Raw genomic sequence first — 137,770 nt, 5'->3', positions numbered from 1 at the left:
TACGTCCAGATTCCTAATAGAAACAGTTAAAGATGCCAAACTGCACGATGTCTTCAGCAAACCTGCAGACGGAGCGCAGCGCAGATACACATGGTCAAGATCGGACGGGTCTGCCCGTTCCAGGATTGACTTCCTGTTTGTGTCCCATGCTGTCACGGTCGGATCCACCGACGTCAAGGCGGTGTTCTTCTCCGACCACTGCCTCTTACTGGCCGACTGTCACTTACAGGACGACCAGCGGGTTGGCAGAGGGATGTGGAAGCTCAATGCTACACCGCTGACCCCAGAGAGCGTTGAGGAACTCAAAAGGGATTACAAAGGTTGGAGGACTGTGAAACCCCTCTTTGAGTCTCCAGTTCACTGGTGGGAGGCGATCAAGGAGAACATCAAGAGGTTCTTCATCCACAAAGGTGTCCAGAGGGCGAGAGAGAGACAGAAGGAAATGTCCCGACTCCAGAAAAGTATGCAAAATCTGCTCCGGCTGCAGTCGATGGGGGTCGAGGTCAAGGAGGACCTCCAAGAGGTGAAGAGCCAGCAGGCTTCGCTCTTTGCCACGGAGGCCTCCAAGATCATCTTCCGGTCCAGAGTCCGCTCCATCGAGCAGGATGAGACGTGCTCGCGTTACATCTTCCAAAAGGTACACAGAGAGAGCTCTGTTATCAGCAGCCTGAAGGAAGAGGATGGCTCGGTAACATCTTCGCAGTCCGACATACTAAGGATTAGCAAATCCTTTTATGCTGGGCTGTATGATGCGAAGCCCACAGACAGTAGAGCCTCCCAGTCCTTCCTGTCATCTATCACAGAGGTCTTAGATGACAGCAGGAGGGAGAGACTGGACAAGCCGCTAACTCTGGATGAGCTGACAAAGGCCGTCGAGTCCTTCGAGACGAGTAAAACTCCCGGAAGCAACGGCTTACCGGTTGAGTTGTATTCGGCCCTGTGGCACTGGGTCGGCCCGGACCTGCTGGAAGTATACGAGAGTATGCTCCTGGCAGGAAGCATGTCAGAATCCATGAGGAAAGGCATCATCATCCTCATCTACAAGCGGAAGGGGGAGAGGGCAGAAATCAGACATTGGCGGCCCATCTCACTGCTTAATGTTGACTACAAGATTCTGTCCAAAGTCATAGCCAGTCGAGTTAAGTCTGCTCTGGAGTTGGTGATCCACCCTGATCAGACCTGTACTGAACCCAGCAGGAAGATCTCCGATAGCCTCGCGCTACTCAGGGATACGATCGCCTACATACGGGACAGGAAGGTGGACACCTGCCTCATCAGCCTGGACCAGGAGAAGGCTTTTGACAGGATATCACACACCTACATGATGGACGTGCTTTCCAAAATGGGGTTTGGGGAGGGAATCTGCAATTGGATCAAATTGCTCTACGCAAACATCAGTAGCGCAGTCTCAATCAATGGGAGGGAATCGGAAAGTTTCCCAATCCAATCTGGAGTCAGACAGGGCTGTCCTCTCTCCCCAGTCTTGTTTGTTTGCTGTATTGAACCCTTTGCTGAGTCTATTAGGAAGGATGCGAGCATAAGAGGGGTGACAATCCCAGGCAGCGGAGGCACTCAGGTGAAAACCTCCCTGTACATGGATGACGTCGCCGTTTTCTGCTCGGATCCGCTGTCCGTCCGCAGACTAAAGAGCATCTGCGACCAGTTCGAACTGGCCTCGGGAGCCAAAGTTAACCACGGCAAGAGCGAGGATTGAATTCACCATATCTGCCACTACTGCCTGTGGCTGCGGGTCCAACCTGAATCCTGCCTGCCTATCTAACTGCCTAGTGCCATTTTATTACCACCATTTCAGTGAGTGCAACCATGTCATGAAAGATGAGGCCAGTCAGGCCTTGCAAGAATGTCTTTCCTGTGCTCTCACTCACAAGACATTCATGGTAAATTTGAGGTTGAGGTTACCTTGGGGTTTTGTAAATGTTCATTCCATATGTTATTATTGGTTGAGAGAGAAGCAGAGTTGACGTTTCGGGTCACTGACCTGAAACGTGAACTCTGCTTCTCTCTCCACTGATGCTGCCAGACCTACTGAATATTTCCAGCATTTCTTGTTTTTATTTCAGATTTCCAGCATCTGCAGTATCTTGCTTTTATGTTATTATTGATTGCCCTTCTGGAACCAATGTCCCTGCTTTGTCAGAAATCTTTAAGTTCTTGTTATTTCCTGCCACCCACTTCCTGGTCTGTTCCTTCACTTCCTTCACCTCACTATTGGTGGCCATGCCACCACTCGTCTATCTAGGCATCTCATTCATAACAACTGGAATTCCCTCCCCAAACCTCTTTGCCCTCCATCTCTCTCTCCTTATTTGAGTCACTGATTAAAACCTACCTCTTTAGCCAAACCTGTGGTTACCTATCCCAATGCCTACTTCATTAACTCAGTGTCAATTTATGTGGAGAGCCATAGGATATTTTACTACATTAAATGTGCTATATAAATGTAATTTGTTGTTAGTCATACTCCTCTACCCTGCTCTCTGCATTACATTCCTCTCAATCTTCTACTTCAACCGGCACAAAAATCTCCCCCACCTTTATCAACTTTCCCACAATCTCCTATCAAGGCATCACTCCAAGATTAAGTGGCTAGGAGAAATCTTTACTCCATCCTCTACCCTGCTAATGACTAACCAGTGCCTATCTTTCTAATCTTCGACACAGCCACCGCACACTGCCAAGCTACACATTCTACCATGTACCCCTGATGGTAGTGTGGCACTCATCCCAGATCCTGCCTCCTTACTCCTTTGACACTTTTCCATCATCTACCTCACCATCTACCTCTTCTCCAACTTCTCTTTTCTGGTCCTCCGGCTATTTTCTCACTAAAATTCCATTCCTATAATACTCAATCTCTGCTCCAAGCCAACTGCTCAACCTCAGCAACATCAACTTGCAATTTTCTTGCCCCCTTCTCATTTTTTCAGCTATTCCATCCTCGCACAATCTCACAATTCCTACTCTCACCCACAACTACCCCTTCACCGTGTATCATGCGAGGTCTAAATGCTGCAAACTCTCAACCACCTGACATGACATGACCACCTTCATGGTGCAGCTCAACAGCTTTCCCTCCTCCAACATTAGTTCTCTCCAGATCCTTCACATTGCTCCATTCCTGTCATCCTCAGTGATAAAACAGCCATATCAAGACCTCAAAACTAAGGACTCCAGGCTTCAGAATTCTTGGAAAGAGACTGGCCTGGGTGTCTAGCACCAGATATGATTTGAACACACTAAGCACCATTGGTTCTAGCTCCTTACGGCCAAATCCTATTATAACTCAGGACCATTCTAGAAGGCAAGGACAGCCCAAACTTGTGGCCTACCCCATTTATTGCCTCCATTGGTATCTCTCTCCACCTCTTCTGATGTCAGTATGAAGAGGTGATCAACATCTTTCTGTTCAAATTTGAGTCGACCTAGATGCATGGCTTTGCCCTCTCTTTAGGCATGCTCACACACATACCAACCGACAATCTCTTCCTCATCCTCCACATCTACCCCTCCTTCCAGCCCCATTTCAATCTCATGCATAACAGTTCCCTCTGCTATATCCCAGTTTTTCTCTGCATATTTCTCAGTCGTTTCCCCATCCTCTCCCTCAGCATATCTATTTCCTCACTCCTGTCTCTTCCTCCCCAATTATATCTCTCTTGAATCATTCTTCCCAATTTATCTCTGCACTTTGTCTTTTAATTTCCATCTTTGTCTCTTATTCCCTGTAAGAATACCAATATGTTTTTACATTAATGTCATTTCTAACAAAGACAGGAACATAAAATTGGTTTAAATCATGTTTTTGAAAAGCCTGTCTTTTCCCCTCTATGATGTTGATAACATTGGAGTAGGATAAATTTCAGGACTGAGGACATTGCACTGAAAAGATAAGCACATATAAATAAATGTAATAGATGGAAAAATATTGAGCTTAAAGAATTATGATTGAAATGCATAGATTTTTAAAACACAGGCATTTGACCACAGTAGGGAATAATGTAAAAGAAGGAAATTACTGCAATATAAAAGGCAATACACTACTATGTGAGTATGCATCAAACGTTACTAACAAAGCTATGGCTCGGGGAAAGAAATGATAGGAAGTGAGAGTATGATGTGAAAAGGTATAGGGCCTCTCATCTCTGTTTGACAATTGGTTTAAACAACTGGGTGGTCATGAAACATCAGATGGTGTTGCATCAACAGGAAGCTGGCCATAAAGGAAATGATATAAAAAAGTGATAGAGTGTGTTTACTTAGAAAGAGACATTTGCTGCCTTCAAGACCCAATGGCATGAACAGGCTTGGAGAAGCCAGCTTCACAGATCCTCATTAAATCCACATAAATTTCAATATTCTGCTGTTAGTCAGCCTCTGTTAGTCTAATTCTGTACTGTTCTGTGTGGACTTTAGGGTTAATACTTTGTCAATAATAAATGAAGTGAATTATCAGACATAATGCTGTCTCTAGCTTTTCAAATCTGTTTAAAGGGTAAACTTATCAAACATTCCCCCCACAGCCATTTGTCTCATTCTCATCGCACTGAGTTACTTCTCTTTCTTTTGCTTCCCCAATTCATTTCCAAACTTAAATGCCCTCATTCTCCTTTTCTGTCTCTTTTACTCTTGCTCTACCTGTACCTCTACTCTTTCCCTCCTTGCTTTCATTCTGTGTCTCACCGTTTACCCTATAGCCATTTTAGCTAAACCTTTGCCAAATTTCTGCCCCTGTCTCCAACTCTGATAACATTTGCCTTATAAATGGCAGTTGGAGTTACTGTAAGAGACAGGTGGAACTGCGGAAGACTTTTGGCCCTTATGTTTCCTGGCTGTAACTTTCATCCATCTTTGAACAGCGAAGTAACAATCGTATGTGGGAAGGCAATCTTTATAAACAATTAGTTCTAAATCTATTTTATTCTTCAACCTCAATTAATTTAACTTCTACTTTATGACCTGAACCACATATTCTCTGATTCATTTTTTTCCTAAGGGTCATTTTATTGGATAATTTTATATGAATAATTATAGACAGCACTTTAACCACTTTTGTGGGACCTCATGGGGAGTTGTACGTTGGACATCTTGGAGAGTTAACAGTCAAACTTCTTTGTATCCTGGAGCAACAGGTATTTTAAGATAAACAGGATGGCTTTGAAATGTCATGAGAGAAAAACATGGATGTCTTCTACTTTTAGTGTCTGAGTGTTATATATGAGAAGTACATGTGCAAGGAAATAAGGGATAAAAATGACATCAGCCATGAGTAATTAAAGAATAACTTTAGTGGCTATGGTAATAACTCTAGGTAGAGAGATCCATTAACTATACTATGGAAAAATAACCGTTCATAAAGCCTATCCTTCAAAGAGTTTGAGAACAGTTGGGTCATAAAGTTTTGTTTGAGAGAAATAGCTTCGGAGTAAACAACTACAGCTGTTTACATGAATAAACTGTTTGCAAGCCATTCAGGAACAGATATGTCATGAGGTCTCATTTGTGACATGTACTTTTGATGTGGGAAAAATATGGTGTTAAAGGAGAATGGTTTTCAACAGTTCTTCAGAGGTCTCAAAAGATAGAACGAGAAACTGAAGGCCACTACTCTCTGTATTTAGATGGGCCGATCACTTATACTAGATACCAATAAAGTCTGTTCTATATACTCCCCCATCAAGTGTCTTGTACTCACCTGAAACACATTGTTGTGAACAAGAGAAGGAAGAAGGCTGACAGTTGAACGTTAACAACTTTTAAATAAAATTCTCTCTCATTAATGATAGGTTCTTGGGCTGAATACTATCATGTAATAAATTGAAATCCCCCTGCATGAGCAAATAGGTAAATACAACTTTGATTTTAGAACTTTATTGTACTTTTTTTAGATGTGGATTGAAAATATAAGTATTTGCAATCAGTTGATTGAAGTTGCCTGAAGTCTTCGCTTTCTGACTGCCTCCTGTAGCTGGCAACAGTGGAGTCAACTGGTAGAAGCTGCTTGAAGACCTAGCTTTGCCAAAAATCAGAAAAGCTTTTAAGTCAGTTATTAATAGTTGATTGGTAGTACTGAACTTGAGTATTGCTGAAAATAGAGACATGTTGGCGAAGTTTTTCGTCTTGCACTCATCAGGACAATCCACAAGAATGCCAATGTAAGGGAAAACAACAACTTTATACTGTACGAGAAGAGAATGCTGATTGGTTGGCAAGTGAACTCTGATTGGTAGAGGCGTTGCGATGGAGAATGCACCAGTTTGTGGTGACTGACGGTTAACTGCCAAGCTTTGTTTGAAATTTAAACCAGGCAGCTTGACTCTGATTGGTCAGGGCATTGCCCTGAGGAATAAACCAGCAAATGGTTGTCAGTTACTTTGTTTAGCTAAAACAGGCACAATGCTTGTACATGTTCTTTCTGTCTGCAAAGAACAGGGCCCTGTGCATTAATATATGTAGCTTCCAGTACGCACAAATGCGCCATACTGCGAGCCCAACTGACAATCTTAAATTGGTTGTCAGCGTAATTCTTAGCATACTGAGGATTATTTCGCAAATGTTGTTCAATCGCGGAATCACATCTAATGTTGGACACTGTGTTTTGAGTTTTGCAAGCACAGACTGGTTGGCTATGGCCTGTACCTTGCCTGTTGCGAACAGCAGAAGGGACATGTTGTTTTATACGATCTGCCAGTCTTTGGGACGTACGGTCTACATACCTAGCATCACACTGGCATTATAATTCTCTCCAGCTATAATCAAACAAAAGATGGTCACCAATGGTTCACTAATGTCCTTTAGGGAAAGAAATCTGCTGTCCTTACCTGGTCTGGCCTACATGTGACTCCAGACCCACAGCAATGTGGTTGACTCTTACATGCTGTCTGAAATGGCCAAGCAAGCCACCCAGTTGTATCTAACCACTATGAAGTCAATAAAAAGGAATGAAACTGGACGGACCACCCGGCATTGACCTAGGCACCGGAAAAAATGACGGCAAACCCAGCCCTGTCGACCCTGCAAAGTCCTCCTTACTAACATCTGGGGTCTTGTGCCAAAGTTGGGAGAGCTGTCCCACAGACTAATCAAGCAATAGCCTGACATAGTCATACTCACGGAATCATACCTTACAGCCAATGTCCCAGACACTGCCATCACCATCCCCGGGTATGTCCTGCCCCACCGGCAGGACAGGTGGCACAGTGGTCTACAGTAGGGAGGGAGTTGCCCTGGGAGTCCTCAACATCGACTCTGGACCCCATGAAGTCTCCTGGCATCAGGTCAAACATGGGCAAGGAAACCTCCTGCTGATTACCACCTACTGCCCCCCCTCAGCTGATGACTCCATACTCCTCCATATTGAACAGCACTTGGAGGAAGCACTTAGGGTGGCAAGGGCACAGAATGTACTCTGGGTGGGTGACTTCAATGTCCATCACCAGGAGTGGCTCGGTAACACCACTACTGACCGAGCTGGCCAAGTCCTAAAGGACATAGCTGCTAGACTGGGTATGCGGCAGGTGGTGAGAGAACCAAAAAGAGGAGAAAACATACTTGACCACGTTCTCACCAATCTGCTTGCCGCAGATGCATCTGTCCATGACAGTATTGGTAGGAGTGACCACCGCACAGTCCTTGTGGAGAAGAAGTCCCGCCTTCACATTGAGGATACCCTCCTTCGTGTTGTGTGGCACTACCACCGTGCTAAATAGGATAGATTTCGAATAGATCTAGCAATGCAAAACTGGGCATCCATGAGGTGCTGTGGGCCATCAGCAGCAGCAGAATTGTACTCAACCACAATCTGTAACCTTATGGCCCAGCATATCCCCCACTCCACCATTTACATCACGCCAGGAGACCAACCTTGGTTCAATGAAGAGTACAGAAGGGCATGCCAGGAGCAGCACCGGGCATACCTCAAAATGAGGTGTCAACCTGGTCAAGCTACAACACAGGACTATCTGCGTGCCAAACTGTGTAAGCAGCATGCGATAGACAGAGCTAAGCGATCCCATAACCAACGGATCAGATCTAAGCTCTGCAGTCCTGCCACATCCAGCTGCCCAACCATCTTCAGCTGCTTGATCCATGACCTTCCTTCTTTCACAAGGTCAGAAGTGGGGATGTTCACTGATGATTGCACAATGTTCAGCACCATTCCCGACTCCTCAGATACTGAAGCAGTCCATGTAGAAATGCAGCAAGACCTGGACAGTATCCAGGCTTGGGCTGATAAGTGGCAAGTAACATTCGCGCCACACAAGTGGCAGGCAATGACCATCTCCAACAAGAGAGAATCTAACCATCTCCCCTTGACATTCAATGGCATTACCATCGCTGAATCCCCCACTATCAACATCCTAGGGGCTACCATTGACCAGAAATTGAACTGGAGTAGCCATATCAATACCATGGCTACAAGAGCAGGTCAGAGGCTAGGAATCCTACGGCGAGTAACTCACCTCCTGACTGCTCAAAGCCTGTCCACCATCTACAAGGCACAAGTCAGGAATGTGATGGAATACTCTCCACTTGCCTGGATGGGTGCAGCTCCAACAACACTCAAGAAGCTCGACACCATCCAGGACAAAGCAACCCGCTTGATTGGCACCCCATCCACAAACATTCACTCCCTCCACCACTGACGCACAGTGGCAGTTGTGTGTACCATCTACAAGTTGCACTGCAGCAACGCACCAAGGCTCCTTCGACAGCACCTTCCAAACCCGCAACCTCTACCAACCCAAAGGACAAGGGCAGCAAATACATGGGAACACCACCACCTGCAAGTACCCCTCCAAGTCACACACCATCCTGATTTGGAACTATATCGCCGTTCCTTCACTGTTGCTGGGTCAAAATCTTGGAACTCCCTTCCTAACAGCACTGTGGGTGTACCTACCCCACATGGACTGCAGCGGTTCAAGAAGGCAGCTCACCACGACCTTCTCAAGGGAAATTAGGGATGGGCAATAAATGCTGGCCTGGCCAGCGACGCCCACATCCCATGCATGAATTAAAAAGAAGTACTGCATGGAATACTTCATACATCCAGTGCTCAGTTTAATAATTGCCCAATTTTTGATGTGGCATGGCAACAAACAGCACAGCTGTTTGCTAGACTTGCCTATGCCCATTTAATGTTGACAATATTTCACCTTGCATAAAGGTGGAAGTGCGAGAATGAAAAAGTGTGGCATCTGGGATATTAGTGAACAGGGCAAATAACTGTGTATCTCCTTAACCAATCAAATTGAAGTATTGTGAAATTAACAGCATGATGACTGACAAGCAAGTGTAAATTAGAATTGGTGAATCAATGTAAAATCAAGTACAGAAAGAGAAATAAAGAGAGGGCAAGAAAGATTGGATTAAGAAAGAGAAAAAACAAAGAAAAAGTTAAAAAAAATTAAATCTCCAACAACAATTAAAATCAGAAAAAAAAGACACCACACTTTTAGTAGTTAATTTTCAATGTCAAACAGGTTGGCTGGTAGTAATTAGCACTTCTTCTTTGGTACTCTGCCTTTCAGCAGGTTCTTGCCCCATTCTTACATCTGCCTGTCAATGACTTGTTTCTTCAGATATTCATTTTGTCCTTCCTTCATCATATCTAGCTTTGCTAGTCTCTTCCTTCCTCATTGTCTTTACCCTCCATTCTATCTTCAATCACTTATTAACACTTCTCATGTCATTAAAGGGAAACTTTAAGATTTGAAGTGACGGCTTAACTTCCGATGGCAAGTTTACTTTGTATCTACCATTTCCCAAGTACAGGAATTTCACACTACTGAATGCATTTGAATGGAGTGTCAAGAAAACACAATATGCCAAATGAGAAATATTAATTCGTCGGTTGGAAACTTACATTAAACTTTAAAAGAAAAAAAATCCTGCAGTTAACTTTTTAAAAAACTGACAATCAAGATGGCCACTGCAATTTGCATCTGAAATACGAGGGGAACAAATTAGAGACACAAGTCTAACAAGAAGCCCAGCCAGGACAATGCTTTGGCTAACTGAATAGATGATCCAGATCACCCTTGTTAGCGAGATATTCAAAGCCATCTCGAGGCATTCATGAGTGGAGACATCCCTTAGGGGGAGAGGAAACAGTGACAACACCACCTGAGCGAGGTTTTTGGCTTTTAGACTTTGGACCTCATTAAAAACAAAGGGGACTGAGAGAACCATGTGACTGTCTCCCCAGGCTGTGTAAAACTGGGAGTTTTGTTACACACAGGCAGGCAGTAACTGAGACTGCAACAGCAGAGAAGGCTTTGTGCCTCCCTTTCTCTCTCTCTCTGTCTCTCCGTCTCTGGAAAATATCAAGTTTGAACACCGTCTGCGACTGTGGACCCTCCAATCCTACAGATTACTACAGAGACCAGGGGAAGAGAGCCACCTACAATGCTGCCTCCAAGAAAACCCTGAGCCAAGCAGGTTAGCCATAAAGTTGACTTTGACTAGGGAAAGACTTGTATTTATTTTGGGCTTTAATCGTGTGTGTGTGTGTGTGTGTGTGTGTGTGTGTGTGTGTGTGTGTGTGTGTGTGTGTGTGTGTGTGTGTGTGTGTGTGTGTGTGTGTGTGTGTGTGTGTGTGTGTGTGTGTGTGTGAGATTCATGTGTGAATGCGTAGCGTTTTAAAATTATTTTTATTATTTTTAAATTGGGTTTAAATTCTTAAGTATAATAAACTTACCTCTTTCTTGTTGAAACTCAAGAAAACCTGTCTGATTGTTTTTTTCACAATTACATTGAAATTAATAGGTAAAAGTGCCAGTATTTTCCTCAGCCAGGGTGAAGTAAGTTGGGATAGGTTAAAGGCCCTATCTATTGCAGAGTTGAGGAATGTAGCTGGATAGTTAGGGATTACTTTCCGTTCAAAAACTAAGAAATCCAAATTCCTAAGACTTGTGACCAACCATTTTTCACTTGAACCTGAAGATTCAGAGACAGGGTTAGAGTCAGAAACAGACAGGATAATGTTAGCTAAAACACAATTAGAACAGGGGAGACTCTAGAATTAGAATTCCAGAGAAAAAGAACAGAGTGAGTGTCAAGAAAGGGAAAAAGAGAGAGCTTTCCAGCAGGAGAAGGAGGAAAGAGAGCTAAGGTGGCTTGAATTAACTAGGGGAAGACCCAGTACATCCAGTGAAGGCATGGCTAGTGAGGAAGCTACCCCTAGCTCAAGACCATGTGCTGAGCTCCTATAGTTCTCCCAGTTGATTCCAAAATTCATGAGGGGGATGTGGAAGCATTTTTTGTCACTTTTGAAAAGCTTGCAAGACAGCTGAAATGGCGGGCAGAGAGCTGGACGCTGTTGTTACAAAGCAAGCTAACAGTAAAAGTCCATGAGGTTTATTCACTGTTGCCAGATGGAAGTCCATCGGATTATAAAATGACTAAAAATGTTATCCTGGGGGCATATGAGCTAGTACCGGAAGCATACCGCCAGAAATTCCGAACCCTCCGAAAGCAGTCTGACCAAACTTACCTCGAGTTTGTAAGAATTAAGCAGCTTGCATTTGACCAGTGAGTAAGGGCACTTAAGGTACAGCCCACATATGAAAACCTCAGAGAGGTGATTCTTCTTGAGTTTAAAAACTCACTTCCCCTTTCCATTAAAACCCATGTAAAGGAACAAAAGTTCATAGAGCCAGGTAAACCACAATTCTGGCTGATGAATTTACCCTTGTACACAAGCCCTTACCCCAAGGGAAACCCTTCCCTAGTCACCCCAACAACCCCGAAAAAGGATAAAAGGTGGGAGGGTGAAAGGAGCCCGAAAAGCCCTGGGTGAGAACAGAATGATGGACACACCGGGGGCCCTCCTCAAGCTAAAAAAGACATTACTGAGAGCAGGAGCGATACCCAAAGACCTGTGTGTTTCCATTGCAACAAGGCAGGTCACCTTCGAGCTGATTGCTGGAAATTATGGGGAAAACCTGTAGGATTAATCAGGGCACACAAGACCAGTGCAGGAGAAGGGGCCCTGATGGTAAGCACAGCAGGGAAGGCTTTAACTGCATTGGTAAGACCGAGTAAACATACCACTGTGAGTGCAGGAAAAATTAAGAAAATCCCTGAATGTTACCAGGATTTTGTTTACCAAGGAAAAGTGACCCCATACTCCTCAAATGGAACAAGCAAGCCGATAGTCATGCCACCAAATCCCTCCTGCTGGGAAAAGGCATGACCTTTCCCCCAGAGAGTGCAGTGAATGCGAGAATGTTAATGAATGGTATCGGAGGGCGGTGTATGCCCATACATTTATAGTAGGTGCACTTCGAGTGTGACCTAGTTTCAGGACCAGTAACAGTGGGCATTGTCCCTAGTTTACCTGTGGACGGGGCTGACCTGAAACTGGGTAATGATCTGGTAGCTTCCCCAGTAGTTTTAGAGAGACCAAAAGAGGTCAGGACACAGAGCAGTTACAGGAGAAGGTCCCTGGCATTTTCCCTGACTGTGTGGTGACTCAGTCCATGGCCAAATATGCTCCATCAGAGGAGGCTGAACTGGCACTGCAGACAGATAACCCTACTGTCTGGTTATCTGAAACCTTCTTTGGGAAGTTAGAGGCGTCAAAGGATGGGTTAAACAGATCTTCCCCAGTTGAGGCTCAGCAAACCGACCCAGTATTAAAGAAGTTAGCACAGACTGCCCAAACCGAAACTGAAGCAGAGTCTCAGACTGCTACCATTTAAAGAATGAGGTGCTGATGAGGAAATGAAGACCTCCTCACAGACCTGCGGACAAAGAGTGCACTGTGGTTCACCAGATAGTGGTGCCACTGAGGTACTATAAAGAAATACTAAGAATGGCCTACAAACTTCCAATGGCCGGACATGTCGATGTATGTAAATTCCGAGGCCACGTAAGTCAGCATTTTGACGGCCAAAACGCCACAAAAATGTGGTGGTAAAACTTGCCATACATGCCAGGTAGTGGGGAAGCCCCAACCTGCAATAAAACCTGCACCCCTAATTCCCATACTGGCTTTTGGGGAACCCTTCAGCAGAGTGCTAATAGATTTTGTGGGACCTCTGCCGAAAACAAAAGGGGACAGACAAGCACAGGTCTGTCGGACAGTTAGAGAGGAAGGGAATGAAAAGGACAGTGAGGACAGGTTAGAGGAGGGCTGGGAGGATTCCCAACTGGAACCACCTACCAACCCTGAAATGTTGGGAAAATTAGAATCCCACACTCCTACTTAAACGCAGGCTAAGGAGGCACCCTACCTAGGCTGCTAATAGCATTTACAGAAATCTGGACAAGGAAACTTCGCAAAAAGGCAAATTGTTATGACCGGGTGATAAAGCGGTCTCAGGCTCCCCTCTGGCCCCTTTCCTGGTTTGTTCGTAACAGGGTTTAACTTTTAAAACACAGTGTTTTAGCTTAACACCTCAGTGTGTCCTTACTCACTGCTCTCTAAGTGTAATTGTAAATGAACCAACCAGACGGGCTTTCTTAAGTTTAAACAAGAAAGTTGTAAGATGTAACACTCTAACTCAGTTAAAGTCACTAAAAACACACGACGCTACTATGCTAGCATGCATACGCAATAAACACACACACACAAATAGATACAGAAGGGGAGAAAGAATAAAGGAGTAGTTGGAGTAGTGAATGGAATTCAGTTACTGTCTTTATTTTGGATGTAGTTAACTTGATTGGAGTTAAGTCCTGCAGTTCTCGCTGGGGCCCAGTGGATACTTTCAAAGTTGTTTCGCTGGTACCAGAAGGCTGAAGAGGTTTTCTGCCTTCAGGCTTAAGTTACTTCCATGGGTCCCTGGAACTTTGCTTGAGAGAGAGAGACAGGGAGAGAGTGGTCCTTTCTTCTTGAAGTTCAATTGCAGTTTGCCCTTTCTGTGTGGCACAATTCAAAAAGTCCCCAGGTTGGTCAGCAGGTTAATCATGTGACCAACCCTTTGTTTGAAACAGCATCATCGGTGAGGATTGTTGATTCAAAGGTTCTCCAGTCACACTCAGTTGGGGGGGTGGGGGGTGGAGTGCTGGCTCTTACACAGACAATGGCTCGCAATGTCATTTGATCAGCACTATTGACAAAATCCATCTCGCTAACTCAATCAGTGATCACTCCCCTTGTCTCTCTATTCAACTGTCTCTCAGAATGCAAATGTGCAGTCATGTTCAAACAAGTCTTTTAAACAAGTTATGTTCAATATCCAGTAAAGTTCAAATAGTGTTCCATACGACAAAAGTAATATGTTTCCATTTGGCCGATATGGTTTTCGTCACATAAATGAACAATGTGGACGATGACTCACCTAGTTGAAGTGCCACAGTGAAAGTTGGACAGACACCTGCGAGCAGGAATGCCCCAGAGGATATGGGGCAGATTAGCAAAGAGACCCTCCCCACAGTAAAGGGAAAAAGGAAAGAAAAATGTCCTGAAGTAAACAGCACTTGTGTGACTCACCAGAAAATTAAAAGTGAGGTCAGTGTGGATCTATACGCTGAAGAATCCAATGATCAGGTCCCAAACCCAAAGCTAATCAAACCCAGCAATTTCAATTCAGAATTCAGCTAGGACAAGGGCTCAGAGGAAATCTCATACTCCTCAGGGGCTAAAAACAAATTCATTACCCACTGCCACTATAGGGAGAAAAATTATAAAGGTGCTGGAACCTGAATGGTTAAAGCCACGTGTTGTAAAAACAGCAGTTGAGGGGTTAAAGCGTGTACATACAGGAGAACTTGCCTTAAACAACAATGGAAATTTGCAAACCCCATGCTTCACCAACAATCACATGTTTATTGAGATGCACATCCCCAGGGTATTACAAATTGATACCAGAGAAACATTAACCCCTTTGATGACACATAAACATCCCAGACAAACTCCAATAATAAAGTAAATCAGCATAGCTGTTGCAGACAAAGCCAGCTGCAGCAATTCTAAGATTAATGAGTGAATTTGAGCAGTAGGTGTATGTATGTATGTGTTTTTCTCTTTTTTTTCCACAACTAATAAAATGTTCCTATCATCACATTTCATTTCGCGTAGTGTAGAGTTGTCAAGAAAACACAATATGCCAAATGAGAAATATTAATTAATCGCTTGGAAACTTAAATTAAACTTGTAATGGAAAAATATCCGACAGTTAACATTTTTTTAAAAACTGACAACAAAGATGGCCACAGCAGTTTGCATCTGAAATACCAGGAGATCGAATTGGAGACTCAAGTCCAACAAGAAGCCCAGCCAGGACAATGCTTTGGCTAACTGTATAGATTATCCAGATCACCCTCATTAGCGGGACATTCAAAGCCCTCGCGAGGCATTCATGAGTAGAGATGTCCTTCCAGGGGGCAAACACTGATAATGCCACCTGAGAGAGGTTTTGGGCTTTTAGACTTTGGACCTCATTAAAAAAAACAAGTGACTCCTGACAACGCAGCGGTCCGCTGATGTTATCAGAGTGCTCCAAGCTGTGCACATGCGAGGAGCGGTGTACAATTGGCTGAGAGGAAGGGGAGCAGTGGCAAGTTCTGGAGTGAGCAGCTGAGGGAGGGGGGCAAATGGTGAGGCTGTAGCGAGTGCTTAAGGGAAGGCAGCGGGGAACCAGCAGTGAAAAGACGAGCGCAGGAGGGACCAATTTTAATTTAGAGATACAGCACTGAAACAGGCCCTTCGGCCCACCAAGTCTGTGCCGACCAACAACCACCCATTTATACTAACCCTACAGTAATCCCATATTCCGACCACCTACCTACACTAGGGGCAATTTGCAATGGCCAATTTACCTATCACCTGCAAGTTTCTGGCTGTGGGAGGAAACTGGAGCACCCGGCGAAAACCCACGCAGGTCACAAGGAAAACTTGCAAACTCCGCACAGGCAGTACCCAGAATTGAACCCGGATCCCTGGAGCTGTGAGGCTGCGGTCCTAACCACTGTGCCATTGTGCCGCCCAAAGAGAGAAGCACAATGGCAGGAGGGAGCGGGGGACTGTTGGGGGTGGGATGGAAGTGGCAATGAGAGCCATTGAGGGGATTTTCGGGTTGAAGTTGTTTTTCTGCAATAAATTGAGCAGAGCCATCTTTAATCCTGGCAGCTGCCTGAACATCACAAACAGTGACGTTTCAGTGGAAGAGGCTGCATTTGCGCATGTGCTTGTATTGCGCCACCTAGTGGTTGTGTTGTCAGCAAACGCAGCCTAAAAACAAAAGGAATTGAGAGAACCATGTGACCATCTCCCCAGGCTATATAAAACTAGGAGTTTTGTTACACACAAAAGACAGGCAGTAACTGAGACTGCAGCAGCAGGGAAAGCTGTGTGCCTCCCTGTCTCTCTCTCTCTCTCCAGAAAACATCAAATGTGAAACTGTCTGTGACTAAGGACCCTCCAAACCTACAGGTTGCTACAGAGACCAGGGGAAAAGAGCCACCTACAATTCTGCCTTCAAGAAAAAGCTGAGCCAAGCAGGCTAGCCACAAAGTGCACTTTGACCAGGCAAAGACTTCAAGAATACAACTCCAGCTGGAAGACCACCAAATCATCCAACCTCAGACTGTGTATTTAACTTTTATTTATTCTGGACTTTATTCCAACCGAGAAACCTACTTTCCACTCTGCAATCTATTTGTGTGTGTGTGTGATTTTTGTGTGAATGTGTCTGTGAACGTGTAACTTTTTTAAATTATTTTTAAATCAGGTTTAGATTGTTAGGTATAATAAACTTACCTGTTTCTTGCTTAAACTCAAGAAAGCCTGTTTGATTGGTTCTTTCACGATCACATTAAAGATAAAAGGTAAAATACTCACTGAGGTGGTAAGCACAACCACTGTTTAAAAAGGAATAAATCCTGTTGTGGTCAAACAAGAGGAAGAACAAGAAAGGCGACTGTGACCCCCTCCTCACCTGACCATAACAGGAGAGACAGACAGTGAAATGCCATTTTCATAAAGCTAGTGGTACATCTAATACAGCAACTAATACTTGGCTAAGTGATCCCAAACCAACTGATCAGATCTAAGATCTGTTCTAATGAAAGGTCACTGACCTAAAACGTTAACTCTGCTTCTCCCTCCACAGATGCTGCCAGATCTGCTGAGTATTTCCAGTACTTTCTGTAAATGGTGGTGGACAATTAAACAGAAGGAGGAGGTTCCACAGATATCCCCATCCTCAATGATGGGGGAGCCTAATATCAGTGCAACAGACAAGACGGAAGCATTTGCATCCATCTTCAGCCAGAAGTGCTGAATGGATGATCCATCTCAGCGTCCTCTTGAGATCCCCATCATCACAGGTGCCAGACTTTAGCCAATCCGATTCACTCCACGTGATATCAAGAAATGACTGAAGGCACAGGATACTGCAAAGTCTATAGGCCCTGACAACATTCTGGCAATAGTACTGAAGACTTGTGCTCCAGAACTTGCTGTGCCCCTCGCCAAGCAGTTCCAGTACAGCTACAACACTGGCATCTACCCTGAAATGTGGAAAATTTCCCAAGTATGTCCTGTACACAAAAGCAGGACAAATCCAAACCTGCCAATTACTGCCCTATCAGTCTACTCTCGATCACCAGCAAAGTGATGGAAGGGGTCATCGACAATGCTGTCAAATGTCAATTATTCAGCAATAACCTGCTCACTGACACTCAGTTTGGGTTCCGCCAGGGCCACAACTCCTGAACTCATTACAGTCTTTGTTCAAACATGGACAAAAGAGCTGAACTCAAGAGGTGAGGTGAGAGTGACTGCCCTTGACATCAAGGCAGCATTTGACCGAGTATGGCATCAAGGAGCCCTAGCACAATTATAGTCAATGGGAATCAGGGGAAAGCTCTCCGCTGGTTAGAGTCATACCTAGCACAAAGGAAGATCGTTGTGGTTTTTGGAGGTCAATCATCTCAGTCCAAGTACATCACTGCAGGAGTTCCTCAGGGTAGTGTCCTAGGTCCAACCATCTTCAGCTGCTTCATCAATGACCTTCCCTCCATCATAAGATCATGGGGATGTTTGCTGATGATTACACAATTCTCAGCACCATTCACGACTCCTCAAATAATGAAGCAGCCTGTGTCCATATGCAGCAAGACCTGGACAACATCCAGGTTTGGACTGATAAGTGGCAAGTAACATTTGCATCACAAAAGTGTCAGGCACTGACCATCTCAAACAAGAGAGAATCTAACCATCCCCACTTGATGTTCAATGGCATTACCATCACTGAATTCCCCACTATCAACATCCTGAGAGTTACCATTGACCAGAAACTGAACTGGAGTAGCCATATAAATACCATGGCTACAAGAGGAGGTCAGAGGCTAGGAATCCTGCGGCGAGTAACTCATCTTCTGACTCCCCAAAGCCTGTCCACCATCGACAAGGCACAAGTCAGGAGTGTAATGGAATACTGTCCACTTGCCTGGATGGGTGCAGTTCCAACAACACTCAAGAAGCTCAACACCATCCAGGATAAAGCAGCTCCCTTGATTGGCACCCCTTCCACCACCTTCAACATTCACTCCCTCCACCTCCAATGAACAGTGGCAGCAATGTGTAGCATATACAAGATGCATTGCAGCAACTCACCAAGGCTCCTTCAACAGCAGCTTCCAAACCTGCGACCTCTGCCAGCTAAAAGGACAAGAGCAGCAGATGTATGGGAACACCACCACCTGCAAGTTCCCATCCAAGTCACACACCATCCTGACTTGGAACTATATCGCCATTCCTTCACTGTTGTTGAGTGAATATCCTGGAACTCCCTTCCTAACAGCACTGTTGGTACACCTACACCCCAAGGACTGCAGCAGCTCACCACCACCTTCTCAAGGACAATTAGGGATGGGCAATAAATGCTGGCCTAACCAGCGACGCCGATAATCCATGAGCGAATAAAAAAAAACTTTTGGCTTTCCTTGTTTAATTGCGCATCTGCCTCGCCTGAAGTTGCTGTGGCATTTGCACATAAACAACAAGCCTCGCCATTTCTTTGACAGCAAATTTTGGGCCAATGTGTTTGATTAGTGCTGTAGTAAGATGTGGTCAACTTTGCATTTGTTTTGGCATTTGTCCATTTGTCTCCTTTGGGGATGTCAGCAGTATTAATCACTAACTTGAAGCTGAGGGAAATAAAATATATCTTCAGGTAGAAGACATGGTTTTTATTAAGATCAGGAGGAAGCCTGCAGAATATTTTTTATTCCTTCATGGGATGTGAGCGTCGCTGACAAGGGCAACGTTTATTGCCCATTCCTAATTGATCTTGAGAAGGTGGTGATGAGCCACCATCTTGAACCGTTGCAGTTCATGTGGTGTTAGGGAGTGGTTCCAGTATTTTGATCCAGTGACAGTGAAGGAACAGTGATTTAATTCCAAGTCAGGATGGTGTGTTGCTTGGAGGGAGCTTGCAGGTGGTGGTGTTCCCATGCATCTGCTGCCCTTGTTCCTCTAGGTGGTAGAGGTTGCAGATTTGGAAGGTGCTGTCGAAGGAGCCTTTGCAAGTTTCTGCAGTACATCTTGCATATGGTACACACAGCTGCCACTGTGTGCCAGTGGTGGAGGGAGTGAAAGTTTAAGGTGGTGGATGGGCTGCTGATCAAATGGCCTGCATTGTCCTGGATGACAGGTTCAGGGAAAGAGAAACAGACCTGCTGAAAGGTCACTGACCTGAAACGTGAATCTGTTTCTCTCTCCACAGATGCTGCCAGAGCTGCTGAGTATTTCCAGCACTTTCTGTTTTTATTTCAGATTTCCAGTATCCACAGTATTTTGCTTTTATATTATTGTCCTGGATGGTGTTGTGCTTCTTGAGCGTTGTTGGAGCTGCACTCTCCAAGCAGGTGGGAAGTATTCCATCATACTCCTGACTTGTGCCTTGTTGATGGTGGACAGGGTTTGCAGACTTATAGAATTTACAGGTCTTTTTGTCAGTGGGAGACAGCAGGCAAGCATTGATGTCGGAATGTATGAATATCCTAGAGTTTTGGTGGCCTTTGAGAGTCATAAATATTTAAGCAGAATATTCCCTTATGAATTTAAATGTAAGCAGCAGGAGTACTTGATAAAATAGATTGTAAATGATCTGAGTGGGGGTGGGAATTGTTGAAACAAATGGCTTGTTGTGATACTGTGATATGATTTTCTTCCTCCCTATCAGAAAAATAGTTCCATTGTGTGTGAGGCCGTTGAGAGACTCCATTCCACAAGCAATGATATTGTGTTTCTATTATTTTAAAAAAAACTTGTCTTTGGAATATGTTACTTGGTTACTGATTAAATAAAACTAGTTAATAAAAAATGAAAGAGTGTCAGGTACTGGGTATTTGATGAGTGTTCCATCTATTAAATAATGAATACCTGGGAATGATTACAAGACAGTACAGTAATCTAATCAAGGGGTTCAGCTAGCTGATAATCTGCAAATGCAAAGATCAAGTGATTTGAAATTGTCATCTGAATCTGAGATTAGATATTTGGCTTGAAATTGCCCAAGATAACTATGTTTTTGTAATATAAAGTGCCATTCTTATCAGTGAATTTTATTTTGTACTATGCAGACACTAAATGCAAGGTACACCTGTTGATGGGATATAGTCATTTAAAGATAAATAAAAGGGTCATAATTGGTGCAAATTTATGAAATATAATTTGCAGTTGATTAACAAGTGAATGGTGGTGGATAATTAAACAATTAACTGGAGGAGGAGGCTCCACAAATATACCCATCCTCAATGAAGGAGGAGCCCAGCACATCAGTGCAAAAGAAAAGGCTCAAGTATTTGCAACCATCTTCAGCCAGAAGTGCCGAGTGGATGATCCATCTCAGCCTCCTCCTGAGGTCCCCAGCATCACAGATGCCAGTTTTCAGCCAATTCAATTCACGCCACTTGATATCAAGACACTGCTGAAGCACTGGATACTGGAAAGGCTATGGTCCTGACAACATCATGGCTGTAGTACAAAAAACAAAGAACAAAGAACAGTACAGCACAGGAACAGGCCATTCGGCCCTCCAAGCCTGCGCCGATCTTGATGCCTGCCGAAACTAACACCTTCTGCACTTCCGGGGCCCATATCCCTCTATTCCCTTCCTATTCATATATTTGTCAAGATGTCTCTTAAACGTCGCTATTGTATCTGCTTCCACCACCTCCCCTGGCAGCAAGTTCCAGGCACTCACCACCCTCTGTGTAAAAAAACTTGCCTCGCACATCCCCTCTAAACTTTGCCCCTCGCACCTTAAACCTATGTCCCCTAGTAACTGACTCTTCCACCCTGGGAAAAAGCTTCTGACTATCCACTCTGTCCATGCCGCTCATAACTTTGTAAACCTCCGTCATGTCGCCCCTCCACCTCCGTCGTTCCAGTGAAAACAATCCGAGTTTTTCCAAACTCTCCTCATAGCTAATGCCCTCCAGACCAGGCAACATCCTGGTAAACCTCCTCTGTACCCTCTCCAAAGCCTCCACGTCCTTCTGGTAGTGTGGCGACCAGAATTGCACGCAATATTCTAAGTGTGGCCTAACTAAGGTTCTGTACAGCTGCAACATGACTTGCCAATTTTTATACTCTATGCCCCGACTGATGAAGGCAAGCATGCCGTATGCCTTCTTGACTACCTTATCCACCTGCGTTGCCACTTTCAGTGACCTGTGGACCTGTACGCCCAGATCTCTCTGCCTGTCAATACTCTTAAGGGTTCTGCCATTTACTGTTTACCTCCCACCTGCATTGGACCTTCCAAAATGCATTACCTCACATTTGTCCGAATTAAACTCCATCTGTCATTTCTCTGCCCAAGTCTCCAACCAATCTATATCCTGCTGTATCCTCTGACAATCCTCATCATTATCCGCAACTTCACCAACCTTTGTGTCGTTCGCAAACTTACTGATCAGACCAGCTACATTTTCCTCCAAATCATTTATATATACTCCAAACAGCAAAGATCCCAGCACTGATCCCTGCGGAACACCACTAGTCACATCCCTCCATTCAGAAAAACACCCATCCACTGTTATCCTCTGTCTTCTATGACCGAGCCAGTTCTGTATCCATCTTGCCAGCTCACCTCTGATCCCGTGTGACTTCACCTTTTGCACCAGTCTGCCATGCGGGACCTTGTCAAAGGCTTTACTAAAGTCCATATAGATAACATCCACTGCCCTTCCCTCATCAATCATCTTCATCACTTCCTCAAAAAACTCAATCAAATTAGTGAGACACGACCTCCCCTTCACAAAACCATGCTGTCTCTCGCTAATAAGGTCGTTTGTTTCCAAATGGGAGTAAATCCTGTCCCGAATAATCCTCTCTAATAGTTTCCCTACCACTGACGTAAGGCTCACCGGCCTATAATTTCCTGGATTATCCTTGCCACCCTTCTTAAACAAAGGAACAACATTGGCTATTCTCCAGTCCTCTGGGACCTCACCTGCAGCCAATGAGGATGCAAAGATTTCTGTCACGGCCCCAGCAATTTCTTCCCTTGCCTCCCTCAGTATTCTAGGGTAGATCCCATCAGGCCCTGGGGACATATCTACCTTAATGCTTTGCAAGACACCCAACACCTCCTCCTTTTTGATAATGAGATGACTGAGACTATCTGCACTCCCTTCCCTAGGCTCATCATCCACCAAGTCCTTCTCTTTGGTGAATACTGATGCAAAGTACTCATTTAGCACCTCGTTCATTTCCTCTGGCTCCACACATAGATTCCCATCTCTGTCCTTGAATGGGCCAACCCTTTCCCTGGTTACCCTCTTGCTCTTTATACATGTATAAAAAGCCTTGGGATTTTCCTTAATCCTGTTTGCCAATGACTTTTCATGACCCCTTTTAGCCCTCCTAACTCCTTGCTTAAGTTTCTTCCTACTGTCTTTATATTCCTCAAGTGCTTCATCTGCTCCTAGCCTTCCTGCCCTTACAAATGCTTCCTTTTTCTTTTTGACTAGGCTCACAATATGCCGTGTTATCCAAGCTTCCCGAAACTTGCCAAACTTGTCTTTCTTCCTCACAGGAACATGCTGGTCCTGGATTCTAATCAGCTGACGTTTGAAAGACTCCCACATGTCAGATGTTGATTTACCCTCAAACAGCCGCCCCCAATCTAAATTCTTCAGTTCCTGCCTAATATTGTTATAATTAGCCTTCCCCCAATTTAGCACCTTCACCCGAGGACTACTCTTATCCTTATCCACAAGTACTGTCCTCCTGCAGTACAGCTGTGATATTCTCCTTAACCAGTAATGCAACTCCCCCACCCCTTTTACAGCCCCCTCTATCCCGCTGAAGCTTCTAAAGCCTGGAACATTTAGCTGCCAATCCTGCCCTTCCCTCAACCAAGTCTCTGTAATAGCAACAACATCAGATTTCCAAGTACTAATCCAAGCTCTAAGTTCATCTGCCTTACCTGTTATACTTCTCGCATTGAAACAAATGCACTTCAGACCACCAGTCCCGCTGTGCTCAGCAACATTCCCTGTCTGCTCCTCTTAGTCCTACTGGCCTTATTTACTATGTCCTCCTCATTTACTTCACTAGCTGTCCTACTGCTCTGGTTCCCACCCCCCTGCCACACTAGTTTAAACCCTCCTGAGTGACGCGAGCAAACCTTGCAGCCAGGATATTAGTGCCCTTCCAGTTTAGATGCAACCCATCCTTCTTGTTTCGGTCCCATCTGTCCCTGAAGAGAGCCCAATGGTCCAGATATCTGAAACCCTCCCTTCTACACCAGCCGCTCAGCCACGTGTTTAGCTGCACTATCTTCCTATTTCTAGCCTCACTGGCACGTGGCACAGGGAGTAATCCAGAGATTACAACCCTAGAGGTCCTGTTTTTTAACTTACGACCTAACTCCCTAAACTCCCCCTGCAGGACCTCATCACTCTTCCTGCCTATGTAATTGGTACCAATGTGTACCACAACCTCTGGCTGTTCGCCCTCCCCCGAAGACCTGTGCTGCAGAACTGGCTGCAACCCTTGTCAAGCTATTCCAGTACAGCTACAACACTGGCATCTACTCGACAATGTGGAAAATTGACCAGGTATGTCCTGTCCACAAAAAGCAGGACAAAGCCAATCAGGCCGATTACAACCCCATCAGTCTATTCTTGATCATCAGCAAAGTGATGGAAGGTGTCATCGACAGTGCTATCAAATGGCACTTAAACAGCAACAACCTTCTCACCGATGCTCAGTTTGGGTTACACCAGGGACATTCAGCTCCTGACCTCATTACAGTCTTGGTCCAAATCTGGACAAAAGAACTGAACTCAAGAGGTGAGGTGAGACTGATTGCATTTGATATCAAGGCAGCATTTGACCAAGTGTGGCATCAAGGAGACCTAGCCAAATGGAAATCAATGGGAATCAAGGGGAAAACATTCCACTGGTTGGAGTCATACCTCGCACAAAGCAAGATGGTTGTGGTTGTTGGAGGCCAATCATCTCAGCCCCAGGAGATTGCTGCAGGAGTTCCTCAGGGTACTGTCCCAGGCCCAACTGTCTTCAGCAACTTCATCAATGCCATCCTCTTCATGGGGTTGCCACTGGGGCCACCTCCAGAGGCTGCTGCACCTGCATCATTGCAAGGGGATCCTCCATCACTGGACCTTACTGCACAGCTGCCTCACAGTCATAGGGGCCAAGGTGTGGCCACCCCTCCTCCTGTCTGGCCCCTTTCTCGGACACATGATGATGATGGTGCCCCATAAGGGGTGGCAGCCTCATCTTCCTTCATGGCTGCCTCAGACCTTGGCCGGCGCTCTGGATGGCTGGAGGGGATCACCAGTTGGGGCACAATTGCCAACCCCTCCAAATATCTCTGTGCCATCAGTGCCACTGACCGGTCAATGCTACGTAGTTAGGCATGCATTCTGTGAATGTCAGTGCGCAGTTCCTGCATGCACTCCGAACAATGCCACATGAGGTTGGCCACTCTCTCAATGGAGGTGATTATGCGCTCAAAGCCCTGACCGTGGTGGTGTACATGAGCCAAATGGACTCCTCTATTATCAGCTCATGACCCTGCCTCAGGGAACACCGACATGTGGAAACACATCTGTTGTTGCTGATCTAAGTAGAACCTCCTTTCTGGTGACTCCTGAGGCCCTGCATCTGTGCTCAGCTGTGCAGGGCTGCATCTGTCCCCCATCCTCTGAGGGGTATTGCCCACAGCTTCTTTTGTCTCTGATACCTCCTCCTGCACATTGGTGACATGCCCATCATCCAGTGCCATCCTATCTATGCACATGTGAGAATCCACTGAGGTGACAGTATCTGCACTGGTGGTGGGTGCACTTGTAAGGTATGATGGTGCTTGCTCTGAGGTCTAATTTGGCAGCGCTGGCCCTGTGATGGTGAAAGAGTCGGTCTTTGCGCCTCAACATCAGAAGCTGCAGGAGACACAAGAAGAGATTGTGAGAAATCGCCTGTGAGAACTCTGCAGTGCTGAGGCTTCCCAATGCAGCTGAGTGTTCGGCGTGCTGTCAGACCTGCTGGAGTGCAATGCACCCCCTTAATGTATGTACTCCAGTCTCTATTCACCCTCTTTACCAGGGACGCCTATCTCGACTTCCCTACTTGCTCGTGGTCAGCAACCCTGGCAATCTCCATGGCTCCCTCTTCCATGCTGGTGATGAGGTGTAAGAAGGGAACCCCTCCTCCTGTCTGGTCCCTTTCTTGGGCATTATGAGCCTATTTCGTCTGCAAGGACAAAAAAAGAGAAAGATTAAGGCATTGCTGGCCTCTATGGCCAATGCCAACAGTTCATATACATAAGAATCTGCATGTCTTAGTTCTGGCAGGTGCTCAGCAGCACTATGGCACTGAGACTTGCTGAAGGGGTCAGTAAGTGCCCTGGACACAGACTCCTCCCATGTTCAGGAGCAGCATGCACCCTGAGGCTTCTCAGCTGATGTGTCTGCTGGTGTTTGAATAGCCAGTGGCCTGTCCTGAGGGTCTGGCATTACATTCACTTTGCCAGAGCGAATAAGATCATTGAACCTCTTCCTTCAATGGACCCAGTTCCTCTGGAACACACTCATCTGCTCAAGGTCTCTGCAACCTCGATCCAGGCCTGCTTCTTCTGGGAGGGTGGCCTTCTTCTGCCACCCTCTAGAAAGAGGACCTCCCTTTTCTCTCTCACTGCCTCAAGGAGGAACTCCAGGTCGGTGTTGTATATCGGTGCCACTGTATTGTACGTTGTTGGTAGCACAGTTACAATGTTCTTCACAAAGGTTTCAGAGTCTTTGGATGGCTGAACATCAACTATTTATATTTACATTCTATTTATACACTTCATTAGGATCTCAAGCTGGCACCTCTCAAGGTGCTTATAGCTCCTTCCAAGCCTACTGCCCATGTGACTATTACCACATCATCACTACAGTGGGAGGGATTACTCTTACTGTCTCAAACATTAAGCCTTTCAGACCTTTATACTACATCTTACCCCCCAAGTCATTGTCCTTATATCTTTTTATATATATACATTCATTTTAACTTTACATGCTACCCCATCTCCCCCAAGTCTCTGACATCACAGATTCAATCGGTCAGGAGGCTTCACGACTCTCCCTGATCGTGTTCTTGTTGGACTCAGAAGATCAGTAGTCTTTCTTGAAAGTCTTGCTTGACGACTTGGATGGCCTTCACCAATGTTTATAGTATCCTGTTGTCTCTGGGTTTCTTGATCATCACCTGGTTTCTCCAGATATATGACTGGTTGTTGTGTTTGAGGAATAGGGATAAGGTTTCTCCTATTTCAGCATATAGTACCTTCGGGAGTGTGTACTAAATAAGATCTCATATGAACTTCATCTCTCTGGATAACTCTACCTTCATGTCCTAGATCTTGTATCCATACCTTCTCTCCATCCTTTAACTTCAGTAGGTTTCTGGTATGAAATCTCTTGTGAGCTTGTTGGTTCCTGTAAGACTTCTCTCTCTCTTGAACTTTTTTGTGGTCTTGTACATCTATCCTGGGATGTAGTTTTCTGGGTAGAATAGGAAGTTGAGTTTTTAACTTCCTGCCCATCAACAGCGCTGAAGGTGAAAGTTCACATAACAATGGAGTAGATCAATAATTCAATAGTGCAGTTGGAAGATTATCATTCTTCTTCAACTATGATTTAATAGTTTGTACTCCTCTCTCTGCTTCACATTTGATTGAGGGTAACGAGAGGAACTTGTGAGATGTTCAAATCCCCACTTCCTTGCAAATTGTGCAAAGTATTCATTTGCAAACTGTGGTCCGTTGTCTGACACAACATCATCAGGAATACCATGCATTGCAAAAATCTCCTGTGAGATTCTGTTGATGAGTACAATCTTTTCACTTCAATCCATTGTGAAAAATAATCAATCATTATAATTTAAGATTTTCCATTGTACATAAATAGATCCATTCCAAGATGTTCCCATGGTCTGGTTGGTGTAGCTATCAGAGGTTTCCTCTGGTCTGGTCTCTGTACCGTACATCTCTGACGATTCAAGATCATATTCTCAATGTCTTTAGATATTCCTGGCCACCAAACTGATGATTGAGCTCTTGCTCTGCATTTTGTAATTCCCATGTTGCCTTGATGAATTCTTGCCAAGATATCTGATCGAAGAGAAATCAGACTAATCAGTCTGTCGTTACACACCAGCAAATTGCCGATGATTGTGAAGTTTCTCCTGAATTCAATGAAAATTTTCATTATTTTCCCACTAGGATGTTCCTGTGGCCAATCTTGTGTACAATACTGGTGTATTCCTCATCCCGCTTTTGAGTGTGACGGATTTCTTGATGTTTCTGTGTACTTGTCGTCATTGCGACACTGTGCACTGTGAATATGAATCTATCTCTTCAACAAAGTTAACATCCTGTTGTGTAGGATGGTCAACAGTTGCTCTCAATAATGCATCAGCAGAAGTTGGTGTCTTCCCCAGAAAATATACCATCTTGTATGTATATCTCATCAACCTCAATTGGAATTTCTGAATTCTCGGAGGCATCCTTGGAATTTCCTTCTCTTCCAGTAAGGAAACCAAGGGTTTGTTATCTGTCTCAATAACCACTTTCAGGTCAATAATGTAATCAGAAAACATCTCATAATCCCACGTGATTGCGAGTGCTTCTTTTTCAATGACAACAAACCTTTGTCTCTGTCTCAGACAAGGCTCTGGATGCATAATAGATCGGTCTTCGCCATTCATTTGGCTGTTCTTGAAAGAGGCATTTTCTATGGAAAGAAAGGGTTGTAATGTGCTAATATCTCTGGTGAAACTAGCATCTCCTTAATTCTTTGAAATGCCTGCTCTTGATGTATGTTCCAAAACCAGGCTTGATCTTTCTTCAAGAGTTGTCTTAATGATTCTGTTACCTGTGCCAAATTGGGTAAAACTTTTGCCAACTGATTCACAATTCCTAGGAGTCTTTGGAGATAAGAACAAAAAGAGCTGGAAATACTCAGCAGGTCTGACAGCATCGGTGGAGAGAGAAACAGAGCTAATGTTTCAGGTCTATGATCTTTCATCAGAACTGGCAAAGGTTAGAAATGTAATAGGCTTTATGCAAGTGAAAAGGAGGAGGGGGAAGAAGAACCAAACGGAAGGTGTGTGATAGGGCAGAGGGCAGGAAAGATTAAATGACAAAGATATCATGGAACAAAGACAAAGGGATTGCTAATAGCCCAGAAAGAGTGTTAATGGCAGAATAATGAACAGCTCTGTCCAAAAGCAAAAACCTGAAAAACAAGTTTAAGACAGGCCCATGGTAATAAAATAAAATAAAATAAAAAAGGCAGTCATTCTCTGAAATTGTTGAACTCAATGTTGAGTCCAGAAAGCTGTAGAGTGCCTAATGAGGTGCTGTTCCTCAAGCTTGCATTGAGCTTTACTGGAACACTGCAGAAGGCCAAGGACAGAATATTGGCATGCGAACAGGGTGCTAAATTAAAATGGCAAGCAACCGGAAGCTCGGGGTCATGCTTGCAGACTGAGCAGACGTGTTCTGCAAAGCAGTCACCCAAGCTGCATTTGGTCTCCCCACTGTAGAGGCAACCGCATAATGAGCAGCGAATACAGTATACTAAGTTGAAAGAAGTACAAGTAAATTGCTGCTCCACCTGGAAGGAGTGTTTGGGGCCTTGGATTGTGGGGATAGAAGATGTGAAAGGGCAGGTGTTACACCTCCTTTGATTGCATAGGAAGGTGCCGTGGGAAGGGGACGAGGTGTCGGGGGTAATGGAGAAGTGGACCAGGGTGTCGCAGAGGGAATGATCCCTTCGGAATTCTAAGCGCAGGGGAGGGGAAGATGTGTTTGGTGGTAGCATCATGCTGGAGGTGGCAGAAATGATGGAGGATGATCCTTTGGATGTGGAGGCTGGTGGGGTGGAAAGTGAGGACAAGAGGAACCCTGTCACGGTTCTGGGAGGAAGGGGAAGGAGAGAGGGCAGAAGTGCAGGAAATGGGTTGGATACTGTTGAGGGCTCTGTCAACCACAGTGGGGGGGAATCCTCATTTGAGGAAAAGGAAGGCATATCAGAAACACTGTTGTCGAAGGTAGCATCATCAGAACAGATGCGTCAGCGACAAAGAAACTGGGAGAATGGAATGGAGCTCTTACAAGGGTCAGGGTGTGAGGAAGTGCAGTGAGGTAGCTGTGGGAGTCAGTGGGCTTATAATGAATATTAGTGGACAGCCTATCCCCAGCGATGGAGACAGAGAAGTCAAGAAAGGGAAGGGAAGTGTCGGAGATGGACCACGTGAAGGTGAGAGAAGGGTGGAAATTGGAAGCAAAGTTCATGAAGTTTTCCAGTTCGGGGGAGTAGCAGGAAATGGCACCAATACAGTAATCAATGTACCAGAAAAAGAGTTGGGGGAAGGGGGCCCCCAATCTTTGGAAATGTTGGACTGAAGTTGGGATTGGGAAGTTACTAATGGCTCTCGTCTATTGCGGGTCTGCCATTTTGCCCTTGCTACTCACAATATGGCCCAAGAAATAAATAGATATTTTTGAGAATTCACACATCATTAAGTGTCAGCCCTTCTTCTTGAAGACAATGTAGAACTGCTTTGATTCTCTGGTCATGTTCTTCGATGGATTCCCCATGGACTAGGATGCCGTCCAAGTGACAAATCACCCGTTTTAGTGCTTGCAGAATATTGCACGTGGTCCTTTGGAAGATTTCAGGTGCAGATGTTATACCAAATGGTAAATGATTGAAGCAAAATTGTCCGAACAGAGTGATAAATGTTGTGAGTAATCTTGACTGCTCGTCCAAAGGAACCTGCCAAAAGCCACTATTTGTGTTGAGTTTAGTGAACATTATGCTCTTGGATAGCTTTGCCAGGCTGTTGTCCACTGACAACATTGGATGAATTTCCCTTTTCACTGCCTTGTTAAGCTGCATCAAATCCACACAGATATAAAGAGTACCATTTGGTTTTGGAACTGGAACCATAGGCGAACACCACCTTGTTGGCTTCCTGACTGGAGAAATGACTCCCATATTGGTCATCTCTTCCAGCTGATGCTGAAATTGGTTCATCAATGGGTGTGGCATCTTCCTGGGCGTAAAGATACGTACCAGTCTGGCATCTTCATTTCACGTTATACTATACTGGGTCTTCAGTTTTCTTAGACCCGAAAACAATTTGGGATAGTCTACTTGAAAGTGATTGTTTGACTCTGGCTGTTTGACTTCATCCACCTTTTTGAGCAAATGTAGATCTAAACACACTTTTCTGGTTAATAGGGAAAATTCTTGATTTTTCAAAACATACAGGGTTTGCTTTATCTTCCTTCCTTTTTATTGGAGTGTTGCTTATAGCTTCCCCTTGACCTTCAGTTGACTCCCTCCAGGACCTTGTAACTGAGTATCTGCTGGTTGTAAGGAATGAATCGACACCTGTAGTTCTTTGTCTGACAACACTGTGACTCTTGCACCTGTGTCCACTTTAAAATTAGTAATATGTCCATTGACATAAATGTCTGCCATCCAGAATGCCTGATTGTAAAGCCTGGTTTGGGTATAAAATTAAAACCCGACCCGGGCCCAACCCGACAACAGCCAACTCAAACCTGACCCGGGCCCGGGTCCTTTAATTTTTTTTTAAATGCCCGACCCGACCCGAACCTGACACGTCGTTGGGTCTGGTCGGGTTCGGGTCGGGTAGCCACGCTTTACCTAATTGAGGTCGTTAATTTCCCCTAGGAAGTCTCCTGGTTTTCCTCCCAATGCAAATTGATACAGTTCATTCACAACTCTATGTGTGAAGGCTTTTTGTTTGGCATTTTCATGAGAAGAGATCTTGCTCTGGCACATCTTTCCATAATGGCCTGTCTTCTTGCACTTATAACATTCCACTTTATTAGCAGGACACTGTTCACATTTGTGGGCCTTTCTGGCTCTGCAGCACTGACAGGGTTTCATGGCATTTCGCACCTTGCCCCGAGTGCACCCTCTTCTCTACAGTGTGTTTTCCCGTCTTGGGCTTCAGGAACTGTACTGCTGTTGGATTCTTTCCATTCCAAGACTTCTCTTCAACCTGCAGAATGGTTCTGTTTTGCCTTCTGACTTCTGCCTGTCGCACAATCTGAATCACTTTCTCCAGAGTGAGGTCCTCCTTTGACTGTGAGAGATCTGATAAAGACTTGTCAGCTATTCAGACTACTATACAGTCTCTAATCAAGTTGGACTTTAGTGCTCCGTACTGACATCCTTCAGCCAATCTATACAAATCATTAATGAAAGCGTCCACTGATTTGCCCAGCTTCTGGATCTTTTTTATTAAACTTTGCCTTTTCTAAGATCTTATTGCTTCTTAACTGAAAATATTTATCAAAAGCTGTAATACCTCATCAACTGTATCTGAAGCTTCAATGACACCTTGTCTCGCAATCACATCATGAGCTATTTCACCCACGGAGTATCACCGAATCACAGATTATCATACAGTATAGTAAAGTATACTTGCTCAACTTCAGATTTGATATGTAACTGTGAAGCTATTTGAAACCTTTAAAATCTTTTTCTCCAGATTGACCAATGCTGTAACTGAGTGGGCCCTTCTGAACTCTGAAAACTTTCAGGTATTGTATATTTTGAATCCATCCTGTGCTAAACACTTTAGGGTATTCCCTTCTTATTAAAAAAAATTAGTTACCTTAATGGAGGCGTTCCCACTCTTCTTGGAGTTTTCCTGCTCTTTTCGGGTGTTCCCACATTTTCCCTCTGGCACTCCAGTAATGGCCACCAACTCCGGACTCGCCCTCACAAGGGCTCGGCTCTTTTCTTTCCGTCTTCCCGTCTTGCCTGCCCAGTGTTCTGTGAAATAATATGTACCTTTTCTAAAAGGTTTCTCCCCAATCCCTGACCGTCGCTTGGTACTATGACTCACAGTCCAATCACTGGACCACTCTCACAGATCACCATGCTTCTGTGGTGCAGCCTGAATGCCTACGTGGCTTACTTACCAATTCGCCGTGTCTTTTCTTCATCTATGGAGGAGCTCTGGAGCCCTTCGCAGCCTCTCCATGAGATCTGCAATCTTTTGGCGCTACTGTACCAGGTTAGGCTTCTCAAATCTTTTGGGTGTGATCACCATTGCGATGTATGCAGCCACCATTTGCCAAGTTGTATGGCACCCATCACTGTCCACCACATTGTAGATCACTGTCACTATATTGTATGTTGTTGATACCCTAGTTATAGTGTTCTTCACAAAGGCCTAGGAGTCTTTGGATGGCTGAACATCAACTCTTTATTTATATTTACATTCTATTTATACGCTCCATTAGGATCTCTAGCTAACACTTCTCATGGTGCTTCCAGTTCCTTCCAAGCCTACTGCCCATGTGACTATTACCACATCATCACTACAGTGTGAGTGGTTACTCTCACTATCTCAAACATTAACCCCTTCAGACCCTTATAGTACAGTTGGTATCTGCAAAGCGAGGGGAGCCCTGCCCTGGGTTCCAGCCCTCTGCCTTTCCTGCTTCATTTGTAATCCAGAAAGTAAACCTCTAAAATAGCAGCCACAGTATTGGCTGCCACCGTGTGTTTAAATTAGGCCTGCACTTGCTCAGTCCTGCCTCTGTTCCTGTCCCCACAGCTGTTAATTAGCCAGCCTATCCACCATCTAGCCAATTAACAGTCCGTCCCTGCGAAAGTTGGGTGTTGTGACCGCTTTCCCTGGGAGAAGGATAGGGAACTGGAAACGTCCGATTCCCCATCCTGGAAAGAAAATCCTGCTCTTTGTGTCCTGCTCGCAGCATACCTTCTAACCTAGCTTTTTACCTTCAGCAAACATGAATATATTACTGTTGGTCCATTCATCTCAGTCATTAATATTGATTGTAAATAGCTGAGGCACCAGCATTGATCCTTGTGACACCCCACTAGTAGCCTGCCACCCTGAAAATGATCAGTTTATTCTGCTTTCAGTCCTTTAACCAATCTTCTATCCATACAAATATATTAACACCATAAACCCTTATCTTCTACAACCACCTCTCGTGTGGCATCTTATCGAATGCCTTTTGAAATCCAAATATACTACATCTGCTGGTTCCCCTTTATCTATCCTGCTAGTTACATCCTCAAAAACCTCTAATGGACTAATGCAAAGATGATTTCCCTTCCATAAAACCATGTTGGCTCTGCCTAATCATATTATGATGTTTTAAGTGTCCAGCTACCGCTTCTTTAGTAATGGGTTCCTGCATTTTCCTGACAACTGATGTTAGGCTAACTAGACTGTAGTATCCCTGTTTTCTCTCTCCCTCCTTTTTTGAACAGCAGAGTTACATTTGCTATTTTCCAATCCTTGGGACTGTTCCAGAATCTAGGAAATTTTGGAAGATCACAACCAGTACAACGACTATCTCTGCAGCCACCTCTTTAAGAACCCTAGGATATAGGCCAGATAGGTCAGCAAGCAAAAAGGAAATGGGTGAGCAGAACTTTGTGTGGAATAGGATATGGGCAGCTGAATTTTTGGATGAGCCGAAGTTGGCTCTTTTAACAGCAGGATGGGCTGAGGTAGGAGTGGAGATGGACGGTGTTACAGAGGTGGAAGTAGGCAGTCTTTATGGTGGAGAGGATCTGGGATTGGAAGCTTAGTTTGAGGTCAAATAGGATGCCAAGGTTGCATGCAGTCTGGATCAACATCAGACATGGGTTAGGATGGGGAATGAAATTGGTAGCAAGGATACAGAATTTCTGGCAGGGTTCAAAGATGATGGCTTCAGTCTTCCCCATGCTTAATTGAAAGAAATTGCAGGTCATCCAGGACTACATTTTGGACAAGCAATATGACAAAAACAAAGTGATTGAAAGAGGTGTTGAAGAGATATGGCTGGGTGTCATCACAGCTGTGGAATCTGACCCATCTCATCAGATGTTGATACCAAGTGGCTGTAAGTAGATGAGGAAGAGGAAGGGGCCAAGGATTGATCCTTGGTGGAATACAGAGGTAATGGTGTGGAGGCAGGAAGAGATGCCATTGCTGGAGTTGCTCTGAGTATGATTGGATTGGTAAGAGTGAAACCAGGCAAGAACATCCCACTGCACTGAACAACAAGCATTGGGGGAGGATTGTGTCAAAGACTGCAGAGAGATCAGTAAGGACTAGTGTTACGACCAGGTGAGAAAGAGGTCTAGGGTTCCCTTTCAGCCTTCACCTGGTCTTACTGTAGCAGGGTTTTATTTTTAAACACACTGTGTTTTCAGCTCCCCCTTGGTGAATCCTTGTTCACTGCTTTCCAATTATAAGGCAAAGAAACAAACACAAACAGGCTTTTGTAGGTTTAAAGAAGAAAGATGAAATTTTATTAAACTTAAATTTATAACTCTAATTCGGTTAACGCCTATGGATATATGATGAGCCCAGGCTAGCATACATATGTGATACACACATGCAGATAGGGATTGAAAAGAGCAGAAGAAAAATAGTGGAACGGTTTGAAGCAATATCTGAAGATTTTTTGTTATGGGTCTTCGAGCTCACTGTAGAGTCCTTGTTTTGTAGGTAGATCTTGCTTTTTGCTGGGGCCCAGTATTCTTCTTAAACCTTGTTCACTGTAGGAGACCTTTCTCTCTTGGGGTTCATGTGTCTTTGGTAGGTTTTGGAGTTCTGTGAGAAAGAGATGGGAGCATACAAGAGGAGAGCATGCAAGAGCTTTCCTGCACGCTCTCAATTCAGAACTGTACAATTCAGAAAACCTCAGGTTGCCAAGCAGGTTAATCATGTAACTAACCAGTCTGACCATATCTGTGGATTGTATTGGAGCAGGGGATATCTCCTTTGTTCCCAAACGCTCTCTGTTAATATGCAAAAATGTCTTTCCACCCAGGGGCCTGGCAACCCCTTGTAACAGGTCTTCTCTTCTTCCCGGCAACAATTTGAAATCTAATGTCCATGTGGTGAAATTAATATGCCTCATTCTTGGCAGGTGGGGGCCTGCATGACAATAGGAAGAATAGTGCAACATGATTGCGGTTTCAGAGGATGTCATTTTTGACTTTAAGGCCATTTGAGTGCTGTGGCAAAGATAGAAACCTGACTGGAGAGATTCAAACATGGCATGGCAGGAAAGATGGACACAGATTTGGGATGTGACAGCATGTTCAAGGGCTTTGTAGAGTAAAGGGAGTTGGTAGTTTGCAAGAACAGAGGGGTTGAGGGTTAGTTTTGTTGTTGCAACCCGTTCCCTCTATACTGTTGATGCAGGTCATTGTCATATTTCTCATTTTACTCCTCTTGGCTGTTGCATGTTTATTGTTAATGTTAATTGTTTACAATTTTAATTGTACGAATAAAGATAATTCAGTGCCAAGTATTAGCAATATCAGTGATGCATATATTGCACACTCCAATAATAATATTCCTGTTTCATGGTACCAAAGATCAATCACTTTAGAACATTAAAAAATCCAACCAGGGAATTTGCATTTTTGATTTCAACATGTAGATTGGATGTTAATAATTAAATTAGATGACCAGATGTTTACCAAACACTTCTGTTGTTATTCAGCATTTCCCAATGGATTAGTAGGGAAATGCACTGTTTAGTGTGACACTTAAACAATACAAAACAGGATGCTTATGGCTTCCTTGGCAGCAAGAATGGGTCAGGAAATTGGGTGTCCAACCTCATATGACTGGTTCATGCCATGTAGATGAACTGACGCCAAAATGGAGACTGCGCCACAGGCAGTTTGTTGGCTTAATTTAAATTAAGTAATTATTTAAATTTTGTCCCTCATTGATTTTTCCAACTTTGGGCCTCACCCATATAAACTGTGCACAACAGGGATCCTTCCCTGGAGACTGGCCTGCTTTAGTAAGCTTTGAAAGATAGGTTAATGCTGCACAGTTTTTATGACATGCATTGCATTATCGGAAGCACCCATGTGGTTATCACTGCTCTTCATATCAACCCAAAGCCTACATGAACAGGCAGGATTTGCAATTAGTTACTGCTTTCATAACAGCTGACTGCAGAAGCATCATTATGCATGGCAGTGGCCATTATCCAGGTAAATAGCCACAAAAGGGGCGGCACAGTGGCGCAGTGGTTAGCACCGCAGTCTCACAGCTCCAGCAACCCGGGTTCAATTCTGGGTACTGCCTGTGTGGAATTTGCAAGTTCTCCCTGTGTCTGCGTGGGTTTCCTCCGGGTGCTCCGGTTTCCTCCCACAGCCAAAAGACTTGCACGTTGATAGGTAAATTGGCCATTAGAAACTGCCCCTAGTATAGGTAGGTGGTAGGGGAATATAGGGACAGGTGAGGATGTGGTAGGAATATGGGATTAGTGTAGGATTAGTATAAATGGGTGGTTAATGGTCGGCACAGACTCGGTGGGCCGAAGGGCCTGTTTCAGTGCTGTATCTCTAAATCTAAATCTAAATCTAAAATCTCCATTGTGCTGCAGGTCACAGGCCAGCATTGTTTGAAGGAGAAGTAACACTGGGTGGATGACTGTTATAACAGTAGGGTCCTTCTCTACGTTCATGTCTTATGACCTCACTGAGAAATCCACAAATGTAGAGGAGCACCTTGTTCTGGAGACCTCAACATTCATTTGTTAGTACATGGCTGCTACTGACACCTTCAAGAAAATTGTGCAGTGCAGCTTTGGTACAATTAAAGAATGTGTGCAAAATGATAATAGGTTTGTACAATTTTTCAGATGGAATCTCCAAATAAATGCAATGTGTTCTCAATATAGATTCATCCTATGGTTCCAGGGCCCACAAAAATGTGAACAAGATTAATAAGTGTATTTACTTTTGCCTTTTACCTGCATTTATTTGGAGATCCCATCTGAAGAATTGTGCAAAACTATTAACATTGTGCACACATTCTTTAATTGGTGTTCTGGCAAACATTCCTCCCTCAACCAAAACTACTAAAATCAGAGTAACTAATCATTCACCTCACTGTTTTTTTTCTGCAGTGTGTAAAATGGCTGCCATGTTTGTATGCTTAACAATAGTTATTGTACTTTGAAGTCATTTATTGTATGCCAGCTACTTTGAGTTGTTTCTGAGAGACGTTATAGGGTGTCACATACATGCAAGACTGCACTACGGATGTTGTCATAGTCTCAACTCTTTAGCCTTTCCTTACTTTGTTAAAGTCTTTGGAAAAACAAGGAGAAAAGCATATATCTCAAAGCTAGATAGGAAATAAAGTAGAAAGGATAAGAGAAAGAGAAAGAAAAGAATAAATGAATGGAGAAAAGTAGCAAAGGTTAAAGATAGAATAGACAAAGCATGTATTATAATCCCTTTTGCACTAGCCTGAATGATGCAGCAATGCTATTTGTTTAATTGAGTTTTCTTTCCTTCAAGAACAGTTTGCACTACTTACTTGGACTGCTATAAAGTCATGCAAGGCAGAGTTCCAAACATGTGTGCTCAAACATATTCATAGAAATCTACTGATTATCCTCCCACTATCGGTGAGCTTCTTTTCATGGCTACTAGGGAATGTAACTAGGTCACTGTAAAGATAAGTCAAGAAAACAGCGATTAGAACAGCTGCATCTGACTATGACCTTGGATTAAAAGAGACAGGCTGTGACTTGTGTGAGGAATGCAGCTTGTTGCTTTTAGCCAATCTTAGATTTTTGGCACAAGCTAATATGCAGGTATGTATCTAATTTAAAACTGAAAATTTGCTCAATGCTGGAAGGAAATTGTTGGATGTGAAATTTAGTTATGATCAAATTCACGGGTTTACAGTAACCGAGTAAATTGAATTCCTTTTGTATTACATGAAAAATCTGGGATTTTTATTGCTGTTTTGGAGAATGTGTTCTGAAATTTCATTCCTTTTTCCATCAAGACACGTGAAATCACCAACCAGTGTGGCTTTTGTTTAAATGAACTAAACAAAGTGTGACAACTCACAAAACCCTTTCTTTCTTCTTTTCTTTGGGCCTCCTTATCTCGAGAAACAATGGATACGCGCCTGGAGGTGGTCAGTGGTTTGTGAAGCAGCGCCTGGAGTGGCTATAAAGGCCAATTCTGGAGTGACAGGCTCTTCCACAGGTGCTGCAGAGAAATTTGTTTGTCGGGGCTGTTGCACAGTTGGCTCTCCCCTTGCGCCTCTGTCTTTTTTCCTGCCAACTACTAAGTCTCTTCGACTCGCCACAATTTAGCCCTGTCTTTATGGCTGCCCGCCAGCTCTGGCGAATGCTGGCAACTGACTCCCACGACTTGTGATCAATGTCACACGATTTCATGTCACGTTTGCAGACGTCTTTATAGCGGAGAAATGGACGGCCGGTGGGTCTGATACCAGTGGCGAGCTCGCTGTACAATGTGTCTTTGGGGATCCTGACATCTTCCATGCGGCTCACATGGCCAAGCCATCTCAAGCGCCGCTGACTCAGTAGTGTGTATAAGCTGGGGGTGTTGGCCGCTTCAAGGGCTTCTGTGTTGGAGATATAGTCCTGCCACCTGATGTTTTGGAGAATGTGTTCTGAAATGTCATTCCTTTTTCCATCAAGACACGTGAAATCACCAACCAGTGTGGCTTTTGTTTAAATGAACTAAACAAAGTGTGACAACTCACAAAACCCTTTAAACATGTACAAATGAATTTTTGGTATCTATGCTTCCAGTTATAAATTGTGCACCTCCAAATGGTTCTGCATGGCCCTTGCCACCAGAATTTTGAAGGCTGACCTAATCAGCTATTCTGTGTGAGCTCCCACCTGCACAGTGGCATACTGTCAGAAACTCACAAAAAGAAGGATTTTCTGTGCTCAGCTAAAAGGTTGTATCAGCCAATTAAAGGGATGCAACATCCATTAAAAGGAAAGCAGTGATTTAAGGTGGTTTCATAGCACTGCAAAAAAAAATTATTAGCAACAAAACTAAGTACATGGGCAAGTGCAGCAATGCATTAGAAGAGCAATAGCCTGGAGTTTCTGCTTTGGGTTCAATTGGCGATAAGGGTGCAAACGTGTAGTTTTGAGAAATGTTTTTCGTCCCTAGAGTTTCTGCTCAAACTCATTTGCATATCACCGACATAAAATCTGATTTGAACCAGTGCTATTGGGAAATGTTTTAGAAGGTTTTTGAAAAAATATTTTGCTTTAAAAAATATTCCTTGATTTATTTAAGAGTGGTAACTTGGTGGAGATAATTAACACAGTTGAAAATGGGTTTAGCACAAAAAAAAGCATCTTCAATCAGAGTATCTAATCCACCAGCAATCAGTAACCTAATTTTTAAATAACTGAAAATGACTTTTAAAAATAATACAGAATTATTTGCCAGTTATATTGGTGTACAGTAGTCAGTTTCTTAGTACATTAAAAACCAATGTCACGTACACCGATGTGTGATGATACAAACAATGGACTAACTCTGAAGAGTTATGAAAAACTGACTTTGTCTTTTAAAAATTAATCTTTATTTTTTAAAAAGTTGAAAAATGGACCAAATGGCCGCTGAAGGAAAGGGACTGGCCTTCGTGTATTCAAACTGTCTGACAAAGACAAAGGACAAATCTTCAAAGCTAAGAGGTGTCAATTGTATCTCATCCTAAAAACATTCCACAATTGGATGTCTTCTTCCGAAACAAAGAAGGTGTAAAGTAGCCACGTCCTGGGCCATTGTGCAATCACAAAGGGGAAGAGATCAGAATGTCTCCTACCAGGATGTGAAAAGTAACATAGCTTTATCTTTAAAAAAGACAGCCTAAAGAGAGTGAGCCAGAAATAAAGAGAAAGAGAAGCAACATTCTAGCAGCTTGTGTTCCAGCAGGCCAGAAGGGACATGACCTGCTGCAGAATCCTACATCAACATTATGCAACAGTGATCTAAAAGTGATCCACCATCTTCAACAGAACTTTGAATCAGGGGAGAAATCTACAATCATCTCAGGTCTGCACCCATCGAGAACTAGATTTCCAAGAGAATTCAACAGGTCTATCGTGACCTCTCTCCCACTAAAAGTCAGCTTCCTTTTTTCTCTCTCTATTTGTCTCTTATTTTGTGCATGAGTGGATGTGGTTGTGACAATTTCAGGATAAGGCATATTGATCAATAAACAAGTGATTTCCTGTTTTTTAAACGCTACAAGAAAATCCATTGCTGTCTGTTTATTTGAAAACTAAAACACCGAGGGGTTAAACCCTAATAACAGAACACTTGCTGCGGTCAGGTGGGGAGTTGAACACTGGGAACTACCCACATCGCATCACATGGCTATAACAAATTGGGTGCTCGAGTAGCGATCTGAACCACCAGACAAACTAGAGATATGGAAAACGGAAGGAAAATTCACCTAGAAAGTTGCGGGAAAATAAATAAACAGGTTTTCTTGTATTCTTCTGGGTTTTTTTCTACAGTGCTAGAAACCAAAGAGATGGCCACATTTAATGTTAAGAAGTTTGTAGAGCAGGGAGAGATATCCCATGATAAGTTAAACAAATTAAGTGTTGAAGATTGAAAAAGCTTAGCTACAGAGGTGGGAATCACTTTCAGACAAAAAGCAAAGAAACCTCAACTGGTAAAAAATCTAGCCAGCCATTTTAAACTTACCCCCTGGAACTAGAAGAAGAAAGCCTCGAATCAGAGTCTGAGAAAATAATTCTAGCTCAAATTCAGGGACGGATGAAAAAGGAGGAAATACAGTTTCAGAAGGAGAAAAAGGAAAGAAAGCTGCAGTTGAAAAGGGAATAGATGCAGTTTCAGAAGGAAAGAGAGGACACGGCCAGAAAGTTTGAGTTACAGAGACTGCAAACCCAAAATGAGCCACTCAAAACTTATCCCCAATTCAGAGCAAATCTTTGATGTTCTCAGACGCACAAGGCTAGTGCCAAAATTTAATGAGGAGGAGGTTAAGTCAGATTTTATCTCATTTGAGAAAATAGCTAAAATGGCTGAAAGAATTCTTACAAGGCAAGTTTGTGAGTAGGGCTCGTGAAGTTTTTTCCTTGTTATCAGAAGTAAGTTCCTCTGATTATGAACAAACTAAAACTGTAATTCTAAATGCATATGAGCTGGTACTGGAACCATATAGACAGAACTTCTGATACACCCGGATAAGACCCACACAGACTTAAATTGAATTTGAAAGAATTAAATATATGGCTTTTGATCACTGAATACGATCTCTCAAGCGAGAACCCTCATATGAAAATTTGAGAGAAGTGATGTTGCTGGAAGAATTTAAAAGTGGCATCCCAAGTAGTATAAGAACCCACATTGAAGAACAAAGAGTCACAAGAGTAAGGAAAGCAAATAAAATGGCCTACGATTATGAATTAATACACAAATCCCTAACTCAGAATAAAATTGTGTCTAGTAACTCTTACAAGCTAGGGAGAGATAACAGGGATGCAGAGGAAGCAGAAAAGGAGAGTAGGGGAGGAAAACCTGACCAGTCCCCAAATTTTAAAAGAAGGAACCCAGGTGATAAACCAGTAGGGGTCTGCCTGACATGTTTCCCAGAGTGACAAATGTAGGCATGTCCAGGCAAATTGTTGGTATGCCAAAAACCAACAGGAGGCACTGCAATCAAGCCAGTGTCTATGGCTTTGAAAGTGGTAAGTCTGTGTTCTAATATAACTCAATAGTAGAGCACATACCAGAACTTTTTACACAAAGGAAAAATGACTCCTTTTGTGACCCAGGCACCAAAGAGAGATAACTATCCTCAGCGATACTGGTTGTTTTCAAATCCTACTAACAGCCAAACTGACAGAAATGCCACTGGAAAGCAGAACAAATACCACGACATTAATAAAAGGGCTTATTGGCAAATGCTTGAAGGTTCCCTTAGTTAAAATTTGCATACAGAGTAAATCGGTCACTGGGATAGAGACAGTCAGAATCATTCCAAGCTTACCCATGGATGGGATAGATCTATTGCTGGGCAATTACTTGCAGAAAGCACAGTATTGTACCCAGAGGGTCTAGAACTGCCCACAGAGACTGGAGAAACTGAGGGGAGCAAACAAAACTCTGGACGGCTGCAGAGGGCTGGAGAAGTCCCAAAACTCCCCCAGGGGGCAATACAGCCAGAAGAATTTAAAAGGGCCCACAGAGAGTCCAAAATATTTAAAGGAGCTAAGATAAAAGCTGCAAAAGCTGAAAGAAAAGCAACTGAGATATGCAGCTGAAACCTTTTTTAAAGATTTAAGAAGGGATGAGGAAAGTTCTCAAACAGGAAAGCCAAGAGAGAGGGAGATGCCTCACCTAGTTGAATTGCCACAAGAAGCTCAGTGGAAGCTGGACAACGACCTGCAAACAGTAGTGTCCCAGAGGACATGGGTCAGATTTGGGAAACACTTATCTCTGAAGTAAAAGGAAAAGGGAAAGTAACATGCCCTAAAGTGAACCACACTTGTAAACAACACAAGAAAAGTAAAAGTGAGGTCAATGCGAATCCAACCACTGAATCAAATGATCAGGTTCCAAATCCAAAACTAATCAAACCCAACAATTAGACCCAGAACTCAGCAAGAACAAGGCAGGGAGAAATCCCAGATGCCTTGCAGGGGCTAAAAAACAATGTATCACCCACGATCACCCGAGAAATAAGAACTATCAGTGTACCAGAACCTGAATGGTTAATGCCATGTATTGTGGAAGCAGTAGTTAAGGGATTAATGCTTGTCCAAACAGGAAACCTTGCCACAAGCAGTAACAGAAATTTACATATGACAAGATTCACCAACAATCACAAGGTCCTGGAGATTAACATTCCTAAAGTAGTCCAAATGAATGCAAAAGAAACTACAAACCCATTTGACAACACATAACCAAAAAAATGCAATTTTTTGATGGTTCCTCATCCAAAGGAAGGATGATGAAAAAAACTTAAAATTGAACCTCGAATGGCTGCTACAAACAATGTCAACTGCAGCAATTGTAAGATGTATATAAACATACAAATCAAGTGCAGGAGTAGGCCACTTGGCCCTTCGAGCCTGCTCCGCCATTCAGTGAGTTCATGGCTGAGCTGATTACGCCACATTTCCACCTACCTCCGATAACCTTCCAGCCCCTTGCTTATCAAGAATCTGTCTACCTCTGCCGTAAAAATATTCAAAGACTCTGCTTCCAACGCCTTTTGAGGAAGAGAATTCGAAAGACACATGACCCTCGAAGAAAAAATTTCTCCTCATCTCTGTCTTAAATGGGTGACCCCTTATTTTTAAACAGTGACCCCTAGTTCTAGATTCTCCCACAAGGGGAAACATCCTTTCCACATCCACCCTGTGAAGACCCCTCAGGATCTTATATCTTTCAATCAAGTTGCCTCTTACTCTTCTAAATTCCAGCAGATACCAGCCTTGTCTGTCCAATCTTTCCTCATAAGACAACCCGCCCATTCCAGGCATTAATGTAGTTAGCCTTCTCTGTACTGCCTCCAACACATGTACATCCTTCCTTAAATAAGGAAACCAGTACTGTACAAAGTACTCCAGATGTGGTCTCACCAATGCCCTGTATAGCTGAAGCATAACCTCCCTAATTCAATTCCCCTCACGATAAATGATAACATTCTAGTAGCTTTCCTAATTATGTGCTGTACCTGCATGCTAACCTTTTGCAATTCATGCACTACGGCACCCAGGATCCCTCCGCATCTCAGAGCTCTGCAATCTCTCACCATTTAGATAATATGCTTCTTTTTTATTCTTCCTGCCAAGGTGGACAATTTCCCACTTTCCCACATTATACTCTATTTGCCAGGTCTTTGCCCACTCACTTAACTTATCTACATCCCTTTGTAGCCCCCTTATGTCCCCTTCACAAGTTATTTTCCTACCTATCTTTGTGTCAGCAACATATTTAGCAACCAAACCTTCGGTCCCTTCATCTAAGTCATTTGCATAAATTGTAAAAGGTTGAGGCCCCAGCACAGATCCCTGTGGCACACCACTCATTACATCTTGCGAACCAGAAAAATACCCATTTATGCCTACTCTCTGTTTCCTGTTAGCTTGCTAATCTTCTATCCATGCCAATATGTTACCCACTACACTATGAACTTTTATTTTCTGCAATAACCTGATGTGGCACCTTATCAAATGCCTTCTGGAAATCTAAGTACAATACATCCACCGGTTCCCCTTTATCCACAGCACATGTAACTCCCTCAAAGAACTCCAATAATTTTGTTAAACATGATTTCCCTTTCATAAAACCATGTAGACCCTGCCTGATTACCATGAATTTTTCTAAATGCCCTGCTATCATGTCTTTAATAATAGCTTCTAACATTTTTCCTGAGACATATGTTCAGCTAACTGGCCTGTAGTTTCCTGCTTTCTGTCTCCCTCCCTTTTTGAATAAAGGGATTACATTCGCTATTTTCCAATCTAACGGAACCTTCCCCGAATCTAAGGAATTTTGGAAAATTAAAACTAATGCATCAACTATCTCACTAGCCACTTCCTTTAAGACCCTAGGATGAAGTCCATCAGGACCTGGGTACTTGTCAGCCCACAGCTCCAACAATTTGTTCAGTACCACTTCCCTGGTGCTCGTAATTTTCTTGAGTTCCTCCCTTCCATTTCCTAACTTACAGCTAATACTGGGATGCTACTTGTATCCTCAATAGTTAAGACTGATTCAAAATAGCTCTTCAATTCATCTGCATCTCCTTATTATCCATTATTAATTCCCCAGACTCACTTTCTATAGAACCAATGCTCACGTTGTTAACTCTTATCTTTAGCTATAGAAACTCTTACTATCTGTCTTTATATTTCTAGCCTGCTTTCTCTCGTACTCTAATTTTACCTTCCTTATCAATCTTTTAGTCATTCTTTGCTGTTTTTTATATTCTGTCAAATCTTCTGATCTGCCTCCCATCTTTACGCAAATATAGGCTTTTTCTTTAAGTTTGATACTATCTTTAACTGTTTTAGTTAACCATGGAAAGATGGGTCCCACCCTTGGAACTTTTCTTTCTCGTTGAAATGTATCTATTCTGTGTATTCTGAAATACCCCTTAAATGTCTGCCACTGCATCTCTATTGACCTATCCCTTAACCTGATTTGCCAGTTCACTTTAGCTAGCTCTGCTTTCATGCCCTCATAATTACCCTTATTTAAGTTTAAATACTTCGTCTTGGACCCACTCTTCTCTCTCTCAAACTGGATGTAAAATTCAATCATATTACGATTGCCACTACTTAGGGGCGCCTTAACTATGAGGTCATTAATTAATCCTATCTTCTTGCACATTACTAGGATGCAAGAGTGAATGAAATGAATGTGTACAGTGGCGTGACCCTAAACTTTCTTACTGTTTCTCTTTTCTCGCTTTCTAAACCCAAAAAAAACAAACAACATAAAAAATGAAATCCAAAGAATTTAATTTGTTCCCTTTTGGGGGAGGTGTCTCACACACACCGGATGTGTGATGATACAAACTATGGATTAACTCTGAAGAGTTATAAAAAACTGACTTTGTCTTTTAAAAATTAACCTTTTTTTAAAAAAAGTGAACAATGGGCCAAAATGGACTCCGAAGGAAAGGGACTGTCCTTCTTGTATTCAAATTGTCTGACAAAGACAAAGGACAAATTTTCAAAGATAAGAGGTGTCAATTGCATCCCATCCGAAAAACATTCCACAATTGAATGTCTTCTTCCGAAGCAAAGAAGGTGTAAAGTAGCCACGTCCTGGGTCATTGTGTGATCACAATGGGGAAGCGATCAGAATGTCTCCTACCAGCAGGTGAGAAGTAACATAGCTTTATCGTTAGAAAAAACAGCCTAAAGAGAGCGAGCCAGAGATAAAGAGAAAGAGAAGCAACATTCTAGCAGCTTGTGTTCCAGTAGGCCAGAAGGGACATGCCCTGCTTCAGAATTCTACATCGACATTATACAGCAGTGAACTAAAAGTGATCCACCAACTTCAACAAAACTTTTAATCAAGGGAGAAATCTACAATCATCTGAGACCTGCACCCATTGAGAACTAGATTTCCAAGAGAATTCAACAGGTTTATCGCGACCAAGGATAGGCACCAACATCTTCCATCATGGACGTTTGACAAAATTATTTACTTAGCCATGGACATGGGGGCAATTAATCTGTATATAATGTGTACAGTCAATCAAATGCCATCAAAACACATTCCTATTTAAAACATATTTCTCCCTATAAATAAAGAAGCTAAGCATACAAATATCAATGGAGAGCAGCACAACTGTATTAGCTAGTTATCAAGCAAAATAGTATGCAATGCCAATGCAAATTACTTTTGTTGACAGAATAGAACCAGCTACACCATGTCACGGGGTGGTAGATAGACCTTATCGGATGACGTATGTGGATTTACACTGTGTCAGGAGTGCAAATTCATCCAATAAACCATGAAGCTCAAGGAGAGGATTGTTATTGTGGTTATTGAGGTGAGGCAGTAGAAAAATCAGCAATAAGAAGATGGACCATTTCTCACACTGCTGTTGTCACAAGGCAATTTAACCCATGGTCAATGCTTGTGTCACTTCGCCAGCTGCTTGTAATATGTGTCTGAAGACAGGCCAGCCAATAAAAGAGCAGTGATCTCCAAATCAGGAGAATTTTATAGGATGGGGCAGATAGTACTTCAGAAGAGTCATGTAAAACAGAAATGCAGAGTGTGACAGGAAGGGACAGAGAGATTAACAGTAAGTAGCCAAGACTAGTTTATTCAACATGACAGGCTGTTAAACTAAGTCCTAGATTCTAAAATACAGAAACAACACAATCTCTCATGGACAAAATGTCATTTGTTCACCAAAGCTTGTGACAAAATTAGAAAAACAGGATTACAAATAAAGAGCACCCTTCAGTTCCTCCAATAAAGTGATTCTCTTCAATTCACTATGTCTATATCTCAGTCTAGCACTGTCAATTCCAATTCAGCTCCGATAAGATAATTATTAACAAAAAGCTTTTCTGCAAGATCCTGAGCGGTTGTTACTGCATGTATTATTCAATTACAAAATGTTTAGTCACTATCTGTAAGATTGTACACCAGACTAGCCAATTTATGTCGAAGCCAAATTTCTTACCTGAAAGCAAAAGTGCACTTATAACGTGGTGTAATTATATGATATAGACAACTTTCAAATGACATTGGCCACTCAGGTTATCTGCCCTCAAACTGCAGAGTAAATGATGCACATTCCAGTTACTGATCTTTGGCATACTTATAAAACTTGTCCTTTAATCCAGTTCACATTAAAAAATCAGTTAGTGACTGTTTCTAACATGGTCTTTGAAACATAATAATTTTTTACTATGTCTGCCCCAACAGCTTTTAAAGCTGCAATTGCAGCATGGATTTTGTTAAGGAATCATTGATAGTTTATCATAGATTAAGGTTTATTAAAACTATCCATTACATTGTATTTACTGACAATGGTCTCTGGGTCAGCAGCATCTTGTTTTTGCCAATATCACTCAGCCTCAATACACCATACTCTTGTATTCATGAGGAACACACAGTGCTGACTTCTGGAGATTCCTTGGATTTTCTTGCCTGTTTTCCCCTCAATACAAGTTCTTGAACAATGTGATTGCAAATGGATAGCAGCGGAATTGTGGCGTTTGTATAGAAATAAAAGTCCGGTAACTTCAACATGTCATTGAGCTTGTGTCCCAAGTGAAAGTAATGCATGCCAGAGAGTAGAAATTTAGACATTTCCTAAATGACTTTTGCCATTTTAAAATGAGTTTACATAACACAAGCCTTTAAACGTGTGTTTTAAAATAACCAAGCTGTTGTTATTTTAAAACATAAGGTTTAAGGCTTGGACCAGGGGTGTCCACCCTTTTTGTGTGGGGGACCATATTACAATTTTTGTCTTACATAGGGGAGACAATTTCGGAAAGATAAAGACATGAAAAATTTATCCTACTATGAATCAAAACAACAACAAATGTGCATTTTTGTGAAGAAGCTTAAATGAGAAGACCAATTTATTGACTTACTTTCTCGTCACTATTTTGGACACTGATTTAGTGAGATACCTGGCATTTTTTGTTTGCACAAGTAGTCAATGTCTGCTGCACACTTGTGTAACAATGCTGAGTATTCCATCAGTATGTCCATCCATCAGGAGTGAACTTGATTGATCTCTCTCCCTCCTTGCTTTCTGTCTCTGTCTGTCTCTCTCTCTCTCTGTCTCTCTCCCCCTCCCTCTCTATGTTCCCCTCATCTGTGTTCCCCTCTTTGTGTTGCCTCCTCCTCTGTGTCATTCTCCCCCTCTGTGTTCCTCCTCTCTGTATCATCCCTGTGCTCTCTGTCCCCCCGGTCCCCCACCACCCTTTCTCAGTCCCCCACCTCTCTCCCTCTGTCCTCATCTCTCCTCCATTCTGCTTCTCCCTCTCTCTCCCACCCCCCCCCCCCACCCTCCCTCTCTCTCTGTACCCCCCACTCTCTCTCCCTCTCCCCCACACTCTCTCCCCCCCCACTCTCTCTGTAGCCCCCCAATCTTTCCCTCTCCCCTTCCCACTTTCTCTCTGACTGTTGCTGAAAGTGGGAACAGTGCTTTTTAAGTTTGGACACCTTCCTGATTTTCCAGCAGACTTTTAAAAACTGAAAACCCCTGAAGTTCAGAAGTGCTGTTCTGCTTCAGCACCTGTCAGATGTGAAACTGACACTTTTGATTTTTTTCAAAGCCGGTCTGAAGAAGCCACTGGGAAATTTAACATCCGTGAAATTACCAGTCACGGACCCCAAAATATTTTACCACAGACACTGGTGCCCGCATATGGACACGTTGCCAATCCCTGATCGTGACCTCCCCTGCACTAAAAGTCATCTTCCATTTTTCCCTCTCTATCCGAATCCTGTGTGCGTGTGTGTGTGTGTGTTTGTGTGTGTGAGCAAATGCATGAGTGGATGCAGTTGCAACAATGTCGGGATAATGAGTACTGATCACTAAACAACTGCATTTTTGTTTTTTTAAAGCCTACAAGAAAACCTGTTCCTGTCTGTTTATTTGAAAAATAAAACACCAAGGGGTTAAACCTTAATAACAAAACACTTGCTGCAGTCAGGTGGGGAGTTGAACAGTGGAAAACACCCACATTGCACCATGTGTCTGTAACACAAAGTATATTCAATAGGTTTTAAAACTTTCCTGCTAGTCTCTTTGCACCTAAAAATAGCTGAATTTTAAAGCCTTTGGGCATAATTTGTAGAAACTCAGGTGATGATTAATTCAATCTAGTCGTGTGACTCATTTTGCAGGTGGGGCTAGTTTCTAGTCTGATGCTTTTTAAATTAACATAAATGATTGTGGAAGCTTGATTTGTGCTGAATGTAATTTATGCTTCTAATTCTACAATGTTTTGTGCTGGTTTGGACAATTTTGCACTGAACATAAACTGTGTAACCAGCGAAACTCCTGTCCTACTGTTTAATCTGTGAAATCTTGGAAGTGCTGCTGCAGGACATGCATGAAAAAAATTGTGTGGCTACTGTAAGGATATCTGCAAGGATCCACTAAATGTTAAGAATGCTGCTATTCAGGCCTTGGTCTCCAATCTAAAATAATATTTAGTTTAGTTTAGAGATACAGCACTGAAACAGGCCCTTCGGCCCACCGAGTCTGTGCCGACCATCAACCACCCATTTACACTAATCCTACACTAATCCCATATTCCTAACACATCCCCACCTGTCCTTATATTTCTCTACCACCTACCTATACTAGGGACAATTTGTAATGGCCAATTTACCTACCAACCTGCAAGTCTTTTGGCTTGTGGGAGGAAACCGGAGCACCCGGAGAAAACCCACGCAGACACAGGGAGAACTTGCAAACTCCACACAGGCAGTACCCAGAATTGAACCCGGGTCGCTGGAGCTGTGAGGCTGCGGTGCTAACCACTGCGCCACTGTGTAGAGTCATAGGGAGAAGTTTTATGCTCTCCCCCATGGTGGGTTTGGAGGCGGGTAGAGCATATAATTGGCTGGGATGCTGGCGGGGATGGTGACGGGGTAGGGGGCGGAACCTTGCCACTTTCCTGCCTCCGCCGAAATTAAGTCTGGGATGGGAAGGCCTGTGAATGGCCTTCCTGCCCGCTGCCAATTAAGGTCCTTAAGTGGGAAATTAAGCCCCATCCCTCTGCTGCTGCAATTAGCTCAGTGGCAGGTGGGCCTGTCGCCACACGAGAAGTATGGCAAGAAAAACCATGCAGGTTGCTTGTTGGCTCCAGGTCGGTGGGGTCCCTCATTAGAAGGCACTTAGTGACTGAACGAGGGACCCGACATCGGGAAGAGGTGCCTGCTGAGAGCCACCCCCACCCCCCAGCCCTTCTGCCAAACTCCCTTCAACCCTCTCCCCAATGGCCCCCACCCCAGAAGACCCCTTCCACCCTGACCCACCTGTGGCCTGGGTCCAGCTCCTCTCCTGGGCCTTGGGTAGGTGCTCCTACGGTGGCACAGTTAAAGAGGTCCCGGCCTTTGATTGGCCAGCAGCTCTCAGAGGGCGGGACTTCCATTGTCGGGGTCCTTGATTCCTAGGGAAGGCATGTTGCTGTCTACTGAAGTGCCTAGTTGGCACTTGGTTCAGCAAGACACCCGTCGCCTTGATAAAATCCCAGTCATAGAGTCATTTACAGCACAGAAGGAGGTCATTCAGCCCATTGACTCCATGCCGACTCTGCACGGAGCTATCCAGTCAGTCCCACGACCCCATTCAATCCCTGTAGACCTGCCTCTATTTCCCTCAAGTGGCCATCCAACTTCCTCTTGAAGTCATTGATTGGCTTCAATGTGCTTGTGCATCGGATGCAGAATCTGTAACAAAGGGCTTCACTGCTTTCGTCACAGCTAGAGAGCTGATCCTGCACAGATCATAGTACATGCTAAGGAAGTGGCCAGCAATAGGGCATGGAAAGATTAGGCATGGCAGAAGCTGCTGTCTCTTTAAACAACATTCTTACGCCAGTTGACAGTAGATGTGGTTGGAATCTGGAACGCACTGCCTGAAGAGGTGGTAGAGGCAGGAACCCTCACAACATTTAAGAAGTATTTAGATGAGCACCTGAAATGCTATCGCATACAAGACTACAGGCCAAGTGCTGGAAAATGGGATTAGAATAGTTAGGTACTTGATGGCCGGCACGGACACGGTGGGCCGAAGGGCCTGCTTCTGTGCTGTATGACTCTGTGACTCTATGATACTTTATGAGATGAGCCAGAAAATGGAAAAGGCTAGCTGTCCTCTGCAGCACCAGTTGCAGGGCCATCTTGTGACTCAGCACTCAGAAATACATGGTCACATCAGTTAAAGGAACTCTCAAGAGACACAGCAACCAGTCATCTTCCTTACTCTTTCTGTGTCAGAGGTGTGACAGTTGAGGTGACCTGCACTGCCAGTAGCAGTGTTATCCATCCCTAGGTATCCTTATAGAAGATGCCATAATTATATGTCGATGGAAATGACTAGCTGGAAAATTATTCAATAAGTAGTTGGAAAAATGGCCTGGAATTTTCTCCTTGCAAGCACCAAGAAGGTATGTCTGAAATTGTGGGTATTTCAAATTAAACCCAAGTATCCTCCCAATACACCAAACTTAAAATATGTGTAAATGGGCATTAATTAGTACGTTTGATAGCATAGTGGTTATGTTACTGAATGAGTCATCCAGAGGCCAGAGATATGAGTTCAAATCTTACCATGGCACTCAGAAAATTAAATAAAATCTGGAATTATAAGAAAAGCTAGTCTTAGTAATGGTGACCATGAACCTATCAGTCCTCCTTAATAACATCTGGGGGCTGTGCAAAAATTGGGAGAACTGTCCCACAGACTAGTCTAGAAACAGCCTGGCATAGTAATACTCACGGAATCATATCTTACAGACATTGTCCATGACACCACCATCAGCAACCCTGAGTATGTCCTGTCCCACCAGCAGGACAGACACAGCAGAGGTGGCAGCACAGTGGTATACCGTCGGGAGGGAGTTGCCCTAGGAGTTCTCAGTGTTGGCTCTGGGCTCCATGAAGTCTCATGGCATCAGGTCAAACATGGGCAAGGAAACCTCCAGTTGATTACCACCTACCGCACCCCTCCCCTTTGGCTGATGAATCAGTGCTTCTCCATGTTGAACACCAATTGGAAGAAGCACTAAGGGCACAAAATGTACTCTGGGTGGGGGACTTCAATGTCCATCATCGAGTAGCTCAGTAGCACCACTACTGACTGAGTCCTAAAGGACATAGCTGCTGGACTGGGTCTGCAACAGGTGGTGAGGGAACCAACAAGAGGGAAAAACCTACTTGAACTCACCCTCACCAATCTACCTGTCACAGATGCATCTGTCCATGATAGGAGTGGCCACTGCAGAGTCTTTGTGGAGAAGAAGTCCCGTCTTCACATTGAGGATACCCACCATTTTGCTGAGTGGCACTACCATTGTGCTAAATAGGATAGATTTTGAACAGATCTAGCAACTCAAAACTGGCATCCATGAGGTGCTGTGGGCCTACAGCAGCAGCAGAATTGTATTAAACCACAATCTGTAACCTCGTGGCCTGGCATATCTCCCACTCTACCATGATCATTAAGCTGGGGGACCAACCCTGGTTCAATGAAGAGTGCAGGAGGCTATGCCAGGAGTAGCACCAGGCATACCTAACAATGAGGTGTCAGCCTGGTGAAGATACAACACAGGACTACCTGCATGCCAAACAACGGAAGGAGCATGCAATAGACAGGTGATCCCACAATAAACAGTTCACACCTGAGCTCTGCAGTCCTGCCACATCCAGTCGTGAATGGTGGTGGACAATTAAACAACAGCTACACAAGTATCCCCATCCTCAATGCCGGAAATACTCAGCAGGTCTGGCAGCATCTATGGAGAGAGAAATTTTTTTTTCTTTGAGCCTCCTTATCTCGAGAGACAATGGATATGTGCCTGGAGGTGGTCAGTGGTTTGTGAAGCAGCGCCTGGAGTGGCTATCAAGGCCAATTCTGGAGTGACAGGCTCTTCCACAGGTGCTGCAGAGAAATTTGTTTGTCGGGGCTGTTGCACAGTTGGCTCTCCCCTTGCGCCTCTGTCTTTTTTCCTGCCAACTACTAAGTCTCTTCGACTCGCCACAATTTAGAAATAGAGTTAGCATTTCAGGTTTACAACCCTTCATCAGAACTGGCAAAAGTTAGAAATGTAACAGTGTTTGAGCAAGTGAGAGAGGGGAGGAGGGAAGACGAACAAGAAGGAAGAGCTGTGATAGGATGGAGGGTGGAGAGGTTAAATGACAGATGTCATGGAACAGAATGCAAATGGGGTGCTAAATAGTTGCAGGGAAAGGCAAAGCATGAGTCCAGAAAGAGTGCTAATGGCAGAATAATGAACAGGTCTGTAGGAAAGCAAAAAATGAAAAATAAGTAAATTGTACACTCTGCCACGCTCAGTTATATGTAAGACAATAAACAAACTTTCTCTCTAAACAAAATCTTTAAACAGGCAGGAAAAAAAAGCTCAGATAACACATGCTTTCAGCACTGCAGCTTTAAACATGCAAATAAAGCAGCTGCCGTTTGAACTACAGTTCCCAGGGTGCATTGTAATTCACTGACGGCTGCCGTAAAATCACCTTGGCCGTAAATTCGGTTGGTCGTCCCGGTAGCGGGAAGTCCCGCCCTACTTTCACCTCATTGGCTAACACGGCAAAGGTATCATAGACACTCTGTTGATTGATGGCGGTACGGTTGATTTGGAGACTATGTTTGTCACCGGGTAAGCAAGGACAGGAGTGAAGGACTCTCTTACTTCATGGTATCGCCGTGTTAGCTTTCTGTATGAGGGCTAATTAAATATAAACAGCGAGGCCGTAGGCTGTTGTCCTTGTTAAGTTTTAACTACCAGCTGGTTACAGCGATACCAACAGGTTATTCTCATTAATTCCTCTCCCTCTCTGTGCAGTTGAAATATTTTCGTGGTTCTAATACTAAAAAAAAAGTTGGGGTTTGATAATTATTCATTATTTCAGGAGATGCTATCAGTACGCAACCTGTTAGCTTGATGTTGGAGGTGAGTATTTTTTTTATTTCGAGAGAATTGGTGTAGGATTCTGGGGATCAGCCTTGCTAAAATCAGTTACTCTTTGGTTTTAAATTCGTGACTTCTTCCTAGGTCACCATTAAAAAATGAAGTGTGTGTGTGTATATATATATATATATATATATATAAGCTATATATTTTTCCGTGAGTTTTCAATTTGCCAGGTCTTTCCAGTAGTTCATTGCTAACATGTTCAAGCATTTTTGTTATATAAATGAACAGTTTAATCAGATAGACTTTGAACTTTTCTGATCTATATCGTTGTAATCCTGTACGCAGTACTGTAATGTTACAGATCAGAAAAGTTAAAATACAAAATATATATACGTACTCCACACTGCGCCATTATTACTTATGGCCTTTGTGGTCGATCCTCTTTGTGCCCTTGGATCACTATTCCTCCTCAACACCTCTGCAGCTTTTGGCATGGTCAACCATAACATCCTCCTTCATGGAATCATAGAAAGTTTAAGGCCCAGAAAGAGGCCACTTAGCCCATTGTGTCTGAGTCAGCCGAAAAACAATCCACCCATTCTAATCCCACTTTCCAGCATTTGCTCTGTAGCCCTGCAGATTATGGCACTTGAGATGCAAATCCAGACTCCTTCTGAATGAGTTGAGGGTTTCTGCCCTTTCAGGCAGTGAATTCCAGACTGCCATCACCCTTTGGGTGAAAAAGTTTGTTCTCATCTCCCCTCTAATTTTTCTGCCAATCACTTTAAATCTATGGTTCCCTAGTCACTGACCTCTTTGCTAAGGTGAATAGACCCTTCACCTCCACTCTATCCAGGCCCCTCAAAATGTTGTTCATTTCAATCAGATCTCCGCACAGCCTTCTCTGTTCCAAGGAGAACAACCCCAGCCTATCCAATCTTGCCTCATAGCTGCATTTTTCCAGTTCTGGCAACATTGTCGTAAATCTCCTCTGTACCCTCTCTGGTACAATTACATCCTTTCTGCAATGAGGTGACCAGAACTGCACACAGTACTCAAGTTGTGGCCTAACCAATGAGTTATACAGTTCCAGCGTAACCTTCCTGCTCTTATATTCTGTACCTCAACTAATAAAGGAAAGGGTTCCATAAGCATTCTTAACCACCTTCAGATCCTCTCCATTGTCCAGCTTGGTGGCACTGCCCTTGCTTGGTTACGTTCACCTATCAATACCATCATCTTCATGCCCACCCCACCCTTCACAAAATCTGTACTCTCACCAGTGATTGCATCCCCTGTCCAGCCATTGTCTTGGGCTGTTAATCTCAGCATCTTATTTGATCCTGAGCTGAGCTTCTGATCTATATCCCCTCCATCACAAAGATCACCTACTTCTACCTCTAATAATAAAAGCAAATTACTGCAGATGCTGGAAATCTGAAATAAAAACAGAAATGCTGGAAATGCTCAGCAGGTCTGGCAGCATCTGTGGAGAGAGGAACAGAGGTAATGTTTCAGGACTGTGACCTTTCATCAGAACTCACCTCTGTAATGTTGCCTTCCTCTGCTTGCACCTCCATCCGTTCCACTGTCCTAGCTCGTCTGCAGCAGAAACCCTCATCCGTGCATTTGTCACTTCTGAACTTAACTATTCAAATGATCTTGCCACCCATTTGCACCCTCCATTAAATTTATCTCATTTAAAAACTCTGCTGCTTTTTACCAAATTCCACTCAGCTATCAACCCCTGCGCTACATTGGTTACTGGTCCTCCAGCATCTTGGATTTAAAATCTCATGTTTAAATTGGCCTCACCATGCGCAGATGTAAAATAGCCTATGGCACTATTTCGAAGAAGATCAGGAGAGTTATCCCCAGTGCCCTGGCCAATATTTATCCCTCAATCAACATCACATAAACAGATTATCTGGTCATTATCAGACTGCTGTTTGTGGGAGCTTGCTGTGCACAAATCGATTGCTGCATTTTCTACATTCTAACAGTAACTGCATTACAAAAGTACTTGATTGGCCATAAAGCTCTGGGATGTCCTGTGGTTGTGAAAAGTGCTTTATGAATGCAAGTCTTCCTTTATTCACCCCTTTCTTACTGTAATCTATTCCTGCCCTACAATGCCTCCCTGAAACACTCTATTCCTCTGATTCTGGCATGCCTCCCTTTTCTCCATCATCAGCCGTCGTGCCTTCAACCATCTGGGCCTCGTGTTCTGGAATACCGAAACTTCACAGCCGTTCCACCTGCTTTAAATTCACTGATTTGACCAATCATTTGGTCACCCCACCTAATGTCTCCTTTGGCATTCATTTTTTGTCTGATTATTCTTGGGATGTTTTTCTAAATTAAAAATGGTATATAAGTTAAAGTTGTTTATTTATAATTAGTGAGTATAATGGCTTCCTGGGATTGAGAGTAGAAGATCTGTTATAATCACAAGATAACTACAAAGTAGGAAGACTGTTCGGCCCTTCTTAACTTCTCCATCCAGAATGATCCTACAGCTGCAATTTGCAGTATTGAATTGAATCCAGGGTTTTTACCACTGTCTTGTCTGGAAGCTTATTCAATATATTGATCCTGGTGTGAAAATTTTTTCCTGATCTTAATTTTTCCTTTTATTAGTTTGAATTGTCTCCCTTCATCCATTGTGTAATTTAGTTTTAAATTTTAATTTTAAAAAAATGTGCCTTGCTTAAACAGTAATATTCTGAACTTGCTTTTGGCACCTATCTTCTATATCTCTAATATTTCTTCTCCAGCTCTTTGTCAGGCTGAAAAGCCCATATTTCTCATCTTTAACTCTGTCCCCTAATCCTAGGGATCAGCCTTGTGGTCCTTCTCTGCACTGCTTCACTGCTCGAATGTCTCTTGAGACTCAGCAAGCAGAAATGGACACAAAGTTGCAATCTGACCAAAGCACTGTACAATTTGGTCAGAACTTCCTCTGACTATTTTGTTTTGATTATGTTTTTCTATGTACTGTTGGCCTTATTGATTGCTGCTCTGCATTGATTTAATGTTTACAGTTTACTAAGACTCCTAGGTCTCTTTCAGCTACTTGAAAACCATTTTGGGACTAGTATGTCATGTATTTTTCCTCCTTCTGCGCTGTACTTTATACTGGTCTGCACTAAATTCCAGCTGCTGCTTCTGATTTCACGGCCCCTCTCCATTTCGTATCAGCAAATCTGACCACATCCTGTAGTGTCACATATGTTATGAAAGTGCTTCTATATTTTTTGTTAGGTATATGTTTTTGAGGAATTATATTTAAATTGTGGAGCTGGATTCATTGGAAGGCTGAAGATTTTGTAGAAGCTGGACTTTGCTTTGTTGTTGACAGTTCATTGAAAGGGCACTGAGATATTGTTTAAAAACAGCCTTGCTGGAAGTCATGTGCTTTAAGCAATAAACAACAAAAACCTTGGTGACATGGGGAAGATGTTTACAGAGAAGTGACAGGTCAAGATTTATAGCAGTCAGGAGGCTTGACTCTTGAGAGATTGTTTTTTGTTTTGTGTTGTGGTGTGAACTGTTTTGAAGACAGTTGGAGAAAAGCAGCCACCATCTGCTCACTCACTTCCCTATCTTTGAGAACTTCCTGAGAATCAAGTGTAAGAAATAGAGAAACTGGTGCTGAATTCCTCCTGAAAATCCTGCCAGAAACTCCTGATGCCACATCTCTACTGGAAAGCCTGCCAAACTGATCCTCAACATCGCCTGAAATGAACCGCTCTAGAAAGATCCTAGTGACAGCTTCTATGCGTATTTGGGACAACTGACATCTTTCCATATCTTTTTTTCTCTTCAAGAATTAGCAAGTATTTGGCCAATGTATTCTTTTTTGTCTTTTTTTTGTAACTGACATCTGCAGAGAGAATTTCTGTATTTTTTCAGAGTGTGTGTGAGTTTGTGTGTGGGGAATTTAAAAAGGGGAACTTTCATATTTCAATCTGTGTGTTAATGCATTGCCTCATAACTGATTAAGCCTTGTTTTAGAATAAACTGATAATTTTTAAAAATTTATTCATGGGATGTAGGCGTCGCTGGCCAGGTCAGTATTTATTGCCCATCCCTAATTGCCCTTGAGAAGGTGGTGGTGAGCTGCCTTCTTGAACCACTGCAGTCCATGTGGGGTAGTACACCCACAGTGCTGTTAGGAAGGGAGTTCCAGGATTTTGTCCCAGCGACAGTGAAGGAACGGCGATATAGTTCCAAGTCAGGATGGTGTGTGACTTGGAGGGGAACTTGCAGGTGGTGGTGTTCCCATGTATTTGCTGCCCTTGTCCTTCTAGTTGGTAGAGGTCGCGGGTTTGGAAGGTGCTGTCTAAGGAGCCTTGGTGCATTGCTGCAGTGCATCTTGTAGATGGTACAAACTGCTGCCACTATGCGACGGTGGTGAAGGGAGTGAATGTTTGGAGATGGGGTGCCAATCAAGCGGGCTACCTTGTCCTGGATGGTGCCAAGCTTCTTGAGTGTTGTTGGAGCTGCACCCATCCAGGCAAGTGGAGAGTATTCCATCACGCTCCTAACTTGTGCCTTGTAGATGGTGGACAGGCTTTGGGGAGACAGGAGGTGAGTTACTCGCCTCAGGATTCCTAGCCTCTGACCTGCTCTTGTAGCCATGGTATTTATATGGCTACTCCAGTTCAGTTTCTGGTCAATGGTAGTCCCTAGGATGTTGATAGTGGTGGATTCAGCAATGGTAATGCCATTGAATGTCAAGGGGAGATGGTTAGATTCTCTCTTGTTGGAGATGGTCAATGCCTGGCACTTGTGTGGCGTAAATGTTACTTGCCACTTATCAGCCCAAGCCTGGATATTGTCCAGGTCTTGCTGCATTTCTACACGGACTGCTTCAGTATCTGAGGAGTCAGGAATGGTGCTGAACATTGTGCAATCATCAGCTAACATCCCCACTTCTGACCTTATGATTGAAGGAAGGTCATTGATGAAGCAGCTGAAGATGGTTGGGCCAAGGACACTACCCTGAGGAACTCCTGCAGTGATGTCCTGGAGCTCAGATGATTGACCTCCAACAACCACAACCATCTTCCTTTGTGCTAGGTATGACTCCAGCCAGCGGAGGGTTTTCCCCCTGATTCCCATTGACCTCCGTTTTGCTAGGGCTCCTTGATGCCATACTTGGTCAAATGCTGCCTTGATGTCAAGGGCAGTCACTCTCACCTCACCTCTTGAGTTCAGCTCTTTTGTCCATATTTGAACCAAGGCTGTAGCGAGGTCAGGAGCTGAGTGGCCCTGGCGGAACCCAAACTGAGCGTCACTGAGCAGGTTATTGCTAAGTAAGTGCCGCTTGATGGCACTGTTGATGACACCTTCCATCACTTTACTGATGATTGAGAGTCGGCTGATGGGGCGGTAATTGGCTGGGTTGGACTTGTCCTGCTTTTTGTGTACAGGACATACCTGGGCAATTTTCCACATTGCAGGGTAGATGCCAGTGTTGTAGCTGCACTGGAACAGCTTGGCTAAGGGGGCGGCAAGTTCTGGAGCACAGGTCTTCAGTACGATTGCCGGAATATTGTCAGGGCCCATAGCTTTTGCAGTACCCAGTGCCTTCAGTCGTTTCTTGATATCACGCAGAGTGAATCGAATTGGCTGAAGTTTGGCATCTGTGATGCTGGGGACTTCAGGTGGAGGCCGAGATGGATCATCAACTTGGCACTTCTGGCTGCAGATTGTTGCAAATGCTTCAGCCCTATCTTTCGCACTGATGTGCTGGGCTCCCCCATCATGGAAGATGGCGATATTTGTGGAGCCACCTCCTCCAGTTAGTTGTTTAATTGTCCTACACCATTCACGGCTGGATGTGGCAGGACTGCAGAGTTTAGATCTGATCCATTGGTTATGGGGTCGCTTAGCTCTGTCTATCGCATGCTGCTTACGCAGTTTGGCATGCAAGTAGTCCTGGGTTGTAGCTTCACCAGGTTGACACCTCATTTTGAGGTATGCCTGGTGCTGCTCCTGGCATGCCCTCCTGCACTCTTCAATGAACCAAGGCTGGTCTCCTGGCTTGATGGTAATGGTAGAGTGGGGGATATGCCGGGCCATGAGGTTACAGATTGTGGTTGAGTACAATTCTGCTGCTGCTGATGGCCCACAGCGCCTCATGGATGCCCAGTTTTGCATTGTTAGATCTGTTCGAAATCTATCCCATTTAGCATGATAGTGCCGCACAACACAATGAACGGTATCCTCAATGTGAAGGCAGGACTTCGTCTCCGCAAGGACTGTGCGGTGGTCACTCCTACCAATACTGTCATGGACAGATCCATCTGCGGCAGGCAGATTGGTGAGGACGAGGTCAAGTATGTTTTTCCCTCGGATTGGTTCCCCCACCACCTGCCGCAGACCCAGTCTAGCAGCTATGTCCTTTAGGGCTCGGTCAGTAGTGGTGCTACCGAGCCACTCTTGGTGATGGACATTGAAGTCCCGCACCCAGAGTACATTTTGTGCCCTTGCCACCCTCAGTGCTTCCTCCAAGTGGTGTTCAACATGGAGGAGTACTGAGTCATCAGCTGAGGGAGGGCGGTAGTTGGTAATCAGTAGGAAGTTACCTTGTCCATGTTTGACCTGATGCCATGAGACTTCATGGGGTCCGGAGTCGATGTTGAGGACTCCCAGGGCAACTCCCTCCCTACTGTATACCACTGTGCCACCACCTCTGGTGGGTCTGTCCTGCCGGTGGGACAGGACATACCCGGGGATGGGGATGCCAGTGTCTGGGACATTGTCTGTAAGGTATGATTCTTTGAGTATGACTATGTCAGGCTGCTGCTTGACTAGTCTGTGGGACAGCTCTCCCAACTTTGGCACAAGCCCCCAGATGTTAGTAAGGAGGACTTTGCAGGGTCGACAGGGCTGGGTTTGCCGTTGTCGTTTCTGGTGCCTAGGTCGATGCCAGGTGGTCCGTCCGGTTGCATTCCTTTTTATTGACTTTGCAGCAGTTAGGTACAATGGAGTGGCTTGTTCGGCCATTTCAGAGGGCATGTAAGAGTTAACCACATTGCTGTGGGTCTGGAGTTACATGTAGGCCAGTTAAGGACAGCAGATTTCCTTCCCGAAAGGACATTTGTGAACCAGATGGGTTTTTACAGCAATCGACAATGGTTTCATGGCCATCATTAGACTAGCTTTTAATTGCAGATTTATTAATTAAATTCAAATTCCACCTTCTGCTGTGGTGGGATTCGAACCCATGTCCCCAGAGAAATACCCTGGGTCTCTGGGTTACTGGTACAGTGATAATACCACTACCCCACCGCCTACCCTCTGGTGTTAAAGAAACCGGATTAGTGAATTTTATTCTGGGATGAAGAATATAGTATGTGATTGACTGCATCGGTAACTGGGTAAACATTTAAAAAATATATGTTGTGACCTGTGGAGAAGTAGAATTAGAAAAGACAATGAATGCTCTGTCGTTCTAATAGCACCCGGTGGAGAGACCATTGGAGTGTGTAGAACCATTTGAATGTAGGATAAGTATTGAAATTTTATTTATTTACAATATTGTGTGAAAGTTTTATTATTTTAGCTGTTCAATATTATGAACTATTAAATTGTTTTGTTGATGAGTTACTTGTGGGCTGATTTCGACGAGTAATCGGTGAGTTAATTAGGTAGATGGTGAAATTAAAAAGTTTGGGATTGGCTGATTTTTCACCCGCACCCCCCCCAGCCCTGAGGCCAGTTGGGCTATTATGTAGATTAAAAAATGTAGAAAATTTGTTTACTTGTGAGATGAGTTTTCAACACCAAGATTGGTACAGTGTCAAGAGTCAGTCGAGCCGTGAGATTTTTAGCTTCTTATCTGTTCTGTACTTTTATATTAATTTACTTAATTCGAGCTATTCAATATTAAGAACTGCTCAAACACTCGGGTATGATGGTCAGTTTAGTGTGGAGTTTCGCCTGGGTGAGAGATCAGTCTTTTAAGACTCAGTTGGTCTAAAATTATATTTGAGGGATTAAATTGCTAAATTGTGTTACATGTAATAAATTTAAAGAGAAAATTGTTTACTCTATGATGTGCGGTACCTGCGTAATGTGAGACAGGTTGTATGATCTATGTATCTCGGGTGACTGCTTGTGCAGCAATTGTTGCCAACCATTTTATCCTTGAGTTTTAGATTTCACCTTGAGCTGCTGGGGACGCTTTGTGACACAGGGAAGGCTAAGGGTTTCTTGGAATCCACATTTGGGGGTGGCCATGAAAAAGATGAAGCAGTTTTCTTTTCTTTTGCTAGTTGTCAGTTTAAATTGGACACAACATATGAGATTTTACAAATCCATCCACTGACTTGACCTATTTTGTTAAATATGTTGGGAAGTTTGTTGTTCTTGTCTCTGTTAACAGGCTTAAGAGGCAGACTTACACAATTTTCAAATATACAGTGTACAGGCGTGCAGCGAGGGAAGGCGGGTTAAGTAGGTGTTCGTGAACGAGCCTCTGTCGCCCCTAAGAAAGCTCACCGCACCCTCCGGGAGGTGGGCGACAGCTTCGTGCGCCAGTACCAGCAGGAATTCGCGGACATTGCGCTGCAGATGCGCTACGAGCCGCATCAAGAGTACCTGAACGAAGTCGGGTACAACAAAGGCAAGGTCTCCTTCCATGCTGTACACTGGGGGACGCTGATATTGAGGAGGCTGTGAGCTGGCCTGCTCGCCAGGGTCGCGATCCACTTGTTGACTAAGAGGATGCATATGGAAGTGAACAGGTTCACCGAGAGCTCGATTTTACCTGATGAGGTCCTTTCTTAAGTGCATTGCTACTTACCAATTAATGAAGGTACCCCACCAGCATTCAGATCACTAGAGGACAATGGTTGGAGCTGATGAAATGTATTATTACCTGCACCCCCTTCCTCCACCCCCGCACCCCCTTCCCACCTCCCCCCCCTCGCACCCCCCTCCCAGCTCACCCCCCTCGCACCATCTTCCCCTCCACCCCTTCCCACCGCACCCCTTCCCCTCCTCCCCTCCTCCCCCCCTCCCCCCCTCCCCCCTCTCCCCCCACCTCCTCCCACCGACATCCACCTATCCCTGAGCAGGGGCCCTAACAACCCCACTGCCTTGTGGGCGTCTCGGGAGAGACCAAGGCTAAGGGAGTAAACCCAAGCAGAAAATCCGGAGCGGAACCCCGTAGGTGGTCATGTGTCACCGTTGGCATGTTTCCGGCAGTTCCTGCAGCCATACCGGTGCCAAAAATCGTGCTCTGCGCTCCTTTGGACCCCACCAGGAAGGCTGAGAGGGGGGTTTTGACGCTTGGGCAACTCACAACCTCCATACATCTGCCCAGGCATGCGCCATGGAGAGGTCACTCCATAGTCGCCTCACAGCGACCAAAACAACACAGAAGGCAGCAGTTACGAGTTATAAGTCCAGCTCAATTGGCGTAGAGATTGGGCGCCATGGGTTGCCTTTATCGGTGGGAGAGGTCATCGCATCTCACTGGACAGCTACCGCCCACCTCAAACCGGGCAGTCCCCGGTCAGTAAGCTTCTGCCCCACCACAGTCCACCTGCTTCAATGGGTGCTTGGAGCTCAGGGTCATTGCCTTAAAAGTGGACTGCAACACTGCACCAAACAGCACGACAAAAAAAGGAAAGAAGGTACCAGCCGTTCGTTTTGCAAGCTGGAACGTCAGAACTATGTGTCCTGGCCTGTTGGATGACCTTCCACAAATCAACGATTCTCAGAAGACTGCCATCATTAACACCGAGCTCAGTGGACTCAACGTGGACATTGCAGCACTTCGGGAGACACGTCTCCCTGCGAGCGGATCTCGAAGAGAGCAAGACTACACCTTTTTCTGGTAGGGTAGGGATCCTGAAGAACCAAGACAGCATGAAGTGGACTTCGCCATCAAAAACTCTTCGCTCAGCATGATAGAGCCACCCTCAAATGGCTCGGAACGCATACTGTCCATCCGACTGCTTACCGCCTCTGGTCCAGTACTCAGCATCTATGCTCCAACACTCTGCTCCCCACCTGAAGCAAAAGACCAGTTCTATGAGGAACTCCATAATATCGTTATTAGCATCCCCAATACCGAACATTTGTTCCTGCAAGGGGACTTTAATGCCAGAGTTGGGGCCGACCATGACTCATGGCCCTCCTGCCTTGGGCGCTATGGCATTGGAAGGATGAATGAGAATGGACAGAGACTGCTTGAGTGTGTACCTGTCTTAACTTCTGCATCACCAACTCGTTCTTTCATGCTAAACCCTGTTACCAGGTTTCTTGGAGGCACCGAAGATCACGTCGTTGGCACCAGCTGGACCTCATCGTCACAAGGCGAGCCTCTTTAAACAGCGTTTAAATCACACACAGCTTCCACAGTGCGGACTGCGACACCGACCACTCCCTGGTGTGCAACAAGGTTAGACTCAAACCAAAGAAGCTGCATCACTCCAAGCAGAAGGGCTGCCCGCGCATCAACACCAGCTGTTAGATAACTTTCTAAACTCACTTAAAAAGGCCCTTCAAAACACTCCTACAGGGGATGCAGAGACCAAATGGGACCACATCAGAGACGCCATCCATGACTCAGCAATGACCACCTATGGCAAACGTGTGAAGCAGAATGCGGACTGGTTTCAATCTCACTTTGAAGAGCTGGAACCTGTCATAGCCGCGAAGGGCATCGCACTGCTGAACGACAAGAAAGCCCCCAGCGAGTTAACAGCCGTAGCACTTAAAGCAGCCAGAAGCGCTACACAGCCAGGTGCTGCGCAAATGACTACTGGCAACACCTATGCAGTCATATTCAGCTGGCCTCTGACACTGGAAACATCAGAGGAATGTATGATGGTATTAAGAGAGCTTTTTGGGCCAACCATCAAGAAGATCGCGCACCCCCCCCCCCCCCCCCCCCCACCCTCAAATCTAAATCAGGGGACACTATCACTGACCAACTGGGTGGAGCACTACCTAGAAGTGTACTCCAGGGAAAATGTTGTCATTGATACCGCCCTCAATGCAGCCCAGTCTTTGCCAGTCATGGATGAGCTGGACGAACAGCCAACAAAATCAGAACTCAGTGATGCCATTGATTCTCTAGCCAGCGGAAAAGTCCCTGGGAAGGACGGCATTACCCCTGAAATAATCAAGAGTGCCAAGCCTGCTATACTTTCAGCACTCGACGAACTGCTTTGCCTGTGCTAGGATGAGGGAACAGTACCACAGGACATGCGCGATGCCAATATCATCACCCTCTAAGAACAAGGGTGACTGCAACAGCTACCGTGGAATCTTTCTGCTCAGTCTAGTGGGGAAAATCTTCACTAGAGTCGCTTTAAACAGGCTCCAGAAGCTGGCTGAGCGTGTCTACCCTGAGGCACAGTGTGGCTTTCGAGCAGAGAGATCCACCATTGACATGCTGTTCTCTCTTCGCCAGCTACAGGAGAAATGCCATGAACAACAGATGCCCCTCTACGTTGCTTTCATTGATCTCACCAAAGCCTTTGACCTCGTCAGCAGATGTGGTCTCTTCAGACTAGTAGAAAAGATCAGATGTCCACCAAAGTTACTAAGTATCATCACCTCATGACAATATGAAAGGCACAATTCAGCATAGCAGCGCCTCATCAGACCCCTTTCCGATCCTGAGTGTCGTGAAACAGGGCTGTGTTCTCGCACCTACACTGTTTGGGATCATCTTCTCCCTGCTGCTCTCATATGCATTCAAGTCTTCAGAAAAAGGAATTTTCCTCCACCCAAGATCAGGTGGCAGGTTGTTCAACCTTGCCCGTCTTAGAGCGAAGACCAAAGTATGGAAGGTCCTCATCAGGGAACTCCTCTTTGCTGACGATGCTGCATTAACATCTCGCACTGAAGAGTGTCTGCAGAGACTTATCGACAGGATTGCGGCTGCCTGCAACAAATTTGGCCTAATCATCAGTCTCAAGAAAACGAACATCATGGGACAGGACGTCAGAAATGCTCCATCCATCAATATTGGCGACCATGCTCTGGAAATGGTCCAAGAGTTCACCTACCTGGGCTCAACTATCACCAGTAACCTGTCTTTCGATGAAGAAATCAACAAGCGCATGGGAAAGGCTTCCACTGTTATGTCCAGACTGGCCAAGAGAGTGTGGGAAAATGGTGCGCTGACGCGGAACACAAAAGTCCGAGTGTATCAAGCCTGTGTCCTCAGTACCTTGCTCTATGGCAGCGAGGTCTGGACAATGTATGTCAGCCAAGAGCGACATCTTAATTCATTCCATCTTCGCTGCCTCTGGAGAATCCTTGGCATCAGGTGGCAGGACCGTATCTCCAACACAGAAGTCCTTGAAGCGGCCAACATCCCCAGCATATGCACCCTACTGAGCCAGCGGCGCTTGATCTGGCTTGGCCATGGGAGCCGCATGGAAGGTTGCAGGATCCCCAAGGACACAGCGAGCTCGTCACTGGTATCAGACCCACCGGCCATCCTTGTCTCCACTTTAAAGATGTCTGCAAACGTGACATGAAGTCCTGTGACATTGATCACAAGTTGTGGGAGTCAGTTGCCAGTGATCGCCAGAGCTGGCGGGCAGCCGTAAAGGCGGGGCTCAAGTGTGGCGAGTTGAAGAAACTTAGCAGTTGGCAGGAAAAAAGACAGAAGCGCTAGGAGAGAGCCAAGTGTGTAACCGCGCCGACAACCAATTTTATCTGCAGCACCTGTGGAAGAGTCTGTCACTCTAGAATTGGCCTTGATAGCCACTCCAGGCGCTGCTTCGCAAACCACTGACCACCTCCAGGCGCTTACCCATTGTCTCTTGAGACAAGGAGGCCAAAGAAGAAGAGTGTACAGACTTGTGACTGGTTCAGTTATGAAATTGAAAGCCTCTTATTTATGAATGAGGCTAGCAGTAATGAATTTATATTCCGTCTTATCATCTGGTCAAGAGGAATAAAAATGAAGGAATGGATAAGAGTCCTTTTAATGTGTTTGAATCAAACAAACTGAGATCTTCAGAGAGGCCAGCCAGCCAGCTCTCTGCAGCTTCTCAGTATGGATGGGCAACGACATGTTGCACCACAGACATTTGACAAAATTATTAACTCAGGACATGGGGACAGTTAATCTGTGTATAAAGTGTACAGCCAATCTAATGCCATCAAAACAGCCCCATTTAAAACACATTTCTCCCTATTAATAAAGTAGCTAAGCGTGCAATCATCAATGGAGAGCAGCACAACTGTATTAGCTAGTTATCAATCAAAATAGTATGCAATGCAAATGACTTTTGTTGCCAGAATAGAGCTAGCTACACTGTCACGAGGTGATAGACGGACCTTATCGGATAACACCTGTGGATTCACACTCTGTCAGGAGTGCAAATTCATACAATAAACCAGAAAACTCAAGGAGAGGGTTGTTCTTGTGGTTATTGAGGTGAGGCAGTAGAAAAATCAACAATAGGAAGATGGACGATTTCTCTCAGTGCTGTTTTCACAAGACAATTTAACCCGGGGACAATGCTTATGCAACTTCGCCACCTGCTTGTAATACGTGTCTGAAGACAGGCAGCCAACACAAGGGCAGTGATCTCCAAATCAGGAGAATTTTATGGATGGAGCAGATAGTACTTCAGTAGAGTCATGTAAGACAGAAATGCAGACTGCGATAGGAAGAGACAAAAATTAACGGTAGGTAGTCAAGACTAGTTTATTCAACTTGACAGGCTATTAAACTAGCTCCTGGATTCTGAAATACAGAAACAACAGATTCTCTCTTAGACAAAAGGTAATTTGCTCACCAAAGCTGGTGACAAAATTAGATAAACACAATTACAAATAAGGAGCACCCTTCAGTTCCTCCTATAAGACGATTCTCTTAAATTCACTATGTGTATATCTCAGTCTATTCCAATTCACAGCAAAAAAAGTCAATGACTCTTTCTAACATGGTCATTGAAACATAATAAATTTTTACTATGTCTTCCCCGCCAGTTTTTAAAACTGCACATGCAGCATGGAATTTGTTCAGGGATTGTAGACAGTTCATCATAGATTAAGGTGTATTAAAGCTATCCATTACTTTGTATTTACTAACTATATATGGATCAACAGCATTCTGTTCTCGCCAATATCACTCAGCCCCACTCAACTGTACTCTTGTATTCATGAGGAACATACAGTGCTGACTTCTGGAGAGTCCTTGGATTTTCTTGCCTGTTTTCCTCCCAATACGAGTTCAGGACAATGTGATTCCAAATGGATAGCAGCGGAATTGTGACATTTATTTAGAAATTTAAGTCCAGTAACTTCAACATGTCACTGAGCTTGTGTCCCAAGTGAAAGTAATGCGTGCCAGAGCGTAGAAATCGAGACATTCCTTAATTGACTTTTGTTATTTTAAAATAAGGTTACATAACACAGGCCTTTAAACTTGTGTTTTAAAATAACCAAGCTGCTAAGTTATTTTAAAATACAAGGTTTAAGGCTTGGAGCAGGGGTGTCCAACCATTTTGTGTGGGGGCCCACATTAAATTTTTGTCTTTCATAGGGAACGGGTGAGACAATTTCGGAAAGATAAAGGCATGAAAAATTTATCTTATTATTCAAAACAGCAACAAATGTGCATTTTTGTCGTCCGCCCCCGCCCTCTCTCTGACCGTTGCTGAGAGCGGGAACAATGCTTTTGAACTTTGGACAGCTTCATGGTTTTCTGCTGGACTTTTTTTAAAAACTCAACCCGTCACAAAACTGTTCTAAGTTCAAAAGCGCTGTTCTGCTTCAGCACCAATCAGCTGTGAAGCTGACGGTTTTTTAAAAAGCCAGTCTGAAGAAGTCAATGGAAAATTTCTCATCCGTGAAATTGCCATTCACGCACCCCAAAATGTTTAACCATGGACACTGCTGTCTGTGTATGGACATGTTGCCAACCCCTGCTTATAAGGAGACTGGAAGTTGGGGAGCTATGTACATATCAATTGTTTATAGCGATACAGGTAAACGTTTGAAACTAAGGGGAAAGGCACTTAAAATTTCTACTGTAAATATAAAAATTTCCTGTGGTTTGATCAGTGAATCCTCTGCACCCCTGTATCTGACAGTCAGTCTCTTTGTTGCCTGCATATCTCATCCTCTCGTTCTTGATTTCTTTTGCACCCATTTCTCTAAGTGTTAATTTCTGGGTGTAATATTCCTGATATTTTTTGGTGTCTGTCCCTGATAACTGATCTGTTGATCTAAGCGCTCTGAGTATGTATTTGTTATGAATTTTACTTCTGGAAAGTTATTCTCTCCTATGATCTTTTACTATCAGCTGTCCCTCACTCTCTGCACCCTATCTGTAATATTGCTCTGCACATCTGAAGTGTCTCTTTAAGATGATGACTGCTTGATGTACTTGTCCCTCTGTGAAGTGTTGTGTACCTATCTTTTATTTGATATATTTCCCTCATGTTGCTTTTTCTGTCCATCTTCTCCATGTCCCTTCACCTGTTGTAGACTTGAGAGGCAATCTTATGCAATTTTTTAATTTTTTTTTTCCTCTCTGTCCATGCATCTCTGCCCTGTGTCTCTGTCCATTCATCCATTTTTGCCTGTTTTTCTTCTCCATCTCTGCCAATGTCTGTCATTACACCAGGTGAAGAAAGGATAGCAGATAAACATCTCTCATCTCTGGTTTTGGCTCTATCCAGCCATTCTTCCTCAAGTTTTTTTCTGTCAATGTTTGTCTGTATACCAGTTGAAGAAAGGATAGCATTTAAAAACAGTTATAAAGCTCTTCTATTTCTGTGTCCACTCCTGCTTCCCCATCTGGCAGAGTTAAGTTAAATGGTTGGTATTGCTGACGAATGTCCATCACCAACAGTGGCTTGGTAGTACCACTAATTGAGCCGTCTGAGTCCTGAAGGGCATAGCTGTCAGACAAGGCCTGTGGCAGCTGGTGAGGGAATCGACACAATGGAAAAAGCAACTTGAACTTGTCTTCACCAATCGACCTGTTGCAGATGCATCTGTCAATCATAATATGGTAGGAGTGACCACCTCACAGTCCTTGTGGAGTCGAAATCCTATCTTCACACTGAGGGCACTCTCCATTGTGTTGTGTGGCACTACCACCATGCCAAATGGGATAGATTCAAAACTGATCTAGCAGCTCAAAACTAGGCATCCATGAGGTTCTGTGGGCTGTCAGCAGCAGAGTTATATTTCGCTATAATCTAACTATATGGCCTGGCATCTCCCTCACTCTACCATTACCATCAAGTCAGGGGACCAACGCTGGTTCAATGAAGGGTGGGGAAGGGCATGTTAGGAGCAGCACTAGGTATATCTAGAAATGAGGTATCAATGTGGTAAAGCTACAACACAGGACCATTTGCATACGAAACAGCGGAAGCCATCACACAACCAGTGAATCAGATCAAAGCTCTGCAGTCCTACCACATCTAGTACTAAATGGTGAACAATTAAACAGCTAAGGGAGGAAGCTCCATGAATATCCCCATTCTCAATGATGGCGAAGCCCAGTGTATCAGTGCAAAAGACGTCTGAAGCATTTGCAACCATCTTCAGCCAGAGTGCCAAGTGGATGATCTATTTCCGCCTCCTTCTGAGGCCCCCATCATTACAGAAGCCAGTTTTCAGCCAAATCAAATCATGTCACGTGACATCAAGAAACATAGGAGCGGCTGGGTGCTCTATTTACAGCAAAGGCTATGGGCTGTGACAACATCCTGGCTGTAGTGCTGAAGATTTGGGCTCCAGAACTAGCCGTACCTCCAGCCAAGCTATTCCAAAACAATTAAAACATAGGCATCTATCCGACAAAGTATGTTCTGTCCACAAAAAACAGGACAAATGCAATCTGGCCAATTACCACTCCATCAGACTGCTGTCATTCAGCAAAGTGGTGGAAGGTTGACAGTGCTATCAAGTGCCACTTAATCAGCAACAATCTGCTCACCATTACTCAGTTTGGATTCTGCCAAACATGGACAAAAGAGCCAATGTCCAGAGGTGAAATTATAGTGACTGCTCTTGCTGTCAAGGCTGCATTTGATGTTACGACCAAGGCAGGAGGAGTACACTGTTTTTCTATTTCCCCTTCTCCACGGATCACAACATGTATTTAAATGTTTACCCAGTTACCGATACAAAGAACAGGACAACACAGGAACAGGCCGTTCGGCCCTCCAAGCCAGCGCTGATCTTGCTGTCTGTATAAACTAAAACCTTCTGCACTTCCGGGATCTGTATCCCTCTATTCCCGTCCTGTTCATGTGTTTGTCAAGATGCCTCTTAAATGTCGCTATTGTACCTGCTTCCACCACCTCCCCCGGCAGCAAGTTCCAGAAACTCACCACCCTCTGTGGTTTAAAAAAAAAACTTGCCTCGCACAACCCCTCTAAACTTTGCCCCTCGCACCTTAAAGCTATATACCCCAGTAACTGACTCTTCCACCATGGGAAAAAGCTTCTGACTATCCACTCTGCCCATGCCACTCATAAGTTCAAAGGACAAATCTCCAATAAAAGACCAAGTTCAATTGAAGAGAACAAAAATTCATGTGCTAGCATGTGATGTATTCCAGTAGTTGATGTGCTGAGTTAGGATTCTCAATTACTATCCCTTGTTATCATTGTTGTTTACCTCATTATTGTCTAGAAAAAGAAGCACTTGGGATTGTGGGGGTCATGAAGTGTGTTGCAAGAGTGGCCAGTGATGGTGAAACTTCGAACATACCTCAATCGGACACTCTGTGCCCGACTGCCATGGCCCACCCCCCCCAGCGTGTGGAAAGGCCGGCAGCTATAGCTGGGCGGCCTTTCAAGTCCCCAGCACGCCCGCTTTCCATGGGTAAGGCGGGCGAGGGCCCTTAAGTGGCCACTTAAGGGCCTTGATTGGCCTCGGGCGGGCGGGCCGTTTTCCCCGCCCGACCGCCGTAAAGATGACCAGAGGCGGGAGCGGGTCGGGGTAGGCCTCCTGGAGCCTCCTGCTTAATTTTACGCCGCCCCATCCTCCCCTACGCCACCATCCGACCTGCTGGGGTGGCGTAAAATTCAGCCCATTGTTTCCACTGGTAGGGGAATCCAAAACACGGGGGCACAGTCTCAGGATAAGGGGCTGATCATTTAGGACTGAGATGAGAAATTACTTCACTCAAAGGTTTGCGAATCTTTGCAATTCTCTACCCCATAGGGTTGTGGATGCTCTGTTGAATACATTTGAGGCTGGGATAGCCAGATTTCTGGTGTCTCAGGGAATCAAGGGATATGGCGAGCGGGAGGGAAAGTAGAGTTGAAGCCCAATATCAGCCACGATCGTATTGAACGGTGGAGCAGGCTCGATGGGCCATATGGTCTACTCCTGCTCCTGTTTCTTGTGTTCTTGTGTTTTACATGAAATGTTAGTTTCCTTGAATTTGTTGCTGTATCTTGAGGTTTTGCACTGTTGCATTATGTTGATTCTGTTGTGAATAGGAAGGAAGTTACTAATAAATTGCAACTTATTTGAAAGTTTGGATTAGATTGATTTTTGAAGCCTGAAGGGCTTAGAGCTGTCACCTGAACACTGCCTCCCTATCATTCCCATGTACTGTGGAGCTCATGGGGACTTTTTCTTAAAACAATTGTCATGTGCTTCTTGTGATTGAAGATTGTAACATAACCTCCCTGAAGGATTAATATCATTTCAAAATTATTGAACAGGTCAATTGAAAATAATAGATATATACTGATGAGAACCTTGTTTACTTGAATTATTAAGATGATACACCGTTCTCGTTCCCCAACAGCACTGTTTTTTAAATTTTATTTTGTAAAAATCTGATGGGAAATGGGAGGGAGAAATTAATTTTAATGGGTTTGGGTCTTCAACTGTAGTGCTACCGATTGTTCCAGGCGAGGGAAGGGAAAATTTGACAAGGGAACTCTGATTGCTATCCAGTCTGATGGTTGGAAGAGGACCGGATCAGGCTCAGGCCTGACGTACTCCATACTTGAGCAACCTGCCGGCACTTTCTGTCTGAACTTAGCACAAAAAGTGGCCATAGGCCATGGAACTGAACTTCAAGAGAGACGTGATAAAAGGAGACTACTAGAAAAGCAAAAAGAGCAAATTGATCACTGAACATTGCTGATGCTGAAACAAAAACAAGAAATGCTGGAATCACTCAGCATCACTCAGGACTCCATTCCATTCTCCCAGTTTCTCCGTCTCCGACGCATCTGCTCCGATGATGCTACCTTCCATGACGGTGCTTCTGATATGACCTCCTTTTTCCTCAACCGAGGTTTTCCCCCCACTGTTGTTGACAGGGCCCTCAACCGTGTCCGACCCATTCCCCGCACCTCTACCCTCACCCCTTCCCCTCCCTCCCAGAACCGTGACAGGGTTCCCCTTGTCCTCACTTTTCATCCCACCAGCCTCCATATCCAAAGGATCATCCTCCGCCATTTTCGCCACCTCCAGCGTGATGCCACTACCAGTCGCATCTTCCCCTCCCTTCCCCTGTCAGCATTCCGAAGGGATCGTTCCCTCCGCGACACCCTGGTCCACTCCTCCATTACCCCCACTACCTCGTCCCCTTCCCATGGCACCTTCCCCTGCAATCGCAGGAGGTGTAATACCTGCCCATTTACCTCCTCTCTCCTCACTATCCCAGGCCCCAAACACTCCTTTCAGGTGAAGCAGCGATTTACTTGTACTTCTTTCAATGTAGGCAGCCATAAAGACAGGGCTAAATTGTGCCGAGTCGAAGAGACTTAGTAGTTGGCAGGAAAAAAGACAGAGGAGCAAGGGGAGAGCCAACTGTGCAACAGCCCCGACAAACAAATTTCTCTGCAGCACCTGTGGAAGAGCCTGTCACTCCAGAATTGGCCTTTATAGCCACTCCAGGCGCTGCTTCACAAACCACTGACCACCTCCAGGCGCGTATCCATTGTCTCTCGAGATAAGGAGGCCCAAAAGAAAGAAAGAAGTATACTGGATTCGCTACTCACAGTGTGGTCTCCTCTACATTGGGGAGACCAAGCGCAGACTGGGTGACTGCTTTGCGGAACATCTCCGCTTAGTCCGCAAGCAGGACCCTGAGCTTCCGGTTGCTTGCCATTTCAACACTCCCCCCTGCTCTCATGCTCACATCTCTGTCCTGGGATTGCTGCAGTGTTCCAGTGAACATCAACGCAAGCTCGAGGAACAGCATCTCATTTACCGATTAGGCACACTACAGTCTGCCGGACTGAACATTGAGTTCAATAATTTCAGAGCATGACAGCCCCCCATTTTACTTTCATTTTTAATTATTTTTTCTTCCTTTTTTACATTCTTTTTTACATTTTTTACAATTTATTTTGCATTTATTTCATTTCATCTTAGTTTGTTCAGTTTGCTTACCCACTGTTTTTTTTTCAGGTTTTTTTTTAGGTTTGCACTTGCTGCTGTTCAATATTCAGTGTATTTACACCTAATCTGTACTAATGCTTTGTCTTTCAACACACCATTAACATATTGTTTGCCTTTGCTCCGTGACCTTTTGGTCAGCTATGTGGCCTGGTCCAATCTGCATCTTCTCCTTTGTTATCTCTTGCCCCACCCCCACCTCACTTGTTTATAATCTGTGACTTTTCTAATATTTGTCAGTTCCAAAGAAGGGTCACTGACCCGAAACGTTAACTCTGCTTCTCTTTCTACAGATGCTGCCAGACCTGCTGAGTGATTCCAGCATTTCTTGTTTTTGTTTCAGATTTCCAGCATCCACAGTATTTTGCTTTTATTATATTGCTGATGCTGACTCTGACTTGGATGAGATGAGCAGTATGAAGATGAGCCTGTGAAATAGGGCAAGGCTGTAGCTATGAGGCAATGCATGGCATAGTTTCCTTTCCCAACCAAAGTTGAAAATTGTCTTGGGTGAGTACTTTTAAGCACAGTTTTTGAATTTTATTATTAGAAAGGAGTTTTATATATGGAAGTGACTGGTACTGCAAATGGTTTGCTATGTCTATAATTTACGCTTGGTGGTAAAGATTGTACAAAGAACAAACAAGAACAAAGAACGGTACAGCACAGGAACAGGCCATTCGGCCCTCCAAGCCTGCGCCGATCTTGATGCCTGCCTAAACTAAAACCTTCTGCACTTCCGGGGTCCGTATCCCTCTATTCCCATCCTATTCATGTATTTGTCAAGATGCCTCTTAAACATCTCTATTGTACCTGCTTCCACCACCTCCCCCGGCAACAAGTTCCAGGCACTCACCACCCTCTGTGTAAAGAACTTGCCTCACACATCCCCTCTGAACTTTGCCCCTCTCACCTTAAACCTATGTCCCCTAGTAACTGACCTTTACACCCTGGGAAAAAGCTTCTGACTATCCACTCTCCATGCCACTCATAACTTTGTAAACCTCTATCATGTCGCCCCTCCACCTCCGTCGTTCCAGTGAAAACAATCCGAGTTTATCCAACCTCTCCTCATAGCTAATGCCCTCCAGACCAGGCAACATCCTGGTAAACCTCTTCTGTACCCTCTCCAAAGCCTCCACGTCCTTCTGGTAGTGTGGCGACCAGAATTGCACGCAATATTCTAAGTGTGGCCTAACTAAGGTTCTGTACAGCTGCAACAGGACTTGCCTATTTTTATACTCTATGCCCCGACCGATGAAGGCAAGCATGCCGTATGCCTTCTTGACTACCTCATCCACCTGCGTTGCCACTTTGTGACCTGTAGACCTGTACGCCCAGATCTCTCTGCCTGTCAATACTCCTAAGGGTTCTGCCATTTACTGTATACTTCCCACCTGCATTAGACCTTCCAAAATGCATTACCTCACATTTGTCCGAATTAAACTCCATCTGCCATTTCTCCGCCCAGGTCTCCAACCGATCTATATCCTGCTATGTCCTCTGACAATCCTCATCACTGTCCGCAACTCCACCAACCTTTGTGTCGTCCGCAAACTTACTAATCAGACCAGCTACATTTTCCTCCAAGTCATTTATATATACTACAAACAGCAAAGGTCCCAGCACTGATCCCTGCAGAACACGACCAGTCACATCCCTCCATTCAGAAAAGCACCCTTCCAATGCTACCCTCTGTCTTCTGTGACCGAGCCAGTTCTGTATCCATCTTGCCAGCTCCCCTCTGATCCCGTGTGACTTCACCTTTTGTATCAGTCTGCCATGAGGGACCTTGTCAAAGGCTTTACTGAAGTCCATATAGATAACATCCACTGCCCTTCCTTCATCAATCATCTTTGTCACTTCCTCAAAAAGCTCAATCAGATTAGTGAGACACGACCTCCCTTTCACAAAACCATGCTGCCTCTCGCTAATAAGTCCATTTGTTTCCAAATAGGAGTAAATCCTGTTCCGAAGAATCCTCTCTAATAATTACCCTACCACTGACGTAAGGCTCACCGGCCAATAATTTCCTGGATTATCCTTGCTACCCTTCTTAAACAAAGGAACAACATTGGCTATTCTCCAGTCCTCTGGGACCTCACCTGTAGCTAATGAGGATGCAAAGATTTCTGTCAAGGCCCCAGCAATTTCTTCCCTTGCCTCCCTCAGTATTCTGGGATAGATCCCATCAGGCCCTGGGGACTTATCTACCTTAATGCTTTGCAAGACACCCAACACCACCTCCTTTTTGATAATGAGATGACTGAGACTATCTACACTCCCTTCCCCAGGCTCACCATCCACCAAGTCCTTTCCTTGGTGAATACTGATGCAAAGTACTCATTTAGTACCTCGCCCATTTCCTCTGGCTCCACACATAGATTCCCTTCTCTGTCCTTGAGTGGGCCAACCCTTTCCCTGGTTACCCTCTTGCTCTTTATATACGTATAAAAAGCCTTGGGATTCTCCTTAATCCTGTTTGCCAATGACTTTTCATGACCCCTTTTAGCCCTCCTGACTCCTTGCTTAAGTTCCTTCCTACTGTCTTTATATTCCTCAAGGGATTCGTCTGTTCCTAGCCTTCCAGCCCTTACGAATGCTTCCTTTTTCTTTTTGACGAGGCTCACAATATCCCGCGTTATCCAAGGTTCCCGAAACTTGCCAAACTTATCCTTCTTCCTCACAGGAACATGCTGGTCTTGGATTCGAATCAACTGACGTTTGAAAGATTCCCACATGTCAGATGTTGATTTACCCTCAAACAGCCGCCCCCAATCTAAATTCTTCAGTTCCTGCCTAGTATTGTTATAATTAGCCTTCCCCCAATTTAGCACCTTCACCCGAGGACCACTCTTATCCTTATCCACAAGTACCTTAAAATTTATGGAATTATGGTCACTGTTCCCTAAATGCTCCCCTACTGAAACTTCGACCACCTGGCCGGATTCATTCCCCAATACCAGGTCCAGTACGGCCCCATCCCTAGTTGGACTATCTACGTATTGTTTCAAGAAGCCCTCCTGGATGCTCCTTACAAATTCTGCCCCATCGAAGCCCCTAGCACTAAGTGAGTCCCAGTCAATATAGGGGAAGTTAAAATCACCCACCACTACAACCCTGTTACCTTTACAGCTTTCCAAAATCTGTCTACATATCTGCTCCTCTTCCTCCCGCTGGCTGTTGGGAGGCCTGTAGTAAACCCCCAACATCGTGACTGCACCCTTCCTATTCCTGAGCTCCACCCATATTGCCTCGCTGCATGACCCCTCCGAGGTGTCCTCCCGCAGTACAGCTGTGATATTCTCCTTAACCAGTAATGCAACTCCCCCACCCCTTTTACATCCCCCTCTATCCCGCCTGAAGCTTCTAAATCCTGGAACATTTAGCTGCCAATCCTGTCCTTCCCTCAACCAAGTCTCTGTAATAGCAACAACTTCAGTCATGTTTGGACATTTAGCTGTAGATAAGCACAATTATCTCCTTTGCTCCAGAGACTCATGCTGGCAGCTACGTGACTCTTCGTACATATGGGGAATGCTGAAATTTTTTTTTATTGCTGCAGGGGTGAGGGTGGCGGAGGAAGTGGTGGTATAGAGGACAGAACTGAGGATATTGCTGCTGTAATGGGTGGTATCAAATCATCTGCAGAACGTTTTGGTAGATTCCAGTGACATCACTCCACACTTGAGATTAATCACAAGCCGATGTAAAAAGAGGAGGTCATGGCTTGATAGTTGGATCCTGGCTAATGTACTATACTAGTCTAGATTTCCTCCATTGGAGTAATTTATCACAGACTCGAACGAAAATGTGTTGTTTACACCCAATTTTCCACAGTCAGCTCATAGCATTATTTCAGATGCAGATTTGGATGCATGTAAAACCACTCCAACTGTCTAAAGGGCTAGGAGCAATTAAAGGGGAGTGTCAAAATAGGGGACAAAACTTAAGCAAGCCTTTGGAAAGCCTCAACAGGCATTACAATCCATTAGCAGCTTCTGCCTAGTTTGAAGAAACACAGGACTAAGACAGGGATAAAAGAAGGGAAAGGAGACTTTAGGTGCAGACATGAGCCTGCAAGCAAATAGCCCAGCACGCGGCCCCCTGTTTGACCGCTGTTAAAATGTGCTTATGAGGAAGTTGGTCCTCTGTGCCACTCGATAGCACCAACTCCATTCATCAGTATTGGAGCAAAGGGGCAGTTTTGAGGCTCCAGGCGATCATTATTTTCAATGGGTGTGTTAGCCCTATGTTGCATGTGTCTTTGCACAGCTTTGCATCTGCCTTCCTGCTGACCCAGCCCCTGAGAAGATGGTTCCCCCAGTCATTGCTAGCTAAATATGCCGCTGCGTGCAGAGGTAGTTGGTGCATCTTGGCAGATGTGGCCAAATAGGGTACTCTGTTGATCTTTTATGCAGTATCTCTGAAAACAGGGCATAGTGAGATTGTGCATCCAACACTCAGGCAATCAAATATAGTAGTGTGCCTTCAGGTCTGCTGTCCCAGCTTCCTTAATGGTGCTATTTGTTTGAAGTCGGGTATGTTCACCTCTGTTACCCTCCAAGGATTTATACTTGGCCGCCTCCTATTTTTCATCTTGGCATCATCCGAAAACACACTGTCCCTTTTCACATGTATACTGAGACATCCAGCCCTATCTCATCACCACCTTTTGACTCCTCCACTGTCGCTAAATTATGCGACTACTTGTCCAACATCCTGTTCTGGATGAGCAGAAATTTCTTCCAATTAAATATTGGAAAGATTGAAACCATTGACTTCAGTTCCCTCTACAAACTCCATTTCCTCGCTATTGACTCAATTGCTCTCCCTGACAACTATCTGAGGCCAAACCAGACTTTTGCAACCTTGATCTGATGTTTGACTCCGAGATGAGCTTCCGACCACAAATTTGCACCATCACTAAGACTGCCTAGTTCCACCTTTTTATCATTGCCCGACTCACCCCTGCCTCAGTTCATCTGCTTTCGTTACCTCTAGATAACATACTCCTGGCCAGCCACCCACATTCATCCCCAGGTCCCTCTGTTCCTGCACCCCCTTTAGAATTGTATTCTGAATTGGACAAATATTGCCAACGATCCTTCATCTCAATCATTCTCAGAGCCCTCTTGGGTGGCCACCCTCCCTGTCTACGCTTTCTCCATAGAACGCTCTAGGTCATCTTTTCCTCTAACCTGCTTTCATTTCAACATGTGTTCCCTCCAGAAATGACTTACAAGTAAGGAGGCCACTTTTAATTAAAAAAACAATGCTCCTCTTCTTCTGAAATCCAGATCACAATCCTGGCCTAGATCCCAAAACCACTGGTTGTTGGCAAGGCATGACTCCACTTACATGACACTAAATCCCACTGAGGGTCAGGAGAGCAGGAAATTCCAATGTAGGAAGCTCTGGAACAATAGGCATGTTGAGGGTGTGCAGTGGTTCCATCCCAATAGGCCATTCAGGCTCCCCAATGCGATTATTGACACCGAGGTAGTTACAGCAGGAGTATGCTGGAAGGGCCAGTCAAATTCCTGTCACCTTCCAAACCCGTGACCTCTACCACCTGGAAGGACAAGGGCAGCAGATGCATGGGAACACCGCCACCTGCAAGTTCCTTTCCAAGCCACACACCATCCTGAATTGGAACCATATCGCCGTTCCTTCACTGTCACTGGGTCAAAATCCTGGAACTCCCTTCCTAACAGCATTGTGAGTGTACCTGCACCTTAAGGACTGCAGTGGTTCAAAAAGGAAGCTCACCACCACCTTCTCAAGGGCAGTTAGAGGTGGGCAATAAATGCTGGCCTAGCCAACAACGCCCACGTTCCATGAATGAATAAAATAAAATCCAGTGTCTCAATTACTTCTTTCACTATTATTTTTGGCAGCATCTCTTTCCTTGGTAAGGATGGAAGCAAAATACTCATTTAGTACCTCAGCCATGCCTTCTGCCTCTTTTAGGTCCCTAATTGGCCTCACTCCTCCTGTTGCTATTTATATGCCTATAGAAGACTTTTGGTTTCCCTTTTATGTTGGCTGCCAGTCTCTTCTCATACTTTTTGCTTCTCTTATTTTTTCACTTCCCCTCTGAACTTTCGATATTCAGTCTAGTTCTCACTTGTATTATTAACCTGACATCTGTCATACACACTTTTTTCTGCTTCATCTTTCTCTCTACCTCCTTCGTTTGCCAGGGAGTACTGGCTTTGTTTGTCCTACCTTTCCTCCTCGTGGGGATGTACCTCGACTGTACCTGAACTATCTCCCCTTTAAAGGCAGCCCATTAAACAGTTACAGTTTTGCCTGCCAATCTTTGATTCCAATTTGCCTAGGCCAGATCTATTCTCACCCCATTTAAAAAAAAAAATTCATTCATGGGATATGGGCATCGCTGGCTAGGCCAACATTTATTTCCCAACCCTAATTGCCCTTGAGAAGGTGGTGGTGAGCTGCCACGTTGAACCGCTGCAGTCCATTTGGGGTAGGTACATCCACAGTGCTGTTAGGAAGGGAGTTCTAGGATTTTGACCCAGTGACAGTGAAGGAATGGCGATATAGTCCCAAATCAGGATGGTGTGTGACTTGGAGGGGAAATTTATTTAGAGACACAGCACTGAAACAGGCCCTTCGGCCCACCAAGTTTGTGCTGACCATCAACCACCCATTAATACTAATCCCACATTAATCCCATATTCCCTACCACATCCCCACAAGTCTCCTACCACCTTCCTACACTAGGGGCAATTTACAATGGCCAATTTACCTATCAACCTGCATGTCTTTGGCTGTGGAAGGAAACCGGAGCACCCGGCGGAAACCCACGCGGTCACAGGGAGAACTTGCAAACTCCACACAGGCAGTACCCAGAATTGAACCCAGGTCGCTAGAGCTGTGAGGCTGCGGTGATGGCCACTGTGCAAGTGGTGTTCCATGCATTTGGTGCCCTTTTCCTTCTAGTTGGTAGATGTTGCAGGTTTGGAAGGTGCTGTCTAAGGAGCCTTGGGTCCATTGCTGCAGTGCATCTTGTAGATGGTACACACTGCTGCCACTGTGTGCAGTGATGGAGGGAGTGAATGTGAATGGGGTGCCAATCAAGTGGGCTGCTTTGTCCTGGATGGTGTTGAGCTTCTTGAGAGTTGTTGGAGCTGCACTCATCCAGACAAGTAGAGAGTATTCCATCACACTCCTGACTTGTCCATGTTTGAACCAAAGGTGTAATGAGGTCAGGAGCTGAGTGGCCCTAGCAGAACCCAAACTGAGCGTCACTGAGCAGGTTATCGCGAAGCAAGTGCCACTTGATGGCACTGTTGATGGCACCTTCCATCACTTTACTGATGATTGAGAGTAGGCTGATGGGGCAGTAATTGGCCAGGTTGGACTTGTTCTGCTTTTTGTGTACAGGACATACCTGGGCAATTTTCCACATTGCTGAATAGATGCCAGTGTTGTAGCTGGAACAGCTTGACGAGGGGCGCGGCAAGTTCTGGAGCACAGGTCTTCAGTACAATTTTTGAATGTTGTCAGGGCCTATAGCCTTTGCAGTATCCAGTGCCTTCAGTTGTTTCTTGATCTCACGTGGAGTGAATCGAATTGGCTGAAGTCCGGCATCTGTGATGCTGGGGACTTCAGGAGGAGGTCATCGATATTGGCGCTCTTCCAATTAATTATTTTTACTCTGGATTGCTCTTTGCCCCGATCCATTGTTAGCCTAAACCTTATGATACTATGATCATTTTCCCCTAAATGTTCCCCAATTGGCACTTGATCCATTTGACAAAAGAAACAAAGAACAAACAAAGAAAATTACAGCACAGGAACAGGCCCTTCGGCCCTCCAAGCCTGCGCCGATCCAGATCCTCTATCTAAATATGTCGCCTATTTTCTAAGGATCTGTATGTCTTTGCTTCCTGCCCATTCATGTATCTGTCTAGATACATCTTCAAAGACGCTATCGTGCCCGCGTCTACCACCTCCGCTGGCAACGCATTCCAGGCACCCACCATCCTCTACATAAAGAACTTTCCACGCATATCCCCCCTAAACTTTTCCCCTCTCACTTTGAACTCGTGACCCCTAGTAATTGAATCCCCCACTCTGGGGGAAAAAGCTTCTTGCTATCCACCCTGTCTATACCTCTCATGATTTTGTACACCTCAATCAGGTCCCCCCTCAACCTCCGTCTTTCCAATGAAAATAATCCTAATCTACTCAACCTCTCTTCATAGCTAGCGCCCTCCATACCAGGCAACATCCTGGTGAACCTCCTCTGCACCCTCTCCAAAGCATCTACATCCTTTTGGTAATGTGGCGACCAGAACTGCACGCAGTATTCCAAATGTGGCCGAACCAAAGTCTTATACAACTGTAACATGACCTGCCAACCCTTGTACTCAATACCCAGTCCGATGAAGGAAAGCATGCCGTATGCCTTCTTGACCACTCTATTAACCTGCGTTGCCACCTTCAGGGAACAATGGACCTGAACACCCAAATCTCTCTGTACATCAATTTTCCCCAGGACTTTTCCATTTACTGTATAGTTCACTCTTGAATTGGTTCTTCCAAAATGCATCACCTCGCATTTGCCCTGATTGAACTCCATCTGCCATTTCTCTGCCCAACTCTCCAATCTATTTATATTCTGCTGTATTCTCTGACAGTCCCCTTCACTATCTGCTACTCCACCAATCTTAGTGTCGTCTGCAAACTTGCTAATCAGACCACCTATACTTTCCTCCAAATCATTTATGTATATCACAAACAACAGTGGTCCCAGCACGGATCCCTGTGGAACACCACTGGTCACACGTCTCCATTTTGAGAAACTCCCTTCCACTGCTACTCTCTGTCTCCTGTTACCCAGCCAGTTCTTTATCCATCTAGCTAGTACACCCTGGATCCCATGCGACTTGACTTTCTCCATCAGCCTACCATGGGGAACCTTATCAAACGCCTTACTGAAGTCCATGTATATGACATCTACAGCCCTTCCCTCATCAATCAACTTTGTCACTTCCTCAAAGAATTCTATTAAGTTGGTAAGACATGACCTTCCCTGCACAAAACCATGTTGCCTATCGCTGATAAGCCCATTTTCTTCCAAATGGGAATAGATCCAGTCCCTCAGTATCTTCTCCAGCAGCTTCCCTACCACTGACGTCAGGCTCACCGGTCTATAATTACCTGGATTTTCCCTGCTACCCTTCTTAAACAAGGGGACAACATTAGCAATTCTCCAGTCCTCCGGGACCTCACCCGTGTTTAAGGATGCTGCAAAGATATCTGTTAAGGTCCCAGCTATTTCCTCTCTCGCTTCCCTCAGAAACCTGGGAGAGATCCCATCCGGACCTGGGGACTTGACCTACCTCATTCCCAAGAACCAGATGCAGCAATGCCTCCTTCCTCGTTGGACTGGAAAAATACTGAACAAGCAAATTCTCCTCAACACCCTTCAGAAACTCATCTCCCTCTCTGCCCTTTACAGTATTACTATCCCAGTCTATATTAGGATAATTAAACCCCCCCCCATTTTTACTGCTCTATAGTGTTGCACCGCTTTGTAATTTCTTTGCAAATTTGCACTTTAGCGGGAATGTGAGCAAGAAGGTTTTTACGCCATGGGTGGTAATGACCTGGAATTCGCTGCCCACCAGGTTGGTGGGAGCGGAGACGGTCAGTGATTTCAAAAGGAAATTGGATGGGCACTTGAAGGAAATAAACTTTTAGGGCTACAAGGATTGAGAGTGGGAGTGGGACTGACTGGATTGCCCCATGGAGAGCCGACATGGACTTGATGGGCCGAATGCCCTCCTGTAATGTGAATAACACGGACTGATTTGTTCCTTTATATCTTTCCCACGAGTTGGAGGCCTATAAAATGCACCAACTAGTGTGGCGCACTGACACGGAACACAAAAGTCCGAGTGTATCAGGCCTGTGTCCTCAGTACCTTGCTCTACGGCAGCGAGGCCTGGACAACGTATGCCAGCCAAGAGCGACGTCTCAATTCATTCCATCTTCGCTGCCTTCGGAGAATACTTGGCATCAGGTGGCAGGACTATATCTCCAACACAGAAGTCCTTGAAGCGGCCAACATCCCCAGCTTATACACACTACTGAGTCAGCGGCGCTTGAGATGGCTTGGCCATGTGAGCCGCATGGAAGATGGCAGGATCCCCAAAGACACATTGTACAGCGAGCTCGCCACTGGTATCAGACCCACCGGCCGTCCATGTCTCCGTTATAAAGACGTCTGCAAACGCGACATGAAATCGTGTGACATTGATCACAAGTCGTGGGAGTCAGTTGCCAGCATTCGCCAGAGCTGGCGGGCAGCCATAAAGACAGGGCTAAATTGTGGCGAGTCGAAGAGACTTAGTAGTTGGCAGGAAAAAAGACAGAGGCGCAAGGGGAGAGCCAACTGTGCAACAGCCCCAACAAACAAATTTCTCTGCAGCACCTGTGGAAGAGCCTGTCACTCCAGAATTGGCCTTTATAGCCACTCCAGGCGCTGCTTCACAAACCACTGACCACCTCCAGGCGCGTATCCATTGTCTCTCGAGATAAGGAGGCCCAAAAGAAGTGTAATGGTACCTCCATTGTTTCTTAGCTCTAATCCTCCAGGGCATCCTCTCTCTCCAGCACTGTAATATTATCCTTCATCAACACTGCCACCCCTCTTGCTTTTTTTTCCTTCCCTATCTTTCTTGCACATCGTGTAGCCAGGAATATTTAGTACCCAGTCCTGTCCTTTTTTCAGTCAGGTCTCTGTTATCACCACAACATTATTCTCCCACATTGCTACCTGCACCTGCAGCTCACCAACCTTATTTATCACACCATGCATTCGCATACATGCACTGTACACCTAATTTAGGCCTTATTGCAGCAGCTTATTCGGAAGCAGAGAGTGCTGAGCGAGTGATCAGCTGGGAAGGTCAGTTTCAACTTAAACTTAATTTTCCTTTTGTTTTCGGCGGACCAGGGGGCTGCTGGGTAAGTAAAAACCTATATATTTGGGCTGTTTCTGAACCCGAGACACTACACCTGTAGTGTCTCCCACCCGCCCTCCTCTAACCAAAAAAAAGGACTCAGTGGTGTGTAGATAAGGTAAGGCTTTTTCTATTTCTCTTTTTTTTGTCGTGAGATTGGTAAAAACTTGTCGTTCCTTTTTCATTTATCTAAGTTAAGCTTGAGATTAAAAATTGGCAGGAGATCTCAGACCCGTGTTATGCTCATCTTGCTCAATGTGGGAGCTCAGGGACACGACTGATGTCCCTGACTCCTTCACGTGCAGGAAGTGTGTCCAGCTGCAGCTCTTGTTATACCGCATGATGGCTCTGGAGCTGCAGATGGACTCACTTTGGAGCATCCGCGATGCTGAGGAGGTCGTGGATAGCACGAATTGGTCACACCGCAGATTAGGATTGCTGAGGGAGAAAGGGAATCGGTGACCAAAAGGCAGAGAAAGAGCAGGAAGGCAGTGCAGGTGTCTCCTGCGGTCATCTCCCTCCAAAACAGGTATACTGTTTTGGATACTGTTGAGGGAGATGGCTCACCAGGGGAAGGCAGCAGTAGCCAGGTTCATGGCACCGTGGCTGGCTCTGCTGTTCGGAAGGGCGGGAAAAAGAGTGGAAGGGCAATAGTCAGAGGGGATTCGATTGTAAGGGGAGTAGATAGGCGGTTCTGTGATCGAAAACGAGACTCCCAAATGGTATGTTGCCTCCCAGGTGCACGGGTCAGGGATGTCTCAGATCGGCTGCAGAACATTCTGAAGGGGGAGGGTGAACAGCCAGTTATCGTTGTGCACATAGGCACCAATAGGTAAAAAATGAGATGAGGTCCTCCAAGCAGAATTTAGGGAGTTAGGAGCCAAGTTAAAAAGTAGGACCTCAGAGGTAGTAATCTCAGGATTGCTGCCAGTGTCACGTGATAGAGTAGAAATGAAAGAATAGTCAAGATGAATGCGTGGATTGAGAAATGGTGCAGGAGGGAGGGGTTCAGATTTTTGGGACGTTGGGACCGGTTCTGGGGGAGGTGGGACTATTACAAATTGGACGGTCTACACCTGGGCCGGACTGGAACCAATGTCCTTGGGGGTGCTTTTGCTAACGCTGTTGGGGAGGGTTTAAACTAATGTGGCAGGGGGATGGGAACCAAATGAGGTCAGTGGACAGTCAGGAGGTAGTAACTAAAGCCTGTAAGGAACTAGATAATGAAGTCAGCGTGACTAAGGGAAAGAGTAGGAAGGGAGCAGATGATGTACGCAAAGGGACTGGTGGTCTGAGGTGCATTTGTTTTAATGCAAGAAGTGTAGTAGGTAAGGCAGATGAACTTAGGGTTTGGATTAGTACCTGGGAGTATGGTGTTATTGCTATTACTGAGACTTGGTTGAGGGAAGGGCATGATTGGCAACTAAATATCCCAGGATATCGATGCTTCAGGCGGGATAGAGAGGGAGGTAAAAGGGGTGGAGGAGTTGCATTACTGGTCAAAGAGGATATCACAGCTGTGCTGAAGGAGGGCACTATGGAGGACTCGAGCAGTGAGGCAATATGGGCAGAACTCAGAAATAGGAAGGGTGCGGTAACAATGTTGGGGCTGTACTACAGGCCTCCCAACAGTGGGCGTGAGATAGAGGTACAAATATGTCAACAGATTATGGAAAGATGTGGGAGCAACAGGGTGGTGGTGATAGGAGATTTTAATTTTCCCAACATTGACTGGGATTCACTTAGTGTTAGAGGTCTAGACGGAGCAGAATTTGTAAGGAGCATCCAGGAGGGTTTTCTAGAGCAGTATGTAAATAGTCCAACTCGGGAAGGGGCCATACTGGACCTGGTGTTGGGGAATGAGCCGGGCCAGGTGGTTGAAGTTTCAGTAGGGGACTACTTTGGGAATAGTGATCACAATTCCGTAAGTTTTAGAATACTCATGGACAAAGACGAGAGTGGTCCAAAAGGAAGAGTGCTAAATTGGGGGAAGGCCAACTATACCAAAATTCGGCAGGAGCTGGGGAATGTAGATTGGGAGCAGCTGTTTGAAGGTAAATCCACATTTGATATGTGGGAGGCTTTTAAAGAGAGGTTGATTAGCGTGCAGGAGAGACATGTTCCTGTGAAAATGAGGGATAGAAATGGCAAGATTAGGGAACCATGGATGACAGGTGAAATTGTGAGACTGGCAAAGAGGAAAAAGGAAGCATACATAAGGTCTTGGAGGCTGAAGAAAGACGAAGCTTTGAAAGAATATTGGGAATGTAGGACCAATCTGAAACGAGGAATTAAGAGGGCTAAAAGGGGTCATGAAATATCTTTAGCAATCGGGGTTAAGGAATATCCCAAAGCCTTTTATTCATATATAAGGAGCAAGAGGGTAACTAGAGAAAGGATTGACCCACTCGAGGACAAAGGAGGAAAGTTATGCGTGGAGTCAGAGAAAATGGGTGAGATTCTAAACGAGTACTTTGCATCGGTATTCACCGAGGAGAGGGACATGACGGATGTTGAGGTTAGGGACAGATGTTTGGTCAAGTCGGCATAAGGAGGGAGGAAGTGTTGGGTATTCTAAAAGGCATTAAGGTGGACAAGTCCCCAGGTCCGGATGGGATCTATCCCAGGTTACTGAGGGAAGCAAGAGAGGAAATAGATGGGGCCTTAACAGATATCTTTGCAGCATCCTTAAACACGGGTGAGGTCCCGGAGGACTGGAGAATTGCGAATGTTGTCCCCTTGTTTAAGAAGGGTAGCAGGGAAAATCCAGGTAATTATAGACCGGTGAGCCTGACGTCAGTGGTAGGGAAGCTGCTGGAGAAGATACTGAGGGACTGGATCTATTCCCATTTGGAAGAAAATGGGCTTATCAGTGATAGGCAACATGGATTTGCGCAGGGAAGGTCATGTCTTACCAACTTAATAGAATTCTTTGAGGAAGTGACAAAGTTGATTGATGAGGGAAGGGCTGTAGATGTCATATACATGGACTTCAGTAAGGCGTTTGATAAGGTTCCCCATGGTAGGCTGATGGAGAAAGTGAAGTCGCATGGGGTCCAGGGTGTACTAGCTAGATGGATAAAGAACTGGCTGGGCAACAGGAGACAGAGAGTAGCAGTGGAACGGAGTTTCTCAAAATGGAGACGTGTGACCAGTGGTGTTCCACAGGGATCCGTGCTGGGACCACTGTTGTTTGTGATATATATTAATGATTTGGAGGAAAGTATAGATGGACTGATTAGCAAGTTTGCAGACGACACTAAGATTGGTGGAGTAGCAGATAGTGAAGGGGACTGTCAGAGAATACAGCAGAATATAGATAAACTGGAGAGTTGGGCAGAGAAATGGCAGATGGCGTTCAATCAGGGCAAATGCGAGGTGTTGCATTTTGGAAGATCCAATTCAAGAGTGAATTATACAGTAAATGGAAAAGTCCTGGGGAAAATTGATGTCCAGAGAGATTTGGGTGTTCAGGTCCACTGTTCCCTGAAGGTGGCAACGCAGGTAAATAGAGTGGTCAAGAAGGCATACGGCATGCTTTCCTTCATCGGACAGGGTATTGAGTACAAGAGTTGGCAGGTCATGTTACAGTTGTATAAGACTTTGGTTCGGCCACATTTGGAATACTGTGTGCAGTTCTGGTCGCCACATTACCAAAAGGATGTAGATGTTTTGGAGAGGGTGCAGAGGAGGTTCACCAGGATGTTGCCTGGTATGGAGGGCGCTAGCTATGAAGAGAGGTTGAGTAGATTAGGATTTTTTTTATTAGAAAGACGGAGGTTGAGGGGGGACCTGATTGAGGTGTACAAAATCATGACAGGTATAGACAGGGTGGATAGCAAGAAGCTTTTTCCCAGAGTGGGGGATTCAATTACTGGGGGTCATGAGTTCAAAGTGAGCGGGGAAATGTTTAGGGGGGATATGCGTGGAAAGTTCTTTACGCAGAGGGTGGTGGGTGCCTGGAATGCGTTGCCAGCGGAGGTGGTAGACGCGGGCACGATAGCGTCTTTTAAGATGTATCTAGACAGATACATGAATGGGCAGGAAGCAAAGACATACAGACCCTTAGAAAACAGGCGACATGTTTAGCTGGAGGATCTGGATCGCGCAGGCTTGGAGGGCCGAAGGGCCTGTTCCTGTGCTGTAATTTTCTTTGTTCTTTGTTCTTACTCTGACCCCACCTTACTATTTCTTCCACTAGTGCTGTCTGTCTCTCCCAGTTCTTTGTGCACCTTGTTTTTCCTCTGTAGTGTTACTTCCTGGTTCTCAGCCCCCTGCCAATTTAGTTTAAACCCACCCCATCGGACTAGCAAACTGCCCTGCAAGAACATTGATCCTGGTTCAGTTTAGGTGCAACCTGTTCAGCCTGTACAGGTCCCATCTCCCCCAGAACCAATCCCAATGTCCCAGGAAGCTAAAGTCTTGCATCCTGCACTATCTCTCCAGCCACGCATTCATCTGCTCTATCCTCCTATGTCTATCCTCACTAACGTAAGTATATGAAATAGGAGCAGGAGTAGACTATATGGCGCATCGAGCCTGCTCTGCTCTTCCATACGATCATGGCTGATCTTAAGCTTCAACTCCACTTTCCTGCCTGTTCGCCATATCTCTTGATTCCCTGAGAGACCAAAAATCTCTCTATCCCAGCCTGAAATGTATTCAACGATGGAGCAACCACAACCCTGTGGGGTAGAGAATTTCAAAGATTTACAACCCTTTGAGTGAAGTAATTTCTCCTCATCTCAGTCCTAAATCAGAGGCCCCTTATCCTGAGACCATGCCCCCGTGTTTTAGATTCCCTGACCAGCGGAAACAATCTCTCAGCGTTTACCCTATCCAGACCCTTCATAGTCTTGTATGTTTCAATGAGATCGCCCCTCATTCTTCTAAACTCCAGAGAGTATCAGCCCAATTTAATCAGCCTCTCATCATCCCAGGGAGCTATTTAGTGAACCTTTGCTGTACTGCCTCCAATGCAAGTATATCCTTTGTTAAATGTGGAGAACAAAACCGCACACAGTACTTCAGATGTGGTTTCACCCAAACCCCGTTTGGTGAAATTGTAATAAGACTTCCTTATTCCTGTACTCCAATCCCTTTGCAAGAAAGGCCAACATGCTATTTGCCTTCCTAATTGCTTGCTGTTCCTGCATGCTAACTTTCTGCGTTCCTTGTTCAAGCACACACAAGTCTCTTTGAGCATCAACACTTAGAAGTTTTACACCTTTTAAAAAAATATTCTACTTTTCTATTCTTGTGACCAAAGTGAATAATTTCACACTTCCCTACATTATTCTCCATCTGCCATCATGTTGCCCACTCATTTAACCTGTCTATATCTCTTTGCAGCCTCTGTGTCCTCCCCACAGCTTACCTTTCCACCTTCCTTTGCATTACCAGAAAACTTAGATGCATTACTCTCTGTCTCTTCATTTGAGTCGTTAATATAGATTGTAAATATCTGAGGCCCCAGCACTGATTCTTGTCGCACTCCACTATTCGCTGCCTGCCAATTTGAAAATGCTCTGCTTTTGCCCATTCTTTGCTTCCTGTCCATTAACCAATCCTCTATCCGTGCTAATATATTGCCCCCGACTCCATAAGCCCTTATCTTGCCTATTAACCTTTTGTGTGGCACCTTATCGAATGCCTTTTGGAAATCCAGGTGTACTACATCTACTGGCTCCCCTTTATCTACCCTACTAGTTACCTCTCAAAAAACTCTAATGGATTTGTCAAACAGGGATTTCCCTTTAGTAAAACCATGTTGTTCTAATCATACTAGGCTTTTCTAAGTGCATTGTTAAGACTTCCTCAATAATAGTTTCCAGCGTTTTCCCAAAGACTGATGTTAGGTTAACTAGCCTGTAGTTCCCGTATCTAAGGAATTTTGGAAAATCATAGCCAGCACATCCACTATCTCTGCAGCTACCTGTTTTAGAACCGTAGGGTGTAAGCCGTCAGGTCCCAGGGATTTGTCAGATACCGTGTGGCATTGGAGGGATCAGGAGATTACTACCTCTGAGGTCCTGCTTGCTAGTTTCTTTTCTAACTCCCTAAAATCTGCCTACAGGACCTAGTCCCTTTTTCTACCTATGTCATTGGTACCGATATGGACTCGACCGCTGACTGTTAACCCTCCCGCCTCGGTGTTTTTTGCAGCTGTTCAGTGACGTCCTTGACCCGGCATCACATATCCTGGATTCATGTCTGTGACTGCAGAAACGCCTGTCTGTTCCCCTAACTATGAAATCACCTCTCACTATTGCCTTCCCAATCTTCTTCCTGCGCCATGTACAGCTGAGCCAGCTGTGGTGTCAAGGACTTAGTTCTGGCTGCACTGCCCAGAGGCAGCTTCACTTTAACCAGTATTCAGAACTGAATACTGGTTGGAGAGTGAGGTCCACTTCATGGACTCCTGCACTACCTGACTAGTTCTCCTTGACTGCCTGGTGGTCACCCATTCCCTCTCTGCGTGCATTCCCTGAAGCCATGGCGTGATCACATCCAGAAACTTGCTATCCACAAAACCTTCAACCTCGTGAATGCACTGTAGTGACACCAGCTGCTGCTTAAGCTCTGAAACCTGGAGTTCGAGCTGCTCCAGCTGATGACACTTTCTGCACGTATGGTTGTCTGGGGCACAAGAAGCATTCTGGAGTTCTCACATGGAACAGGATGTGCACTCCACAGGACTGAGATACCTTGCCATGCCTCTGTTTATTAGACAATTAACTTCCTTAACCAAAATAAACTTGAGTCTTAAATAAATACAGACTCACCAGCTACTAGCCAGTTAGCTGCTTCCCTTGTGCTGAAGTCACTTTATTTTATAGGGAGTTAACTTAAATGTTTTATTTTATTTGTGGTTTTATTAATTGTTTAACTACTTAAACTATAAATTTAATACAGTACTTTATAGTTTCCTGGTTCTAGTTTAAACAACTGCCCAAGTTTAGGGGAAAGAAAAGCTTTTACACTCACCAACCAGTCAGCTACCAGCTGTCCTGTGACATCACTCCTTGACTTTATTTTGTTGATTTGTTCCCGCAGTGCACGCACGCTCTCTATTTGTGCACTGTTTTATCCCTGCTGTGCTCTTAGACCTCTTGCTGTTCTCACAGTGCGTGCTCTCTGAGTAATTTATTATATTGAAACATTTTGAGAGGTGATAAAATGTAATCCTGCCTTAAATTGATTAAGAGTTTCGTGTGAGATGGATGATGTCGTTTTGGAATAGGATCATTCTGGACAGCAATGGAACTGATCCCCAGTATGTTTCCCTTTCCCAGTTATTTGTGGATATTTACTTTTCCGTTACTTCCCACTGAGGATTTTCAGTTCTTTTAGAAATTATCCTAAGATATTTTGTCTACCGATGTCACGTTTCCAATGACCAGCATCTAAATAAATGATCATTCAACATAATCCAAGCCGAGCTAGCTAACTTACACTGTAATATTTGTGGTAAGCAACCAAGTGCCTCATCAACATCCCCTGCTGGCTCTGGTGGAACCATCAGTCCCCTTCTACAATACAAAGAAAACTTCATCTCAAATAACGCTACAATTTATTTAATGGATTATTCTGCATAACAGCTTGGAGAAATATTTTGAATGTTTTTCCCAATTCATGCCTCAGAGTTATTGGTAAATCCTCTACCTGAATATCCTAGTATGAGGATCATAGTTCCCTAAAAGCAAGATGAAAGCTACATGATGCATCTCTCTCTCACGCAACTTCTTCGCAGCAGCTATAATTCCTTGATGCTTTTCAAATTGGTTCTCACAGGGATTCTATGGATATACTAGTTCCACAGAAACAAGGTGAAATCTTCCCCAATGAATTTCTGTTACACCTGCATGGAATTTGTACACAACAGCTGTAAATCTACATGACCCAGACTTGGTGAAAGTTTCAACTCTGGCAGGGGGGTGCCCAGCTCCAGACAGAAAGGCAGGCCAAATGGGGATGGCGCTTTTTTTTAACTCTTTCATGGGATGTGAACATCGCTGGCTAGGCCAGTATTTGTTGCCCATCCATAATTGCCCTTGAGAAGATGGTGGTGAGCTGCTTTCTTGAATTGCTGCAGTCCATATGATGTAGGTACACCCACGGTACTGTTCGGAAGGGAGCTGCAGGTTTTTGACCCAATGACCGTAAAGGAACAGCGACGTAGTTCCAGGTGAGGTAGAGATCATGAATTTGGAAGGTGCTGTCTAAGGAGGCTTGGCAGATTGCTGCAGTGCATCTTGTAGATGGTACGTACTGCTGCCACTGTGCACCAGTGGTGGAGGGTGTGAATGTTTAAGATAGTGAATGGGGTGCCGATCAGAGCGGGCTGCTTTGTCCTGGATGGTGTCAAGTTTCTTGAGTGTTGCTGGAACTACAGTCGTCAGGCAAGTGGAGAAAATTCCATCACACTCCTGGCTTGTACCTTGTAGATGGTGGACAGGCTTTGGGCAGGAGGTGAGTTGCTCGCTGCAGAATTCCCAGTCTCTGACCTGTTCTTGTAGACATAGTATTTATATGGCTGGTCCAGATACGTTTCGGGTCAATGGTAACCCCCAGGATGTTGTTGATGGAGGATTCAGTGATGATCATGCTGTTGGATGTTAAGGGGAGATGGTTAGATTCTCTCTTGTTGGAGATGGTCGTTGCCTGGCACTTGTGTGGCGTGAATGTTACTTTTTTTTATACTCGTTCATGGGATGTGGGTGTTTCTGGCAAGGCCAGGATTTATTTCCCAGCCCTAATTGTCCTTGAGAAGGTGGTAGTGAGCTGCCTTCTTGAACCACTGCAGTCCATGTGGTGTAGGTGCACCAACAGTACTGTTAGGAAGGAGTTCCAGGATTTTGACCCAGTGACAGTGAAGGAACGGTGATGTAGTTCCAAGTCTGGATGGTGTGGGGCTTGGATGGGAACTTGCAGGTGATGGTGTTCCCATGCATCTGCTACCCTTGTCCTTCTAGGTGGTAGAGGTCGTGGGTTTGGAAGGTGCTGTCAAAGGAGCCTTGGGTCCATTGCTGCAGTGCATCTTGTAGATGGTAAACACTGCTGCCACTGTACGTCGGTGGTGAAGGGAGTGATTGTTGAAGGTGGTGGATGGGGTGCCAATCAAGTGGGCTGCTTTGTTCTGAATGGTGTTGAGCTTCTTGAGTGTTGTTGGAACTGCACCCGTCCAGGCAAGTGGAGAGTATTCCCTCACACTCCTGACTTGTGTCTTGTAGATGGTGGACAGGCAATGGGGAGACTGGAGGTGAGTAACTCGCAGTAGAATTTCTAGCCTCTGACTGGGTCTTGTAGCCAGATTATTCATGTGGCTGCTCCAGTTCAGTGTCTGGTTAATGGTATCCCTCAGGATGTTGATAGTGGGGGATTCAGTGATGGTAATGCCATTGAACATCAAGTGGGGATGGTTAGATTCTCTCTTGTTTGAGATGGTCATTGCCTGGCACTTGTGTGGTGCGAATGTTACTTGCCACTTAGCAGCCCAAGCCTGAATGTTGTCCAGGTCTTGCATGCGGGCACCGACTGCTTCAGTATCTGAGGAGTTGCGATTGGTGCTGAACATTGTGCAACCATCAGCGAACACCCCCACTTCTGACCTTATTTTTTTTTTATTCATTCATGGGATGTGGGCATCATTGGCAAAGCCAGTATTTATTGCCCTATCCTAATTGCCCTTGAGAAGGTGATGAGCTGCCGCCTTAATCCGCTGCAGTCATTGTGGTGTAGGTACACCCATAGTACTGTTAGGAAGGGAGTTCCAGGATTTTGATCCAGCGACAGTGAAGGAATGTCAATATAGTTCCAAGTCAGAATGGTGTGTGACTTTGAGGGGAACTTGCAGGTGTTGGTGTTCCCATGCAACTGCTGCCCTTGTCCTTCTAGGTGGCAGAGATCATAGTTGTGGAAGGTGATGTGAAAGGAGTCTTGGTGAGTTGCTGCAGTGCATATTGTAGATGGTACACACTCCTGCCACTGCATCGGTGGTGAAAGGAGTGAATATTGAAGGTGGTGAATGGGGTGCCAGTCAAGCAGGATGCTTTGTTCTGGATGGTGTCGAGTTTCTTGAATGTTGTTGGAGCTGCACCCACCTGTCCAGGCAAGTGGAGAGGATTCCATCACATCCCTGATGTGCCTTGTAGATGGACAGGTTTTGGGGAGTCAGGAGGGGAGTTACTCACAGCAGAATTCCCAGCTCTTGACCTGCATTTGTCGTCTCAGTATTTATGTGGCTGGTCCAGTTCAGTTTCTGGTCAATGGTAATCCCGAGGCTGTTGATCGTGGGGGATTCAGCAATGGTTGTACCATTGAACATCAAGGGGAGTTGGTTAGGTTCTCTCTTATTTGAGAAGGTCATTGCCTGGCACTTGTGTGGCACGAATGTCACTTGCCACTTATCAGCCCAAGCCTGGATGTTGTCCAGGTCTTGCATCATCTGGACATGGGCTGCTTCAGTATCTGAGGAGTCGCGAATGGTGCTGAACATTGTGCATTTATCAGCGAACATCCCCACTTCTGATCTTATGTTGGAGGGAAGGTCATTGATGAATCAGCTGAAGATGGTTGGGCCTAGGACATTACCCTGAGGAACTCATGCAGTCATGTCCTGTGACTGAGATGATTGACCTCCAACAACCACAACCATCTTCCTTTGTGCTAGGTATGACTCCAGCCAGCAGAGAGTTTTCCCCTTGATTTCTATTGACATCAGTTTTGCTAGGGCTCCCAGATGCCATACTCGGTCAAGTGCTGCCTTGATGTCAAGGGCAGTCATTGTCGCCTGACCTCTTGAGTTCAGCGCTCTTGTCCATGTTTGGACCAAGGCTGTAATGAAGTCAGGAGCAGAGTGGCCCTGGCGGAACCCAAACTGAGCATTAGTGAGCAGGTTATTGCTGAGTAGTTGGTGCTTGACAGTACTGCTGACAACCCCTTCCATCACTTTGCTGATTATCGAGAGTAGACTGATGGGTCAGTAATTGGCCAGGTTGGATTTGTCCTGCTTTTTGTGTACAGGACGTACCTGGGCAATTTTCCACATTGCCGGGTAGATGCTAGTGTTGCAGCAGTACTGGAACAGCTTGGCTAGGAGCGCGGCTAGTTCTGGAGCTCAAGTCTTCTGTACATTGCTGGAATGTTGTCAGGGCCCATAGCCTTTGCAGTATCCAGTGCCTTCAGTCGTTTCTTGATATCACATGGAGTGAATCGGATTGGCTGAAGACTGGCATCTGTGAGGACCTCTGGAGGAGGCCAAGATGCATGATCCTCTCGGCACTTCTGGCTGAAGATGGATGCAAGTACTTCAGCCTTGTCTTTTGCACTGATGTGCTGGGCTCCCCCATTGTTGGGGATGGGGATATTTTTGGAGTGTCCTCCTTTTAGTTGTTTGATTGTTCACCACCATTAACGACTGGATGTGGCAGGACTGTAGAACTTAGATCTGAACCATTGGTTGTGGGATCGCTTAGCCCTGTCTATTGCATGCTGCTTACGCTGTTTGGCATGCAAGTAGTCCTGTGTTATAGCTTCACCAGGCTAACACCTCATTTTTTGGTATGCCTGGTGCTGCTCCTGGTATGCCCTCTTGCTCTCTTCATTGAACCAGGCTTGATACCCGGGCCTGATGGTAATGGTAGAGTGGGGGATATGTCAGACCATGAGGTTACAGATTATAGTTGAATACAATTCAGTTACTGCTGATGGCCCACAGCGCCTCATGGGTGCCTAATTTTGAGTTGCTAGATCTGTTTGAAATCTATCCCATTTAGCATGGTGCTAGTGCCACACAACACGATGGTGGGTACTCTCAATGTGAAGATGGGAGTTCGTCTCCGCAAGGACTGTGCAGTGGTCACTCATACCAATACTGTTATGGACAGCTGCATCTGCGACAGGTAGATTTATGAGGACGAGGTCAAGTAGCTTTTCCCTCTTGGTTCCTTCACCAGCTGCTGCAGACCCAGTCTAGCAGCTATACCCTTTCGGACTCGGCCAGCTGGGCTTTCAGTGGTGCTACTGGGGTCTGGTGTCAATGTTGAGGACTCCCAAGGCTACTCCCTCCCAACTGCCTACTGTTAATTCAGCCCCACTACTCCACAGATCACAGCATATTAGTAAAGTTTCCACCTACTGGAAAAATAGTCAAATTAACGACTTTATCAATGCACCAGAATAAAGCACGCCGAACCATGTTTCTTTAAACAACAAGAATGGGCGGCACAGTGGTGCAGTGGTTAGCACCGCAGCCTCACAGCTCCAGCGACCCGGGTTCAATTCCGGGTCCTGCCTGTGTGGAGTTTGCAAGTTCTCCCTGTGTCTGCGTGGGTTTCCTCCGGGTGCTCCGGTTTCCTCCCACATGCCAAAGACTTACAGGTTGATAGGTAAATTGGCCTTTATAAATTGCCCCTAGTATATGTAGGTGGTAGGGAAATATAGACAGGTGGGGACGTGGTAGGAATATGGAATTAGTGTAGGATTAGTATATTGGCACTTAAAGCAGCCAGAAGTACTGCACAAAGAACAGCTAGGCGTTGCGCAAACGACTACTGGCAACACCTATGCAGTCATATTCAGCTGGCCTCAGACACCGGAAACATCAGAGGAATGTATGATGGCATGAAGAGAGCTCTTGGGCCAACCATCAAGAAGATCGCCCCCCTCAAATCTAAATCGGGGGACATAATCACTGACCAACGCAAACAGATGGACCGCTGGGTTGAGCACTACCTAGAACCGTACTCCAGGGAGAATGCTGTCACTGAGACTGCCCTCAATGCAGCCCAGCCTCTACCAGTCATGGATGAGCTGGACATACAGCCAACCAAATCGGAACTCAGTGATGCCATTGATTCTCTAGCCAGCGGAAAAGCCCCTGGGAAGGACAGCATTACCCCTGAAATAATCAAGAGTGCCAAGCCTGCTATACTCTCAGCACTACATGAACTGCTATGCCTGTGCTGGGACGAGGGAGCAGTACCCCAGGACATGCGCGATGCCAACATCATCACCCTCTATAAAAACAAAGGTGACCACGGTGACTGCAACAACTACCGTGGAATCTCCCTGCTCAGCATAGTGGGGAAAGTCTTTGCTCGAGTCGCTCTGGACAGGCTCCAGAAGCTGGCCGAGCGCGTCTACCCTGAGGCACAGTGTGGCTTTCGTGCAGAGAGATCGACCATTGACATGCTGTTCTCCTTTCGTCAGATACAGGAGAAATGCCGTGAACAACAGATGCCCCTCTACATTGCTTTCATTGATCTCACCAAAGCCTTTGACCTCGTCAGCAGACGTGGTCTCTTCAGACTACTAGAAAAGATCGGATGTCCACCAAAGCTACTAAGTATCATCACCTCATTCCATGACAATATGAAAGGCACAATTCAACATGGTGGCTCCTCATCAGAGCCCTTTCCTATCCTGAGTGGTGTGAAACAGGGCTGTGTTCTCGCACCCACACTTTTTGGGATTTTCTTCTCCCTGCTGCTTTCACATGCGTTCAAATCCTCTGAAGAAGGAATTTTCCTCCACACAAGATCAGGGGGCAGGTTGTTCAACCTTGCCCGTCTAAGAGCGAAGTCCAAAGTACAGAAAGTCCTCATCAGAGAACTCCTCTTTGCTGACGATGCTGCTTTAACATCTCACACTGAAGAGTGCCTGCAGAGTCTCATCGACAGGTTTGCGTCTGCCTGCAATGAATTTGGCCTAACCATCAGCCTCAAGAAAACGAACATCATGGGGCAGGACGTCAGAAATGCTCCATCCATCAATATTGGCGACCACGCTCTGGAAGTGGTTCAAGAGTTCACCTACCTAGGCTCAACTATCACCAGTAACCTGTCTCTAGATGCAGAAATCAACAAGCGCATGGGAAAGGCTTCCACTGCTATGTCCAGACTGGCCAAGAGAGTGTGGGAAAATGGCGCACTGACACACTCGGACTTTTGTGTTCCGTATCAGGCCTGTGTCCTCAGTACCTTGCTCTACGGCAGCGAGGCCTGGACAACGTATGCCAGCCAAGAGCGACGTCTCGATTCATTCCATCTTCGCTGCCTTCGGAGAATACTTGGCATCAGGTGGCAGGACTATATCTCCAACACAGAAGTCCTTGAAGCGGCCAACACCCCCAGCTTATACACACTACTGAGTCAGCGGCGCTTGAGATGGCTTGGCCATGTGAGCCGCATGGAAGATGGCAGGATCCCCAAAGACACATTGTACAGCGAGCTCGCCACTGGTATCAGACCCACCAGCCGTCCATGTCTCCGCTATAAAGACGTCTGCAAACACGCCATGAAATCGTGTGACATTGATCACAAGTCGTGGGAGTCAGTTGCCAGCATTCGCCAGAGCTGGCAGGCAGCCATAAAGACGGGGCTAAAGTGTGGCGAGTCGAAGAGACTTAGTAGTTGGCAGGAAAAAAGACAGAGGCGCAAGGGGAGAGCCAACTGTGCAACAGCCCCAACAAACAAATTTCTCTGCAGCACCTGTGGAAGAGCCTGTCACTCCAGAATTGGCCTTTATAGCCACTCCAGGCGCTGCTTCACAAACCACTGACCACCTCCAGGCGCATATCCATTGTCTCTCGAGATAAGGAGGCCCAAAAGAAGTATAAAATGGGTGGTTGATGGTCGGCACAGACTCGGTGGGCCGAAGGGCCTGTTTCAGTGCTGTATCTCTAAATTTAAAAAAAATAAAAATAAAAAAATAAAAAGAAAATTAACTATTTATTAATAAACCAAGGTTTAAACGAGAATGAGATGAAACTATATGTATGAAAAGATTTTATAACTCTTTAATCTTCCGAACCCTCATGCGCACACGTACATTCAAAAATCAACGGGTTAACCGGGGAAAATGGAAATGTTGACTTTACAACATTTTCTTAGGAATAATAAAATAACTGGGTTGTAGCTTCTGGTATTTTCCTGGATCAGTGAGGGTCCCAGAGTCGAATAATCAGATGCCACTCTGTCTCTCCAGGTGAAATTAATGAACAGTCTATGGTGGGTCGGCGTTGAAGGTAGTTTGCAGCAGGTGCCACACAGTTCTTTCAGCAACAGGTCTACTTAAATTTTAAAGTAACAGTCTAACAGTAGAAACTTTCTTGAGATTTCAGGAACTTACAAAAATACAAAAGTCAATAGGACTTACTCTCAGCAAAGGAGCCTTCTCCACAGAGCACAGCAACTACAGAACTCACTCTTCAGGCAGGGTTTCTTGACTGGAGGCATCAGCAATCTACCCACCTGAAACAGAGGCTTCCTTTCTCCAAAGTAGTGTTTCTCCACAGAGTGTAGCAATTCCTCTTTCCTCTCTCTCCAGGCAGGTCAACATCTCACCTTAAATGTAGTACTTTTTCCCCTGAAATACAGAGCTTATTTTCAGAGAGAATAGGTCTTTTTCTCTGGTCTATCAGCAAAACACAGCTCGAGCCACTGCTAGCTGTTCTATTTCCCTGTGGTGTGTCTCACTGCAGAACTGAAACTAAAGTCTTCCACAGAAGTCATAAGACAGTTGGAAAATCTTTCTTTTGTTTGGATACAAATTGTTCTACAGCCTGCACTGTTCACCAAGTGTCAACGATCAGTCACTGTTCACAAAAAATAGCAACAGGTTTTAAAGGCACACAGATCTCTTTTTTTTTTCTTTAAAAAAACAAAACCCTTATGACAGTACCATTGTGTAACCACCTCTGGTGGGTCTGTCGTGCGGGTGAGACAGGACATAACCCAGAGATGGTGATGGAGGAGTCTGAGAGATTGGCTGTAAGGTATGATTCAGTAAGTATGATTGTCAGGCTCTTTCTTGACTAGTCTGTGGGACGGCACAAGTCCCAGATGTTAGTGTGGAGGACTTTGCAGGGTCGACTGAGCAGGATGTGCTGCTGTTATTTCCTGTGCTTAGGTCAATGCTGGGTGGTCCATCCGGTTTTATTCATATAGATTGGACTAATCAAAATGGCAAAGGTAGCCTGGAGGATGAGTTTATAGAGTGCATTTGGGACAGTTTCTTCGAACAATACGTTCTGGGACCAACCTGGGAGCAGGCTATTTTAAACCTGCCAAGAATGAGGCACATTAATTTCATTACATGGACATTACATTTCAAATTCTTGCTAGGAAGAAGAGAAGGCCTGTTACAAGGGGTTTCCAGGCCCCTAGCTGGAAAAACATTTTTGCTCATTAACAGACCGTATTTGTAGACAAAGGACCATTCCCTGACCCACACAATATACAAAGCCAGAAGTGGTTATACCAGTCAGTCACGTGACTACCCTGCTGGCCAACTTGGGGAGTTTTAAATTATAGAAACAGTGTTTGAACTGGCAGAAAGCAGAATGCTCCTAGACTGAAGCAGACCCCTCTCCTGCCTGCCTGTCTGCTCCCATCTCTTTCTCACGGAACTCCAAAAACTGACTGAAGACATGCGAACCCCAAGAGAGAAAAGTCTCCTACAGTGAACAAGGTTTAAGAAGAATACTGGGCCCCAACGAAAAGCAAGACCCACCTACAAACAAGGACTCTACAGTGAGCTGGAAGACCCTTAACAAAAAGTCTTCAGATATTGACACAAACCTTTTCACTTTAATTTTCTCCTCTTTTCTGTCTCTATTTGCATGTGTGTATTGCGTATGCATGCTAGCGTGGTGTGTCAACCGAATTAGAGTTTAAGTTTAATAAAATTTCACCTTCTGTAAACCTAAGAAAGCCTGGTTGTGCTCATTTCTTTGCCTTATAATTGGAAAGCGGTGAACAAGTATTCACCAAAGGGGAGCTAAAACAGTGTGTTTGAAAATAAAACCCTGTTACAGTGAGACTAGGTGAAGGCTGAAAGGGAACCCTAGACCTCTTTCTCACCTGGTCTTAACACCTCGTACTGTGTAATGAGACAAGATTAATAAATGATCTCATAGTAAAGGATCCTCTCGACAAGACTGGTCATAATATTTCACATTCACTTTGAGGATGAGAAGTTTGGGCCTGAAACTAGTGTCCGAGACTTAAATAAAGGCAATTATGAGGGTATGAAGACCGAGCTGGCTAAAGTGGAGTGAGAAAGTAAGTTAAAAGGTAAGACAGCAGAGAAGCAGTGGCAAACATTTAAGGAGATATTTCATAACTCTCAACAAATATATATTCCATTGAGGAAGAAAGACTATACGAGAAGGATACACCATCCATGGCTAACTAAGGAAGTTAAGGATGGCATCAAATTGAAAGAAAAGGTGTACAAGGCTGCAAAGATTAGTGGTAGGCCAGAAGATTGGGAAAATTTTAGAAACCAGCAGATGATGACTTTAAAAAAAAAAGAGGGAAAAATTAGGGTATTTTAGTAAACTCACAAGAAATAGAAAAACAAACAGTGAAAGCTTCTACAAATATATAAAAAGGAAGAGAGTAGCTAAAGTAAGTGTTGACCCCTTGGAGGATGAGACTGGGGAATTAATGGGAAAGAAGGAAATGGCAGAGGCTTTGAAAAAAATATTTTCTATCTGTCTTCACAGTAGAAGGCTCAAAAAGCCTCCCAAGAATGGCAGAAAATCAAGGGGCAAAAGGGAGGGAGGAACTTAAAAGTATGACTGGAGAAAAAGTACTAGGAAAGCTAATGGGACTGCAGACTGACAAGTCCCCTGGACCTAATGGCCTGCATCTTAGGGTCTTAATAGAAGTGGCTGCAGAGATAGTGGATGCATTGGTTGTAATCGTCCATAATTCCCTAGATTCTGGAAAGATCCCAGTGGATTGGAAAACCACAAATGTAGCACCTCTATTCAGGAAAGGGGGAGCAACAGAAAACTGTAGGCCAGTTAGCCTAACATCCGTCATTGGGAGAATGTTAGAATCCATTATCAAGGAAGTAGTAGCAGGACATTTAGAAAATCATAATGCAATCAGGCAGAGTCAGCATGGTTTTATGAAAGGGAAATTGTGCCACATAAAAGGTTACTATACAAGATAAGATGTCATGGTGTCGGGGGTAATGTGTTAGCATGGATAAAGGATTGGCTAACTAACAGGAAACAGGATAAATGGGTCATTTTCAGGTTGGCAAACTGAAACAAGTGGAGTGCCACAGGGATCAGTGCTGTGGCCTCAACTATTTACGATCTATATTGATGATTTGGATGAAAGAACCGAGTGTATTATAGACAAATTTGTGGGCATTACAAAGATAGGTAGGAAAGCAAGTTGTGAAGAAGACAAAGTGTCTGAAAAGCAATATTGATGGGTTAAGTGAGTGGGCTAAAATTTGGCAGATGGAGTATAATGTGGGAAAATGTGAGTTTGTCCACTTTTGCAGGAAGAATAGAAAAACAATATTATTTACATGGCTAGGGACTGCAGAATTCTGCGGTATAGAGGGATCTGGGTGTCCTTGTCACAAAGAGTTAGCATGCATGTGCAGCAAGTAATTGGGAAGGCAAATGGAATGTTGGCATTTATTGCAAGGGGGAGGATCATAGAAGTAGGGAGGTCTTGCTACAACTGTACAAGGGATTGGTGATTACTGTGTACAGTTTTGATCTGCTTACTTAAGGAAGGATATACTTGCATTGGAAGCAGTTCAGAGAAGTTTCACTAGGTTGATTCCTGGGATGAAGGGGGTGTCTTATGAGGAGAGGTTGAGCAGGTTGGGCTGTTACTCATTGGAGTTTAGAAGAATAGGAGGTGATCTTATTGAAACATAAAAGATTTTGGGTGGGGGGGCGGCTTGACAGTGTAGATACTGAAAGGATACTTCCCCTTGTGGGAGAATCTAAAACTAGGGGGCACAGTTCCCATTTAAGACGGAGATGAGGAGGAATTTCTTCTCTCAGGGTCGTTAATCATTGGAATTCTCTTCCCCAGAGAGCATTGGGGGGTGGATCATTGAATATTGTTATGACCAGGTGAGAAAGGTGTCGAGGTCTTTTTCTACCTTCAGCTCGTCTTATAGTAACAGGGTTTAATTTTAAACATACTGTGTTTTGAGCTCTCCCTTTGTGAATCCTTGTTCACAGCTTTCCAATTATAAGGCAAAGAAATGAGCACAGCACACTAAGTTCTCTTTAGGTTTAAAGAAGAAAAGTGAAATTTATTAAACTTAAACTCTAACACAGTTAACGCCTACGGATATACGACGCGCCCACGCTAGCATGCACGTGCGATATACACGTGCAAATAGGGACAGAAAAGAGCAGAAGAAAAATAAAGTGGAGAGGTTTGAGGCAGTCTCTAAAAGGGGGTTTCTTGTTACTGTTTCTGTGTTTCCTGCTCACTGTTGAGTCCTTGATTGTAGACAGCTCTTACTTTTCGTTGGGGCTCAGTATTCTTCTTGAACCTTGTTCACTGTGGGGGACTTTTCTTTCTTGGGGTTCATGTATCTTCAATGGTTTCCGAAGCTGGTGAAAGCAAGATGAGAGCAGACAGGAGAGAGGTGTTCTCAGTCTAGGAGCTATCAGTCTCCTGAGTTCAAATTCCCTGTTGGAAGTTCAAATTCAAAAAAACTCCAAAAGTGATTAAACTGGCCTGGCCATGTCTGTTTGTGTATTCGACCATCGTAATAGTTAAGCTGGAATGCTTCAACGTCTAGTAATCAAAAGTCCATTGTGGACTAAATTGGAGCACGGAATAGCTCGTTTGTCCTTTGAAGTACTGTCTGTTGATTTGTTAATGTGTCTCTCCAGCCAAAGTCTCCAATTGTTTTTTAAAGCAAGTTCTTTCTTCGCCATCAATAGTTTACAATCAATGTTCATGTGGCAAAATTAATTTTCCTCATTCTTGGCAGGTGAGAGGCTTGCCTGACAAGATATTCAAGGCTGAGGTAGACAGATTTTTGATTGACAAGCGTTATGAGGAGTAGGCAGGAAAGTGGAGTAAAGGCCACAATCCGATCAGCCATGATTTTATTGAATGGCAGAACAGGCTCGAGGGGCCGAATGACCTACTCCTATTTATGTTCTGTCTTGATTTTTCTGCAGCAGTTTGGTACAACTGAGTGGCTTGTTAATCCATTTCAGAGGGCAGTTAAGTGTCAACCACATCGCTGTGGGTCTGGAGTCATAGACCGGGAAAGGATGGCAGATTTCCTTCCCTAAAGGACATTAGTGAACCAGATGGGTTTTGATGACAATGTAGTAGTTTCATGGTCACCATTACTGAGGCTATCTTTTAATTCCAGATTTATTAATTAAAATTAAATTTAAATTTCGCCAGCTACTGTGTCCTCCATTAGTTAGGGCCTCTGGGTTACTAGTCAGTAACATTACCACTACGCCAATGTATTTGTCAGATCAAAAACATTTTTTTAATGAGTAAATGTATTTTTTTTGTGTTCTTTTAAATGTTGCTACTAGCTGTATACGCTGATCTAAGTGAAGACAAACACTTTTGTCTGAAAGCAATGTGAAGAAGTTATTTTTAAAAACTGGTTGATTTTCTGCTCGTTACTTGATCTTCAGAGGTACATGTTTTGCAACTTTGGATCTTTTCACATTTAGTCAAATATTTGACAAAATTGTAGATATGTGATGACTGGTAAGTGATTAATTGAGCCGATCATGGCATTTTGTCCAGTAGACGTGTGACACTTCAAGACCACGCTTTCAATTGTGATGTCTTTGGAAGGTGTGCCTTGGTGGATACATGTTGAGCTCAAGCTTTATATAAATAGCCAGCAGTGGTGACCAGAATTGAGGTATATCCAACAGAAATTTAGTTCCTGATCTCAGTTGCACTGCTGTGGAGGAATGCTGAACAAAACCACTGCTTCCCTGGGTGGGGGATATAAGAGTCATTGTCACACATGATGTTCTGGTAAACATTCTTGTGTTCAGTCCCAGGGCAGCCGATTATGAAAGGATTGGGTCACGCACGTTTTTGACTGGAGGAGTGTAGCAGGAGAAGACTTATGAAGGAGAGCAAACACTTTCTTTTTTTAAATAGCAGTTCACTTTCATAATATTTGAAGTACATAGATGGACTTGTTTTATTAGTATTAAATAAAATTTATTCATAATGTGCTTGCTTACTTTATTGGTAGTATGTGTTAAGTGGATGCACTTTAAACTTGTGATGCAGACACAATTTAACGGATCCCAACCTGTTAGTTGAGTTCTGAGTTCCCTACGTTTGCCAGTAAATTACTAGATTTAAAAAGTAAACCAGAACAGAAGTGACTTCATCTGTGGGACTGCAGAAGACTTCAGATAACTATTTAATACCCTGCCTGTACTGAATTTCCACCTGCTTTGCTAATCTCCCCACTCTGCGCCATGACTTGTTTGCTGGTGCCATTAGTATTTATTTGGCCCTGCTCAGAGTCCTCATTTTTCCTACAGAAAGCGAGAGCTTCCTTTCAGTTTGAGGGCATAGGTTGCTCTGGTTCCATTCTTATCTATTCAGTTGTAGCCAGAGAATTTACCTGCAATGGCTTCTCTTCCTACTCCCTCACCATTACCTCTGGTGTCCCCCAAGAATCTATCCTTGGTCATCTACGTGCTGCCCCTCGGCGCATCATCTGAAAACACAGTGTTAGTTTCACACGTATGTTGACGACGCCCAGCCCGACCTCACCATTACCTCTCCAATCCTCCACTGTCGCTAAATTATCAGACTGCTTGTCCGACATTCAGTACTGAATGTTTCCTCCAATTAAAAATTGGGAAGACTGAAGCCATTGTCTTTGGTCCCCACCACAAATTCCATTCTCTAGTCACTGATTCCATCCCTTTCCCTAGTAATTGTCAGAGGCTGAACCAGACTATTCGCAATCTTGGTGTCATATTTAACACCCAACTGCGCCATCGCTCAGACTGCCTATTTCCACCTCCATAATATTGTCCGACTTGGCTCCTGCCCCAGCTCATCTGCTGCTGAAACCCTCATCCATGCGGTTGTTACCTCTAGATTTTACTATTCCAACACTCTTGTGGTTGGTCTTCCATTTTCTACCCTTCATAAACTTGAGGTCATCCAAAGCTCTGCTGCTCGTATCCTAACTTGCAGCAGTCCTGTTCACCCATCCCTTGCGTTCGCTGACCTACATTGGCTTCCAGTTAAAGTCTTGATTTTAAAATTCTCATCCTTGTTTTCAAATACCTCCATGGCCTCACCCCTCCCTATCTCTAATCTCCTCTAGCCCTACAACCCTCTGCACTCTGCAGATATCTGCACTCATCCAATTCTGGTGTCTTGAGCATCTCTGATTTTAATCGCTTCACCATTGATGACTGTGCCTTTGACTGCCCAGGCTCTAAGCTCTGGAATTTCCTCACTGAACCTTTTCACCTCTCTTTGCTCCTTTAAGACTCTCCTTAAAACCTATGTCTTTGACCAAGCTTTTGGTCATCTGCTCTAATATCTCATGTCGCTTGGTGTCAAGTTTTGTTTGATAACGCTCATATTAAGCACCTTGGTACACTTTTTACTACAGTAAAGACATATAAATACAAGTTGTTGGGCACTCCTGTTTTAATCTTCTTTTCCTGCCTTTCCCCTCGGATAGTCACTCCTCTTTCCTGCTCCACTGCCTGCTTTTTATGTCATGTTTCGACAAGTGAAATATTCTTGATTCATAACCATGTATTGATTTAGATTATATCAACGTATTTATAAATCACTTTCCATGCTGTTACTTGCTTTATTTCTTTCCACTTGCTTTTTCCTTCCTTTGTTCTCTGTAAGTTGTATGTATGGTATCAATGTTCCCCTTTCTTTGATAAATACTGATTTAGTTACTAGCTTTATCGTGCAGTTAATCAGTCTGTGTGTATAAAATTAACTTGGTTTGTTGAATAACTTTATTCACTGATCTGATCTTTTCACATTTACAGGCACCTGACATACCTAACCAAAGGTGTCCAATATTTTCGACAAAGTTTATTACATCATTGATTATGTCTGGAATACAGGTTTTCCTGTTCTGGGGTAAGATATGGATTATTACTATTTTTAAAAAATGATTTGAAGAGCAAATAGATATTTGTGGTTGCTGTTTGAGCAATAGTAGAATGCAGCAAAAGTAAATGTTGCACTTTCAATTTTAATCGGTAGGGTCAATTACTGAAGGCATCTGTAAACCTAATTGCTATAATAAGCAGTGAATCCACTTGGGGACCTGACTATGGGGATAAGCAAGATAAGCTTTAATGAAAGCTCTGCAAGCACTGAATGAAACAAATCAGGAATTTTGTTTGCTATGCTTAACCACAAGAAAATGTCCCATTTAGGTGTTTTCTCAATTGCTTCTCAAATTAAAAAACATTTTGAAATCTGGAAGCTGATTTAGTTTTTAAGTCGTTGAAAATTCATTTGAATGCAAAGTGGAAATCTGTGATTTATCAGGCTAAAGATTAAAAAGAGCTTTTTCTTCCCTCCCTTGTCAACCAGAATTCTTACACAATACTTTCTGGCTGCATACGGTAAGACGACGATAATCCATTTGTGGGACAGCTACAAAATACCAAAGACGCAGGAGTAACTGATGACAACCTTATGTCTCATAGCTACAACCGAAATCAGCTACAGCACCGAGCAGGTAGAGGAGAAAACTTACGAGTTGATGCAATGTACCAAGTCGTGCCAGGAAGTTTGCCTGCTGCGCGGGAAAAACAATCCAAAGAAGCTAAGCCATTAATTTGCACTATTTTCCTGGGCTTGGTGCTGGTAATTGCAGCAATTGTTGCATGGTGCTATTACACAGCATCACTGAAGAAATTAAATAGCTTTAAAATAGAACAGTTGGAGCTCTATAAGGATGGATTTTTCATCAGAAAAAGTGCTGACTTGGTTTTAATTGAAATGGGCTTCAAATCTGCTCCAGTTGACCTCGAGTCATGTTTTCAAGATGAAACGGGAAACTGGTTAAACTGCACAAAGTCTGGTAAAGAGGAAGTGAACTTTTTTATTGAAACCTTTAAGCCCAAAGATAGCATAACTTGCTACAACATCGAATGGAAGACTGTGGTATTGGACTCTGTTGTTGAACACTGCATGTATGGGGCAGATGGACATTGGTATGGAGGAGCAGAAACTAGCACACAGCACTGGCCTATCAAAATTTCAGGTGTAGTGGATCCTAAGCCATATGTTACAGGTGATGTGCATTCAATACGTGAAGGCTTTGGTGGAATTCTAGAAAGGTACTGGGTCTCATCTAAGTCTGTGGCCGTTCGAGTTAATGATTCAGTCCCTCTGCATATTGGTTGGAACAGCTCCGATAAAGAAGCATTCTGCCTGCATGCTCGTTACAAAGATTCCCCATTTCAACCGTCAACAGGACAACAGCCATTTGTAGAGCTGAGTTATCAAATCTGTGTTGGTTCTGATTTGAAAATTGTCCACAGATACATGGCTAAAAAACATTTCAGAAAGCCTGAGATTACACCTTCAGAAAGTATGTTCAGGTACCCTGTATGGTCCACCTGGGCTCTCTACAAAACCGAAGTGAACCAGGATAAAGTTTTGCGTTATGCAGAAAAAATTAAGAAGTATCAATTCAATTTCAGTCATATTGAAATAGATGACCAATACTCCAGTAGTTACGGCGAATTTGACTTTGACCCAGTGAAGTTTCCAAATGCTTCAGAACTACTGCAGAAGCTAAGGGTTGATGGATTCCAGGTGACATTATGGGTCCATCCCTTTGTTAATTATAATTCTCCCAATTTTGCCATAGGAATCGAAAGTTCTTATTTTGTGATGGACCCCAGTGGGCGACTTCCTGCCCTTGTGGAATGGTGGAACGGGATTGCGGCAGTTTTGGACTTCACCAATCCTGAAACTACAGATTGGTTTCAGAAAAGATTGGAACACTTGAGGTCAAAGTATGGGATTGTGTCTTTTAAATTTGATGCGGGTGAGACCAGTTACCTTCCTGCAGAGTTTAGCACTCACAAGCCTTTGTCTGATCCCAGCATGTTTAGTAAACTATATGCGGAAACTGCAGCTTTGTACTGCAAGCTGGCTGAAGTGAGGGTAGGATATCATACCCAGATGCTCCCTTGTTTTGTCCGCATGATCGACCGTGATTCTGTTTGGGGTTACGAGCTTGGTTTAAAGTCTCTGATTCCAACTGCCCTCACCATGAGTATTTTGGGATACCATTTCATATTGCCTGATATGATTGGAGGAAATGTTTATCCAAATAAAACTGACGGCTCTGATGAGATCCCAGACCGCGAGCTTTATATACGCTGGCTTGAACTATCAGCTTTTCTTCCAGCCATGCAGTTTTCCATTCCTCCTTGGCTATATGATGGTGAGGTTTTGAAGATTGCACATAAATTTACACAGCTTCGAGAAAGTTTAGTTGTGCCCCTTATCCTCCGACTCGCGGAGGAAACTACTAAGACAGGTAATCCAATCATAAGGCCCCTCTGGTGGATTGCTCCAGGTGACAAAGTGGCACAAAAGATAGACACACAGTTTCTAATTGGAGATTATCTTATGGTCGCCCCCATTCTAGAAAAAGGTAAAGAAGCAAGAGACATCTACCTTCCTGATGGTAAATGGCAGAGTTTCAATGGAGGCCTTTTTGATAAAACACCAGTTCTCCTAACAGACTTTGCGGTTGATCTTGATGAAGTGGCCTATTTTATCAGAATGTTCTGATTTATTTTTTTCCTTTTTAATTTAGAGTAATTCAGATAACTAGTTAAACAGAATTTTGTTCTTCCAGATGGATTACAGAGCCAGTGTCAGCACCTGTGTTCAAACATATTTAGTTCTAGGATTATCCAAAAGCAGGCATGCTAGTATTATACTTGGTGTACTTCAACTTTTAAAAAAAAACTGGAGATTTTTAAAATGTCTCTTTCCCTAACCAAACCAGATACTGCTTTTTTTTTTAAAGGAGTAGTCACTCCCAAACTGATAAAGAAAATAGGTGAAAATAAAACTGAATGAAAGCATAAGTTTTTTTTAAATGGTTCATTTAAAAAAAGACATACGTTTCTGTTAAGAATCAGGTGGGCTGCCGGAGAGATGACAGGAAATTTAAAAAAATCCAGGGCTGGTGTTTTCTTTTTGCAAACTAAATACAGTCCTGAATCTTTTTTTTGGTGAGCCATGGATCAAGGAGAACATTCTGTTTTATGTACTTAAATAATTTGAACAAGATATAGAGGCAGTTAAGCCAAAATTTGCTGTTGCCAAATTAGGGGGCATGGTAAACTGGAAGAAAGCATTCAGAAGAGACTAAAGGAAAACATAGATTTGGGGGATGGGGAAATGTGTGGCAAATGCAGTTCAGTGTACATAAATTAGAAGTAATGCATTTGGGGGGAAAGGCAGAGAATGGTAAAACTTGATATTACAGGTCTTTGAAAACAGAATTACAAATGAAGGAAGACACTACAATTGACATGAGATTCTAGCTTTTATATATGGAAATTGGATGCAAAAACAATCAAGTGATACTGAATCTGAATGAAGCATTGGTTGGGCTACAGTTGCAATTCTGTGTGTAGTTTTGGGTACCCTATTGTAAACTAATACCAAAGCTGAGGGAAAGGTGCAATGTAGCTTTGCTAAGATGATGCTGAGGGTATAGTTGTGAGAGATATAGAAAACTAGGTCTGTGTTCACTGGAGCAGAGACAGTTATGGAGGAATCTAGCCCATGTGTTAAATTCTGAAAAGGTTGAGGGGATATAATGAAAAATAATTAATGCTGGTTAAGTCAGTGATAATAGGATATAAGCTCAGCATTGATAATGGAAGCAGAAATCAAAGGTTAGAAGAACTGTTCTCACGCACAAAGTTATTAGAAAATGGAATGTATTCCCACAGTGGCTTTGAAGCTGGGTGAATTATGTAATTTAAAAAGAGGGTATAAGGAAAGAGTGGAGAAATAGGATTAGAGTAGATGGTAACAGTTGGGGGGAACCAGCATCGTAGGTGTAATGGGTTGAATGACCTTTCCCTTACTGCCATTTTCAATGTTTCTATAGTAGTTGTTGTGCTCCCAAATTACGGTAGCAAAATTCTGAGTTTTACAGCATGGTTTTGGTGTTTGGAATTTAGTTTTAAAAACTATTCAAGCCATATGACGTGAACAAGTCAGCACAACCTTCCCCAGCATAACTGTTAACTGCAACAAAATTTAAGGTGCAACTTGCCTTTGAGCAACTAGAGCAATCATTGAAGTGATAATAAACATAAGGTGTAAAACAAAATATGCAACAATATGGCACTGTTAGTAAGCGAAAGTAAAATTGGGTGACACAGTTCACTGAAAGACATTTGAAACGTAAGGAATACCAACTTAGATCATAATGCAAGGAAGCAAGAGGCAGTAAAGTTCTAAATTCTTTGAATACATCAATGAAACAGAACACCTGTAAACCACCTGCAAGCTCCAGTCCAAGTCGTACACCATCCTGACTTGGAACTATATTTGCCGTTCCTTCACTGTCGTTGGTTCAAAAATCTGAAACTCCCTCCATACTAGCACTGTGGGTGTACATGCACGTGGACGGCAGCAGTTCAAGAAGGTGGTTCACCATCACCTGCTCAAGGGTGATTAGGGAAGGGCAATAAATGCTGGCCTTGCTAGCGGCACTGACATCCCAGGAAATAATTTTTTTTTTTAAAGTAAAAACAATCCAAGCAGCACTAAACATAAAGCCTATAGATAATCTTCCAACCACAATAGTTAGCAGGCTCAAGGGGCTGAATGGCTCATTCTTGTTCCTATGTAAAAACTGTATTGTTAAACTTTAATCAGATCACACATTGTGAGCCATACTCTACCCTCGTGTTTTCTCATTGCAACTATTTTCTACTGAAGCTATTTGAAACCAGAATGGAAACCAGCATTCACCATGCAAAACAAAAGGAAACTTAAACTTAAGATTGCTGCCCAAGGCCAATACAGGACAAGGTGATCACAAGAAGGACCAAGTCAATAAACTGAATGCTGATGTGAAACTAGAAATCTTCTAATGTCATGATGACCCTGACCTTTTCCTCCCCTCTATGTAAATATATCTAACATTGGGCAGGATAAAACAGGCTCAAAAAGCACCTCCTTTCAAGTCAACAACCCCTAGCACCGTTGGTGAAGAAAATGATTTGTGATGCATTTGGAATCTAGCCACAGACTGAGTAAATGTTCTAAGAAACTTAAACTTGCAAATGTTTGTGGTAGCATCTAACTTAATAAGTCAGAATATTAGAAATCTGAGACTGTGTTTTTCCTGACCTAAAAAAGGTTTCAAAACAGTTTATCTTTTCACTACGTAAACGTCATTAAAAACCATTTGATTCTGTTGGTTCACAAGATATTGATTTTTTAAAAAGTCCTGTTGAATGCTGACTGTTGTAGTTTTGGCAACAATACTGTTACTTAAATCTTTTTACTTATGGTCGCATTGAGTTCTTTTTAACAGGTGAGAAATTGATTGCAATCTCAATTCAGCACAACACTCCTGCCAAAATAAAATTCAGGACATGTTGCCTCGCTACAACTGCGACAGCATCCAAAGGATGTGGAAGGGATATGATTGATCCTGGGTATAATTCAAGGCATTAAATTTTTGCTGTACCTCCCCAATAAAAGACACTGTAGTTGCAACAAAATGACTGCTTACGAGCTATGTGTCCAGTACATGTTGACTGTTGTTAATTCAGTCATTTTTTTTGCTTAAAACATTCAAATTATCCAGCAATTCAAATTAAGCAATCTAACACAACACAGTGAAAACTTAAAGGAAACAGGAACAATTTAAAATAAAAAGGCTGTAAAACATCCGAACAGCTATTGAAATGCATGTATCAAAATTTGAGTATTCTAAAGCCATGCAATGCAAATTTGACATTTTGCAAAATATTTAGTGATTTTAGTCTGCTTCCTGCCATCAGCACAATTCATAAAACTGTTTAGTGCAGAGAAAAGTTCCATCAGGTTTAGTTGTCGACCACTTCTTGTGCAGTGTGTCAGCACTGGATTCCATGTCCATGGTGGAGCTGGGTACCTCTACCTCCATCTGCTTGTTGCACCCACTGACTTGGGCCTCATTTCTCTTGCCCGCACTCGCAGTCGCATATGCCCACAAGGCATCAAACGTTTCCACATCGGTGAGTAATTCCTCATTGAGAGTGTTAATGAATTCACAATCTACGTCGCTGGCCATCCCAACAGTGATGTCATGAGCTGAGGTTTCCTTTTTGAGTCAGTCTGTCTGGGATCCTTGCCTATCGGATGCAGCAGCTCCCCCTTCTGATGGGAGGAATTTACAATGCTGAAAGCTGTTGGGTAGTGAGTAGTGAGTTCTGCTTTCAGCTTCTCCTATGATGAATGTATCATTTGGATTGTTTGCAGATGAACAAAAGAAGTAGCAGGCCACTTTGATTTACACCAAATATTTAAGGTAGTTTCATAACATAAATCATGTCAGCATCTAATGGCTGGATCACAGGCATGCTTGGTAAAAATATTAACTGTCAGATCTAATCAATCATTGTCAATCGTTAAGATGACTTCTCTGCATTGTGATACTATGCGTTTGCCAAATGATGCAGCAACTCTTCCAAAAGCACGCCAGTTATCCATGTCTCTTTCTGTCAGTTACAGGCCTAGTATCAAGATCATGAAGATAATGAGACATTGTTTAACTGGTGTATAGTGTACATGTACAGGAGCGGGCACTGTAGTTTTACTTGAGCTTAACTGAGAGGTTTTAATTGGTGTATAGTGTGCATGTGCAAATGTTGGAATTCCTGATCCCCAGTTGTGCTTACACAAACCATGATTAGAATTCACTGCATGATTTATTTTTTATTCAAGCACTTTTCGTTGATGAAAGCTCTGTGGTGGGACAGATGTTAAATTCCTGTGCCACACTTTTCTTAATTTCCCAAGATTACTGTTTCACATATTTGGTCTTATATTTTTCCTCAATGATATACCTTTATTCAGCCATGCTCTTGAATTGCTTGCAAACCACTCCCAATCTCCATTCATTGGTGCACTGCACTGAGTGGTGAAGGACTTCTACAATAACTTGCATTTATATAGGGCTTGTAACATAGTAAAATATCCTAAGGCACTTCACTGGAGCGTTATTCAAGAAAATTTGACACCAAGCCACATACGGAGCTATTAGGTTGAATACCAAAAGCTTGGTCAAAGAGGTAAGTTTTTAGGACTGTCTTAAAGAAGGAAAGAGAGGAAAAGAGGTTTCGGGAGGCAAGACACCTGATGTTGATCCTGGGGCTGAATTTGAATGAAGCAGCAGATTACTTTGTTCAGGATTCACTTGTGGAGTTTTGAATTAACCAGCGATGCTGACTGAGATTTTCCAGCATTTTTGCTTTTGATTTGAATTAAAGCAACAAATTTTCAATGCATTTTAATTCAGATTAAGCAACTTTGAATTATGAGGGGTGCACTAAAGCAAAGTAAATTGTTTGGAATTAGATGTTTATGTAACTCATGAAGGTGGCTTTCCAATCTCATTGAAGTCTTTGTTGTGGATCTGATATAGAGTCAATCTGCAAAATGAACCTACTATTTAAACATCTCGTATGTAATCTTGTAGCTCTTACAGTTGTAACAATAATCTGTGCTGGTACTATAAACTCAATTCAGTGTTACAGTAAATCAATGAAAAAATCAGTTTACTTTATTCAGAAGACTCTTTTCTCTAAGAATACAGAAACTTTTTGGTGCACCAAAGCAATCTAATCCTAAGTATGGCATCATTAACATGGTGTTACGACCGAGGCGGGAGCAATGCACTGTCAATTTTGTCCTATCACTCCACAGGTCACAGCATATTCTTAAAGTTTTCCCACCTAATCAGAAAACGGCCAAATTAAACACTTTATTAACCCCCAGAATAAAATACACCAAACCAGGTCTCTTTAGACAATAACAAATTAACTATTTATTAAAAAAACTAAATCTTAAACACTATATTAAGATAAACTTATGTCTGAAGACCTTTTATAACTTATTTAGTCTAAGCCTCCCCATGCACGCGCGCACACATTCAAAAACTAACAATGGTTAACCGTTTTTAAAAAAAATAGTATTTCTTAGGAATAAATTAAGTAGCTGGGTTGTAGGTCCTGGTAAGTTACATTTCTGGTTGATGAGGTAGAGTACCAGATGCCACTCTAAGTCTCCAGGTGAATTCGATGAAACAGTTTTTAATAGATAGGCATTCAAAGTATTTCAGCTGCAACAGGTGTCACACAGTTCTTTCAACGAGAAGCACAGCAATAGGTCTACTTGGATTTTTAAATTGGCAGTCTTTTGGTAAAAACATTACTGAGAATTCCAGAAAATGCAAAGGTAATAGAGAGAATTGTTCTTTCTTCAGGGGATTTTTCCTCCTTAGGCAAACACTGTAGATTTTCTCTGCTGAGAAATAGACAGCTTTTCAGTGTACAGTACGCTTCATTTTCCTCCAGTTCAAATAGTTTTAGCCAGTTTTTACACTGTTAAAAGTTACAATACACCATGTGACTTCTCCTGCTGTGGCCCAGGAACAGGTGCAGCTGGCAAACTGTGCCCCCCCCCCCCCTTTAGTTTTTAAAGACACACTGTTTAAAAACAGAGTCTTAAAGGCACATTTTTTAAACAAAGAGAAAAAAAGTTCTGTGTCAATGGTACCAGAAATGTCCTCAGCATTCTGCTGATGTGCTTTCCTGAACGAGTGTATGCATTGTGATAGAATGGGGGAGCAGGTTAGATCAGGGACAGAAATATTCTAAAAGGCTAAGCCACCACTTGTTGCAGAAGCAAGTTCCCTGCCGCTATCTTGGCTACGGAATGGTATCTATTCTGTGGGAGGGTCTTTTCAGCTTGTTAGAGTCATGCTTTAGAGAACAATCTTAGGAGCTTTTTGTTTTTTTTCACACAAAAAAATACCCATTAGTCTCCTGAATGACCTACTGGTAGTTTTGCACCACGTAAGGTTCCAGGTTTGAGCAACCTGATTTCAACCAGGGTAACCATTGAAATGTTACAGGTTACTTCAGTACTAGATGATGATTGTGGGGGGTGGGGACAGAGGGAAAAGGAAAATCACAGTTTCCACTTCTGACCACTGGTGACTGCTGCTAGAGGATGTGGCTCAGCTGTCATGCCCTCCGTGAACAGTTGATTTACTCTCACTGGATGAGGGAACAGAAGACTGCTCGTGCCTTTGGAACTACAGTCAGTAAGTGTCTATGCCTTCAGGAGAGACAGGGAGATAGGATGTAACATTTTCAGTTTAAAGTCAATTTTTAACTTCATGGGAAATGTAAAGTTCTAGGGGATACAAATTCCTAAATTGTTTTTCACAAGCCTGTTGCACTGTACTTTGCCCTGCCACAGGTTAGAGTCTTTTCCAATTTGGAGGTTTTAAGTACCGTCTTCCCTTTTTGGCTTACTGTAGATCCATTCATCAACCAGCAACTTTCTTAATCTATATGACTCAGTATCATAGTCTTCCACTGGTCCATTAGAACAACACTGGTAGGTCTTAATAAATCTATTAAGAAATATGTCATATTTGGAGCTTTATATAAACCAGTAAATTGATGTTAAATGCCTGTGGTTGCATAAATGTTTTAAATATATAATCTGTTTTATTGGGTTTGTGTCCAAGTTGTCTGATTGGCATAAACTATGTGTGCTTTTTGTTTTAACCTTTTTATAGGAGCATTATTGTTTTTTTTCTTTAAGGTTTAGAGACTTGCATAGATATGGAATCTTGAGATCCCAATTTTGAACTCTAATATTGTGTGATCATGTAGATTTGCTTCTCCGAAACAGCATTGACAAAGGTATAAAGAATGAAAGATGGTAGCACAAATGTACTGTTTGCTAAAGTCAGTAGACAGTGGCTGCAATGTTGCTGCAGTAGAGAAGTTTATTTGCACAGCAATGACCAATGAAACACAACTTGCTGCTTTTGTTCCTTGAGAGTTGAACTTTTTGTTCACTGTGAGAGATGATGCAAGTTGAAGACTAGCACTTAAATGCCTTAAAAGCAAAGATAAAACTATTTTCAGCAACTTCAGATGTAGAGAAAAGCACAATTCTGAATGTATTCTAAATGTACATACAATAATTTCAATCACTAAGAAAACTCTGATTTTCTATGAATGGAAAAGCTCACTGTATTTGGTTAGACATGGTAACGTTTTAGCCAAAATTTAGGAACAATAGACCTTATTTGTGTCCATTTTATAGGTGTAAAACGGGTGCCCTGAAGCCCAATCCTTTGCCCCAAGGACACCTGAAAAATGTCTGACCCAAACTTGGGTCAGTCACCTAAATAAGATGTTGGGTCCATTACATATGCAAATAAGAGTCTTGACATCTGTTTTAGGTCCTCTTGCCCAAATTGGACTACAGTGAGCGAGCCAGGAGTCAGACTTGTTATTTGCAAACAAGAAATTGTTTTGCTGTGCACAAATTCTGGATGATTGGCTCTTTTTAAGGTAGCATATTACAGTAAACACATTGTGTTACTGCAGAAAGAAAATGGTGTAAAGTGCTAGTTTTTGTGTTAATATGTTTATGGATTTTTCATTGCTGTGTACAGAGGAAAATAATGTAAAGTTAATTTTGTTTAAATAAATATTTATGGACTTTTCATTGCTGTGTATCAATATATTTTTGTATCTATTAATATACAAATGTTCAAAATGATTTTCTGATTAGTCTCACTAACCAATGTGACTGATGATGTGGATAGTATGAACCTAATAATCTGAGCAACCCATTCCACAACAAACACACAAAACAGCCAGTACATTTCCAGACCAAAGAGCTAAATGTTTAATAAGTCAATATTTAAAATCAAATTCTAACTGAAATTTAACTAAGTTGAAAGTTTTATGAAAGTGATTGTTTTGTTGAAAAATATTTATAAAGGAATTAATAGTTAAACTGAATAAGTTTTTAATCAAGAGGGCACTGAAAGAACTAATTTGGCAACAGTGTGCTGGTTGTCACATGACTCAGTTTGGAGATCGGCAGGAACCCTAGTAACGGGCAGAGAAGTCACGAGCGTTCCTTTGATCGAACAGGCCCAGCAGCATATCTGGGAGGGCAGAAAAGTGACCGGTTGAGTGTGAGTGTGTTTGACCTTCCAGAGTGAGAAAAAGTCAAGTCTGCTGAAGGAGGAGAGAATTCCAAGGAAGAACAGAAAACTACAACCCAGCTCGCTTTCTAGCAATTCTCTAAAAGTCTCTGAGAAGTCCGTTGTGTCAATTTATCTTGCCTGCTAAAAATAATTCTCAATACTGCCTGGAGAACTGTTCTAAGGGGGATCTCGGTGGCCTGTCTGCGTGTGCTCGGAGGTTGGACTGTGTGCCAGTTTTGGTGCAGCATGTCTCATCTACTGTTTTCTTCAGGGGTGGGCAAGTGATCTGCCCAGGTGTTTTTTTTTGTCTGTAACAGAGCTCTGATCCAAAAATCCCTTTATTTTTTCTGTTAATCGGTGTATATGTGCGTGCGTGAGTGAGTGTGAAGGGGCTAAGGTAAAAAGGGACTTAAAAATTTGGTTAAGGTAAAAAAGGGGACTTTAAAATTTAATGTTGGGACTTCAAAAATTTTATTCTGTGCGTTTATGTTTTACTTCATGACTAGTTAAAACTTGTTTTATAATCTGATAATTTTGTTCAGTAAAGAAACCTGGTTAGCATGTTCTATTCATGGAAAAATAGAGTATTTGATTGACTATATTGATAAGTGGGAAAATTTAAAATATATGTTGTGACCTGTGAAGAAGTGGAACTGAATTAACTGTGCACTCCTCCCACCTCAGTGGTAATAAAAGTTTGAACCTGATTAATAACTGGAACATTGGTCAAATGTAGGTTAAATATATTAGCAAATTCAATCGGAGATGTCAACTGTTTGAAGGCTTTTCAATTCCAATTTTTTAAAAATAACCTTCTGTAAGCTTAAAGTATTACAAATTTCCTAAATTAATACTTACACACAAGGTATTTGTAACATTTTCAAAATATTTTGTATAATAGTTGGAATTGTTAAATTGATCAAGTTGGATTGATTGAGAACTCTTCCCACCTCTATTAAAGTTATAGATCCATCCTGGGATATAATCCACAAGCAATGGGCAGCCTATTGGTTCCAGAGAGCCTGGACAGTGAGTGAGTGCAGAATTTTCAACATTGGAAGCCATAATAACTGAGCTCACACTTGTGCACTTTCCATCAAGGATTGTTGAATATTCTTCAAAAACTCTGGCTCGTTTTTCTTCCCCTCAACCCTTGTCTTGGGTACTGCGATCAATAGTATCACCTCAACTACTGACTAACTTAACTCAGTACAGACCAGGGATCAAAATTGGACCTGCTGGCCTGTACCACAACAGATGCTGCATTTATTTTCTACACCATCAGGAGAGCTATATTATTCCTTTTATTACATTCCCATGTCCATAGACATAAGAAATATGAGAAACCATTGAGCATTTTGTATACTTTATTCAAAGTGATTATTGACAACGCAGCTGGCAGTTGACGTCATCAGACTGCGCACAATGGCTCCTACCCTCTGCGCATGCGCTGCGTTCCGCATTGCCAGGATTGGATGGTGCATGTGCAGATCACGTCATCGAGTAACGCGAGCGGGCAGAGAGCGGGGGTGGGGGGGGTGTTGGAGAGAGCGGGGTGGTGGGACAAGCCGGGGGAGGAGCGGGGAGAGTGCAGCCGAAGACCTTGGTGGCGATACACACTCCTTCCCCGCCCACTCGCTTGCTCTCTCCCTCCGGCCATTGTGCGCTGCCATGTGTTTAGGTTGCCTTTCGTGTGATTATTTTAGCAGCACCATCTTTAGTCCTGGCAGCTCCCTGACGTCTCAGACTGTGACGTTTTAGCGGCACAGGCCGCATTTGTGCATGTGTCACTGCAGCGCCACCTAGTGGTAGTGTTGTCAGCAAACTTTATTTAGGTTGCCTGACATGAAGGAATTCCCAAATTACAATCTTGTTTCTGACTTGACAAATGAGTCTCCTAGCAGAGAAGCTATACACGGTTGACTTCATATGGAGAATCCGCACTAGCGATGAAAAACAAATTGGTATCAACGCATCTCTAGCAGAAATATTTCTTGTGTGTGGAGCACAGCAACAGGAAAAAGAATTAGTTCATTGTAAACAGGACATTTTTTGCTTTGCACCACTGGTCCTTAACATAATTTTATTACTGAAAAATTGGCTTTTTAATCCCATCTTTGCCAATGGTGGGAGCATTGGGTGCTTGCATTGTGGCACTGTATCAAATTGGGCAAAATCGGTTCATTAAAAACTGACCTGAAAAAGTTATTTAAATTATTTAGATACATTTGTATTTTTTTAATTTTGGAGGGATAAAGGGAATTTCACTGTGTCTCTTCCTGTGCATTCCTGCACGAGTGTTGGTTGATACTGATACTAAACCACTGATTTCTGTGAAGTTCCCAGTGGTGCAGTGCCACAAGGGCAAGAGTGGATCACAGAATGGAACATGCAGGCTGATGTGGATGAATTGTGGTCCCCTGCATTCAATTTTTTTTTTTTAATTGGCTTTTTGGAGACTGGTGACTAGTGGAAGCCTTGTTAAATTTTTTTTAAAAATACTTAATTGGTCATGCCAGATTCAGCAGCATATTGCACAGCATCATAGACTGCCATGATGTACTATCTAAATTGTTAAGCATAACTGCTACCTCCTGACAGATGAGATACAATATTGTCCTCCTGGTAAGGGTATCCTGAAGTGTGAACATTTTTTGCTGTCCAGAGATGGGTGATACTGGTAAAGCTACATTTTTATTGTCCATCCCAAGTTACCCGAAGATGGCGACACTGGAGGCTTACTTTGAATCACTAGTCTTTATGCTGATGACTTTCCCATGATGGTATTAAGTAAGGCGTTCCATGATTTTGATCCAAATGACTGAGACAGGAACAGTGATACATGTCCATGTCTAGATGGCATGTTACTTAGAAAGGATCATACTATTCTTTTCCTTGTTGGTGATGGAGGCTACAGAGCTGGAAGATGCTTTTGAAGTAGCACGATTGCGTTACTGCAGTGTATCCAGTAGATAATACAGTTGTTAGAGAAGCTTTGCTAGGTGAAGTTTGATTCCATTTTGAATTAAAGACTCAATTTTATGGTTGAACGACAGGTTCTTTAGAAATTTACTGAAACAGCTAGTAGAGAACCATGGAAAAATTACGGCACAGAAGGAGGCCATTCAGCCCATTGTGTCCGTGCCGGCCGAAAAAACTAGCCGCCCATCTGGAGACTGTCAATGAGACAGTCGAATCTGTAACACTGGTATCGCTGTCATCATCCAAGATAAATTTGGATTCCTTGTGTAAGCTCTGATGCAATGAATACATCTATCTGGTTGACAACCGTATGTGTATCTTTTTCTGTATATCTTAGTAGATAGGCTACCTTGTTATGTTCTGAGACCTTGCTGTAGAGCCTTGCACCCCATGGCGCCATGAGAAAGTGAGCTAATGGGATTGAATGTAAAGGAGGAAAGGTCATGGCAAGGATGACATAATGGCCTTCAGCTGAGGGTAAATTTGCAAATAATTTCATGGAAGAATAGGTCGACATCAAAGGTTGGCCACCCAGTAACTGGGGCCAGGAATCAATCGAACTGTTCTGTCATGGATAATGTCAAGCTTGTTGAGCTTTGTTGCAGATAAAGCTTTTCAAGTGAGCGGTGATTATTCAATAACATTCTTGCTAAGCCTTATAGATAGAATCATACAATGATACAGCACAGTGGAGATCAATCGGCCCATCATGCCAGTGCCAGCTCTTTAATGGAGCTATCCAACTAGTCCCACTCCAGTAATATAAAAGCAAAATACTGCAGATGCTGGAAATCTGAAATAAAAACAGCAAGTGCTGGAAATACTCAGCAGGTCTGGCACCATCTGTGGAGAGAGAAGTAGAGTTAATGTTTCAGGTCTGTGACCTTTCATCAGAACTAGTCCCACTCCAGTGTTCTTTCCCCATAGTCCTGTTTATTTTTTCCCTTCAAGTATCCATCCACTTCTCTTTTGAAAGCTACTATTGAATTTGCTTCCACCACCCTTCCAGGCGGTGCATATAAGATCACAACAACTTGCTGTCTGTGTTTAAAAAAAAAAGTGTTTCCTCATGCTGCCTCTGGTTCTTTTTCTAATTACCTTAAATCTGTGTCCTCTAGTTACCAATTCTTCTTCCACTGGAAACAGTTTCTCATTTTATCAACACCATTTCATGACTTTAAACACCTGTATCAAATCTTCTCTCCTCCAAGGAGAACAACCCCCGTTTCTCCAATCTCCGCATAACTAACGTCCCTCATGCCTGGTACCATTCCAGTAAATCTCCTCTGCAGTCTCTCTAGGGCCTTGACATCCTTCCTAAAATGTGGTGACCAGAATTGAACACAATATTCCAGCTGAGGCCAAACCAATATGTTATAAAAGGTTCAGCATAACGCCCTTGCTTTTGTATTCTGTAGTTCTATTAATAAAGCCAAAGATCCCATATGCTCTTTTAACAGCCTTCTCAACTTGTCCTGCAACCTTCAATGATTTGTGTACATATATCCCAGGTCTCCCTGTTCCTGTATCCCTTTAAAATTGTATTCTTTAGTTTATATTGCCTGTCCTACCAAAATGTATCACATTACACTTCTCTGTATTAAATTTCACCTGCCATATGTCTGCCCATGGTGGCGAGACTTTGATGGGTCAGGAGGTGGCCGACTCATTGCAGAATACTCCGCCCCTGACAAGGTCTTTTAACAACATTATTGATACATAATGGTCCGGTTAAGCTCTGTCAGTCCTCAGCCATATTCATATCATACAGCAGCAAATAAGGTTGTAAGCTATGCTGTACCATCACTTGACCACAGATTTGTTTCTTGCTTTCGCATTGGGTTACCTTTCACTTCAGTTTTACCTAACACTCCCTTCTTACCAAATCTTGACAAAGAGTGACAATTACTTAACATATTTTGAACCTTTGTAATTGAAACAATAGAGGTGGGTTTTAAGGATAGTCTTTGAGGAGAGATAGCTGAAGTTTTTAGGGAGGGAATTCCAAAAGGTGGGGCCTAAGCTGAAGGCACAGGCTGCGTCAAGGGCGGGGCATAAGAGGCCAGAGGAATGGGGAATTCTTGGAAGCCGTGGGGCTGGAGGAGGTTACAGAGATAGAAAGGGGCAAAACCAAAAAGAGATTTAAGCATGAGAATGTAAAATTGCAGGACCAAGAGCCAATGTAGGTCAGCAAGGACATGAGTAATGGGTGAGCGAGACTTGGTGCAGGATTGGAGGAGGGCATCTGAGTTGGAAAAGCTGGAGTTTATGTTGGACCAGTTTTTAATCAAAAGGGCACTGAAAGAACTGGTTTGGCAACAACATATACTGGTTATTGCATGACTCAAGTTAAAAATAGAACAGGAACTCTGGAAACGGAAAATGTAGGCAGAGAAGTCAGTAGCGTGCCCCTTGATTGGACAAACCCAGGGAGCAGCAGAGCAGACCTGAGAGAGCAAAAAACTCAAGCTTACAAAGCATTACAAGGGATATTAGAGATAGCATTAGATCCAAGGAAGAGGCATATAAATTTGCCTGAAAAAAACAACATACCTGAGGATTGGGAGCAGTTTAGAATTCAGCAAAGGAGGACCAAGGGATTGATTAAGAAGGAGAAAATAGAGTACGAGAGCAAGCTTGCGGGGAACATAAAAACTGACTGTAAAAGTTTCTGTAGGTATGTGCAGAGAAAAAGATTGGTGAAGACAAATGTAGGTCCCTTACAGTCAGAAACAGGGGAATTTATTATGGGGAATAAAGAAATGGCTGACCAACTAAATGCATACTTTGGTTCTGTCTTCACACTAATATCATACCAGAAATGTTGGGGGAAACGGGGCTTAGTGAGAGGAACTGAAAGAAATCAATATTAGTAGAGAAATGGTGTTGGGGAAATTGATGGGATTGAAGGCCGATAAATCCCCAGGGCCTGATGGTATGCATCCCAGAGTACTGAAGGAAATGGCCCTAGAAATAGTGGATGCATTGGTGGTCATCTTCCAAGATTCTATAGACTCTGGAACAGTTTTGTGCAGGGAAGGTCATGTCTTACCAACTTAATAGAATTCTTTGAGGAAGTGACAAAGTTGATTGATGAGGGAAGGGCTGTCGATGTCATATACATGGACTTCAGTAAGGCGTTTGATAAGGTTCCCCATGGCAGGCTGATGGAGAAAGTGAAGGCGCATGGGGTCCAAGGTGTACTAGCTAGATGGATAAAGAACTGGCTGGGCAACAGGAGACAGAGAGTAGCAGTAGAGGGGAGTTTCTCAAAATGGAGACTTGTGACCAGTGGTGTTCCACAGGGATCTGTGCTGGGACCACTGTTGTTTGTGATATATATTAATGATTTGGAGGAAAGTATAGATGGACTGATTAGCAAGTTTGCAGACAACACTAAGATTGGTGGAGTAGCAGATAGTGAAGGGGACTGTCAGAGAATACAGCAGAATATAGATAGATTGGAGAGTTGGGCAGAGAAATGGCAGATGGAGTTCAATCAGGGCAAATGCGAGGTGATGCATTTTGGAAGATCCAATTCAAGAGTGAACTATACAGTAAATGGAAAAGTCCTGGGGAAAATTGATGTCCAGAGAGATTTGGGTGTTCAGGTCCACTGTTCCCTGAAGGTGGCAACGCAGGTAAATAGAGTGGTCAAGAAGGCATACGGCATGCTTTCCTTCATCGGACGGGGTATTGAGTACAAGAGTTGGCAGGTCATGTTACAGTTGTATAGGACTTTGGTTCGGCCACATTTGGAATACTGCGTGCAGTTCTGGTCGCCACATTACCAAAAGGATGTGGATGCTTTGGAGAGGGTACAGAGGAGGTTCACCAGGATGTTGCCTGGTATGGAGGGCGCTAGCTATGAAGAGAGGTTGAGTAGATTAGGATTATTTTCATTAGAAAGATGGAGGTTGAGGGGGGACCTGATTGAGGTGTACAAAATCATGAGAGGTATAGACAGGGTGGATAGCAAGAAGCTTTTTCCCAGAGTGGGGGATTCAATTACTAGAGGACACGAGTTCAAAGTGAAAGGGGAAAAGTTTAGGGGGGGATATGCGTGGAAAGTTCTTTACGCAGAGGGTGGTGGGTGCCTGGAACGCGTTGCCAGCGAAGGTGGTAGACGCGGGCATGATAGCGTATTTTAAGATGTATCTAGACAGATACATAAATGGGCAGGAAGAAAAGAGATACAGACCCTTAGAAAATAGGCGACATGTTTAGATAGAGGATCTGGATCGGCGCAGGCTTGGAGGGCCGAAGGGCCTGTTCCTGTGCTGTAATTTTCTTTGTTCTTTGTAGGTAGAGAAAGCAGGGAATTATAGACCAGTCAGCTTGATGGCGCTAGTGGGGAAAATTCTAGAGTCCATTATCAAAGATGTTATAGCAGAGCACTTGGAGAACAGTGGTAGAATCGGGCAGAGTCAGCATGGATTTACGAAAGGGAAATCATGCTTGACAAATCTACTAGAATTCTTCGAGGATGTAACTAGTAGAGTCGATGAGGGGGAGCCAGTGGATGTGGTTTATTTGGACTTTCAGAAGGCTTTCGACAAAGCCCCACATAAGAGATTAGCATGTAAAATTAAAGTGCATGGGATTGGGGGTAGTGTATTGCAATGGATAGAAAATTGGTTGGCGGACAGGAAACAAAGAGTGTGGATAAATGGGTCTTTTTCCGAATGGCAGGCGGTGACTAGTGGGGTACTGCAGGGATCAGTGCTAGGACCCCAGCTATTCACAATATACATTAATGATTTAGATGAGGGAACTAAATGTAATATCTCCAAATTTGCAGATGACACAAAACTGGGTGAGTTGTGAGGAGGATGCAGAGAGGCTTCAGGGTGATTTGGACAAGTTGAGTGAGTGGGCAAATGCATAGCAGATGCAGTATAATGTGGATAAATGTGAGGTTATCCACTTTGGTAGCAAAAACTGGAAGGCAGATTATTATCTGAACGGCTATAAACTGAGAGAGGGGAATATGCAGCGAGACCTGGATGTTCTCATACACCAGTCACTGAAGGTAAGCATGCAGATCCAACAGGTGGTAAAAAAGGCAAATGGTATGTTGGCCTTCATAGCAAGAGGATTCGAGTACAGGAGCAGGGATGTCTTGCTGCAATCTTATAGGGCCTTGGTGAGGCTACACCAGGAATATTGTGTGCAGTTTTGGTCTCCTTATCTGAGGAAGGATGTTCTTGCTATAGAGGGAGTGCAGCGAAGGTTTACCAGACTGATTCCTGTGATGGCGGAACTGACGTATGAGGAGAGATTGAGTCGGTTAGGATTATATTCGCTGAAGTTCAGAAGAGTGAGGGGGGATCTCATAGAAACCTATAAAATCCTAACAGGACTTGACAGGGTAGATGCAGGAAGGATGTTCCTGATGGTGGGGGAGTCCAGAACCAGGGGTCATAGTCTAAGGATACTGGGTAAACCTTTCAGGACTGAGATGAGGAGAAATTTCTTCACCCAGGGAGTGGTGAGCCTATGGAATTCGCTACCAAAGAAAGCAGTTGAGGCCAAAACATTGTATGTTTTCAAGAAGGAGTTAGATATGGCTCTTGGGTCTAAAGGGATCAAAGGGTATGGGGCGGAAGTGGGAACAGGCTACTGAGTTGGATGATCAGCCATGATCATAATGAATGGCGGAGCAGGCTCGAAGGACGAATGGCCTACTCCTCCTATTTCCTATGTTTCTATGAGTCAGTGTGTGTTTTACCTTCTGGGGTGAGGGTCTGATAAAGTTAGCCTGCTGCTGAAGAAGTGTCAAAGAAAGAGAGAAGACCACAATCCATCTCATTTTCCAGCATCTCTAAAAGATTCTGAGAGGTCCACTGTGTCAATTCGTCTCCCCTCCTGTCTTTGAAGAAAAGCCTGCTAAATTCCTTCTCGACGCCACCTGAAAAGAACTGTTCTAAAAGGTCTCTGACCTGTCTACATGTACTCGGAAGTTAGACTATACGTCAGTTTTGGAACAACATATCTCATCTGCTGTTTTCTTCAAAAATGAGTAAGTAATCAGCCTAAGTGTTTTTTTTTGTCTGTAACAGAGCTCTGAATTTTTAAATAAAAACAAGAAATGCTGGAAATACTTGGCAGGTCTGGCAGTTCTGATGAAAGGTCACTGACCTGAAATGTTAACTCTGCTTCTCTCTCCACAGACACTGCCAGACCTGCTGAGTATTTCCAGCATTTCTTGTTTTTAATTCAGATTTTCAACATCTGCAGTATTTTGTTTTTATCTGATTTTTAAAAATCCCTTTTATTTTTCCAGTTAAGTGTGTGTATGTGAGCGAGTATGTGAGAGAGTGTGTGTGAGGGACTAAACTTGAAGTCTGTTTGTCTATGCTATACTTCATTACTGGTTAAGACTTGTTCTATAATAAGCTGATAATTTTGTTCATGAAAGAAACCTGGTTAGTGTGTTCTATTTTTGGGAAAAATAGAGTATATGATTGACTGTATTAATAAGTGGGAAAATTTAAAATATTTGTTGTGAGCTGCGGAGAAGTAGGACTAGAATAAACCGTGCACTCCTCTGGCCTTGGTCGTAACATATTAATTGGGGCCTCTCTTACCAGGATAAACCCAACGTCGACGACGTACAATTGTAAGTGGGGTAATAATAAGTGAAAAAGAAAAGATAACAAGAAACAGGTGTCTTGTGTAATAGAGTAAAGTTTACAGCACCGGAACGTCTTTAACAGTTGCTACGACTTTTCTGGGGAAGGAGGATATATCCCTGAGTGGCTTGAGGAACTTACCCAAGGTTAAACTAAAGGATTTGGCAGAACTGTTGGTGTTAGAGTTCATTGACAATCAATGAATTAGAGGAAAGGGAAAGAGAAAAAGAAAAAATTCAAATTTAAAAAGATGGAACTAAGACAAAAGAGTGGTCTTGACTCCAGTCAAAGTTCTGGTTGGGAAAGATCTGTCTCTAGCCCAGGACCAAGTGGAGAGCGGTTTAAATTTGTGCAAACCCTCCCTAAGTTTGAGAAAGAGACATAGAGGCATTTTTCATTTCTTTAGAAAAGATAGCCAACCAGATGAAGTGGCTAAAGCTGGTTGATGGGCAGAGCTCATGAAGTTCATACCATGCTTTCTGAAGAGGCTTCTGCAGATTGCGATGGCAAAAAAAGCTATTCTCGCTGTATATGAGTTAGTCCCTGAAGCTTACCGACAGAAGTTTCGGAATCTCTGGACAGACGTATAGAATTTGAGAGGGTAAAGCTAATTAATTTTGATTGTTGGATATGGGCGCTAAAGATGGAAGCCATGTATGAGAACCTTAGGGAAGTAATTCCCCTAAAGAATTTAAAAATTCACTCCCTCCATCAGTAAGAAAGCATGTAATGAACCAGAAGGTTTCAACGGCCAGACAGGCAGTGGAAAGTGCTGATGATAATGAGCTTGTGTAGAAGCCCAAACCCTTTGTCTGTCACTCCCACAAACCTGAGGATAGAAGGTGGGAGAGTTGAAAGGAAGGCAAGTAGCTGGGGACAAGAAGGGACAGCTGGGAACACCCCAGGATCTCCTATTCAAGCCAGAAAGGAAGGTGCTGAGGGTAGAAGTGAGGTCCGCAAGCCTAAGTGTTACCATTCTCACAAGCTGCAGAATGCTGGAAGTTGTGGGGTAAACCCATGGGACCTATTGGAGTGCACAAGGCCAATACAGTGAATGGGCCCTAACCGAGAGTACGACAGATCAGGCTGTAGCTCTTACTGCAGCTGTAAGGCCAAGTGCAAAAACCACTGAGTGCAGGGGTTGTGAGTAAGATACCTGAGAGATATAGGGAATTCTTGTCGGAAGGAAAAGTAACTCCTTATCCTTCAAGTGAGGCAGGCAAACCTATAGTTATAGTTGGGGATACAGGAGCCACCCAAACCTTTTTGCTGGGGAAAGGCAGAATGTTTCCACCAGAGAGTGCACTGAATACTAATGTTTTAGTGAATGGTATTGATGAATATATATCTGTATCTTTGTATCAGGTGCATCTAGAGTGTGATCTAATGTCTAGAATGGTAACTGTAGGAGTTGTCCATAATAATAATAAAAGCAAAATACTGCAGATGCTAGAAATCTGAAATAAAAACAAGAAATGCTGGAAATACTAAGCAGGTCTGGCAGTATCTGTGGAGAGAGAAGCAGAGTTAACGTTTCAGGGAAGTGACCCTTCTTCAGAACAGTTGTCCATAGTTTGCCAGTAGATGGAGTTGACTTACTACTGGGGAATGATTTAGCCGGAGCAAAAGTAGTAGCTTTGCCAGTAGTCACGGAAAAACCAAGTGAAGTTAAAGAGACAGAACAGTTACAGGAAAAAGGTTCCAAGAATTTTTCCTTCATGTGTAGTAACCCGAGAAATGGCTAAACAAGTTCCATTGTCGGAGGTAAAATTGGCACCATAGACAGATAGCCAAATATCTGAAACTTGATTTGAATAATCCAAAGGAAATATTTAATATGTCTTCCCTGATCATGGCTCAGCAAGTTGATCCAGAGTTAAATAAAGTGGCACAATCAGCTCTAACAGAAGCTGAGGCAAAAGGAGTTCCAGACAGGTATTATATTAAAAACTGGATTCTAATGAGGAAGTGGAGACCTCCTCACAGATCTGTGGACGAAGAATTGGTGGTAGTTCATCAGATAGTGGTACTGCCAAAGTATAGCCGGGTACTATTAAGGATAGTGTATGAAATCCCTATAGAGGGACATGTGGGGATCTGGAAGACCAAATTACGTATAGGTCAACATTTTTACTGGCCAGGTCTTTCCAAGGACCTGATACAGTTTTGTAAAATGTGCTATATTGTGGGAAAACCGCAACCTGCCATAAAACCGGCACCTTTAATTCCCATGCCAGTTTTTGGGGAACCATTTAGTAGGGTGTTGGTAGATTGTGTAGAACCCTTACCGAAAACAAAAGCCGGACACCAATATATACTCACGATCATGGATATGGCTACCCTGTTCCCAAAGGCCATTCCCTTGAGAACAATTTCTGCTAAGGTAGTGGTAGAGAAGTTAACCCAGTTCTTCACCAGATGTGGATTACCGATTGAGGTTCAGTTGGATCAAGGTTCCAATTTTATATCTAAAATTTTTCAGCAAGTTATGGGTAACATAGGTATAAACGCATACCACCCATAGACACAAGAAGCTTTAGAGACGTACCATCAGACCCTCAAAACAATGATCAAGGTTTACTGTCATGACCTCTACCACCTAGAAGGACAAGGGCAGCAGTTGCATGGAAACACCACCACATGCAAGTTCCCCTCCAAGCCACACACCATCCTGACTTGGAACTATATCGCCATTCCTTCACTGTCGCTGGGTCAAAATCCTGGAACTCCCTTCCTAACAGCACTATGGGTGTACCTACCCTCCATAGACTGCAGCGGTTCAAGAAGGTGGCTCACCACCACCTTCTCAAGGACAATTAGGGATGGGCAATAAATGCTGTCCTAGCCAGCGATGCCCACATCCCTTGAATGAATAATTTTTTAAAAATCCCCATGATTGAGATAAAGAGCTCGAATTTCTTTTGTTTGCCACTAGGGATTCACCTAATGAATCTACAGGTTTTAGTCCTAACAGAATTGTTAGGGAGATTGGACACTATGCTTTCATATTTAGATGCAGACCAATGAGAAGACCTAACAAGGCTACTCACAACATTTAAAAGAGTCTGTAGGGATAATCCAGGATATACAACCTTAGCCATACATGCTGTGGATATAGGGGAATCCATTCCTATAAAACAGCATCCTTATCACTCAAGTCCAGAGAAACAGGCCCAGGTAAAAGCAGAAGTCCAATACCTGCTGGGGAACCACCTAATAGAACCCAGTCAAAGCAGCTGGAGTTCACCAGTCGTATTAGTGCCTAAACCTGACAGTTCAACTAGACTCTGTATAGACTACAGAAAAGTTAATGCAGTAACAAAGACAGAATCCTACTCAATTCCTCACTTGGAACAATGGGTGGTGGGAGGGGGGGGGGGTCTCTGTGTGGAAGGTTCTACTTGGCTGATTTGATAAATTTTGTGGAAAAATTTAAAAACCAGAATGCCAGACTTTTCCGATAAAGTTTACTGTTACATCCTTATCACTTGAAGATTGTCCACATTGTGGGCAAAAATAATGTTATTGCAGATGCTTTATCGAGAATCTAACTTTGTTCGAGTTCTCTGAATGAAAAGAGGGTACTGAGCAGAATTGTATTAACTACAAGAAAAGAGTGAATGCGTATGAGTGTGAAAATTTTTTTTATATTTTTTATCTTCTATTTTTCCTGCACTTTGTAATGAAATGCATTTAAAAATGGCATTTCATTCTTCCGAGGGTGGAGGTGTTATGGAAATGGTTGTTTTTTTTGTTAAAATATTTTCTGAGGAATTCATAGTCGAACTAAATAAATATTGGACCAGTTTTTAATCAAGAGGGCATTGAAAGCATTGGTTTGGCAACAATGTATACTGGTTGTCACATGACTCAAGTTGAAAATAGAACAGAAACCCTGGTAACAGGGAAAAATGTAGGCAGAGAAATCAAACCCAGGGAGCAGCAGAGCGTACCTGAGAGAGCAGAAAATGCAAGCTTTTGGTTGTTAAGTCAGAGTGAAGTTAAAGAGACAGAACAGTTACAGGAAAAAGGTGTTTTACCTTTTGGAGTGAGGGGCTGAAAAAGTTAGCCTGCTGCTGAAGAAGTGTCAAGAAAGGAGAGAAGACCACAACCCAGCTCATTTTTCAGCATCTCTTAAAGACTCTGTGAAGTCGACTGTGTCAATTCATCTCGTCTCCTGTCTTTGAAGAAAAGCTTAATAAATTCCTTCTCAACTGTTCTAGAAGATCTCAGTGATCCATCTACGTGTTCTCGGAAGTTAGACTGAATGCCAATCTCATCTGCTGTTTTCTTCAAAAATGAGCAAGTAATCAGCCCAAGTGTTTTTGTTTTGTCTGTAACAGCTCTGAATTAAAAAAAAACTTTTATTTTTCTGGTTAACCAATATGTGTGTGTGTGTATATGTGAGAGAGAGAGGGGCTAAGGTAAAAAAGGGGACTTTTAAAATTTTAATCTGTGTTTTTATGCTTTACTTCATTACTAGTTAAGACTTGTTCTATAATAAACTGATAATTTTGTACATGAAAGAAACCTGGTTAGTGTATTCCATTTTTGCGCAAGATAGAGTATATATGATTGACTGTATTAGTAAGTGGGAAAATTTAAAATATATGTTGTGAGCTATGGAGAAGTGGGACTAGAGTAAACAGCTCACTCCTCCCAACTTTGTTGTAACAATGTATATAAGGAAGAAATGAGGCCAATGAGAGATCCTTGGGGACTGCAGGAGATGGAATAGAAGCTGGAGCTGCTCCATCTACAATTGGATAGGTAAGAGTGGAACCAAGCAAATTACTCATTCTGTATCCCAATACTATTTCCTGAAAAGCTAATTTGCATTTGAATGAATCAACGCTATCTGCTTCCACCATCTCTCGAGGGAGTTTATTCCATAAATTTACCAGACGCCAAAATAATTTTCTGCAGATTAGTTTTGAATTTACCGAACATTCAAGCATAAGTAGTGTTCTCTGTCTCTGCGCTTCTAGGAAAAAGGAATATAGGAATAGGCTATTTAGCCTCTCAATCCTTTTCCACCATTCAATGCGATCATGGCTGATCTGCGACCTAATTCCACGTACCTGCCTTTGCCCATATCCTTTAATAACTTTGGTTAGCAAAAATCTATCAATTTCAGTTTTAAATTTACTAATTGATCTAGCATCAATTGCTGTTTGAAGAAGAGAGTGCCAAACTTCTACCACCCTTTGCATGTTGAAGTGTTTCCTAATTTCACTCTTGAAAGGTCTGGTTCTAATTTTTAGACTATGCCCGCCATTCCTAGACAACTTAACCAGTGGAAATAGTTTCTATCTACCCCATCTGTTTCCCTTAATATCTTGAAAATTGATCAAATCACCTTCTAAACTTCAGGGAATTTAACACAATTTTATGAAATCTCTGCTCATAATTTAACCCTTGGAGCCCAGGTATCATTATGGTAAATCTACACTGCACTCCCTCCAAGACCAATGTATCCTTCCTAAGGTGTGGTGCCCAGAACTGCTCAGTGTACTCCAGGGTAGTCTAACAAGGGCTTTGTACTGCTGAAGCATGACTTCTAATGCCTTGTTATCCTTGTCCTCCAGCCAGAATTCCATTATCCTTTTTGATCATTTTCTGTACCTGTTCGTGACATTTTTATGGACCTGGACCCCCAAGTCTCTTTGGACCTCCACTGTTTCTAGTTTTTCACCATTTAGAATGTACCCTGTTCTATCCTTTTCAGATCCAAAGTGGATTACCTCACTTTTGCCTGCTCTGAAATCCATTTGCTACAGTTTTGCCCATTCGCTTAATCTATCACTATCACTTTGTAATGTTGCACTTCCATTTACACTGCTGCCTATCTTTGTGTCATTGTGAAATTTGGATATGTGGCTTTCTTTCCCATCATCTAAGTCCATTAATAAATATGGTGAATAGTTGAGGTCCCAACACAGATCTTTGAGGGGCACCATTAGTTATATCCAGCCAATTCAAGTGCATGCTCATTGTCCCTATTTCCTGTCACTCAGCCAATTTCCCAACCAGGTCATTAATTTTCCTTCAATTCCATGAGCTTCAATTTTAGCTAACTGTCTCTTATGAGGGACTTTATCAAATACCTTCTGGAATTCCATATAAATAACATCCATAGACATTTTTCCTATCTGCTACTTTAGTCACTTCTTCAAAAAAGTCAATTAGATTTGTCAGGCATGATCTATCCTTTACAAATCTATGCTGGCTCTCTCTGAAACAACAGAGGTACCATTACATTGATGGGTATATTCTATAGGCCACCAACTACTGAGAAAGATATAGAGGAACAAATTTGCAAGGAAATGGCAGAGAGGTGGAAGAATTATACAGTAGTTATGATGTGGAACCTAATTTAGATTGGATAGGAATAGTGTAAAGGGAAGAGAGGGGCAAGAGTTTCTCGAATGTGTTCAGGAGAAATTTTGATATCAGTCTGTTTCCAGTCCAATAGGGAAGGAGACATTGCTGGATCTGGTTCTGAGGAATGAGTGTTTTTAAAAATTCTTTCATGGGATGTGGGCATCGCCGGCAAGGCTGGCATTTGTTGTCCATCCCTAATTGCCCTTGACAACTGAGTGACTTGCTAGAGCATTTCAAAGGCAAGTTTAGAGTCAACCACATTGCTCTGGGTCTGGAGTTACATGTCGGCCAGACCTGGTAAGGATGGCAGATTTCCTTCGCTAAAGAACATTAGTGAACCACATGGGTTTTTATGACAATTGATAGTTTCATAGCACCATTACTGAAACCAGCTTTGAATTCCAGATTTTCTATTAATTAATTGAATTTAAATTCCAACTTGCTATGGTGGTATTTGAACCCATCTCCCCAGGACACTAGCCGGGGCCTCTGGATTACTAATCGAGTGACATTACCACTATGCCACCATCACCCCAAGTGAATCACTTTGGCAAAAGGGATGGGAGAGGCCATATAGACTTAATGGCACAGTTGTAAAGAGTACACTGGGACAGAGGGATCTGGGGGTGCATGTGAATAGATCTTTGAAGGTGGCAGGACATATTGAGAGAGTGGTCATTTTAGGAAGGATGTGAGGTTCCTTGAGAGATTGCGGAGGAGATTTACCAGAATGGTTCCAGGATGAGGGTTTTTAGCTACAAGCTGAAGAAGCTGGGGGTTGATCTCCTTGGATCAAAGGAGATTGAGAGGAGATTTAATAGTGATGTACAAGATTATGGCAGGTTTAGAGGAGGTGGTGGCATATTGGTAATGTCACTGGACAAGTAATCCAGGGGTCTAGGCTAACACTCTGGGAACATGGGTTCGAATCCTACCATGACAGATGGTGAAAATCTGGAATTAAAAAGCAAGTCGAATGGTGACCATGAAACCATTGTTGTTTGTTGTAAAATCCCATCTGGTTCACTAATGTCCTTTTAGAGAAGGAAATCTGCCTTTCTTACCTGGTCTGCCCTACATGTGGTTGACTCTTAAATGTCCTCTGAAATGGCCTAGCAAGCCACTCAGTTGTATCAAACCACTACAAAACCTAAGAAAAGGAATGAAACCAGACAGACCACCTGGCATTGACCTAGGGCCTGGAAACAACAACAGCAAACCCAGCCCTGTTGACCCTGCAAAGTCCTCCTTACTAACATATGGAGGCTTGTGCCAAATTTGGGAGAGCTGTCCCATGGACCAGTCAAGCAATAGCCTGAAATAGTCATACTCATGGAATCATACCTTACATACAATGTCCCTGACACCACCCTCACCATCTCTGGGTATGTTCTGTCCCACCAGCAGGACAGACTCACCAGAGGTGGTGGCACAGTTGTACACAGTCAGGAGGGAGTTGCCCTGGGAGTCCTCAACATCGACTCTGGACCCCATGAGGTCTCATGACATCAGGTCAAACATGGGCAAGGAAACCTCCCGCTAATTGCCACCTACTGACACCGCCTTGGCTGATGAATCAGTGCTTCTCCATGTTGAACACCAATTGGAAGAAGCATTTCCAATTGGAAGAAGGTAGCAAGGGGACAGTATGTACTCTGGGTGGGGGACTTCAATATCCATCATCGAGAGTGGCTCGATACCTCCACTACTGACCGAGCTATGAGGGGAGAACTGACTAAGGTTAATTGGGTAAATAGACTAGAGGGTATGGTGGTAAATGAACAATGGGAAACATTTAAAGGAACAATTC

The 137,770-nt window shown here is 43.8% G+C and overlaps 1 protein-coding gene across 7 annotated transcripts; it reads left to right on the top strand.

Moving 5' to 3' along the window:
• Window positions 1–54,161: 54,161 nt before the first annotated feature.
• Window positions 54,162–119,467, top strand: myorg (myogenesis regulating glycosidase). Of its 7 annotated transcripts, none has more exons than XM_068031854.1 (4): window positions 54,162–54,233; window positions 75,223–75,389; window positions 108,705–108,798; window positions 109,261–119,467. In XM_068031854.1, exon 4 carries the CDS (start codon window positions 109,366–109,368, stop codon window positions 111,481–111,483), a length of 2,118 nt encoding a protein of 705 aa, XP_067887955.1. In that variant the 5' UTR covers window positions 54,162–54,233; window positions 75,223–75,389; window positions 108,705–108,798; window positions 109,261–109,365; the 3' UTR covers window positions 111,484–119,467. The 7 variants fall into 7 exon arrangements, with proteins under 7 accessions (XP_067887955.1, XP_067887993.1, XP_067887965.1 ...); XM_068031864.1 differs by lacking the exon at window positions 54,162–54,233 and adding an exon at window positions 54,243–54,384; XM_068031846.1 differs by lacking the exon at window positions 54,162–54,233 and adding an exon at window positions 54,243–54,527.
• Window positions 119,468–137,770: the final 18,303 nt, after the last annotated feature.

Source organism: Heterodontus francisci, chromosome 1 (genome assembly GCF_036365525.1).
Source record: "Heterodontus francisci isolate sHetFra1 chromosome 1, sHetFra1.hap1, whole genome shotgun sequence".
Classification (NCBI taxonomy): Eukaryota; Metazoa; Chordata; class Chondrichthyes; order Heterodontiformes; family Heterodontidae; genus Heterodontus; species Heterodontus francisci.
This window is presented reverse-complemented; position numbering and strand designations above follow the sequence as displayed.

Excerpts from the sequence above, each read along its gene's own strand:
- myorg (XM_068031854.1), top strand. The coding sequence starts at position 109,366 with ATGTCTCATAGCTACAACCGAAATCAGCTACAGCACCGAGCAGGTAGA.